The sequence below is a fragment of the Paralichthys olivaceus genome, chromosome 5, assembly GCF_024713975.1.
Source record: "Paralichthys olivaceus isolate ysfri-2021 chromosome 5, ASM2471397v2, whole genome shotgun sequence".
Classification (NCBI taxonomy): domain Eukaryota; kingdom Metazoa; phylum Chordata; class Actinopteri; order Pleuronectiformes; family Paralichthyidae; genus Paralichthys; species Paralichthys olivaceus.
Genome location: NC_091097.1, coordinates 3457750 through 3601928, shown reverse-complemented (window position 1 = coordinate 3601928; position 144179 = coordinate 3457750). Strand labels below are relative to the sequence as shown.

Below are 144179 nucleotides of genomic sequence, written 5' to 3'. Positions count from 1 at the left end.
CCCTTTGCTAAGTGTGAAATGCCCGAGTCTCTCCGACTTTCAGAAAAAAAGTTATTCAAAAATATCGTGTACTTTTTTGCTTGAGATTTGGTGGTTTGACCCCTTCCGGAGGTCGTAGAAGCGTGGGGATGGTACCAATGGATCGGGCATCCCCACATTAGTTCAGATGGAACCAACTTCCAAGTCTCTATGACCTTCAGAACAAAAGTTATTCAAGAAAATCTTCAATTCTCAATGGGATTTCCTCCCCAACCCTAACCCTGGCTGCAACCCTAACCCTAATTGCAGCCCTAACCCTAACCCTAACCCTCATTTCTGCCCTCACCCTATTCACCCTAGGGTGAATAACTCTGCGCTGCTTGCTCGAAACGGGCTGAAATTTGGTGTGGGTGCGTGGCTGTCTCCCCTTTACTAAGTGTGAAATGCCCGAGTCTCTACGACTTTCAGAAAAAAAGTTATTCAAAAATATCGTGTACTTTTTTGCTTGAGATTTGGTGGTTTGACCCCTTCCGGAGGTCGTAGAAGCGTGGGGATGGTACCAATGGATCGGGCATCCCCACATTAGTTCAGATGGAACCAACTTCCAAGTCTCTATGACCTTCAGAACAAAAGTTATTCAAGAAAATCTTCAATTCTCAATGGGATTTCCTCCCCAACCCTAACCCTAACCCTGGCTGCAACCCTAACCCTAATTGCAGCCCTAACCCTAACCCTAACCCTCATTTCTGCCCTCACCCTATTCACCCTAGGGTGAATAACTCTGCGCTGCTTGCTCGAAACGGGCTGAAATTTGGTGTGGGTGCGTGGCTGTCTCCCCTTTACTAAGTGTGAAATGCCCGAGTCTCTACGACTTTCAGAAAAAAAGTTATTCAAAAATATCGTGTACTTTTTTGCTTGAGATTTGGTGGTTTGACCCCTTCCGGAGGTCGTAGAAGCGTGGGGATGGTACCAATGGATCGGGCATCCCCACATTAGTTAGATGGAACCAACTTCCAAGTCTCTATGACCTTCAGAACAAAAGTTATTCAAGAAAATCTTCAATTCTCAATGGGATTTCCTCCCCAACCCTAACCCTAACCCTGGCTGCAACCCTAACCCTAATTGCAGCCCTAACCCTAACCCTAACCCTCATTTCTGCCCTCACCCTATTCACCCTAGGGTGAATAACTCTGCGCTGCTTGCTCGAAACGGGCTGAAATTTGGTGTGGGTGCGTGGCTGTCTCCCCTTTGCTAAGTGTGAAATGCCCGAGTCTCTCCGACTTTCAGAAAAAAAGTTATTCAAAAATATCGTGTACTTTTTTGCTTGAGATTTGGTGGTTTGACCCCTTCCGGAGGTCGTAGAAGCTTGGGGCTGGTACCAATGGATCGGGCATCCCCACATTAGTTCAGATGGAACCAACCTCCAAGTCTCTATGACCTTCAGAACAAAAGTTATTCAAGAAAATCTTCAATTCTCAATGGGATTTCCTCCCCAACCCTAACCCTAACCCTGGCTGCAACCCTAACCCTAATTGCAGCCCTAACCCTAACCCTCATTTCTGCCCTCACCCTATTCACCCTAGGGTGAATAACTCTGCGCTGCTTGCTCGAAACGGGCTGAAATTTGGTGTGGGTGCGTGGCTGTCTCCCCTTTGCTAAGTGTGAAATGCCCGAGTCTCTCCGACTTTCAGAAAAAAAGTTATTCAAAAATATCGTGTACTTTTTTGCTTGAGATTTGGTGGTTTGACCCCTTCCGGAGGTCGTAGAAGCGTGGGGATGGTACCAATGGATCGGGCATCCCCACATTAGTTCAGATGGAACCAACTTCCAAGTCTCTATGACCTTCAGAACAAAAGTTATTCAAGAAAATCTTCAATTTTCAATGGGATTTCCTCCCCAACCCTAACCCTGGCTGCAACCCTAACCCTAATTGCAGCCCTAACCCTAACCCTAACCCTCATTTCTGCCCTCACCCTATTCACCCTAGGGTGAATAACTCTGCGCTGCTTGCTCGAAACGGGCTGAAATTTGGTGTGGGTGCGTGGCTGTCTCCCCTTTACTAAGTGTGAAATGCCCGAGTCTCTACGACTTTCAGAAAAAAAGTTATTCAAAAATATCGTGTACTTTTTTGCTTGAGATTTGGTGGTTTGACCCCTTCCGGAGGTCGTAGAAGCGTGGGGATGGTACCAATGGATCGGGCATCCCCACATTAGTTCAGATGGAACCAACTTCCAAGTCTCTATGACCTTCAGAACAAAAGTTATTCAAGAAAATCTTCAATTCTCAATGGGATTTCCTCCCCAACCCTAACCCTAACCCTGGCTGCAACCCTAACCCTAATTGCAGCCCTAACCCTAACCCTAACCCTCATTTCTGCCCTCACCCTATTCACCCTAGGGTGAATAACTCTGCGCTGCTTGCTCGAAACGGGCTGAAATTTGGTGTGGGTGCGTGGCTGTCTCCCCTTTGCTAAGTGTGAAATGCCCGAGTCTCTCCGACTTTCAGAAAAAAAGTTATTCAAAAATATCGTGTACTTTTTTGCTTGAGATTTGGTGGTTTGACCCCTTCCGGAGGTCGTAGAAGCTTGGGGCTGGTACCAATGGATCGGGCATCCCCACATTAGTTCAGATGGAACCAACCTCCAAGTCTCTATGACCTTCAGAACAAAAGTTATTCAAGAAAATCTTCAATTCTCAATGGGATTTCCTCCCCAACCCTAACCCTAACCCTGGCTGCAACCCTAACCCTAATTGCAGCCCTAACCCTAACCCTCATTTCTGCCCTCACCCTATTCACCCTAGGGTGAATAACTCTGCGCTGCTTGCTCGAAACGGGCTGAAATTTGGTGTGGGTGCGTGGCTGTCTCCCCTTTGCTAAGTGTGAAATGCCCGAGTCTCTCCGACTTTCAGAAAAAAAGTTATTCAAAAATATCGTGTACTTTTTTGCTTGAGATTTGGTGGTTTGACCCCTTCCGGAGGTCGTAGAAGCGTGGGGATGGTACCAATGGATCGGGCATCCCCACATTAGTTCAGATGGAACCAACTTCCAAGTCTCTATGACCTTCAGAACAAAAGTTATTCAAGAAAATCTTCAATTCTCAATGGGATTTCCTCCCCAACCCTAACCCTGGCTGCAACCCTAACCCTAATTGCAGCCCTAACCCTAACCCTAACCCTCATTTCTGCCCTCACCCTATTCACCCTAGGGTGAATAACTCTGCGCTGCTTGCTCGAAACGGGCTGAAATTTGGTGTGGGTGCGTGGCTGTCTCCCCTTTACTAAGTGTGAAATGCCCGAGTCTCTACGACTTTCAGAAAAAAAGTTATTCAAAAATATCGTGTACTTTTTTGCTTGAGATTTGGTGGTTTGACCCCTTCCGGAGGTCGTAGAAGCGTGGGGATGGTACCAATGGATCGGGCATCCCCACATTAGTTCAGATGGAACCAACTTCCAAGTCTCTATGACCTTCAGAACAAAAGTTATTCAAGAAAATCTTCAATTCTCAATGGGATTTCCTCCCCAACCCTAACCCTAACCCTGGCTGCAACCCTAACCCTAATTGCAGCCCTAACCCTAACCCTAACCCTCATTTCTGCCCTCACCCTATTCACCCTAGGGTGAATAACTCTGCGCTGCTTGCTAGAAACGGGCTGAAATTTGGTGTGGGTGCGTGGCTGTCTCCCCTTTGCTAAGTGTGAAATGCCCGAGTCTCTACGACTTTCAGAAAAAAAGTTATTCAAAAATATCGTGTACTTTTTTGCTTGAGATTTGGTGGTTTGACCCCTTCCGGAGGTCGTAGAAGCTCGGGGATGGTACCAATGGATCGGGCATCCCCACATTAGTTCAGATGGAACCAACTTCCAAGTCTCTATGACCTTCAGAACAAAAGTTATTCAAGAAAATCTTCAATTCTCAATGGGATTTCCTCCCCAACCCTAACCCTAACCCTGGCTGCAACCCTAACCCTAATTGCAGCCCTAACCCTAACCCTCATTTCTGCCCTCACCCTATTCACCCTAGGGTGAATAACTCTGCGCTGCTTGCTCGAAACGGGCTGAAATTTGGTGTGGGTGCGTGGCTGTCTCCCCTTTGCTAAGTGTGAAATGCCCGAGTCTCTCCGACTTTCAGAAAAAAAGTTATTCAAAAATATCGTGTACTTTTTTGCTTGAGATTTGGTGGTTTGACCCCTTCCGGAGGTCGTAGAAGCGTGGGGATGGTACCAATGGATCGGGCATCCCCACATTAGTTCAGATGGAACCAACTTCCAAGTCTCTATGACCTTCAGAACAAAAGTTATTCAAGAAAATCTTCAATTCTCAATGGGATTTCCTCCCCAACCCTAACCCTGGCTGCAACCCTAACCCTAATTGCAGCCCTAACCCTAACCCTAACCCTCATTTCTGCCCTCACCCTATTCACCCTAGGGTGAATAACTCTGCGCTGCTTGCTCGAAACGGGCTGAAATTTGGTGTGGGTGCGTGGCTGTCTCCCCTTTACTAAGTGTGAAATGCCCGAGTCTCTACGACTTTCAGAAAAAAAGTTATTCAAAAATATCGTGTACTTTTTTGCTTGAGATTTGGTGGTTTGACCCCTTCCGGAGGTCGTAGAAGCGTGGGGATGGTACCAATGGATCGGGCATCCCCACATTAGTTCAGATGGAACCAACTTCCAAGTCTCTATGACCTTCAGAACAAAAGTTATTCAAGAAAATCTTCAATTCTCAATGGGATTTCCTCCCCAACCCTAACCCTAACCCTGGCTGCAACCCTAACCCTAATTGCAGCCCTAACCCTAACCCTAACCCTCATTTCTGCCCTCACCCTATTCACCCTAGGGTGAATAACTCTGCGCTGCTTGCTCGAAACGGGCTGAAATTTGGTGTGGGTGCGTGGCTGTCTCCCCTTTACTAAGTGTGAAATGCCCGAGTCTCTACGACTTTCAGAAAAAAAGTTATTCAAAAATATCGTGTACTTTTTTGCTTGAGATTTGGTGGTTTGACCCCTTCCGGAGGTCGTAGAAGCGTGGGGATGGTACCAATGGATCGGGCATCCCCACATTAGTTAGATGGAACCAACTTCCAAGTCTCTATGACCTTCAGAACAAAAGTTATTCAAGAAAATCTTCAATTCTCAATGGGATTTCCTCCCCAACCCTAACCCTAACCCTGGCTGCAACCCTAACCCTAATTGCAGCCCTAACCCTAACCCTAACCCTCATTTCTGCCCTCACCCTATTCACCCTAGGGTGAATAACTCTGCGCTGCTTGCTCGAAACGGGCTGAAATTTGGTGTGGGTGCGTGGCTGTCTCCCCTTTGCTAAGTGTGAAATGCCCGAGTCTCTCCGACTTTCAGAAAAAAAGTTATTCAAAAATATCGTGTACTTTTTTGCTTGAGATTTGGTGGTTTGACCCCTTCCGGAGGTCGTAGAAGCTTGGGGCTGGTACCAATGGATCGGGCATCCCCACATTAGTTCAGATGGAACCAACCTCCAAGTCTCTATGACCTTCAGAACAAAAGTTATTCAAGAAAATCTTCAATTCTCAATGGGATTTCCTCCCCAACCCTAACCCTAACCCTGGCTGCAACCCTAACCCTAATTGCAGCCCTAACCCTAACCCTCATTTCTGCCCTCACCCTATTCACCCTAGGGTGAATAACTCTGCGCTGCTTGCTCGAAACGGGCTGAAATTTGGTGTGGGTGCGTGGCTGTCTCCCCTTTGCTAAGTGTGAAATGCCCGAGTCTCTCCGACTTTCAGAAAAAAAGTTATTCAAAAATATCGTGTACTTTTTTGCTTGAGATTTGGTGGTTTGACCCCTTCCGGAGGTCGTAGAAGCGTGGGGATGGTACCAATGGATCGGGCATCCCCACATTAGTTCAGATGGAACCAACTTCCAAGTCTCTATGACCTTCAGAACAAAAGTTATTCAAGAAAATCTTCAATTTTCAATGGGATTTCCTCCCCAACCCTAACCCTGGCTGCAACCCTAACCCTAATTGCAGCCCTAACCCTAACCCTAACCCTCATTTCTGCCCTCACCCTATTCACCCTAGGGTGAATAACTCTGCGCTGCTTGCTCGAAACGGGCTGAAATTTGGTGTGGGTGCGTGGCTGTCTCCCCTTTACTAAGTGTGAAATGCCCGAGTCTCTACGACTTTCAGAAAAAAAGTTATTCAAAAATATCGTGTACTTTTTTGCTTGAGATTTGGTGGTTTGACCCCTTCCGGAGGTCGTAGAAGCGTGGGGATGGTACCAATGGATCGGGCATCCCCACATTAGTTCAGATGGAACCAACTTCCAAGTCTCTATGACCTTCAGAACAAAAGTTATTCAAGAAAATCTTCAATTCTCAATGGGATTTCCTCCCCAACCCTAACCCTAACCCTGGCTGCAACCCTAACCCTAATTGCAGCCCTAACCCTAACCCTAACCCTCATTTCTGCCCTCACCCTATTCACCCTAGGGTGAATAACTCTGCGCTGCTTGCTCGAAACGGGCTGAAATTTGGTGTGGGTGCGTGGCTGTCTCCCCTTTGCTAAGTGTGAAATGCCCGAGTCTCTCCGACTTTCAGAAAAAAAGTTATTCAAAAATATCGTGTACTTTTTTGCTTGAGATTTGGTGGTTTGACCCCTTCCGGAGGTCGTAGAAGCTTGGGGCTGGTACCAATGGATCGGGCATCCCCACATTAGTTCAGATGGAACCAACCTCCAAGTCTCTATGACCTTCAGAACAAAAGTTATTCAAGAAAATCTTCAATTCTCAATGGGATTTCCTCCCCAACCCTAACCCTAACCCTGGCTGCAACCCTAACCCTAATTGCAGCCCTAACCCTAACCCTCATTTCTGCCCTCACCCTATTCACCCTAGGGTGAATAACTCTGCGCTGCTTGCTCGAAACGGGCTGAAATTTGGTGTGGGTGCGTGGCTGTCTCCCCATTGCTAAGTGTGAAATGCCCGAGTCTCTCCGACTTTCAGAAAAAAAGTTATTCAAAAATATCGTGTACTTTTTTGCTTGAGATTTGGTGGTTTGACCCCTTCCGGAGGTCGTAGAAGCGTGGGGATGGTACCAATGGATCGGGCATCCCCACATTAGTTCAGATGGAACCAACTTCCAAGTCTCTATGACCTTCAGAACAAAAGTTATTCAAGAAAATCTTCAATTCTCAATGGGATTTCCTCCCCAACCCTAACCCTGGCTGCAACCCTAACCCTAATTGCAGCCCTAACCCTAACCCTAACCCTCATTTCTGCCCTCACCCTATTCACCCTAGGGTGAATAACTCTGCGCTGCTTGCTCGAAACGGGCTGAAATTTGGTGTGGGTGCGTGGCTGTCTCCCCTTTACTAAGTGTGAAATGCCCGAGTCTCTACGACTTTCAGAAAAAAAGTTATTCAAAAATATCGTGTACTTTTTTGCTTGAGATTTGGTGGTTTGACCCCTTCCGGAGGTCGTAGAAGCGTGGGGATGGTACCAATGGATCGGGCATCCCCACATTAGTTCAGATGGAACCAACTTCCAAGTCTCTATGACCTTCAGAACAAAAGTTATTCAAGAAAATCTTCAATTCTCAATGGGATTTCCTCCCCAACCCTAACCCTAACCCTGGCTGCAACCCTAACCCTAATTGCAGCCCTAACCCTAACCCTAACCCTCATTTCTGCCCTCACCCTATTCACCCTAGGGTGAATAACTCTGCGCTGCTTGCTCGAAACGGGCTGAAATTTGGTGTGGGTGCGTGGCTGTCTCCCCTTTACTAAGTGTGAAATGCCCGAGTCTCTACGACTTTCAGAAAAAAAGTTATTCAAAAATATCGTGTACTTTTTTGCTTGAGATTTGGTGGTTTGACCCCTTCCGGAGGTCGTAGAAGCGTGGGGATGGTACCAATGGATCGGGCATCCCCACATTAGTTAGATGGAACCAACTTCCAAGTCTCTATGACCTTCAGAACAAAAGTTATTCAAGAAAATCTTCAATTCTCAATGGGATTTCCTCCCCAACCCTAACCCTAACCCTGGCTGCAACCCTAACCCTAATTGCAGCCCTAACCCTAACCCTAACCCTCATTTCTGCCCTCACCCTATTCACCCTAGGGTGAATAACTCTGCGCTGCTTGCTCGAAACGGGCTGAAATTTGGTGTGGGTGCGTGGCTGTCTCCCCTTTGCTAAGTGTGAAATGCCCGAGTCTCTCCGACTTTCAGAAAAAAAGTTATTCAAAAATATCGTGTACTTTTTTGCTTGAGATTTGGTGGTTTGACCCCTTCCGGAGGTCGTAGAAGCTTGGGGCTGGTACCAATGGATCGGGCATCCCCACATTAGTTCAGATGGAACCAACCTCCAAGTCTCTATGACCTTCAGAACAAAAGTTATTCAAGAAAATCTTCAATTCTCAATGGGATTTCCTCCCCAACCCTAACCCTAACCCTGGCTGCAACCCTAACCCTAATTGCAGCCCTAACCCTAACCCTAACCCTCATTTCTGCCCTCACCCTATTCACCCTAGGGTGAATAACTCTGCGCTGCTTGCTCGAAACGGGCTGAAATTTGGTGTGGGTGCGTGGCTGTCTCCCCTTTACTAAGTGTGAAATGCCCGAGTCTCTACGACTTTCAGAAAAAAAGTTATTCAAAAATATCGTGTACTTTTTTGCTTGAGATTTGGTGGTTTGACCCCTTCCGGAGGTCGTAGAAGCGTGGGGATGGTACCAATGGATCGGGCATCCCCACATTAGTTCAGATGGAACCAACTTCCAAGTCTCTATGACCTTCAGAACAAAAGTTATTCAAGAAAATCTTCAATTCTCAATGGGATTTCCTCCCCAACCCTAACCCTAACCCTGGCTGCAACCCTAACCCTAATTGCAGCCCTAACCCTAACCCTAACCCTCATTTCTGCCCTCACCCTATTCACCCTAGGGTGAATAACTCTGCGCTGCTTGCTCGAAACGGGCTGAAATTTGGTGTGGATGCGTGGCTGTCTCCCCTTTACTAAGTGTGAAATGCCCGAGTCTCTACGACTTTCAGAAAAAAAGTTATTCAAAAATATCGTGTACTTTTTTGCTTGAGATTTGGTGGTTTGACCCCTTCCGGAGGTCGTAGAAGCGTGGGGATGGTACCAATGGATCGGGCATCCCCACATTAGTTCAGATGGAACCAACTTCCAAGTCTCTATGACCTTCAGAACAAAAGTTATTCAAGAAAATCTTCAATTCTCAATGGGATTTCCTCCCCAACCCTAACCCTAACCCTGGCTGCAACCCTAACCCTAATTGCAGCCCTAACCCTAACCCTAACCCTCATTTCTGCCCTCACCCTATTCACCCTAGGGTGAATAACTCTGCGCTGCTTGCTCGAAACGGGCTGAAATTTGGTGTGGGTGCGTGGCTGTCTCCCCTTTGCTAAGTGTGAAATGCCCGAGTCTCTCCGACTTTCAGAAAAAAAGTTATTCAAAAATATCGTGTACTTTTTTGCTTGAGATTTGGTGGTTTGACCCCTTCCGGAGGTCGTAGAAGCGTGGGGATGGTACCAATGGATCGGGCATCCCCACATTAGTTCAGATGGAACCAACTTCCAAGTCTCTATGACCTTCAGAACAAAAGTTATTCAAGAAAATCTTCAATTCTCAATGGGATTTCCTCCCCAACCCTAACCCTAACCCTGGCTGCAACCCTAACCCTAATTGCAGCCCTAACCCTAACCCTAACCCTCATTTCTGCCCTCACCCTATTCACCCTAGGGTGAATAACTCTGCGCTGCTTGCTCGAAACGGGCTGAAATTTGGTGTGGGTGCGTGGCTGTCTCCCCTTTACGAAGTGTGAAATGCCCGAGTCTCTACGACTTTCAGAAAAAAAGTTATTCAAAAATATCGTGTACTTTTTTGCTTGAGATTTGGTGGTTTGACCCCTTCCGGAGGTCGTAGAAGCGTGGGGATGGTACCAATGGATCGGGCATCCCCACATTAGTTCAGATGGAACCAACTTCCAAGTCTCTATGACCTTCAGAACAAAAGTTATTCAAGAAAATCTTCAATTCTCAATGGGATTTCCTCCCCAACCCTAACCCTAACCCTGGCTGCAACCCTAACCCTAATTGCAGCCCTAACCCTAACCCTAACCCTCATTTCTGCCCTCACCCTATTCACCCTAGGGTGAATAACTCTGCGCTGCTTGCTCGAAACGGGCTGAAATTTGGTGTGGGTGCGTGGCTGTCTCCCCTTTGCTAAGTGTGAAATGCCCGAGTCTCTACGACTTTCAGAAAAAAAGTTATTCAAAAATATTGTGTACTTTTTTGCTTGAGATTTGGTGGTTTGACCCCTTCCGGAGGTCGTAGAAGCTCGGGGATGGTACCAATGGATCGGGCATCCCCACATTAGTTCAGATGGAACCAACTTCCAAGTCTCTATGACCTTCAGAACAAAAGTTATTCAAGAAAATCTTCAATTCTCAATGGGATTTCCTCCCCAACCCTAACCCTAACCCTGGCTGCAACCCTAACCCTAATTGCAGCCCTAACCCTAACCCTAACCCTCATTTCTGCCCTCACCCTATTCACCCTAGGGTGAATAACTCTGCGCTGCTTGCTCGAAACGGGCTGAAATTTGGTGTGGGTGCGTGGCTGTCTCCCCTTTGCTAAGTGTGAAATGCCCGAGTCTCTACGACTTTCAGAAAAAAAGTTATTCAAAAATATCGTGTACTTTTTTGCTTGAGATTTGGTGGTTTGACCCCTTCCGGAGGTCGTAGAAGCTCGGGGATGGTACCAATGGATCGGGCATCCCCACATTAGTTCAGATGGAACCAACTTCCAAGTCTCTATGACCTTCAGAACAAAAGTTATTCAAGAAAATCTTCAATTCTCAATGGGATTTCCTCCCCAACCCTAACCCTAACCCTGGCTGCAACCCTAACCCTAATTGCAGCCCTAACCCTAACCCTAACCCTCATTTCTGCCCTCACCCTATTCACCCTAGGGTGAATAACTCTGCGCTGCTTGCTAGAAACGGGCTGAAATTTGGTGTGGGTGCGTGGCTGTCTCCCCTTTGCTAAGTGTGAAATGCCCGAGTCTCTACGACTTTCAGAAAAAAAGTTATTCAAAAATATCGTGTACTTTTTTGCTTGAGATTTGGTGGTTTGACCCCTTCCGGAGGTCGTAGAAGCTCGGGGATGGTACCAATGGATCGGGCATCCCCACATTAGTTCAGATGGAACCAACTTCCAAGTCTCTATGACCTTCAGAACAAAAGTTATTCAAGAAAATCTTCAATTCTCAATGGGATTTCCTCCCCAACCCTAACCCTAACCCTGGCTGCAACCCTAACCCTAATTGCAGCCCTAACCCTAACCCTAACCCTCATTTCTGCCCTCACCCTATTCACCCTAGGGTGAATAACTCTGCGCTGCTTGCTCGAAACGGGCTGAAATTTGGTGTGGATGCGTGGCTGTCTCCCCTTTACTAAGTGTGAAATGCCCGAGTCTCTACGACTTTCAGAAAAAAAGTTATTCAAAAATATCGTGTACTTTTTTGCTTGAGATTTGGTGGTTTGACCCCTTCCGGAGGTCGTAGAAGCGTGGGGATGGTACCAATGGATCGGGCATCCCCACATTAGTTCAGATGGAACCAACTTCCAAGTCTCTATGACCTTCAGAACAAAAGTTATTCAAGAAAATCTTCAATTCTCAATGGGATTTCCTCCCCAACCCTAACCCTAACCCTGGCTGCAACCCTAACCCTAATTGCAGCCCTAACCCTAACCCTAACCCTCATTTCTGCCCTCACCCTATTCACCCTAGGGTGAATAACTCTGCGCTGCTTGCTCGAAACGGGCTGAAATTTGGTGTGGGTGCGTGGCTGTCTCCCCTTTGCTAAGTGTGAAATGCCCGAGTCTCTCCGACTTTCAGAAAAAAAGTTATTCAAAAATATCGTGTACTTTTTTGCTTGAGATTTGGTGGTTTGACCCCTTCCGGAGGTCGTAGAAGCGTGGGGATGGTACCAATGGATCGGGCATCCCCACATTAGTTCAGATGGAACCAACTTCCAAGTCTCTATGACCTTCAGAACAAAAGTTATTCAAGAAAATCTTCAATTCTCAATGGGATTTCCTCCCCAACCCTAACCCTAACCCTGGCTGCAACCCTAACCCTAATTGCAGCCCTAACCCTAACCCTAACCCTCATTTCTGCCCTCACCCTATTCACCCTAGGGTGAATAACTCTGCGCTGCTTGCTCGAAACGGGCTGAAATTTGGTGTGGGTGCGTGGCTGTCTCCCCTTTACTAAGTGTGAAATGCCCGAGTCTCTACGACTTTCAGAAAAAAAGTTATTCAAAAATATCGTGTACTTTTTTGCTTGAGATTTGGTGGTTTGACCCCTTCCGGAGGTCGTAGAAGTGTGGGGATGGTACCAATGGATCGGGCATCCCCACATTAGTTCAGATGGAACCAACTTCCAAGTCTCTATGACCTTCAGAACAAAAGTTATTCAAGAAAATCTTCAATTCTCAATGGGATTTCCTCCCCAACCCTAACCCTAACCCTGGCTGCAACCCTAACCCTAATTGCAGCCCTAACCCTAACCCTAACCCTCATTTCTGCCCTCACCCTATTCACCCTAGGGTGAATAACTCTGCGCTGCTTGCTCGAAACGGGCTGAAATTTGGTGTGGGTGCGTGGCTGTCTCCCCTTTGCTAAGTGTGAAATGCCCGAGTCTCTACGACTTTCAGAAAAAAAGTTATTCAAAAATATTGTGTACTTTTTTGCTTGAGATTTGGTGGTTTGACCCCTTCCGGAGGTCGTAGAAGCTCGGGGATGGTACCAATGGATCGGGCATCCCCACATTAGTTCAGATGGAACCAACTTCCAAGTCTCTATGACCTTCAGAACAAAAGTTATTCAAGAAAATCTTCAATTCTCAATGGGATTTCCTCCCCAACCCTAACCCTAACCCTGGCTGCAACCCTAACCCTAATTGCAGCCCTAACCCTAACCCTAACCCTCATTTCTGCCCTCACCCTATTCACCCTAGGGTGAATAACTCTGCGCTGCTTGCTAGAAACGGGCTGAAATTTGGTGTGGGTGCGTGGCTGTCTCCCCTTTGCTAAGTGTGAAATGCCCGAGTCTCTACGACTTTCAGAAAAAAAGTTATTCAAAAATATCGTGTACTTTTTTGCTTGAGATTTGGTGGTTTGACCCCTTCCGGAGGTCGTAGAAGCTCGGGGATGGTACCAATGGATCGGGCATCCCCACATTAGTTCAGATGGAACCAACTTCCAAGTCTCTATGACCTTCAGAACAAAAGTTATTCAAGAAAATCTTCAATTCTCAATGGGATTTCCTCCCCAACCCTAACCCTAACCCTGGCTGCAACCCTAACCCTAATTGCAGCCCTAACCCTAACCCTAACCCTCATTTCTGCCCTCACCCTATTCACCCTAGGGTGAATAACTCTGCGCTGCTTGCTCGAAACGGGCTGAAATTTGGTGTGGGTGCGTGGCCGTCTCCCCTTTACTAAGTGTGAAATGCCCGAGTCTCTACGACTTTCAGAAAAAAAGTTATTCAAAAATATCGTGTACTTTTTTGCTTGAGATTTGGTGGTTTGACCCCTTCCGGAGGTCGTAGAAGCTCGGGGATGGTACCAATGGATCGGGCATCCCCACATTAGTTCAGATGGAACCAACTTCCAAGTCTCTATGACCTTCAGAACAAAAGTTATTCAAGAAAATCTTCAATTCTCAATGGGATTTCCTCCCCAACCCTAACCCTAACCCTGGCTGCAACCCTAACCCTAATTGCAGCCCTAACCCTAACCCTAACCCTCATTTCTGCCCTCACCCTATTCACCCTAGGGTGAATAACTCTGCGCTGCTTGCTCGAAACGGGCTGAAATTTGGTGTGGGTGCGTGGCTGTCTCCCCTTTGCTAAGTGTGAAATGCCCGAGTCTCTCCGACTTTCAGAAAAAAAGTTATTCAAAAATATCGTGTACTTTTTTGCTTGAGATTTGGTGGTTTGACCCCTTCTGGAGGTCGTAGAAGCTCGGGGATGGTACCAATGGATCGGGCATCCCCACATTAGTTCAGATGGAACCAACTTCCAAGTCTCTATGACCTTCAGAACAAAAGTTATTCAAGAAAATCTTCAATTCTCAATGGGATTTCCTCCCCAACCCTAACCCTAACCCTGGCTGCAACCCTAACCCTAATTGCAGCCCTAACCCTAACCCTAACCCTCATTTCTGCCCTCACCCTATTCACCCTAGGGTGAATAACTCTGCGCTGCTTGCTCGAAACGGGCTGAAATTTGGTGTGGGTGCGTGGCTGTCTCCCCTTTACTAAGTGTGAAATGCCCGAGTCTCTACGACTTTCAGAAAAAAAGTTATTCAAAAATATCGTGTACTTTTTTGCTTGAGATTTGGTGGTTTGACCCCTTCCGGAGGTCGTAGAAGCTCGGGGATGGTACCAATGGATCGGGCATCCCCACATTAGTTCAGATGGAACCAACTTCCAAGTCTCTATGACCTTCAGAACAAAAGTTATTCAAGAAAATCTTCAATTCTCAATGGGATTTCCTTCCCAACCCTAACCCTAACCCTGGCTGCAACCCTAACCCTAATTGCAGCCCTAACCCTAACCCTAACCCTCATTTCTGCCCTCACCCTATTCACCCTAGGGTGAATAACTCTGCGCTGCTTGCTCGAAACGGGCTGAAATTTGGTGTGGGTGCGTGGCCGTCTCCCCTTTACTAAGTGTGAAATGCCCGAGTCTCTACGACTTTCAGAAAAAAAGTTATTCAAAAATATCGTGTACTTTTTTGCTTGAGATTTGGTGGTTTGACCCCTTCCGGAGGTCGTAGAAGCTTGGGGCTGGTACCAATGGATCGGGCATCCCCACATTAGTTCAGATGGAACCAACTTCCAAGTCTCTATGACCTTCAGAACAAAAGTTATTCAAGAAAATCTTCAATTCTCAATGGGATTTCCTCCCCAACCCTAACCCTAACCCTGGCTGCAACCCTAACCCTAATTGCAGCCCTAACCCTAACCCTCATTTCTGCCCTCACCCTATTCACCCTAGGGTGAATAACTCTGCGCTGCTTGCTCGAAACGGGCTGAAATTTGGTGTGGGTGCGTGGCTGTCTCCCCTTTGCTAAGTGTGAAATGCCCGAGTCTCTCCGACTTTCAGAAAAAAAGTTATTCAAAAATATCGTGTACTTTTTTGCTTGAGATTTGGTGGTTTGACCCCTTCCGGAGGTCGTAGAAGCTTGGGGCTGGTACCAATGGATCGGGCATCCCCACATTAGTTCAGATGGAACCAACCTCCAAGTCTCTATGACCTTCAGAACAAAAGTTATTCAAGAAAATCTTCAATTCTCAATGGGATTTCCTCCCCAACCCTAACCCTAACCCTGGCTGCAACCCTAACCCTAATTGCAGCCCTAACCCTAACCCTAACCCTAACCCTCATTTCTGCCCTCACCCTATTCACCCTAGGGTGAATAACTCTGCGCTGCTTGCTCGAAACGGGCTGAAATTTGGTGTGGGTGCGTGGCCGTCTCCCCTTTACTAAGTGTGAAATGCCCGAGTCTCTACGACTTTCAGAAAAAAAGTTATTCAAAAATATCGTGTACTTTTTTGCTTGAGATTTGGTGGTTTGACCCCTTCCGGAGGTCGTAGAAGCTTGGGGCTGGTACCAATGGATCGGGCATCCCCACATTAGTTCAGATGGAACCAACTTCCAAGTCTCTATGACCTTCAGAACAAAAGTTATTCAAGAAAATCTTCAATTCTCAATGGGATTTCCTCCCCAACCCTAACCCTAACCCTGGCTGCAACCCTAACCCTAATTGCAGCCCTAACCCTAACCCTCATTTCTGCCCTCACCCTATTCACCCTAGGGTGAATAACTCTGCGCTGCTTGCTCGAAACGGGCTGAAATTTGGTGTGGGTGCGTGGCTGTCTCCCCTTTGCTAAGTGTGAAATGCCCGAGTCTCTCCGACTTTCAGAAAAAAAGTTATTCAAAAATATCGTGTACTTTTTTGCTTGAGATTTGGTGGTTTGACCCCTTCCGGAGGTCGTAGAAGCTTGGGGCTGGTACCAATGGATCGGGCATCCCCACATTAGTTAGATGGAACCAACCTCCAAGTCTCTATGACCTTCAGAACAAAAGTTATTCAAGAAAATCTTCAATTCTCAATGGGATTTCCTCCCCAACCCTAACCCTAACCCTGGCTGCAACCCTAACCCTAATTGCAGCCCTAACCCTAACCCTAACCCTCATTTCTGCCCTCACCCTATTCACCCTAGGGTGAATAACTCTGCGCTGCTTGCTCGAAACGGGCTGAAATTTGGTGTGGGTGCGTGGCTGTCTCCCCTTTGCTAAGTGTGAAATGCCCGAGTCTCTCCGACTTTCAGAAAAAAAGTTATTCAAAAATATCGTGTACTTTTTTGCTTGAGATTTGGTGGTTTGACCCCTTCCGGAGGTCGTAGAAGCGTGGGGATGGTACCAATGGATCGGGCATCCCCACATTAGTTCAGATGGAACCAACTTCCAAGTCTCTATGACCTTCAGAACAAAAGTTATTCAAGAAAATCTTCAATTCTCAATGGGATTTCCTCCCCAACCCTAACCCTAACCCTGGCTGCAACCCTAACCCTAATTGCAGCCCTAACCCTAACCCTAACCCTCATTTCTGCCCTCACCCTATTCACCCTAGGGTGAATAACTCTGCGCTGCTTGCTCGAAACGGGCTGAAATTTGGTGTGGGTGCGTGGCTGTCTCCCCTTTACTAAGTGTGAAATGCCCGAGTCTCTCCGACTTTCAGAAAAAAAGTTATTCAAAAATATCGTGTACTTTTTTGCTTGAGATTTGGTGGTTTGACCCCTTCCGGAGGTCGTAGAAGCTTGGGGCTGGTACCAATGGATCGGGCATCCCCACATTAGTTCAGATGGAACCAACCTCCAAGTCTCTATGACCTTCCGAACAAAAGTTATTCAAGAAAATCTTCAATTCTCAATGGGATTTCCTCCCCAACCCTAACCCTAACCCTGGCTGCAACCCTAACCCTAATTGCAGCCCTAACCCTAACCCTCATTTCTGCCCTCACCCTATTCACCCTAGGGTGAATAACTCTGCGCTGCTTGCTCGAAACGGGCTGAAATTTGGTGTGGGTGCGTGGCTGTCTCCCCTTTGCTAAGTGTGAAATGCCCGAGTCTCTCCGACTTTCAGAAAAAAAGTTATTCAAAAATATCGTGTACTTTTTTGCTTGAGATTTGGTGGTTTGACCCCTTCCGGAGGTCGTAGAAGCTTGGGGCTGGTACCAATGGATCGGGCATCCCCACATTAGTTCAGATGGAACCAACCTCCAAGTCTCTATGACCTTCAGAACAAAAGTTATTCAAGAAAATCTTCAATTCTCAATGGGATTTCCTCCCCAACCCTAACCCTAACCCTGGCTGCAACCCTAACCCTAATTGCAGCCCTAACCCTAACCCTAACCCTCATTTCTGCCCTCACCCTATTCACCCTAGGGTGAATAACTCTGCGCTGCTTGCTCGAAACGGGCTGAAATTTGGTGTGGGTGCGTGGCTGTCTCCCCTTTGCTAGGTGTGAAATGCCCGAGTCTCTCCGACTTTCAGAAAAAAAGTTATTCAAAAATATCGTGTACTTTTTTGCTTGAGATTTGGTGGTTTGACCCCTTCCGGAGGTCGTAGAAGCTCGGGGATGGTACCAATGGATCGGGCACCCCCACATTAGTTCAGATGGAACCAACTTCCAAGTCTCTATGACCTTCAGAACAAAAGTTATTCAAGAAAATCTTCAATTCTCAATGGGATTTCCTTCCCAACCCTAACCCTAACCCTGGCTGCAACCCTAACCCTAATTGCAGCCCTAACCCTAACCCTCATTTCTGCCCTCACCCTATTCACCCTAGGGTGAATAACTCTGCGCTGCTTGCTCGAAACGGGCTGAAATTTGGTGTGGGTGCGTGGCCGTCTCCCCTTTACTAAGTGTGAAATTCCCGAGTCTCTACGACTTTCAGAAAAAAAGTTATTCAAAAATATCGTGTACTTTTTTGCTTGAGATTTGGTGGTTTGACCCCTTCCGGAGGTCGTAGAAGCTTGGGGCTGGTACCAATGGATCGGGCATCCCCACATTAGTTCAGATGGAACCAACTTCCAAGTCTCTATGACCTTCAGAACAAAAGTTATTCAAGAAAATCTTCAATTCTCAATGGGATTTCCTCCCCAACCCTAACCCTAACCCTGGCTGCAACCCTAACCCTAATTGCAGCCCTAACCCTAACCCTCATTTCTGCCCTCACCCTATTCACCCTAGGGTGAATAACTCTGCGCTGCTTGCTCGAAACGGGCTGAAATTTGGTGTGGGTGCGTGGCTGTCTCCCCTTTGCTAAGTGTGAAATGCCCGAGTCTCTCCGACTTTCAGAAAAAAAGTTATTCAAAAATATCGTGTACTTTTTTGCTTGAGATTTGGTGGTTTGACCCCTTCCGGAGGTCGTAGAAGCTTGGGGCTGGTACCAATGGATCGGGCATCCCCACATTAGTTCAGATGGAACCAACCTCCAAGTCTCTATGACCTTCAGAACAAAAGTTATTCAAGAAAATCTTCAATTCTCAATGGGATTTCCTCCCCAACCCTAACCCTAACCCTGGCTGCAACCCTAACCCTAATTGCAGCCCTAACCCTAACCCTAACCCTCATTTCTGCCCTCACCCTATTCACCCTAGGGTGAATAACTCTGCGCTGCTTGCTCGAAACGGGCTGAAATTTGGTGTGGGTGCGTGGCTGTCTCCCCTTTGCTAAGTGTGAAATGCCCGAGTCTCTCCGACTTTCAGAAAAAAAGTTATTCAAAAATATCGTGTACTTTTTTGCTTGAGATTTGGTGGTTTGACCCCTTCCGGAGGTCGTAGAAGCGTGGGGATGGTACCAATGGATCGGGCATCCCCACATTAGTTCAGATGGAACCAACTTCCAAGTCTCTATGACCTTCAGAACAAAAGTTATTCAAGAAAATCTTCAATTCTCAATGGGATTTCCTCCCCAACCCTAACCCTAACCCTGGCTGCAACCCTAACCCTAATTGCAGCCCTAACCCTAACCCTAACCCTCATTTCTGCCCTCACCCTATTCACCCTAGGGTGAATAACTCTGCGCTGCTTGCTCGAAACGGGCTGAAATTTGGTGTGGGTGCGTGGCTGTCTCCCCTTTACTAAGTGTGAAATGCCCGAGTCTCTCCGACTTTCAGAAAAAAAGTTATTCAAAAATATCGTGTACTTTTTTGCTTGAGATTTGGTGGTTTGACCCCTTCCGGAGGTCGTAGAAGCTTGGGGCTGGTACCAATGGATCGGGCATCCCCACATTAGTTCAGATGGAACCAACCTCCAAGTCTCTATGACCTTCAGAACAAAAGTTATTCAAGAAAATCTTCAATTCTCAATGGGATTTCCTCCCCAACCCTAACCCTAACCCTGGCTGCAACCCTAACCCTAATTGCAGCCCTAACCCTATTTACCCTAGGGTGAATAACTCTGCGCTGCTTGCTCGAAACGGGCTGAAATTTGGTGTGGGTGCGTGGCTGTCTCCCCTTTGCTAAGTGTGAAATGCCCGAGTCTCTCCGACTTTCAGAAAAAAAGTTATTCAAAAATATCGTGTACTTTTTTGCTTGAGATTTGGTGGTTTGACCCCTTCCGGAGGTCGTAGAAGCTTGGGGCTGGTACCAATGGATCGGGCATCCCCACATTAGTTCAGATGGAACCAACCTCCAAGTCTCTATGACCTTCAGAACAAAAGTTATTCAAGAAAATCTTCAATTCTCAATGGGATTTCCTCCCCAACCCTAACCCTAACCCTGGCTGCAACCCTAACCCTAATTGCAGCCCTAACCCTAACCCTAACCCTCATTTCTGCCCTCACCCTATTCACCCTAGGGTGAATAACTCTGCGCTGCTTGCTCGAAACGGGCTGAAATTTGGTGTGGGTGCGTGGCTGTCTCCCCTTTGCTAAGTGTGAAATGCCCGAGTCTCTCCGACTTTCAGAAAAAAAGTTATTCAAAAATATCGTGTACTTTTTTGCTTGAGATTTGGTGGTTTGACCCCTTCCGGAGGTCGTAGAAGCGTGGGGTTGGTTCCAATGGATCGGGCATCCCCACATTAGTTCAGATGGAACCAACCTCCAAGTCTCTATGACCTTCAGAACAAAAGTTATTCAAGAAAATCTTCAATTCTCAATGGGATTTCCTCCCCAACCCTAACCCTAACCCTGGCTGCAACCCTAACCCTAATTGCAGCCCTAACCCTAACCCTAACCCTCATTTCTGCCCTCACCCTATTCACCCTAGGGTGAATAACTCTGCGCTGCTTGCTCGAAACGGGCTGAAATTTGGTGTGGGTGCGTGGCTGTCTCCCCTTTACTAAGTGTGAAATGCCCGAGTCTCTACGACTTTCAGAAAAAAAGTTATTCAAAAATATCGTGTACTTTTTTGCTTGAGATTTGGTGGTTTGACCCCTTCCGGAGGTCGTAGAAGTGTGGGGATGGTACCAATGGATCGGGCATCCCCACATTAGTTCAGATGGAACCAACTTCCAAGTCTCTATGACCTTCAGAACAAAAGTTATTCAAGAAAATCTTCAATTCTCAATGGGATTTCCTCCCCAACCCTAACCCTAACCCTGGCTGCAACCCTAACCCTAATTGCAGCCCTAACCCTAACCCTAACCCTCATTTCTGCCCTCACCCTATTCACCCTAGGGTGAATAACTCTGCGCTGCTTGCTCGAAACGGGCTGAAATTTGGTGTGGGTGCGTGGCTGTCTCCCCTTTGCTAAGTGTGAAATGCCCGAGTCTCTCCGACTTTCAGAAAAAAAGTTATTCAAAAATATCGTGTACTTTTTTGCTTGAGATTTGGTGGTTTGACCCCTTCCGGAGGTCGTAGAAGCGTGGGGATGGTACCAATGGATCGGGCATCCCCACATTAGTTCAGATGGAACCAACTTCCAAGTCTCTATGACCTTCAGAACAAAAGTTATTCAAGAAAATCTTCAATTCTCAATGGGATTTCCTCCCCAACCCTAACCCTAACCCTGGCTGCAACCCTAACCCTAATTGCAGCCCTAACCCTAACCCTAACCCTCATTTCTGCCCTCACCCTATTCACCCTAGGGTGAATAACTCTGCGCTGCTTGCTCGAAACGGGCTGAAATTTGGTGTGGGTGCGTGGCTGTCTCCCCTTTACTAAGTGTGAAATGCCCGAGTCTCTACGACTTTCAGAAAAAAAGTTATTCAAAAATATCGTGTACTTTTTTGCTTGAGATTTGGTGGTTTGACCCCTTCCGGAGGTCGTAGAAGCGTGGGGATGGTACCAATGGATCGGGCATCCCCACATTAGTTCAGATGGAACCAACTTCCAAGTCTCTATGACCTTCAGAACAAAAGTTATTCAAGAAAATCTTCAATTCTCAATGGGATTTCCTCCCCAACCCTAACCCTAACCCTGGCTGCAACCCTAACCCTAATTGCAGCCCTAACCCTAACCCTAACCCTCATTTCTGCCCTCACCCTATTCACCCTAGGGTGAATAACTCTGCGCTGCTTGCTCGAAACGGGCTGAAATTTGGTGTGGGTGCGTGGCTGTCTCCCCTTTGCTAAGTGTGAAATGCCCGAGTCTCTCCGACTTTCAGAAAAAAAGTTATTCAAAAATATCGTGTACTTTTTTGCTTGAGATTTGGTGGTTTGACCCCTTCCGGAGGTCGTAGAAGCTCGGGGATGGTACCAATGGATCGGGCATCCCCACATTAGTTCAGATGGAACCAACTTCCAAGTCTCTATGACCTTCAGAACAAAAGTTATTCAAGAAAATCTTCAATTCTCAATGGGATTTCCTCCCCAACCCTAACCCTAACCCTGGCTGCAACCCTAACCCTAATTGCAGCCCTAACCCTAACCCTCATTTCTGCCCTCACCCTATTCACCCTAGGGTGAATAACTCTGCGCTGCTTGCTCGAAACGGGCTGAAATTTGGTGTGGGTGCGTGGCTGTCTCCCCTTTGCTAAGTGTGAAATGCCCGAGTCTCTCCGACTTTCAGAAAAAAAGTTATTCAAAAATATCGTGTACTTTTTTGCTTGAGATTTGGTGGTTTGACCCCTTCCGGAGGTCGTAGAAGCTTGGGGCTGGTACCAATGGATCGGGCATCCCCACATTAGTTCAGATGGAACCAACCTCCAAGTCTCTATGACCTTCAGAACAAAAGTTATTCAAGAAAATCTTCAATTCTCAATGGGATTTCCTCCCCAACCCTAACCCTAACCCTGGCTGCAACCCTAACCCTAATTGCAGCCCTAACCCTAACCCTAACCCTCATTTCTGCCCTCACCCTATTCACCCTAGGGTGAATAACTCTGCGCTGCTTGCTCGAAACGGGCTGAAATTTGGTGTGGGTGCGTGGCTGTCTCCCCTTTGCTAAGTGTGAAATGCCCGAGTCTCTCCGACTTTCAGAAAAAAAGTTATTCAAAAATATCGTGTACTTTTTTGCTTGAGATTTGGTGGTTTGACCCCTTCCGGAGGTCGTAGAAGCTCGGGGATGGTACCAATGGATCGGGCATCCCCACATTAGTTCAGATGGAACCAACTTCCAAGTCTCTATGACCTTCAGAACAAAAGTTATTCAAGAAAATCTTCAATTCTCAATGGGATTTCCTTCCCAACCCTAACCCTAACCCTGGCTGCAACCCTAACCCTAATTGCAGCCCTAACCCTAACCCTAACCCTCATTTCTGCCCTCACCCTATTCACCCTAGGGTGAATAACTCTGCGCTGCTTGCTCGAAACGGGCTGAAATTTGGTGTGGGTGCGTGGCTGTCTCCCCTTTGCTAAGTGTGAAATGCCCGAGTCTCTCCGACTTTCAGAAAAAAAGTTATTCAAAAATATCGTGTACTTTTTTGCTTGAGATTTGGTGGTTTGACCCCTTCCGGAGGTCGTAGAAGCTTGGGGCTGGTACCAATGGATCGGGCATCCCCACATTAGTTCAGATGGAACCAACCTCCAAGTCTCTATGACCTTCAGAACAAAAGTTATTCAAGAAAATCTTCAATTCTCAATGGGATTTCCTCCCCAACCCTAACCCTAACCCTGGCTGCAACCCTAACCCTAATTGCAGCCCTAACCCTAACCCTAACCCTCATTTCTGCCCTCACCCTATTCACCCTAGGGTGAATAACTCTGCGCTGCTTGCTCGAAACGGGCTGAAATTTGGTGTGGGTGCGTGGCTGTCTCCCCTTTACTAAGTGTGAAATGCCCGAGTCTCTACGACTTTCAGAAAAAAAGTTATTCAAAAATATCGTGTACTTTTTTGCTTGAGATTTGGTGGTTTGACCCCTTCCGGAGGTCGTAGAAGCGTGGGGATGGTACCAATGGATCGGGCATCCCCACATTAGTTCAGATGGAACCAACTTCCAAGTCTCTATGACCTTCAGAACAAAAGTTATTCAAGAAAATCTTCAATTCTCAATGGGATTTCCTCCCCAACCCTAACCCTAACCCTGGCTGCAACCCTAACCCTAATTGCAGCCCTAACCCTAACCCTAACCCTCATTTCTGCCCTCACCCTATTCACCCTAGGGTGAATAACTCTGCGCTGCTTGCTCGAAACGGGCTGAAATTTGGTGTGGGTGCGTGGCTGTCTCCCCTTTGCTAAGTGTGAAATGCCCGAGTCTCTCCGACTTTCAGAAAAAAAGTTATTCAAAAATATCGTGTACTTTTTTGCTTGAGATTTGGTGGTTTGACCCCTTCCGGAGGTCGTAGAAGCTCGGGGATGGTACCAATGGATCGGGCATCCCCACATTAGTTCAGATGGAACCAACTTCCAAGTCTCTATGACCTTCAGAACAAAAGTTATTCAAGAAAATCTTCAATTCTCAATGGGATTTCCTCCCCAACCCTAACCCTAACCCTGGCTGCAACCCTAACCCTAATTGCAGCCCTAACCCTAACCCTCATTTCTGCCCTCACCCTATTCACCCTAGGGTGAATAACTCTGCGCTGCTTGCTCGAAACGGGCTGAAATTTGGTGTGGGTGCGTGGCTGTCTCCCCTTTGCTAAGTGTGAAATGCCCGAGTCTCTCCGACTTTCAGAAAAAAAGTTATTCAAAAATATCGTGTACTTTTTTGCTTGAGATTTGGTGGTTTGACCCCTTCCGGAGGTCGTAGAAGCTTGGGGCTGGTACCAATGGATCGGGCATCCCCACATTAGTTCAGATGGAACCAACCTCCAAGTCTCTATGACCTTCAGAACAAAAGTTATTCAAGAAAATCTTCAATTCTCAATGGGATTTCCTCCCCAACCCTAACCCTAACCCTGGCTGCAACCCTAACCCTAATTGCAGCCCTAACCCTAACCCTAACCCTCATTTCTGCCCTCACCCTATTCACCCTAGGGTGAATAACTCTGCGCTGCTTGCTCGAAACGGGCTGAAATTTGGTGTGGGTGCGTGGCTGTCTCCCCTTTGCTAAGTGTGAAATGCCCGAGTCTCTCCGACTTTCAGAAAAAAAGTTATTCAAGAAAATCTTCAATTCTCAATGGGATTTCCTTCCCAACCCTAACCCTAACCCTGGCTGCAACCCTAACCCTAATTGCAGCCCTAACCCTAACCCTAACCCTCATTTCTGCCCTCACCCTATTCACCCTAGGGTGAATAACTCTGCGCTGCTTGCTCGAAACGGGCTGAAATTTGGTGTGGGTGCGTGGCTGTCTCCCCTTTGCTAAGTGTGAAATGCCCGAGTCTCTCCGACTTTCAGAAAAAAAGTTATTCAAAAATATCGTGTACTTTTTTGCTTGAGATTTGGTGGTTTGACCCCTTCCGGAGGTCGTAGAAGCTTGGGGCTGGTACCAATGGATCGGGCATCCCCACATTAGTTCAGATGGAACCAACCTCCAAGTCTCTATGACCTTCAGAACAAAAGTTATTCAAGAAAATCTTCAATTCTCAATGGGATTTCCTCCCCAACCCTAACCCTAACCCTGGCTGCAACCCTAACCCTAATTGCAGCCCTAACCCTAACCCTAACCCTCATTTCTGCCCTCACCCTATTCACCCTAGGGTGAATAACTCTGCGCTGCTTGCTCGAAACGGGCTGAAATTTGGTGTGGGTGCGTGGCTGTCTCCCCTTTGCTAAGTGTGAAATGCCCGAGTCTCTCCGACTTTCAGAAAAAAAGTTATTCAAAAATATCGTGTACTTTTTTGCTTGAGATTTGGTGGTTTGACCCCTTCCGGAGGTCGTAGAAGCGTGGGGATGGTACCAATGGATCGGGCATCCCCACATTAGTTCAGATGGAACCAACTTCCAAGTCTCTATGACCTTCAGAACAAAAGTTATTCAAGAAAATCTTCAATTCTCAATGGGATTTCCTCCCCAACCCTAACCCTAACCCTGGCTGCAACCCTAACCCTAATTGCAGCCCTAACCCTAACCCTAACCCTCATTTCTGCCCTCACCCTATTCACCCTAGGGTGAATAACTCTGCGCTGCTTGCTCGAAACGGGCTGAAATTTGGTGTGGGTGCGTGGCTGTCTCCCCTTTACTAAGTGTGAAATGCCCGAGTCTCTACGACTTTCAGAAAAAAAGTTATTCAAAAATATCGTGTACTTTTTTGCTTGAGATTTGGTGGTTTGACCCCTTCCGGAGGTCGTAGAAGCGTGGGGATGGTACCAATGGATCGGGCATCCCCACATTAGTTCAGATGGAACCAACTTCCAAGTCTCTATGACCTTCAGAACAAAAGTTATTCAAGAAAATCTTCAATTCTCAATGGGATTTCCTCCCCAACCCTAACCCTAACCCTGGCTGCAACCCTAACCCTAATTGCAGCCCTAACCCTAACCCTAACCCTCATTTCTGCCCTCACCCTATTCACCCTAGGGTGAATAACTCTGCGCTGCTTGCTCGAAACGGGCTGAAATTTGGTGTGGGTGCGTGGCTGTCTCCCCTTTGCTAAGTGTGAAATGCCCGAGTCTCTCCGACTTTCAGAAAAAAAGTTATTCAAAAATATCGTGTACTTTTTTGCTTGAGATTTGGTGGTTTGACCCCTTCCGGAGGTCGTAGAAGCGTGGGGATGGTACCAATGGATCGGGCATCCCCACATTAGTTCAGATGGAACCAACTTCCAAGTCTCTATGACCTTCAGAACAAAAGTTATTCAAGAAAATCTTCAATTCTCAATGGGATTTCCTCCCCAACCCTAACCCTAACCCTGGCTGCAACCCTAACCCTAATTGCAGCCCTAACCCTAACCCTAACCCTCATTTCTGCCCTCACCCTATTCACCCTAGGGTGAATAACTCTGCGCTGCTTGCTCGAAACGGGCTGAAATTTGGTGTGGGTGCGTGGCTGTCTCCCCTTTACTAAGTGTGAAATGCCCGAGTCTCTACGACTTTCAGAAAAAAAGTTATTCAAAAATATCGTGTACTTTTTTGCTTGAGATTTGGTGGTTTGACCCCTTCCGGAGGTCGTAGAAGCGTGGGGATGGTACCAATGGATCGGGCATCCCCACATTAGTTCAGATGGAACCAACTTCCAAGTCTCTATGACCTTCAGAACAAAAGTTATTCAAGAAAATCTTCAATTCTCAATGGGATTTCCTCCCCAACCCTAACCCTAACCCTGGCTGCAACCCTAACCCTAATTGCAGCCCTAACCCTAACCCTAACCCTCATTTCTGCCCTCACCCTATTCACCCTAGGGTGAATAACTCTGCGCTGCTTGCTCGAAACGGGCTGAAATTTGGTGTGGGTGCGTGGCTGTCTCCCCTTTGCTAAGTGTGAAATGCCCGAGTCTCTACGACTTTCAGAAAAAAAGTTATTCAAAAATATCGTGTACTTTTTTGCTTGAGATTTGGTGGTTTGACCCCTTCCGGAGGTCGTAGAAGCTCGGGGATGGTACCAATGGATCGGGCATCCCCACATTAGTTCAGATGGAACCAACTTCCAAGTCTCTATGACCTTCAGAACAAAAGTTATTCAAGAAAATCTTCAATTCTCAATGGGATTTCCTCCCCAACCCTAACCCTAACCCTGGCTGCAACCCTAACCCTAATTGCAGCCCTAACCCTAACCCTAACCCTCATTTCTGCCCTCACCCTATTCACCCTAGGGTGAATAACTCTGCGCTGCTTGCTCGAAACGGGCTGAAATTTGGTGTGGGTGCGTGGCTGTCTCCCCTTTACTAAGTGTGAAATGCCCGAGTCTCTACGACTTTCAGAAAAAAAGTTATTCAAAAATATCGTGTACTTTTTTGCTTGAGATTTGGTGGTTTGACCCCTTCCGGAGGTCGTAGAAGCGTGGGGATGGTACCAATGGATCGGGCATCCCCACATTAGTTCAGATGGAACCAACTTCCAAGTCTCTATGACCTTCAGAACAAAAGTTATTCAAGAAAATCTTCAATTCTCAATGGGATTTCCTCCCCAACCCTAACCCTAACCCTGGCTGCAACCCTAACCCTAATTGCAGCCCTAACCCTAACCCTAACCCTCATTTCTGCCCTCACCCTATTCACCCTAGGGTGAATAACTCTGCGCTGCTTGCTCGAAACGGGCTGAAATTTGGTGTGGGTGCATGGCTGTCTCCCCTTTGCTAAGTGTGAAATGCCCGAGTCTCTCCGACTTTCAGAAAAAAAGTTATTCAAAAATATCGTGTACTTTTTTGCTTGAGATTTGGTGGTTTGACCCCTTCCGGAGGTCGTAGAAGCGTGGGGATGGTACCAATGGATCGGGCATCCCCACATTAGTTCAGATGGAACCAACTTCCAAGTCTCTATGACCTTCAGAACAAAAGTTATTCAAGAAAATCTTCAATTCTCAATGGGATTTCCTCCCCAACCCTAACCCTAACCCTGGCTGCAACCCTAACCCTAATTGCAGCCCTAACCCTAACCCTAACCCTCATTTCTGCCCTCACCCTATTCACCCTAGGGTGAATAACTCTGCGCTGCTTGCTCGAAACGGGCTGAAATTTGGTGTGGGTGCGTGGCTGTCTCCCCTTTGCTAAGTGTGAAATGCCCGAGTCTCTACGACTTTCAGAAAAAAAGTTATTCAAAAATATCGTGTACTTTTTTGCTTGAGATTTGGTGGTTTGACCCCTTCCGCGTGGGTGTGACGTTAATAAAAGAGAACAGAGACAAGCGTGAGTGTCACAGTAAAACAGGAAGTGACATATAACATGAAACCAGAAATGCTGTGAGTGTGTAACCATGGTCATCAAGACAAGAAAAGTGCTTTAAATATTATTTATTTAATTGTGTGAGAAACCAGAGCACCTGGAGTAAACTCACACACATCTGAACATGCATTACCTCAAGGCGATCTATTTAATTAAATTAAATGGAGGGGAGAGACAGAAACAGGCATAGAGAGATGTCCTCAAGGTAGAGATGGGGATGCTCAGATGACTGGGTAGCAGTTGTGTGATGCTTCAGAGCCCAAGTGGAGCTAATGGGTGGCAAATGCAGAGGTACTTCTTTTGCAGGTCGATAATTGTGATATCTTCATATGTGAGATTGGTAAATGGTCTGTGTTTATATAGCGTCCTTCTAGTCTTGACCATTCAAAGATCTGTTTTTGCCATTTACCCATATGGCCAATCTACTGTATGTGCAGCACTTTCTCTATGAGAAGGAGCAGTTTTGGGATCAGTATCTGAATGGGGCAGACTGAACAAACCACAGACCTCATGATAGATGACGACCACTCTACACCACTCAGCCGGCCCAGCAGAGATCCAATTCACTTCCTTCTAGTACCAGATCTTCCATCTAATCTTCCATCTAATGAAGTTAGATTAGATGTTGGGAAGTAGGTTGGCCTTAGGATATTCCTGGTGACTTCATGATTTCCTCTAGATAGGTTCAGGCAATGGTTTTCTTTCTTTATGAGGGAAGTTGCGTTTCTATTGAAAACAATTAACTGCTCTTCAGGGACCCCTGAAGCCCTGGCGTCCATCAACACCTTCTCTTTGTACTCATTAAGGTGCATTAAGCTCTCCTGCTCTCTTTCTATGAACTGTTTGGCCTCCTCTGATTGCTTTCTGCACCTAGCATTGGCTAAGAGCTGACGATTCATCATCTGTTGTTTGAGGATGTCTAAATTACGCAGATTTTCCTCATTCAGCTTCTTCTTCTTCATCTTGATGAATTCCTCCTGATCAGCCTTAATGTACCTCTTATCTTTAGCCCTCTCCTGGTCAGCCTGCGTTTTCTTGAGTTGGCTTTTAAAAAGAACCTGTGCTGATAAACATGCCCTCAACATTGCATTGGAATGGGCTCGCTTTTCAGCCAAATCTTTCTGCTTCATGATCAATTCTCTCTCTTTAGTTTCTTCAGCTCTTTTGAGGCTAAGTTCCTGCTCCTTTAACTTTAAATAATTTTGCTTATTATGGGCTTCCAGTTTGGCAAACACCAAATCTTGTTTCTTGCTCAATTCTATCAGCTTTGGATTAGGTGCAGCCCTCTTTGATAGTTGCTTCAAGTTCTCCATCCCTTGGGAAACTATTTTCATGTCAGCGAGCTTCTCCGCCTCTTTACTTCGCTCCTTGGCCTCCATCTTCTCTTTAATGATTTGCCTCATTTCCTCTCCTAAACGCTGCTTCTTCTTCATCTTCTCCTTCACAACATTGAGATCTTCCTGCTTCATTCTGTCATAAATCTCTTGATGCTTATCGTTCTCTAGTTGGAACTTGGTTTCTTGCAGGTCCTTATTTATCTGATGTTGCAGTATGTGCTCGTAATTGTTTTGCTTTATCTTGTCCACATGTTGTTTCCGAATTTTCTCATTCTTTTCCTCAACCTCTTTGGTCTTCTGTATTGCCACATTCATAATTTTATCTAAATGCTTGTCCCTCTCTAACAACTTCGCCTGGATCAGTGTTTTCGCCTGGATCTGGGCATTATTATCCTTGGCAACTGCAGCGACCTTAATCATGCTATCGATCTGTCTTTTTACGTCTCCATCTGCTAATTTTGTTACCATGGTCTGCACAGTACAAAAAGTAGAAGCTGGCCTAATCCAAGACCTCTTATACTTAGCAGATGTATCATTGCAGGATTTCATTGAAGCATCCCTGCATTGGATTCCAGAATTGGACATTTCTGTGGGATTGTGTTGAATACTCCTTTGGCAATTAGTATTGGCATTGGAGTATCTGCTTGTTGGTGGTTTTGGGCCTTTCTGCAGGACTTTGTTCATCATAGGTGTGGGCGCCATGGAGCTCTGTGACATTAGAAGTCTTGACAAAATCTTTAGCTAATGTATCTCCAATGGTGGATTACAGCTGTACACATACAAAATCAAAAATAAAATATCAAAGGACATTTAATATTATGCATTAAATTGTCACTATGATCAGAAGAAGCCTTGGCCTATGTGACCAACATCAAAGGGCACAGAGTCTTTTGATCTATTGGTGATGCACTTTGATATTGGTTGCCACCTGCCAAAACAAACAAACAGAAGAATCACAGTAGTAACTCAAGGATCAGTGCACTAACATAGTATTTATATTACATTATATTACATTTAGCTGAAGCTTTTATCCAAAGTTATTGACAATAAGTGCATTCAACCATGAGAACAGTAAAATTATGTAAGTACATTAGCTTAAAAAAAACTGCATGTGTCTATGCGATAGCAGATGGCGGTAATGTACCTTGGCGTTGATTGCCAAGATCCAGTGGATGGTGGTAATGCACTTTGACATGGTATAATATCTACCGTATCTAATATAAATTATAGCATTAGTTCAAGTAGAGAGGTGACTCTTACTATACAGTAAGAACAGAGCCTAATGAGAGTCCACAAGTAGTTCAATGTAAAAATGTTCTTGTATGTATAGTGGTAACGTTTAAGAATTGACATAATAGTACATTCTATGTGTATGACTACTAGTGTAGCACTTTCTTACCAAGTTTATTCGTGCTGACTGAGCATTGATAAACATTAGCATACTGTCAAAAACAATACAATACATTTTAATAAGAACCAGCTTTAATAAGAGGAATAATATTAATTAGAATACTAATAGGCTTCCACTGTGACATATGATTACTCTTATGAAATAAAATGCTGACCATGGGGAACAGCATCTTTTATCCTGGTTATCGCCTTGATTTTCCCAAATTTATTCGACTCCGATCCACAAGGTCCCAATTTTTCTTGGAAATAAAATCAATTCTGAGGTAATGTCGTCTGATCCAACTCCACCCATTTTTTCAGAGAGGATCTCATAACAGGAGAATACTCACAGTTCCCCCGCTACAATATACTGTATATTCAGCTGGTATTAGATTAAGTTTTCTTGCAGTTTATATTTTCAACACTAGGGGTCAGCATATTCTTTCCAACAGATAAAAGAGTGATGACACTTGTGTATCTGTCTATGTGTCCATCTCTGACAATACAAAAAGCAGATAAGTTAAGTCAGGACTCAAAGTTAAAACAGTTCTTACATCAGTAAACAGAATGAATATTATTACTAAGTATCAAAGCAGTTACTAACTTGGGGATTCAGGCTTATGAGAATAGTAATTGAGAGAAGAATAAAGTAAAACAAGACACAACCTTTTGTGAAATAACAAATCTTTGAGGGTAAAACCTCAGTCTAAATGAAACCAGATGAGAATGTTAAAAGGGACACAACATACTGAGCTCAGGTCATCATTTTAATTTGAGTTATTTCTTGACTAAATTAGATGCTGTAATGTTGAGAAAACACATCACTTTCCTTATACTGTCCATCGCTGTTGCTCTTCTTCTGTGGGGAAGAGAAGCTCCCTTTACCTTTACGTGTATAGAACACACAAGACCAATGTGCACAAAATGTTTCCCCTCAAGGGGGCCATCTTTTTTTAGTGCACTGTGAACAACTGCAACATTCTGTCACAAGTAGAACACTTTAGGAATCTCTGATTTCATCGAAAGGAATAGAATATATGCAATGTAAGCGAGTAAAACTTTATTTCCTCAAGTAAAATAATTTTTAAGTAGGGCACTTAACTAAATAACTGTAGTTACATTCTACCAGTGTAGGACATATTCATTTGATCTACAGAAACTTGCAGTATGACCCCGTGAGTAAGGTGAACCCAGCTATTAGACAGTCATGCATAAGCTATAACCTGCACAAGGACATGTCAGCGTATTACAGTTGGTGAGATGGACACATGATCACCGATGGGATGGCTTCTCCATAATGTAGTAGCATGAGTGGGAAAAATGTCACTGTTGTTTTCTGTCTTTCTCATCCCACACTGCTGAGCTGAAGAAAGACAGTTAAGTTAACTGAGAACTGGCTGACCAACAAGTGAACCGCATCTAACTGCTTTTATCAAGTTTTGCGGTTATAATTCATACACACTTACCCAAATTCTAACCTTTTAGCCTCAAAATAAACTTTTCTTTAAATGTTTACAATTGTTAAATCTGGGCTTGTCGCAAAATAACACAAATTAATGTAGCCTGCTGTGTACTCCCAGTGTTTGGGCATCAGAAGGAGCAGCTATATCCAGTGGATCCTTGGCTGACCTGCTTATTCAGAGTCTGCTGGGCTGAGATCCATCTTTCACAATCAGCACATTTTTTAGTTAGAGCCAGAACCCCACTAGGCAGCTAAAGACTTTAGGTGCTTTTATTTCTATTATTAAGTTGTCATGTACTCTGTGTAAGTTCTGTTTTTGTATTCAGACGTTTGGGGGGTGTACATTTAACTGGTGATGCTTTCAAGTGCTTTTGCTACGCCAAACATGTAACCAGCTCCAGTGATTTCTATACGCCTTCAGCTGTTGCTCTCCACTTGTTTTCTACCTCACTGATTTTCTGTGTCTCATCCACAGTCTGGTGCCCACTAAATTGCCAGAGTAGTAAACCGTCTCCTTGTATAGACATTTTGTGGAACTGAGGACTGATGAATATTGTAAAGTCTTTGAGATGACTTTGTAATCCTTTCCAGTTTTCAGCTATGCAAATCAACAATGCTTGATCGTTAATCTTCTGGGATCTCTTTCCTGCGAGGCCTGGTTGTCATCAGCAGATGCATCTTGTAAACAGCAGCCTCCGAATTTTTGTGTGTTTTTTTTATGAATCAGAGTAGCTCTAACACTTCTACCCTGGTTCTATAGACACAACTCCGGGTTTTATAACCTCTGACTCCAGTTAGATTATGTTGTGGTTATTAAACAAGGCTTTTACTTACTCTTTTCAAATTACTCATAATGTTTGAATTGTGTTTTCAAAATGAAACAATACAATGCTCATAAGTGTACTGTAGATGAAGAAGTGACCATATTTTAAGACATAATACATAAATCAAGCTGATGATTTTACTAACTTTCTTTAAAAGCTGCACACACTGGGTATGAACAGAGATGATTTATTTTTAATTAAAATCTTAATAATCTTAATATTTGCAGTTATCTTTTAGATTAATTCATGACTTTATATAATAATAATAACTAGAACCTTTCTTTTGAGAAATATTGAATGTGTGTCTGATGCTTGGTGCCAGTTTGAGATAGAGAGATAGAAAGACTCAGGGAGTGAGATAGAAATAGAGAGAGAGAGATTTGATTTTTAAAACCACATCTCTTTTCTAATAAATCACGACAATCTCAAACATGACATATAATTTTCAAATCATACAGAGACAAAAGGTTTTAAAACGTCTCACATGAATACAGAGTTTAAAAAACAGCCGCCCATCAACAACAATGCAAACAGTTTTGGTGAAACACCACAGAGACAGAAACTCTTTTTCACCACTTCTTTGAATTGTCTTTTATATAATCAGCACCAAAGATAAAAGCAGTTTCAGACCAAGTCTCAATGCAGTTTAAAAACACAGTTTTTAGGGTTTTAAAAAGAGACTCAAGTCTTTCACAGTCCAAGAAAACATGACAAATTGTTTCTGGTTCTTGGCAGAAAGGAAATTCAATGGACATGGTGGGATTGATTTTTGAAAGAAGACTGTTGACCACCAGCGCCCCCTGCAGGATTCAGCACTGCAGATCACCTGACCTCTTATTTACTGTAATGGTGGTTTATAAAATAGCCTTCATAATGGTTTACAGTTATCCTGCACCCTCAGTCCAAATAGTGTCCTTTCTCCCGCTCAGCTTCATTTTGTGTACAGCTTGAACACTGTTTATACAGAGTTTTTCCATTTATCGTGTGCAGATCTGTAGCTGCAGCAGTTTTACACATCAGCAAAGGTGTTCACTTTAGCAGCTGAGATCATTCTAAAGGCTTCAACAATTTTTCTAACCTGATTATGTCTTCTTTGTTTTTAATAAAAACAACAATACCATCTGCATAAGCAGAAAAACTAAAATGTCTGTTAAAACCAGGTCAAAACAGACAATCAACAAAAGAACGAACATTGTGCAACATTTGTTCAATTCAAAGTGCATAGAGCATACCAGACATCGAGCAGCCTTGTATACAACCCCAAGTCAATTCAAAAGGTTTACACAAACCACCCTTTATTTTAAGTACACTCTCAATGTCTTCATGTAGAACCTTAATCTTGGCGATAAGTTCGGGGCTTCCCAAAGGTAACGGGGCTCAACCTGGTCAAATGCCTTGGATAGGCTGCAGCCACCTGCAGCTACAGCACCAGCAGCAGCGCCCCATCAGAGCGGCAAGGTCGTGGAATGTCAGCTTCAAATGAAACACCAGTGTTGTGTATAAGCGTGATAAACCTAGTGAGTACTAAAGAAGACCATTGTCTCTATGTGAACTGTTGAGTATTTAACAATTGTGTGATGGTATAGAAAAGTAAGTCAGAGATGTGCTGCTATAGTTTTCAATTTTTTATTATAAATAAATATAAGTGCCCTTTTTCTCGCTTGAGCCCCTGCCCCCCAAATTGTCTGTGCGTGTCCCTGGTGAGGTGTGTGGGTAAGTGAGTGAGTGAGTTTCTTTTACAGTATGTAATAATGTTCTGATTCATCAAAGGAGACAACCATTCATAATCACACTTACACCCACACTCAATGAAGATTCTCCAATTAACCTGGTGCCAGCAGCCGTAGTAAATCCAGCTCCAATAGTGTATGTTAAATGTGCTGCAGTTAAAACACACAGAGAACACACACCTGCTGGCTGTCCACCCAGACACTTCTTGGAGTTGTATTGTAATATTTAAGACAAAGAAACTAATGAAATAAAGATGTTCATTTGTCAACAAAGTCCATTAGGTATGACACTGTAACCCACTGAATCAAAGTAAGTTTTGTTTCTCAGTATAAATCCATCTAAGTTTGGCCTCACTTTATCTTTGAGGCACAGTTGCGGTTCACATCCTGTCATTGCTTTCAGCTAAGGCACAGAGGAAACTGAAAGCTTTAACAGAAACACAAACACACACACACAATCAATGGATCTCATGCACTCATATCAGATCCGCTGACTCCGTTCCCATGAAGTTCATGGACTGAGAAAAGAGGCTAAGGTATAGTATGTCTTACTGTGTGTGTGTGTGTGTGTGTGTTTGTGAGAGTATGTGTGTGTGAGAGAGAGAGAGAGAGAGAGAGAGAGAGAGAGAGAGAGAAAGGAATTTCACTTCACTAGTCTGGTTTCAATTTTCAGCTGGTTTCAAAACCATGAGGAAGTGTGTGTGTGCGTGTGTGTATTTTCAGCATCTTGACTGAATTTAGCCACTGAACATTAAAAGAGTAAATAAAAGTACAAATTGGCCTTTATTTAGAGAAGATACAACAACACACAATAACCCAGAAAACAGTAGAAAAAACACAGAGTGCATAAAACATCAGTCAGTAGTAAAAGCCTGGAGCCATTGAAGTGTACGGTGTCGGATTACAATGTGTACACTGTAGTTTAGCACCAGGACAAATGGAAGTTATGTATGAGATCAGTGTAGATATCAAGGGGAGGGGTGTAACACTATCAGCAGCACCTATGGGCTGTAGGACTACATCTATTTGAAAGTTAAACATACAATGCATGGTCCATTGTGTAGGTTTATGCAGGATGTAGATGCAGAAAATTATATTTTAAAATATAATATAATATAATAATGTCAAACTAGGAATAATTAGGATTTTATCACTTTAAAATGAGCCCTTTATGTCTACATGACTCTACAGTAACCCAGAGCATCAATTCAAACACTGGCTCCATAAGGCCGTTCAAGGTTTCATGTTACCCGAAGGCCACTGTAGGTTCACCAGCACATTTGGAAGGGTGAGGAGAGGTTTTTTTTATTTCATTACAAAATGTAATGTCCCCATAACATATAACAAATCCTGCATACTGAAGCTTTCATGACCCAAATGTAATTTATCATGTCGGCTAAAGGTATACATTTTTTTTTTCTCAGCTGCCTCCGACTTACTTTTGAAAACCTACAGGAAGTGATCTATACAGTACCCTCATTGATGTGCAGGCTATCAGGCATACTGGGAAAAATCCTGGTGGACAGCCGCATGGGTTGAATAAGTCAATTTTATTCTTACCAGCCCTGTTAGTGTCTCTTACAACTTGTCTTTTATTTCAGCTCTGATTTGTCCATCTCTCAGAAGAGTGTTACACTCTGCTGCTTTGTTTTCTTTGCAGTTGCTATGATTCTTGTCAACAATGACACTTAACATGCAATTTTCCTTCACCCTGATTGTTACCCGACAGTCCTATTTATTTTTCAAACTAGTCCCCTTCTACTTTTATAAGTCCAACTTATATTTTCATTGGTGATTTTGTGTGGTGACCATGACCAGCCCTCCCAAATAATTTTTTTCATCCTGAATGACATCATTGGACGGCTTACCTGTCATCTTTTTGCCTACTTCTCCTGTTCACTCATTTCATGTGACTAGAGTCTTTTATGATGACAGGCAGGAAAAACACATTATGGCTCAAACTAGTTTCCATCCATTATGCCTTTGCCTTAAATGAGTCATGGGTACAGAGTTGGTGATTCTGTGCTCCTCTTCCCAAATCTCTCACTTTATGTGTTTTTGGTGGAGGTCTGAAGCAAAGGGCTTGGCTTTTTCTTTCTTTCAGGTGTATACTACTTTTGGTTTCCCAAGCAGTGTCATCTTCACCTTTAACTTCAATATTTCTACATAATCACTCAAAGACATGTGCATGTATTGTGAGCTATACAACTCTTTTCTGTCTTTTGGCCATGAATTCATCAATCACCTAGCCATTTTGGGAAAAGCACTTATTTTAGTTGCAACAGTAAGAGAAAAGCTCTATATGGATTTCAGGTATTTTTTGTTGAGTACAGCGGTGGAGTCAGAACCTGGTTAGCTAGTGTAGGATGAAGACAGGAGGGCAGGGAAGTCTGCTTCTGTTCAAACTACAAAAAATCACCAACAGCACCTCTAACGCTCACTGAGCAATGGTCTGTTAATACTATATGCTCTGTGAGCACAGTACAGGGACAAAACATACAGCATAAAGCAGAAAATTCCGATTTTGGTGACATGACTCAATCTCAAACCTGATTCTTGATGAGGTAAATGGAGCTGCACTATTTTCAAGCTCTTACTCCATTGAAGTATTACATGAAACATAAGCGATACACAGACTATAAACAATGTCCGGAGAATAATCCAGGGGGGGTCTAGGGCTCGTTCAGACATTATCTGGAGTTTTTACTCAGGGGCCGGCAAGAGAAACTGGAGAATATTCAGAGTCGTTGTGTTATCACATACAGCCTCTCTGGATAATTTCAGGATATTATCCAGAGCTCGGTGCAGGTTTGAGAAATGCTATACTGTAACTGGCACTTAAGCAAGCCAGCCATAATGAAAGTTACATTATGACTAAGCAGTAAAGTTCCAAGAAAGGTTTGGAAACATTCTACTTCTTCAGTATTAAGGTACAGTGTGTAGAATTTTGTGATATCTAGTGTTGAAGACCCCTCACCTCACCCTCTCCTTCCAAACATGAAAAAGAAACTGTGGTAGCCTTTGATTGTCATAAAAACTCAAAAGATTTTAGTTTGTCCAGTCTGGACTAATGTAAAAAACATGGCGGCCTCCGTAGAGAGGGTCCCCTCAATATAAAGTATTTCAATATAAAGGGCCTTTTTTAGGGTAAAGAAAACTACAATTCATGCAATTTAGATGAAACAAACTAGTGAAAACATCATAAGGATTATTCTATAGCTCCCCTTCACCTACATCTTACACACTGGACCTTAAATGAATGTTTTGTTGTCAATGTTGTGCCTCCAGCAGAAGTGAACATTAACAATGGGGGAAACCATAGTTTCCAAAACACTGGTAGTGCTGGTAGTGCAGGGCAGTGTTGATTGGTTATTAAAGTACAAAAATTGTGTTTTGATTTATTAGATTTTTCTGAAGTTTTATGTGTATCCCTATTCATTTTGGACAGAGCCAGGCTTGCTGTTTTCTTCCTGCTTCCAGTCTCCATGCTAGGCTAACCACATCCAGATTCCAGCTCTGACATCCAGGTATGAGTGTGGTATCAATATTCTCACACCCAGATAAAGCATATTATCCAAAATTATGGCAAATTAATTTACTCAATTACTTGCCTACAGTGCAGATTGAAAACACATGAAGTACAAATAACTGAACATCCCAATTTGCCTCTATAAACACGGCACATACTTTACTTCATGCATAGATTACTAAATCAACCCATCTCTGAAATCCCCAAGTCTTGGAAGCTATAACCTAACAGTGGTCAATAAATCAGGCTCAATCTTCAAACTTCATGACTCCATCAAAGCCATGGTAAGTGAAGGGCTCTAGCACGGGGCTGCATGGCTCCTGAACAAGGCAAGCCATCCTGTTGGTGTCACAGCTATCTTCGCTACCGGGTTCAAAATACACTCCATCAGGAGAGTCTATGGATGGATCCTTATCAAAGTAGTTGTGGGGCCGCAGCAGGACCCCACCCCCATTACCAACAGTTACCGTATTGGGGATGTCCTCTGCATGTGGGATATGGAGGAAACCCGCGGTCACCCAGGCAACCAGGTCCTGCAGACACAAACGTCACACAAATTCCTTTAGCTTTGTTGTCAGATTTAAGGTTTACATTTTTTTTGTAGTCTGTTGTAAGTTTTACATATAGATTCCATATAAATACACCTCATTTTCAATGCTTTCGTTGTCTTCAATGTATTTGCTGAAGTCGACAACTGGACTCCAGATGTTGTTTTGACTGTACAGACTGCTGCTGGTCTGCTCTGAGTCCTTATGCTTGGTAATGGCAACCTTATACCTGGAGACAGACAGAGGAGGTGCAGATAAAGTGGTCACTACAGGACAACAGCAAACTGAATTTCCTTACATTTGTCACAATCCTCCTGGGTCTGTTGCACTAATGGCGTCAGCATTATATGACCTTATACTGAGAGTGCATGGGATGGAACTAAAGCATAAAACAGCAAACATGTTTACTGGTGACATTTGGTGTGTCAACTGCTTTTGTTTTTACTGCTTTTCGCGATATGTATTCAATTACAGAACAGAGTAGAATATGAATCTGTTGATCCTGATTAATAATGTAAAAAAACTGCAAAAATTGTCCAATATAACTTCCCATAGTCCAAGATGATGTCTCAAGTCACCGTGCCCAAAGACAATCCATTTATGGTCTATTTGGGGATTTTACTGGTATTGCTGTTTACGTTTCTGCCAAGTGATTGTTGTTAGTTTTTATCTGTAGCATAAGAGAGGAGCAATGTCAGTTAAACAGCAGCATTTAACATCTACTAACATATTACACTGCAAAGCTACACATCTTAACAGACCACAGCAAAATTCACGAGTACATTAAATTAAGGAAGGCTGTGTTTTAATACTTATACATTTAAATTTCATTTGTGAGGAAGACTGTTTTCTTATTTTATTTAAAGGTTATAAGTGGATTAGGAACAAAATTTTGGAATAACCCAAACAAGAGGAGGGGAAAGAGTGGATGTCTTAGCTCAACATCTGGACCTAAGGTTCAAAATTAAAATGTGACGGCATGGAGCTGCAGAAGTCAAGTCTGAACCACAATATCAAGCCAAATTTGCAAATGTTGATCTCCAACATTTTGTTTGAGAATGTCGCTGCAGATGTTTGCACTGGCTGTTCATACTGCTGAGCATTTTCATAGGATTATACAAATTGTTTCATGAGAATATGTTGCAGGCGTCAGCGTTTTTAAAAATAAATGTTGATATTAAAACGTACAGTGGTCTGAAATTATTATAACATTTCAAACATACAGGCTTCCATCTGGCGGTGTATGTTCTGTACAACGGCTTCCTATCAGCAGCACATCGCCGAGGGTGCGTGCAGTGCGTTGGTGGGAGCACAAGCTGCACACCTGTAGCGGGAACGTGCATTCACGAGAGGAGCGCAATGAGAACAAGCTGTGTGTGACGGAGGATAAATATGGAGGGACAGGCAATGGAGAGGAACAGAGAGACAGAGAAGAGAGAGACTGTAAGCCAGATACTGCTGTCTTGAGACTTGTGAGTTGTGTACTTTGTGTTAACAGTTATTTAAGTTGGTTAAAGCTGGTAATTCGAGATCAGGCACTGCTAGGGGCTGCACGTTCAGCTCGAGTGCACGTCTGCGTCAGTGTATTTCTGGTTGCATTTTTAGTGTTTAATGTTTGTATAACTAATTGCAGTGGGTTAAGTAGTTTCAGAGTCCGTGTTTTAACAGACACGCCTGGAGCAGAGGTGGACAGAAGATGTTTCTAACATACAGTGTTTATATCCAAACATCACCAATCTCTTCCAAAGTGCTTTGTGCTTTGAGTCCACATTGAAACACAAGCACACCCTCTGTCTCCAAGCCTTCCCTGTCCACAGGGGAGCTCATCCTTCAATTGTTACTTCCCAGACCAAATGATGACTGTGATCTTTCAATAGAATAGTTAATATAACAAATTTAAATCAATGCAAACCAAACTGAGGCTGCTGCCATTAATATGTCATAGCCCAGTGGGTATCTTCTATCTAACTTTTAATCATGGGACACTGAAATATTTTTGGTCATGGACATTTAAGGATGAGAGGGTTACTCTGCAGCTGTCCAGTCTCACCTGGCCCAGGACATGGCCCTCTCCTCAGGCTCGCTCTCTGGAAGGTGGTCACCTGCAAAGCTGTACACTTGCAGCCTGTAGGAACGCTGGTGACCCCAGCCGTTCAATTTGTCACTGGCGATATGGAGGTAGCGAGGAATCTTGGTGTTGTAAAGCAGAGCTGCCTCCTGTGGAAGAGTCACATGCAGTGGACATTATTCCCATGGTCACAATTCAAGTGTTGCTTTGTTTGCTGTTACAAAAACAAAGTAACAAGGTAATACAAGTAATAAAGTAATAAGTGATAATACACAACCATCTGTACATAAAACTACATTCACATTAATATGTACTCATTTGGCAGTCGCTTTTATCCAAGGCGACTTACAACTGGGGACCAACACTAAAGCTTTACAGGTGAGTTTGAAGTAAGAACAAAGTACTAAATCAGTTAAATAAAGTAAAATGTGGAAGAGTGCTAAGCCCAAAAAAAGGGTTACTCAGCCCTGTAAGGGTGTTAGAGGTGTGGGGAGAAGAGCTGCTCTCAGAGGAGATGAGTCATCCAGAGGTTTTTCAAAATAAAGAGGGATTGCTCTGGTCTGGATTGTGATAGCCTTCTGTTCGGGAATGCAAACACCAGATAAAATTCCTTGGATGAACGTAGTAGGCATTAGGAGCGTGGATGGGGGATGGGTCAGAGCAAGGAGCAGCTTTAGGAGCAGTCCCACTTTAATCACAATAAGTTGTTCCTTGATGTAGTAAACCAAAGTTTACTTACCAAGGATTTGTTCTCAAGTAAATCACAATGCCTGTGCTGAATCAAAGTATTTGCATCTACTCCTTGGCACTCAGTTAGGAACGCATGATATTACATATTAAGGCAAAACACACTGAATGAGCAGTGCATGTTACTCTGCACACAATCCTCAGTGCATTGGTAGATCAGCTTGCATGTTTCTTGCAGGTGACATCAAGTTTGCACACATTTACATGAGCAACATTTAGTAGATCAGGCCCTAATACAGCAATTCTCCTTCATGAAGGTCTTGATGTAAAGTTTGTGTTGCATTTTGAGGAATGAATTTGTGAGTATGAAGATTATAATGTATACAACTGATGCATGAATTACTTATATAATTTTAGCTTGTTACTTTTACAATCCCTGGATATTAAAGCATACATCGTTTGTTTTTAAAGGTCATATAACACATTTTCCGAAAACATTATTTCTGAAATAAACCCATTCATTTTAGAAGGAATAGTACTGAAGAATAATGGAAGAACTTCCTTAAAATTCAATAATGGTTTCCACACATGTGCATATTATGACAAAATAACATTGAGACATTCTGGATCCTCAAGCTGTCTCCACACCACTGGTGTACCGGTTATGAGGTCAGTGAGGCCCACTGGGGAAAATCCCAGTGGGCCGCACTGACCCAACCCAAGAACCCCCCGCCCCCTACTCCAGGGCGGAATTTCCTCCCAGATCTTTGTCACAGGGTGTTCCTCATAACTCATCCTCTTTAAAACCCAAGTGAATAACAAAGGAAGTGAAAAAACATAAAGGCAAACCGTCTCTGTTTTGAGTTGATTCTCCACCAGCTGAGGGATCATAGCATAGCGATCAGGCATCCATGGCAGAGACACATTTACAAACTTCATGTCTTTGGTCTGGAATACATTCTTCACTCCTGCAGAAGAACAATGCAAACATATTTGTAATAATATTGCATTCAGTTGTTTGGTTTGGATTCTCTTGTAGCTCCATGTGACGAGTTAATATCTTTTAAATTGTGTAAATTAATCTAAAGCTGTACTGATATAATATTTTTCTGTCTTCAAGTACTGAATAACTATATAGAGAAGTATTAGCAACTCGGAAGTTGTCCTCATCCTCAGCTCTTTTGAGCATTTTAAAGCCACTTTGTTTTTTCGACTTTGCAGTAATACATGGATCAAATCTGTTCTTGCATCAGTTTCACCTCAAAAGGCAATGGACACGGAGCCAAGCTCTGTGATTTATAATGGTCCCAGGTTGAAAATGCATTGCTTGCCCTTTATCACATCTATTTTGGGCATTTGTTATAGCATCATCTTCTGACAACAGACAAAGGGGCATCTAGTATTTACTCTATAGGAGCAAGAGAGCTTTTGAGATGAGTGGCTGTCAAAAAGAGAAGCTTACATACAAGGATCCCACTACACTACCATTACAAAAGAAGGCCCCTTAGACGCCTTGAACTCATGAACTCTGTGATTCTATCATCCTGGCTACAGCTCAACCCTGGACAAGACGTCAATAAGTCTTTTCATTTTAATAAACCCTAACGTAAAATAATATCAGCCTTTTGTCTTTGACCAGCTTTCTACTGTTGTATGCCCTGTGCCGATAAGCAGGTTTTGATGTAGTGCTGCATTAGATGTAAGATTATAGTGCTTGAAATTAGTTAATTTATTTTATATATTATATCAATTGTAATTATGCAAAACACAATATTATGTAAAAATGATCATGCACTGATAAAAAAATAAAGTATTGGCAGCACTAGGGTTAAGGGGGCCCCTCAAATCAAATTCTATTAAGGGCCCCATAAAGGCTTGGTTCGGCCCTGGGCACTGCCTCTCACCCAACACATCCAAGTCCACTTTGAAGTTGATGAAGTGGGTGTGGATGTTTCCCAGGACCTTGTCCGCCACCTGGTGCCCGTGTCTCCGACTGCCGTCCACCAGGTAAGTGGAGGAGATGTAGCCAGTGGCATGCACCTTGGCCTCCACTGCTCCGTTCTGGTAGAAGATGAAATCCCACATGTAGTCGTAGTTTCCTATAGCTGTGATCGTTCTGATGATTAAGGCGCTGTTCACCATCCCTCCATAATTGTTGTGGTAAAAGTCCGCGAAGTGCCTCCGCAGGGGCTGACCCATGTTGTGCTCAAAGATGCAGATCGAATTCCTGAATCTGACGGGGTTTGGGACATCGATGTAGCGATATGTGTCAACGTAGGTGGCTGCGTTGGGACAATCCACGCCACGGACCAGTTCGTGCGCAAAGCGCCCTATACCGATGCTTGTATCTAAAAACTTGGTGATTATCATCCCCGGTGTTACGGAGCCATACACCGACATGGCCTCTTGAACGCTCAGCTCGTAGACTATCCTCTCACCCTTGAACCGTACATCAAACACCCGCATGCCCGTGAGAGAGCTCAACCCGAAGGCGAAGCTCCAGTCCAGGTACAGGACCTGGTTGTGGTTCACACTGAAGCGCTTCCCCTCTGCGTAAAACTGCAGCGGGGGCACTTGCGGAGTCTTGTTCCTGGGTTTCAGAGAGCCATAATCAGGGGACTCCTTGTAGACAATCTTTTTGATGGAGCCACTCTCATATTTCTGTCTAAGCCCTGCCACCGTGTCGAAGTATTGCCCGTTATAAAACAGCTTCGCGACCTTCCAGGCGGACGTGTTTACGCTGTCGTGGTTGACCAGCACCTCGAAGCCCACCGGGTGGATGTATATGCCGCTCATATCCCTGCTGAAGGCGATCCAAGTGTGTCTGTCCCCGGACCGGACTCCGCGAGGCATCTGCTCGAACGCCGCCAGCCCCTTTCCGTCAGAGTTGAAACTCTCTTTCAGGAGCTTCTCCAGCTGGGAGAAAACTTCGACTTCCAAAAACTTGAAAAGCGAAGCATATTCGCCGATAGTGACCGTGCGCGCATTGATGGGCAGCTCCGCTTTGTACTTCTCTACGGTCACATCTCTGTGCTTTGTCGGGTTAGGAAGAGGCCCCACAATGTACTCCTTGATGTTGCCCTGGGCCCCGTGGAACACGACCACCGTCGCCTCCCTCACTGGCTTTGGACCTTTGCCGTCTATGTAAGCCAGCGCGTCAGCTTTCTTTGGCATCGAGAGGTCTATTAAGAACAAGAAATTTTCAGATGGATTGGAGAGTTGTTTGGTGGATATGTCCAAGTCTTTCTGACGGATCATGTACTGCTGGACCTGCAAGTACTCCTCCCGGGAGAGGTCCGCGAACACAAGGCTGCGGTCGTCGTGCTTGGCCTGCAGCGGGTGGACGCGCTCAACGGGACATTTGGGTGCCCTGCTGGAGGACATGCCAAGCAGAACGATGTTGAGAACGATGGAGACGAGCGCGAAGAGGATGAGCGCCCATTTCACTACAGAGTTCATTTTCCACTCTACTTTTACGCACGGTCTCGGAGACAGAGAGACACAGCGCGCGCAGAGAAGTGAATCCTGTGTAAAGGCGAGCAGTCTGACGAGGTTACAGAAGAGAGGCGCCCCCCTTAACATCTTCCTTTCTCACCCTCCCCAGCCTGGATTTCATAATGCATGACCCTCCCTCTTCCTTGGAGGGAATAGTTATGCGACTGCTGTTTCATCCAACCTCTACTCAGCCACACAGCAAACAGGACTGTTTTACGCACGCTATTTAACCGTTTGATGATCGATTAATAAATAAATCGACTATGTTATTGGAAGAGAAAAGAAACAAACTCTATAAATATGAAAATGTTAAAACATGAAAAACGCTTCATGCGCTTTGAGGCACGCATTAGGATCTTACTAAAGCCACAAGGAAGAGCCGTCTCCGTTTGTATACTTGAATTTTGAGTTGAAGTTTGCTCCACTGGCAAATTATTATACTGTTATTTCCATATACTGCCAGAAAGTTTGTTTAAATCCATAAAAAAGTCCTCAATTGCAGATTTCCCAGCATGCATACACTGATGTGTATTTTGAATAAGATATTCTTGATGGGAACTTGCTGTGCATCTTTAGTAGTAAATTAAGTCCCATTGTTTCTTGTCATGTTGTGTAAACAACAGTTACCACGGGGGACACTATTATCAGATTCTTAGCCCTTTGCTCCTATGTCATTCATGTCATTCAGGTGGACACTCCCAAATCTTTTATTTATAATAGCTTTGTGCCTGAATGTCTGTTAATTGTTATTGTGAAAACATTATCAGCCTTTAAAAATCCCAACACTGTTTGTTATCAATAAGTACATACTCCCCTTTATCTTCCACTAATATTATAGAGAACACACCCCCTATGTCCTCAGTGGTAAAAAAATAAACCCCAAAAATTTACAAGTTGCTATAGAAACTATAATCATCAGCCTTGGGGAAATAGAAATTGAGTCTTTTGCTTTGACAAAACTTTTAAAACTTCTTATGGCTTCAGTTGACTAAATGTCTAGATGTTTCTTTACTTTCCTGTCAAATGTAGTTATATTAGTAGTCATATTCACCTGCCAACATGCAAAGTAAATCCCCCAGACTCTACCTTTTTCCTGATATAAAAAAAGCTACATGGTCATCTTAAATTTGCACACACAATGTAACACATTTGAGTTGTGGAGATGTAAAAACTGATAGTTTCTTTTTCACATTTCTTGAGAATATTTTCTTCTCTTCCATTTGTTTTCATTTGTGTAGGACCCAAATATGACAGACATTGTAACACAATTAATCAGTAAACTGCCAGGTTATGGTGAAAATAATGGGACTACTCTACAACAGCTAAATAACACACAAACTTTCCTGTGAGTAACTTTTGCTTAACTTTTCCATGAACAGTCAAACAATGTGTCAGGCATTATAGACATCATAGAGTTTTAAGGTCAGCTAATAGAATTTGAATTATTTACCAAAGCACAATAACTCCCATTGGAAACTATTTCAATGAGCAAAATAGATTTTTTTTACAGCCTCTGCCCCGGCTTTAAGACAAACTACCATCTATAGCAAAAACTAATGCTGTTTAATACTGGATTAAATCACAGCCCTGTAATAAATCACAAATTCACGAGCATTATAATGAGTTTTTGTTGAAATTGTTTGAAAGAGGTCTTGATTCAATAATTCATTTAGGGATTAGTTTGTGGTATTGCTGTAGTTCGTTGAAACACCCTCCCTACTATACCAAGGTATCTGCTTCTTCACAGAAAGCTACAGTGACTTTTATCACGCATGGTCACTGTCATGCAAAATAATTCAGTCAGCCCCGGAGACATGCAGGTGACTGGAATCTTGTTGCTGGTCCACCACTCCAAGTCTTAGTCCCTCACCAAACATGAAGAATCAAATCAAACCAAACTAAAGCTGGCCTCATGCAGGTGAGCTTTGAGTTTCTGGACCCCACAGCTTCCCCACAGTATGGCGACAGTACCAATATTTGGGAAACAGCTTGTAGATATAACACTTTTAAGTGAAAACATCTTTTCAGGTCCTGTAACATGTCGGTCACTTACATGTTTGTTTCTGTCATTTCAAATTTGTAAACTTAAATGGGAACTGCTAAAAGCAAAAAATACACTCTTACTGGCAACTTCATTTGTTTATAGAATTTTTTTGGGGGGGGTTATATTTTAAAGTTAATTGTCTTTTAAATTCACCAGATGTCTTGTAATTCATGGCTCAGCTAACATGTATTTATTATTAATACTTTCTTACTGATACACAAACATTAATGCAACCATGAGGAAAAATATTAATAACAAATGTTTGTGAATGTCCAACAACTTGTCATAAACCAACACCACCCTCAGTGCAACTAGACCAACGATGCACCGTCGGGTGTGCTGTGCTGTAAATGGCCAATTTAAAGGAGTATGGGGGTACCAGCAGCTTCATATCAGTGACCTGGCCCAGTCCTTATAAAATCATAAATTTGAAGGAAAATAGCAAATTTTGCTGCACTGAGACCACATTTTTAATAAATACTGCTACCTCTACCAAAGGATTCTACTCAAACTCACTAACTTCAACAGTGACATAGGAATATGTATTCAACTACATTTTTAGCTGTTTATCTGTCCCTTGACGATAGGATCAACAATGGACGGGACCCCTGTTGTCGTTTCTTCCAGGTTCTGTCAGGTCACTCAGAAAAGCATGTCAGGGTTAAATGACTTGCTCTTGCATCGCCGTGCTTCCTGCCAGCCTGGTGGGAATTGTTTTTCCCAGATTAGACGCACAGACAACATTCTCTCCTGTGTATGAAACCTGACCCCTTGCATGTGTTTTTGACAGCCACATGATTATCAGATGTTTCTACACCATATTAATCCAAGACATCAGCCACAGATGGATGACACATTTCCACATCCTCCCTTTGCACAAAATGGAGCCAAATGTCTCTATTACAGGCTCTGTTTAGTTTTAATTAACACTTATTTTTCTCACTTATAACTGTTTCATTTATGCACAAAACAGAGTTGGTGCAATGTGTACTTCACTTCCAAGGCAGATGTTATCCATCTGTCACTGAGGTTAGTGATGTAGATCCCAGGTATGACCCTGCAAACAAAAGGTGACATGAACTTATAGACCTTTTACCATAGTCGCTGTAAAACACAACTATATGTCATTCCACACATACTTCCTGTATCCCGTATTTCATGCTTTAAAACGTAACAATGGGTTTAAATGAAATAATAATAAACAGTGAATTATTTAACACGAGGAGATGAAATGTAAAAGAAGTAAAGCTGGAGCTCAGAGGTTTCAATCCAAGTAAGTAAGAACAGGGCTCTCATTTAAAACAAAGTGGGGTCGGCCATATGTGTAAGCTGCTTCCCAGGCAAAAGTTGCATTACATATTATGTAACGCATTCCCACCAAGACCTCGTGAACAGCACAGCACTAAAGTCTTATCTTAGATTATGGAGAACTTTGTTGCAAAGAGATTGAAGACAAAAAAAGCCACTGACTTATGTTTAATACTGAATTTATTGCTGCACTCTACAATTTGAATTCTACACTATCCATGTTTAGAACAGAGCCCCTCCCCTATGGGTTGTAATAACCTAAGTGCTTTTTCAGGATAAGGAAAACTCATTGCTCTCACACTGTCGCAGAGATAAAATTAAAAGAAATCAGAAAGCACATTTAAAAAGATTGAAAAAGAGCAGAATAAAAAAGGGATTAAAAGAAATGAATAGCATAAAATCTGTATAATAATTTGAAAATAAATTGAAGGAGTAAAGTGACTAAAACTGTTTCTCCTTGTTTAGATTTTACCACCAGCAGAAATCTCCCCATGGGATCTCAGAGGTGTGGTTGGGTTGTATGTCTGTTATGTATTAAGGGGCAGCTCCTTGAAGATGTTTAAAATCAATCCTGTGGCTTATTGACTGCCAATGTAGAGATTTAAGAACAGGGAGGATATGAGCTGTCTTTTGAGTCTCAAGTTTCAGGAAGGCCTGTTGTTAGTATAGTCGTGTTCAGATAAAACGATGTCTAACATTCTGTCAAATAAAGTGGCCAGACTTTTTCATTCTTTGGATTGACCCTTGTGTCGATGGAGGTTGATGACTATGCTCGGGTGTCTGAGAAATTAATCATGTTGATATATCAATCTAGTATAAAGGCTTTTTCACATTACCTAAGAATTTGACAAAAAGTCCAGGGGTGTAATTTACAACTGCTGCGTACACACACCTACGCAAAAGTTGGGAATCCCTAAAAAAAATGTGACAGGAGAATTCAGCTGTACAGAATATCTGACTCATGCATACACACATTTTGGAGACACAGGAAACCCCCCAGGGCCTGCATGCACATTTGACTCGTGGTCTGTCCTAGACCTGGGCCATATTTAAGGGAGTTCCTGTTTGGATATGTGCAGCAGCAAGTTGGTCCTCGCCCCTTGCTCTTGTTGGCTTCCACATGTTGGACATCTCTGCCCTGTGTGTGAGTCTTGATTGAAACAGTGTCTTGTCTGCACTACAGAAGCTACCACATCCCATAATGAGACATTGAATGGAATATTATGAAAAAGGACCTTAGGCTATGTGCATATAACCCTGGTTCTTTGAGTAACATAACCAAGACGTTGAGAATCGATGACAGGCTGCTCATCTGAATGACACGGTGTCATCTACACTAATCATCTGCACTAGCAGGTAGAGCACCAGGTCAGTTAGCTTGTATGTACGGATTTGAATTGTTTGCTTTCAGGCATGTGTGTGTGTCCTGCTCTGTTTTAGTGCTGCAGGAAATATTATCTCCGGAGCAGATTAAAAGTGTTTTTTCCTTTGTGACACAGGAAAACCTGAGTCGGACCCTAAGATAGTTGGTATCCATGTAATACAGGCCCATGGTCCACAGGCAGGACTGTTGTATTCCACTTCTAACACACAAATATGGTGCGCACAAAAGTTATCATTAAATCCCTTTTTTCTGTCTTTTTATTTAAATGAAATAATAGTATAAGCATTAGTAGCTGTAGTATGGTAACATAATAAGTGGACACCCCTCCAGCCTTAATGGAAGATGCTGAGATAGAGACAGTCAGCAGCTTCAGATTCCTCAGAGTCCACATCACAGAGGACCTCTCCTGGTTATTCCACACAGACACCTTGGTCAGGAAAGATTGTCGGCATCTCTCTTTTCCCAGGAAACAGGGGAATTTTGGTATGAATGCCAGAATCCTCACTAAATTCTACTGGTTCCCCATCGAGAGCTTGCTGATGGGCTGCATCACAGTCTGGTATGTGAGCTGTTCTGCTCACAGCCACAAATAACCACGATACAGGTGATGAAACACATCACAGGAAACAGACTCCCGCCCTTCCGGGACATCTACCACCAGTGCTGCTTAGCTGACCTCTCCTTCCTATCCAGCACGTTTCATTGCACTGTTGACCCTGTGTTAACCTACGTACAACAAATAAGACTCTAAACTTGAAACTTAAAGGGATAGTTCCCTGAAAAAATGAAAATTGAAAATTCACCACTATGCTGATGGATTGGTGGGTCCCCCCCCCCATGTGGTGGGAAGATACTGAGTGAATTTTCATTTCATTTCAATTTTAATGTGTTACCTTAAGCAGACAAATAACCAACATTGAATAGCACTTATCTAAACAAAGTTACAAAGTGCTTCACAAGAAAAATAATAAAACCATGGCTAGAAGAGGAATAAATTATAATAAAAAGATATTCAATTCAGTTACATTTTTTGGGCCACGGAGCAGTTTAACCATCACATTTGAGCTCTGTAAGACTGGTTGTTGTAAAATAATAACTTCAATTGTACGTTGGTGTCATCAAGTGTTTCAGTCTATTAATCACAATAAAGTTCGAGAGAGGCTAAAGGTAAATCTGACTGGCTACTGGCTTGTATTGCAGTGCTATGAAAACCATGTGGCCCTGATCAGTAGATCAGACTCATTACCAGAGTGGGATAGAACCGATTTGATTTTAGAAATTTTTCATAGATGGAAGTAGCAAGATTTAATGATTTAATTGCCATGTGTTTTGAAGTTTGGATGGGGATTTTTATCTATGATAGGGGTCTACCTGCTAGCTGGTCAGGACCGTTGGAACAAAACCCATGATGCCAGCTGACCTGAGAGCAACCCTCCCCAGTCAGTTGTTTAAAGAATGGGGACAGGAGGACTGCTAGTTCTCACAACTGTGTATCTCTCACACACACACACGCTCACACACTCACACACGCTAGCGCGCACACACACAAACACATCTGTTCCCCCTCAAGCTTTACAAATGGGTGTTTAGATCAACCCTGTGGCCTCCATACATTCCAGCTTTTTCTAGGAACATCTCCTAGGCTCAGCTCCAGATGGTAAACTCATCATAGATCTCCCTTTCTCTGCAGTGTGTATAACCAAATGTAAACATGTCATCTTCTCATGCATTTATTAAGATAGTTTGGTTTGGCCTCATCTCAGTTCATCTTGAGCAGTGTGCATGGTAAAATGTATAATTGATGCATTTTAAAACTATAACATGTTAGTGTGGAAATAACCTGAGAAAAAAGGCCTGTTGCTTGGGCCACACTGGCTACGTGATCTAATCTGCTGCCTATTGCAGGCATCTATTGTTCACACAGGGAGCCTGGCTGCTGCGTGTCTGCAGCAGAGTTGCTACATTCTGGTCTGACTATATTTCCTCTTAAATTATGCAACTAAAGACCGGACACTACACTATTGTAGTGTGAACTGGGAGGGGAGTTGTATTGATAGGTCATAAAAATGAGCTGTGCTTCGCATTTTATACAGGTACAATCAATCCTACATGAACAAATAGGTATTTACTACAAGTACTATATAAGATATACCATGGAGACAAATTAGTACAGAAAAAGATATTCTACAGGTACACCAAAAAAAACATCATGTGACTTTTGTCATGATTCTTGTGCCATTGTGTCATGTTGAGGATTTTTTCACAAATGTCCCAAGAAATTCTCCTTCCACACCAAACCAGCAGGTGGCACTGTGAGCCAGTTTATAGGCAAGAGGAAGTCAAGTGATTGAACCAGATTGAATGCCATCACCACTATCAGAGACAATCAGACATTAGATAGATAAATAGATTACCTTTATTTAGACAGTGTATAAACCATTGCTGTAGAGTTATGAAAGTTGAGTTGTTTTTACAATCAAGTAGGACTCAAACTTTGATTTCATTTTCTTCTCTCCAGAATTTCCAAGTCTAGGACAGAGAATCCTGGACAGCCTCACCTCAAGACGCAGGCACGGAAAGGAAGATATATTTGGCCCCCCAGTGTAAGTTGTGGCCCTTTTCATGACCCCTGATGTAGAAAAATCCTTGATTTTCCCCTGAATTTAACTGCTGACCAAAGCTGTACAATGCTTACTTTAGATGCTGTTTAGCACTAGAACCTCGCACACTCAACTGGACTCTACTGAAGATGATACCAGCCCTCCTACAGACCTGTGCCCACACAACCTCCTGTGCATGCTACACTTTGGGTTTTGGTCAATAGGATTGACAGACAATTAGTGAAACACAACTACGTTTGGGAAAATAAGTTTATATTTTAGAGATTAAAAGAGCATTAGTCAATACTGGGTAAAGTGTGATACATTATCGACCCTGATGACACCACAGCCTCTGCTGTAAATCACACACTGTTGAAGATCAAATTCAGTTGATTGCTTATTCTCTGGCTTCACTGCAGAACATTTCAAATGCCAGAGATCAATCTATCTATCTATAGGTGCTGGAACAGTGACATCAGCTCCCTCTTCCTGCCACAATGTAAAGTACATTGTAAAAGGCAGACAAGGGTTGATCAGCATTCTGTATTTCCAGTAAAGTATCCAACTTTCTTACTGTGGTAAAAAAAAACATAGTAAAGTAAAACAAGGTTTCACTTCAGAGCAAAATCAGTTTGCTCTTTATGAAGACTGAGTGAAGGAGTTCAGCTTCAGTTTACAACATCGATCACAAAAATCTGCTTCACTTTATAGGATTTCTTTGTTTACCCAAATCTTTACAGTGTGGAAATACAGGGGCTGTCGAAAAAGTGATTACCATGCATTCAAAAAATACTTAATCCATTTATAAAGACAATCTTTTTACAATCCCCTAATTATCTTCACCTCGTTTATTAAAACTTTGCCATTAGCCCATACTTTTTTTAAATTTAAGAATTGAATTAAGTCAATTTGTATGTTTCCGCTTTTAAACCTCCCAACTAATGGTGCTTCAGTGAAACCTCAGAGCCATGTGTTTTAATACAACTCTGCTTCATCTACAAAGAGGCCTGGGAGGAAGATGGTGCATTAGTAATGTCATCAAGTGTTTGACTGGACATGTTCAGTCCTATAAATTCCTGAGATTTATCTGATGCAGTATTTTCAGATGAGAGGAAAAGCAGAAATCTCCAAAGACTGGGCGAATCACACATGAGGATTGTTGCTAGTTATAGAATTTTGGTCTTTGAAGATTAGGAAGTTGCATTTAGTTGTAGTACGTCGAACAAACTAAAGGCACCGGACACCAAGCCGAGGACTCAATGGTAACCACTGGAGTTCTGGAGTTAGACGTCCCCCAGCGCCACCTGCTGCATGAAATATGAACGACGACCAACGGCTTGAATTGTTCCTACAAGGTGGCATCTGTGCTGAGAAGGCAGTAAAAATCATTGATGGATGGAGAGGTGTGTAGTAAATACACACAAGTGATGAACTTACTCACCAATGTCAAGCGCAAATATGGCTCAGGCCTAAAAGTGTATGTGTGCAAAAAAGCATAAAATAGCATGTTCCAAAATGTATATCTATATCATGGGATATCATCATCAGTAAACAGCGTGCACGTATACTGTTTTATAAAGGCTCCCATTATAAATCCCAGGTCACCTGCGAACAGGACCGTATACATTCAGTCTGATTTTCCATTTTTACCCAAAAACATTTTAGTTTTTAACTGAAAATGATAAAACAGAGACAGTTTTTTGTTGTTGTAAAAATCAAAAATGAAATATGCTTAAAAAAACAAACAAAGTCAAAAGGGTGTTATCATACAGGTGACACAGAAGTAAAGGTTAAATTTTTTAAAAACTGCTAGCATGACACATCGGGGAGAGAAAATGGCAATCTCATCTACTGGCAATGGTATATAAAGAGTCAATTGCCTTTTTTTACCCGGGTTAAAAAAAAACTGCTATAAGAGAGGAGGAGACAAAGGAGGAGAAGGGAGGGGAGACTGCAGTGTTTTGGTCTCCTGTACTTCTCTCTTTTGGCCCTTAGATGTCCCCGTGCACCACACTGCAGTATAGTGCAAGCTGCAGAACCTGCACTGCACAGAGGGTGTGTGTGTGTGTGTGTGTGTGTGTGTGTGTGTGTGTGTGTGTGTGTGTGTGGGAAAGGGAGGGGAGGGGGTGAGGAAATATCCAGGTGCAGACTCTCTCTTTCTGTGGCAACAATGCAGGTTTAGGCCCTAACCCCCATCACTGCTTTCTTGTTCATGAGTTTTTAAAGGAGTAGTACACCAATTTGGGAAATACAGTGGCGCTGCAAATAACTTGCTATGCAGTGACATGCTCCCCTTCCGCCAAACCGTCCAGCTCTGTCAGACATATACACTTTACAAGTGCATTTCCATTTATAAAAACCTGAGTGGAAATTCAAAAGAAGGACAAAAAGAAGAGAAAATATACTTTCTTACACTCGGCTGAGGTGGAAACATTAGTGTGTTGATAAGAGAGAGACACAATGAAATGGTCTTTAATTTTTTTTTTTTTAATATCGCTGCCTCTTTGTGACTTACAACAGCAAACGAGACAATTAGGAAGAAAATTATCATTATCTATAAACTATTCTCAATGTCTGTGGTCGGGGCAGATTACCCACAAGGTCAGAGCAACAATTTATGACAGTCAGGCTGGAAAAGCCTTGATTTAGGCGGTGGGAGAGGAAATAGAAGCAAGGGAAGTGAGCCGGACTACGCACTAGGCTAAAAGCTGGGCTAAATGCTAGGCTAAATGCCAAATCATACAGACCAGTACTCCCTATTCTGCTCCCCACCAACGCCACATCTCTTACAAACAAGATGGATGAGATCAGAATGAGTGAATGAACACATTACCTCATCGCTATCCTGCAAACAGCTGAGTGTAATTGTGTGTTTCATAATATTTCAGCCAACTTTAAACCCCTATAAATTGAGCAAATTGGTATTGTCTCAGGTGAGATGTTCCATTTGCCTACAATAACAGATGAGGGCGGGGAGTATGGGGTTCTCGCACCTGTATAAATGTATTTAATACTCAACGGTTATGTTAAATCAGTTCTAATAACATTAGAAGATCTTCATTACTGACAAAAGGGTTCATAATTGATGTGTATCTTTATTTTTTTATGCATGTGTTGAGTGTTTGGATCTTTGAACCCCCTCCCCCCTTTGTTGCGCTTAGATGCGTGCAGTAAAAACAGTAGAAACAAAGAGCTGGGGTGTGTCTTTTTTTCACTACTTCCAAAACAAATGCTGTCTGGACTGGGATTGGAACAGTGGAAACACTACCGCTATAATCCACAGAGGGCGCCAAAATTAACAAAAATGAAAAGTTCCCTGTCAGAGCTTTAAAGGGATAGTTGCAGAAAAATGAAAATTCACTCAATATCTACTCAACACTATGACGAACGAGGGGTGGGTGAAATGTTTGAGTCCACAAAACACTTTAGGAGTCTAAGGGGTAAACAGTGTTAGAGCAGAATCCAATACAATTCAAGTCAATGGTGACCTACTCTTCAGACATAATAAAACAACAGAAAAGAAATGCTATGCCTCCAAACTGCTCATGTGGTGTCATCCAAGTGTCCATTGGAATTTACTAAGCTAGCAGATGTAGCCACACAATGGTGTGTCCGGCGGTCCATGAACACACCTCGTAGGAAGATATCATTGGAAACATGGTGTAAATGATGCCATTTCCAATCGAACATAAATTTCGGGCTAATGGACACTTGGATGACAAAACAGGAGCAGTATAGAGGCATGTTATGTTTTACTACACCTGAAGCGTAGGTCACCATTTACTTAAATCGTATCGGATTTGGCTGCAACAAAGTTTACCCCTGAGACTCCTAAAGTGTTTTGTGGACTCAAACACTTCACCCACCCCTCCATCATAGTGGTGAGTAGATAATGATTGAATCCCTTTAACATGTGTCCAGCTGAAATGGTGCTAGAGATTTGGCCTTTTTCCTCACTGCAAACGTGTCCCCGCACTGAGAGTATTTTACTTAAAAAAATTGTTTGTCCATTTCTATTGGAAACAGAAACATTCTGAATCTACTTTTTTCTGAAGTTGCCATGATATTACAGTAATGACGCAAAACAGCTATGAGGGTTTTTCTTTGCCTGACAGGCATATTTCCAAAAGGGACCATCTGAAGCACATGTTAGTCTACTAACCTACTTTATGATGTTTGTTTGAGTGTTGTGGCCCTGCTTCATCTTTTCTATTATTCTGTGGTCTTTTGATATTTTGTTAACCTTTGATCAGATTGATATTTGTTGTAAGTATTAAAAATAACTTCAAAAAGCAGTCCTGGTAATTGTATGGGTGAAAAGTCCTTTATGTTGAAATCAGTTACTTTCTTTTTTTGATTTAGGTCAGTAAGAAAACTCTGATTTAGTTGACGTAGTTTTTTGTTTCGCCATCACTCACCCTGACCTTTTTTACCCTCATTGATTAAAAATCAATTCTGTTTGGACTGCTTTTTGCTTTAGCCCTGGTTGGGAGTAAGAAAAGAGGGGGGTGCCATTTTTGTGCTAAACTCAGCTTTCCCCTATGGACTGGGCATTTCAGCAAAAAGCTTAATTACAGTTGTGAGTTGTTTTTAACACAAATGGGCTACTTTGTATTTATGACTTGTCTTGTCGGCTGTCAGAAGCCAGGCGGTCAGAGGTTCCCAGCCCCTGCTTTATTCAGAGATGCTGCTCTCTGTCTTTATTTGTCTTATGCTAAGTCTCTGTGCCCAACACACAGATACACAGTATGACTGATTCTTATCATATAACTTGTGAAAATAAATTAAATGAGTATTTGCTGAAATGTGAAGTACTCCTCTGATGTAAGTAGCCTATCTGTCTTTCTCTTGCTCAGCTCACTCTCTGTAATTTGCTTACTGCACTGTTCTTATGTTCTACCCAAAACACACACACACACAAACGCACGCACGCACACACACACACACATACACACACACACACACACACACACACACACACACACACAATTTTCCTGTTTTTTTTATTGTGCTAAGTCACTACAGCAATTCCTCTTTCTACCCTTTATCTGTCTTTCCTCTCTCTTCTTGCTCTATTTCCCTACCATATTTGAATTGACCGTATTTGCGTGTGCATAGTTAAAGCTAAACACAGTTTAAAATGTATATTATTAAAAAGTAAAAAAGAAGAAATAAACGCAAGCAATTGGAAACCAAAAAAACATTCAACCACTCTCCTTTTAGGATCAGTAAACCCACAGGTGGAACTGAAAACATGACACAATGGTTCCCTTCCAGCAGTTAAGTTTTGTAGTCACACTGATGAGTAATTATACATAGCAGAGTAATTTCAGTTTTAGAGAGCTGACTCAAGAAAATCATGTTAATAAAAAGCATACTGCCTGCAGAGGATGGTATAAAGGATGTTTAAACAGGCTATCGACGTAGCGAAGGAGAGAAAAAAAGAGAGTGGAGCAAAGAGCACTGCACACAGCTCGTCACTAGCAAATATACAATGATTTTTGTAACAATATGGCCGCCATTAATGTTCTGACCTAGAGATCTGGAGATTCCCCTGTATACCCGATGTGCCTGGTATAACCTCACCATACTGTCCTCCTCAGCTAACCCTAACCTCAGATAGATAAGCCTTTTTTTTCATCCCAAGGTGACAGTTTTCTCAATCTGAACACAGAAGCACACCGACACCCAGAATTAATGATCCTGCCCATGTCCCAACCCACTGGCGTACATACATGCATGTGTGTCTAAACATGGATGACACAACATACTGTTAGTTGGAGAATAATGACATCCACCCTATTTCACAAAAAAACATCTGAGAGCTGAAGTTTGGCGAGTGCACAAAATCAGCCTGAGTGTGAGGAGACCGCCTGAAAGTGAGATGTTTGCATTACAGAATCTGAACTTTAAATAATGAGATTTTAATAATATTCATATCTGAGAGGCTAGGGGTGTGGAGGCAGATAATATTGGAAGTGGGATGTGAAATCCTGAGTTTCTTTTATTGGAGATGGTTAATATGGCAAAGAAACAGGGAGAACAGTTGGTAAAACAGGATGGGTTGCATACAAATCAGCAGGCAAGGGAGATAGAAAGTCTGTTTTGTGTATGATGTGGAGTTTGCGCTTGGATTGTTTATAGATCTCAGTTAATCAATACTTCATTTAATGACAGCAATCGGTGTGAGATATTTGAAACTGTTGACCCATCCAACAATCTTGTCATGGATGGAGGTGGGATTCAGTCCAGTGTGGGCTGTGTTGCTATCACCGGACCAAAACCTCCAAGACCAAGTCTTAAACTAAACGTTGATGATTTTGCATTATTATGAGGACTTTGACTTTGGTCCCCAAAAGGAAGTTAAGTCCACACAATGTGAACAGAATATATGTTCACACAAACACACGTATACACAGCCCTGTATTGGTGCAATGTCAAAACAAACAGTGGTGTCTCCTGGTTGACTTTGCATGTGTGTAGGCTACTGTGTGTGGACATGTCCCCTCTTCTATCACTCTCATACTGCAAAGAGCTCCGTAGCTCCTTAGTCAGCATGTTAACTTAATTAACTGAGTGTGTGTATGGGTGGGTGTGTTTACATGTGCTAATGCATTGTGCATCTCTGTGAGGATTTGTGCATGCGTCTGTGTTTGCTAAAGAGTGTGTGTGTGAGAGAGAGAGAGAGAGAGAGGTGTATGAGAAGGAGAGTGTGTGTTCATGTACTGTGTGTGAGTGTGTGGCTGCTTAAGAGAACAAACAACCATGACCCATTTGTCATTTCCAGTCACAGAGAAAAAACAGGCATCAGAGGAGAAAGCAGGAGATGTTTGTCATTGGCAGGGTTAGAGATGGAACTGATTACATAACAATAACTTGTCAGTTGGTTCAAAAGAGTAGAGAAACATTTGATAACAGTAAAAAAAGAAGTTTTCTTCAATTCACTGAAAGACCTTTAAGACAACACAAATACTGATTTGTCAGAACAGAAGATCACTGGTCACATTTTTCTTACCTTGAAATTATGCTGTTCTATCTGTGTTCTGTTTTGATGTGATTCATGTTCAAATCTCAGGTCACCGCTCAGAAAGGTATTAGAAATGTATCAACTGTATGACTGCTGAAGTAAACTGGTTACAAGCTAAACAGACACAAGCCCCATGAAAGCACAGAGGTCCTGTATTAACATCAGTCGACAGCTCTAAGTGCAGGTGTCAACACACCCAAGACACATTTTAGATCTAACTGCATTCGAGAGCTGGTCTGGTTCACATGTGTCCAGATTCTTTTAGCAGTGGGAAAGTGACTGTGTCTGGAATGACATTGAAGGACCGACTCAGCTGATGCCCTCTGACAGTATTATAATGAAAAGCATTGGAGGAGCCATGCATACTCACAAGAAGTAATCACAGTGTTTTTATACCATATGATGACAAATTATTGGTTAATCTAATCTGTTTTTGGTTGCAATATATGAAACATTACTACAATATGGTATCAGTTACTGAGTTCATATTGCCATCATGATGATTCCATCCATATCATTAATAACGATATAATTGTATAAGCTGTAGGTCAAGTCTGTAGTCCTGTAGGATAATGATATCACATAGATTGTCTCTATTATTTATAGAGATATGTTAGAAAATGTGTTTTACAGACCATATTTTTTTCTGACCTTGACCTTTCAACAATAAACTTCAAAATGTTGATTGTGGATCCTCTTTCTGGCTTATTATCAATAGCCTGCAGTGAAAAACTGGACCAGACGGCCAAGACAAGAGACTCACACAAACTAAGCCAGTTAACAAATATTTATTTGGAAAAAAGGAGGATAACTTAAACTAGTCAGTAATATCAGAGTGCATGAGTCAAGTAATGTATGTAAGCAATGTTGTAAGGTGCAGAAACACAAACTAGAGACTTCACACAAAGAAGGCCTTCTAAACAGGCCTCACAGGTGCCAGCGCTCAGGTCAAATCTATTTTGTTGTTACTTGCTGTGAATAACTGATGGTTAAATGCTCCCTTTGTATAACCTGGAAATATTTTTGCCTAACAAATGCTGTATGAAAGTGGAGTTTTGAATTTTCTTCACACCGCATGCAGTTTTCCATTCCTAAATTCTTTCAGATTTCATATCATGTCGTTACTTGACCTCTTGATGTTTTTCATTGAGGTTGAGGAGTAGTGGTTAGGAAAGGAGATTATTTTAATTTTTTTACTGCAGCAAAAACATCACACCTGCACAGAACTATTTCAGTGAACAATTATGTGTTGGTTGGTGAATTTCTGTTTAAACTATGCCTGTGGAGACCACAGCTCCACAAACAATTGTGTCCCTAATGATATATATATGTATATATATGTAAATAACTATAAATAAAATAAAATATTAACACAAACAACTTGAATTAAACAGAAATCTTTTTTAAGTTATATATAAACAAATCTTTCTGTATTGTTTATTCTGAGAAATTGCCAAAGAGATTTCATATTGATGCTATCGGTCAACATAATGTCTCTGAAAGGAAGCTTTTCATTGGCCAACTGCTAAATCAGTCGGGTTAAAGATGAGACCTCTGCTGCTTCTCATTCACGTTCAGCACCACGGACAGCGACAGCAGCCTCTGCTCTGCTTTGTTATGAAGAGGAACGAGTCCTGTGCTATTAGGTCACATAGAGGAAAAAAACTACATAATAAATCTTTTTTGATAATGTATTCTTCGTCAGCTGATTTTGACAAATATTCATTTGTACAGTGAAATCTGTCAGACCTAAACCTTTGGCTCTGTGAGCTCTAAAACTCCTAAAACTTGCTCCCTCAGTCACATTTTTTTACTTTATCAGCTAAAGGTTTAAATATACAGGTTTTATACTTGTTTGTTGTAGATGAGAGTTTTTGGGCAAGGGCTGTTTTTACTTTTTTACTGCTGCTAAATAGAACACACACACACACACACACACACACACACACACACACACACACACACACACACTGATTACTCTCTCTCTCTTTCTCTCAAACCATTTCAAGATAGTGATAGGACTTCATAAGGAAGCATGAACAGAGGCGGGATTTTCAAAATAAAAGCCTGCAGAATGTTGGAGGATGGAAATTTGCATGAACATTTTTTTTTAAAACCGCCACAAACATGCACCAATCATCTGATATGAACACACACTGACTCCTGTGCATCCTCAAGCATCAGGCACACATTCAAACTTTCTCGGGAGGAATATTCTTTTCCTCAACTTCTTTTTTCTGTTAGTGTCATGGATTATTTATTTATGGGTCTATGAACTATTTTTGGAACACTTTTGGATGCTGTGCCTGTGTGTGTGTATGTGTGTATTTGTTTGTGTGTCTGAGCTCGGCCATTTACTGCCAACTCATTCAACCACCTGCATTTTATTCATCAAACGACTGCTGCTCTATATAAACTGAGCCCCAAACCAGCTGTGTGTTGGTTGTCTGTTGTTAAAACAGGTAGAATGTCCACTACTGGCCAGGAAAAAATGCCAGAACACGGAATGAAGACCTGCATCTTCCTGTCTTGCGATAACAATCAAAGCCTCCATTGAAACATTGAAATGCTGGAGTGCTTTTACTTTGTTCAAGAAGTGTTGGATCTGATGAATTTGGAACTCAGGAGTCTAGATCCATTGTTATGTTTGTCATTGCTTTGGACAAGGTATTTAATATGCTTTCTAACTTTTAACTTTCCTCTGTGTGTGTGTTCCGCTTCAAGAGTCTAAAAATACACTAAAAACCTCAACATCCTGTTAGCATTGTATTGTTTATAACTAATCCTTATAACAGGAGGAAGGTGAGGAGAGCCAGCAGCACTGATGCACTACCTTCCACAGCTTTAAGCTAAATGTTAAGGAAATTTTAACAGGCTTTTGTTCCTAGTTTAACATGAAAACATGGTAATGTTGGTTGATTACTGCAAAACGTCCAGGTGAAGGCCATCAGTTGTACAGGTATATATTAAAGCAATACAAATCTAGACTCAGTGACGGCACTGCAGTTTTATGGTAAAAAAAGAAAAGAAAGGACATCGAGGGAACCAGTGCAGAGCCTGTTACACCTGCTTGTTTGTTTGCCCTGTGTTAATGCTCTGGGGGTGAGTGAATGAATGAGTGAGGTGTGTGGGTGACTTAACAATATGTAATAATGTTCTCATTCATCAAAGTAAGAACATAGAGCAATGTAATACAGCACGGGAAATAACAAAAATCCTTAGATAATTATTATTTTTACATCTGAAATGTTTCAAGTCATTACAAGCAAATGAGATCAAGTCTGAGTAAAGTCTTGAGTCATTGGGGTTAAAGTCCAAGTGGAGTTGCGAGATTTTGTAGAAGTCATCAAAATCATGACTTGAGTCCAAGTCAAGCGACTCAAGTCCAAACCTGTGGTTTACAGTTTATAAAGATTTAGTTGTTAATGTTTTTCATAAAATGAAATTTTATCATTGTTCATTTATGTGGCCTATTTATAAGCTTGAATAATTTATGTAACTGCTTTTATTTTTTCATACACAACATCTCAGCTATTTCAGAGATGTGTTAAGCAATCTTCACACCCAAGTTCACAGATTTTCAAAATAAAAACTCTGTAATTTAGCTGGATGTAAAACATAGCAATAAAATGTTGTGCTTTTACTGTGAAAACAAATTGCCAAACAGTGCGTTATTCTATGACTGTTGTCACCATGATGAAGTCAGAACCTGCTGCACCTGTGTCTGTGTCATACTATCAAAATGACCTCTCTGAAATTTTGACCAGTGGTTCGACCAAGCTGCTGACCGCTGCTGTTGTTAATCTGTAGTTGTAAGAGAAGAAATGTTCAACTCGGTCCACTGTTAAGTCATGCTGCCCCTCCCCCCTCCCACTCTCACACACACACGCACACTGACTGCTAGAGTGCTGGTTACTTCATTATTAATTTTTTTTGTATCAATATTGAACATATGGTGTTTCCACATTGCACCAAACTCAGCACTCCAATTCCCATGATGCCTGTTTGCTGTCTAATAGATAACACTGACATTTCCCTCTCAATATAAAGCTACAACCAGTATCTGGTTAGCTAAACGTAGCACAAAGAAGGGAAACAAGGGAAACAGCTAGCCTGGCTAGGTCCAAGAGGAACAAAATCCACCTTCAAGCATGTCTTTTAAGTGTTGAAGTTATTACATCTTGGTTTTTTAATCCTCTGAGATCCTCCTCTGGAGCTGCGTTCACCTTCGCACGCATACACTGCACATTAGCCCTCGCCCAAGGGTGTGGGGGGTGCCCCGTAGAGAGACTGAAAGCATGCTGTAAATGATGCCATTTCGAATTTTAATGTCAGGGCTTCCGGACACTTAGATGATACCAGGCCAGCAGTATGGAGGCATGTAATGTTATTATTATTAAATTTATTGTGTGTTGATAATGTATCACAACTAAAGGGAGAATTGTGGATTTCATTTCTATGTTGCTCCTTGGTTTATAACCAAATACCTGCAGAAATAAGAACAATGATAATAACTGCTTCTTTACATTTTTTAAATAGAAGATGTCTAAAATCTTTTTGTTAATCTGATATAAGGAAACATGGTACGAGGAGCATATTGGGAATCAATATGATTAGAGCAAGACCCCATATAAACTCAGGTTATGCAATCCTTTCTAGAGCCATGTTTTTGGTTCATATTTGTTTACATTTTGGTGGATTCATGCCATTAAAGCTAGTTATTAGTAGTTCCTGTTTGCGATAAACACTCAGGTATTCCAACAGTTATCACTGTGTTTGATACTGAAAACAAATTTCCTATTTTTTGAATGGTGTCTGAGATAATGCTACACTGAATGATTATCACAGTGTGATTCATGTCTGTCTACTCATCAGACTATGATTTTGACTCAAATTCACCGCATGCAGTGTCATTAAACCCTTTTCAGCAGTCCTGCCCCCACCCGCACCCACCCCTGTGTCAGTCCCTTGTGGCTGTCCTACTGAGTGTCCACCTCAGCTACAGACCCCATTTTGTCATTTCACCATCACGAAAACACCAACCAGCACAGGCAAGATTACCCTGATGTGAATCCAATCGGAATGTGGCTTTGGACTTCTCTTACTACATTTTGTACTAACTGATTCTATTGAACAGGTCAGGCTGGTGAGGAGGTCCTTATTCCAAGCTAGACTATGCATGAGTTTGGATACCCATGGGTGGTTTAGGGTATTCCACTATCTGAGGCCATGGCTTCCTACGTTGTATGTGTGACGTAGAGGCTATACAGCAGAGCACAGTGCTGCAGACTGCTCTCAATAGACCAACACAGCACATTAGCTCTACACTGGAGAGAGGGGGGCAGTGGAGAAAGAAATGGAGAGAATACACTGTGAGAGAAGAAGAGAGGGGGCGAGAGATAGGGGGGGGGTAAGAGAGAGAGAGAGAGAGAGAGAGAGGAAATGGCAGAGCACTAATGATCTGATGGTCTGCAGTCTTTTCTCCCCATTTTGTGGAGCTCAGCAATACTCATTCTGCTCCTGGCCTCCCTCCCTCTCTCTCTCTTGCTGATGGAGGGACTATCTTGGAAACAGAAAGTGAGAGAGAGCGAGAGAGAGAGATAGAGAGAGAGAGAGAGAATGGGCAGTGGGCGTGAAACACTCTATCATATCCCTTCTTCTCTGCTCTAATTGAGCCAAGTGTTTTAGTAGATTGAAAGAGCGTGTGGTCGAAGGGAGTGATGCAGCGGAGAGAGAAGGAGAGAGAGAGAGAGAGAGAGAGAGAGAGAGGGTAGATGAGAGTTTAGTAAAGAAGACTCATTTTTATTCACAACACGAGACCACATTTTACAGTGTTGAGACACTGGCACTAGTATTTCAGCTGTCTTGAGATCTTTTACAGGTAGGTTTAATCATTCACATGTGATGGGATATATTTTAAAAACTGCAGACACACAATCACATCAAAAATGTTACTGTCGCAAAGGAATCCCTTTTATACAGTTTGAGGTTAAAATGTTTTACCTCAGAGAAACGGTATCCATTTATTACCTGTAAGTATAATCTGGCTGCTCATTTTCAATTTTTCCTTGAAGTCAAGTCAAAGTCACTTTGAGTGAGTGGGCGCGTTGATGACGTTTCTAACATGTGATGGATGCAAAACGGAAAAAAAAAAAAAAAAACAAGAATCGCAGGATTAAAAAGCTGTGCCATACACACAGAAGACACTGACAAAGAGGTCAACTTGGAAAGACACCGGCGTGATGTTACGTCCTGCCTGCTGCAGGCTGCAGCACGCCTCGTCTGAACACTACAGAGATTTTTCTGTTGTGGTGAACACATCTGACTGGAGAATCCTCTGTGACAGGGAATCTTCAGACCAAATGATACAGATATGTTCATGAGTTCTGTCTGAAAATGGCTTAAGGAACTATTTGAGCGATGACGCTAGATGCCAAAGGCAGATCTGTGCACCCCTTGAAACATACATACTTTGGCTCTGGCCTGCCTGAGCCTTGGTGTGGTCAGAGTCTTTACAGTGTGACAGTGAGCTTACTCTTCAAGGGTGCTTGCAAAGATTGGCCCTATTCACTTCCAATATTGTGTTGTGTGTCTGCCCATGTCCATTGTGGTTATGATGTTTCCCAACAGATTAAATGAGTTCCCATCATCAGCGAAGGCTTGCTTGTTTATCATGTCTTCTTGGAGATTCATCTGTAGCTTCTGACACCAGCCCAGACTGGCTCAAAAGAGGTGGTGAGGTGACAAACCTTTACTAGTCAAATGCATTTCACCATTACTCTGCTGGAGTTCTGGGGTCCCATGTCCGTTATGCACTTTACCCACTTGTAAATCTTGTCATAGGAGAAAGCTGTCCATATACTTTTGTGTACTTTAAGTCTGTGTTTCTTGGTTAAGGCCACATATTTCCAATAAAATATAAATTCTACAGTTGTCATGACTTTTACATAACATGAACTGGTAAACTTAATTCTTTACAGAGCATGTGGATAATTTCTCACCATCACCCTGCATTTGCCCACTGTTTTTCTTCGAACTCCCTGGGTCCTTTCTATCTTTTTGTCTAAAATTTGTGTCACTTTGCTGTTTCCACATAAAAAATACACCTGTGCACAAAGTTGGCGCTTGACTTGCGGAACCTCGATCCCATCCAACACCTTTAGGATGAACTGGAGCATTCTCTGCAAACCAGACCTCTAAAATCAGTGCAGGAACCCACTACTCCCTGCAGCCATGCAGGTCCGAACCTGCTGCACACTGATGCTCATGGATGGTTCTGTTGTCGGTGCTTCTGGCCATGAGGGTTTGCAGCAAAAAAAAAAACAGGCCTAACTTCTTTCTCTTGCTCTCTGGTTAATTACATTTCTTTATAGTTAAGGATGCAGCAAAATCTAGTAACATTATGGGAGAATGGGAATGGATTTGTTCAACAGAAATGGTACTTTCTGACCTTAATGGCGTCAAATAATCTAGTAAAATGATTCCAGTCAGTCATTCAGACAGTCAGTCATTCAACGGGCATATCTATTGATTCATAAAATCCGCATCCCACTGATTCTCTCTCTCGGTCGCACTTGCAGACTCTCTCTCTCTCTCTCTCACACACACACACGCACACACACTCACACGCTCCTCCTTCCACTGCTCCTCTCTCCTCCTCTCAGTCTGTCCTGTGACTCCTGGTGGACACGGTATAACAGAAGCCTGCAGAGCGGGGACAGGTGTGGATGGGGAGGCGCAGTAGAAGCAGCAGCAGCAGCAGCAGCAGCAGCAGTCGGGCGCACCGACCGAAGCATGCTCCAGTGCAGCCATGACTTGCTCGGCGTCAGATAGCGAGAAGATCGTGATCAACTGCGGCGGGATCCGACACGAGACCTACCGGAGCACCCTGAAGACGCTGCCGGGGACGCGCTTGTCTTGGCTGACGGAGCCCGACGCCTACAGCAACTTCGACTACGACCCCAAGTCCGACGAGTTCTTTTTCGACCGCCACCCGGCCACCTTCGCCTTCATCCTAAACTACTACCGCACCGGGAAGCTGCACTGCCCCAACGATGTATGCGGGCCGCTCTTCGAGGAGGAACTCGCCTTCTGGGGCATTGATGAGACGGACGTTGAGGCGTGTTGCTGGATGAACTACCGGCAGCATCGCGACGCTGAGGAAGCCCTGGACAGCTTCGAGCAGCCCGAGCCGGACGCACCCGAGGATGATCCGGCGCTCACCGGCGGGGCGGACGGTGACCTGAAGCGGCTGTGCATGCAGGAGGACGGCCGCAGGGCGACGTGGTGGGAGGTGTGGCAGCCCAATATGTGGGCGCTGTTCGAGGACCCCTACTCCTCCAAATATGCCCGGGTGAGTGGCCAAGCGTCTTCCTTTCTTTCCTTCCTTCTTTCTTTCTTTCTTTGCGGCGGACACATCCACGTTTGGCACCGTTTTGGCCATTGCGCATTGTTGCGCATAAAGTAATTGCTTAAGCTGTTCTGGTTGACGAGTTCACTGCAGAGTTTCTCTGAGTTCCCCTCCTCTATTTTCCCTTGAATCTCTCCCAGTCATTTCCCCCATCTCTTTTTTCTTTCTGCTTCTCACTCAAAAGCACAGTATTCACATCTCTATAATGTGGGATCCAGTTCTCTCCTCGATCAGTCCACATTCACTGTGGACGGTGCCACATTCCAGTGATCAGCCAAGTCAGTGAAGGTGAAAATCCAAACGGATGAAGGTGATCCCGCATCCATTCATCCACTTTCTCTCTCTACAATATGGAAATAAAATTGCATCCTGTACAGCTACATCCTCACACTTTATTCAGTATGTGGCTTGTGTGTGTGTGTGTGTGTGTGTGTGTGTGTGTGTGTGTGTGTGTGAAAGTGAAAGTGAACAGGTGCATAAAGAGCCTTGGATGCATTTGTGTTTACTCATGTGTGTGGCATTTATGTATTCCAGAAGGTGAAGGCTTATGTCCATGTAGTTAAGGCACTGTGTGTGTTTGTGTGTGTGTGTGTGTGTGGTAGCTGATGGGGCAAACATTATTGTGCTATTAAACATCGTTCTTCCTCCAGCTTACATAGCAGTCGATAAGAAGTGGCTGGTCTTGAGTGATTGTTTTAATCTGCTGATGGATACATGTCCATCCAGATTTGATCAGAGCACAACACTGATGAATCAAAATGCCATGGTTACCCCTTTATTTTGAGACAAACATATTGCTGCTTTGAATTTGACCTGGAATATTCTGCGCTGCTTGACAGCACGTAACATATGATTATTTACTGCAGACGTCACTGTTCTAGCATCACAGAGGGCGACATGAGGAATGTCCGGATCCAATGAAGCTAAAACGTTAAGTGGACAGGTCTCATCTTTCAGTAGTTGTATCAAACAACACTGCAAATCACAAATTACATAGAAGTGCAAGCTCTGTATGAATTCCTCTTCAGCCAAGTATAAAGATATATGATAAATAGACTGTAGGCCTATTTATATACCACTTTTGTACAGTACAAGTTAAATTCACCCATTCACACACACAGCGCTTCTATATACAGTGCTTTTTCTATCACACACCATTCATACACAGTTGACAAGCCGTCAGGAGGAATTTGGGGTTGCATTATCTTGCCCAAGGTCAATGACAATGGACAATGCCTAGAGACACTTTGGAATGGGGATCAAACCACCAACCTTGTGGTTAGTAGACAACCCTCTCTACCTCCTGAGTTGAAGTGGTTAATGGTGTCTCCTGGTAAGTTAACTGTTAGCCTCCATTTCTACCTGGCCTCTCTTAACCAGGGTCTTCAAAACCTCATGTGTGTGGGTGAGGTGTTTACAGGTGAGCAACCCTAACCCTTAACAGGAGGTCGAGGGACAGAGACAGGTTGACATAGTGACAGCATCTGAGTCATTAGTCACTGAGTTTTAAGTTTTTACTATTAAACATATTTTGGTATTTGCTATCCTGACTCTATCCTGATATTCCCTCTGGCAAAGAGCACATCAGCCATTGTTGTGCTTTTTACAATTGGTGGGGAACCTGCTATCATATTTAAAACCTACCTGTCTACTTCAACAAAATGCTGATCAGCTTTTTTGCGCAACCAATACCGTTTTTACACACTATAGCTGCTTTCTGACATGAACTGAACTCTGGAAATCCTTCAGACATTCTCCAGGGGACCAACATGTGTGAACGCAAATGTCCGAATTGAAAGCCTCTGGACTTTTTGTGGACTTTCTCCGGCCAGTCCCCAAGTAAGAAGTCTGCAGAAGGTGCAAAGGAGAGAACACAGCAGAGGATCCTCTGCGGGATTCACTGTCAGCAAGTGATCGTGTTGATGATGTTTCTAGCACGTGACAGAGGCAAAAATGAAAACAATAGAACAATAACACTGCAAATATCTCTTGATGAAAAAGCAGGGGCCCCACAGGTAGAGGACACAGACACAGATCAATAGAGAATTTGGGGATATGGGCAGATGATGGTGTCAATGTGCTACAAACGAAAACATGTGAACCTGCAGTGGAATTTATACATTACTTCCTGCCTCTATTAATGGGCTTCATCCAAGAACTCGTCACACAAACAGATTTGTTCCGTGTGGTGCATATGAGGGATTTAGGAGAACTTGTCATATTTGCCAATTGTCTTTCAGGTATGAACACAATTTACAAGTGGTCCTGTTGAAGATTCACGTGAAATTAGTCCGCTATTATTCGGTTTTTTACAAGTTTCAAGTTTTTTACTAATGGATCCTATATTTCGTTAGTTCGAAGCAATTCTAAATAAATAAATAAACCACACATTTTCCTGTTTATATCTGCAATTCAAATTATTATATAATTCTAAATAAACATAATTATAAATTCATGCTTTAACTCCCTAGCTCATAATACCTCTTCAGACAAGAAAGGAGCACTCACACAACAAGCTGACTACGTAGGTCATTAACACACTTTTCTTAAGTTAGAAGTGTTTGCTGAATCTGATGTGCCATGTTTATATGAACACACCGTACAAACAAAAACACATTCAAGTATTTTTGTCCTATAGAAATTTAAGATATAACACAAATGAATCCCAATGTTCTTTTTACAACGTCATATGTGCAGTTGGTTGGAAATAAAAAAGTATTCAGTATCCCTTTTGCTTTCCCACCTTTCTTTTAATGTCTTTATCCTTCTTATAATTTTACCATCTTGCTTGTTTTCAATCCTCCCTCCCCTACTCACTTCCATCCTCTCTCCCTGTGTACTCACCTCTCACCCACGTCTGCTTCGACCTTCCCCTGCTAAATTCTCTCTAAAATAATCTATGGCCATTTGCAGAGCTAGAGGCCAGTGCTGACCTGGATCATTGTGTGTTGAGGTGTATTTTCTGTGGACTCTGCTGTACGCACAGAGACAGCATATTGACTCTGTCCTGTGTGACTTTAAGGATGGACATTACCTAGCTCCTTACCATAACCTAAACATCACAACTAAATGTCAAATTCTAACCTCAAACCAAAAAGCAAGTCTCAACCCTCAAACGCCCTTTGAAAACACCACGAGATGTGTCTTGTGGAAATACATTTCAAACAAATCAATCTGCAGATTCAACTTTTGACTCCAGGAAACTCCTCAATGGAGAAGAAGTCTAACATAAATACTGCATAGAAAAAAAATAATAAGCCGCCATGCACATGTGCAGCATTTCCAGTTATCAGTGTCAGTGTTAACTGAGCTAACACTGACAATGCAAATCGGTACCCAACTCTGTCTCTCACTTCTGCAAAAGTCAAGAACTGCAACTGGCTTGCAGGTGTTTGTCGCAATCTATGTAAATGACTTGAATGTATCTTGTCACTTAGAAGTGGAGTCCCAAAGATACACTTGCTATTTTCCACATGGTGTGTGAGGTATGTGAGCTCTTCACAAGGGGCGACGTATTCAAAGAAGGCCTCTGGTTTTTATTATTGTTAAATAAAAAAGAGACAAAAGGTGTAAATCTGCAGTGTTCTGGACACTGGTCTTTGCTGCATCTGCATTTCAGGGTGGAGGTTTGACCAAAAAAATCTGGTCCTGACTTGTGCAGCTTTTTCATGCAGAAAACTTGATGGCTCAGAAAATTAAATGGCTGCCAAACAAGCGATCGAAGAACCAAAGAGGGTGACAGAAAAAAAAGACAAATTGAGCACCGGGGTGGTGTTGGGACAGTATCAGTGTGACAGCTGAGGTGACTTTGAAAATGTTGCAGTCAATAGTTTCAGTGCCAACGCGGGGACATAAAGATAGGTTGGAAGGGGTGGCGAGGGGCGGCCGGTGCAGCAGCAGCAGTTGTCAGGTGGGACATGGTCGGGTGACCAGCTCAGTTTTGGCTTGGTTAAGATCACAGCTGCCAAATGTCGCAGCCGCAGAAGAAGAAAATGCTCAGGTGTTCGATTCACGCATTCACAGATATTTGCATGGGTAGCAAGTTTTCCATTTCTTGTCATCCTTCTGTTTCCTCACGTCCTTTCTACAGTGTGTACAGTCGTTCCCCTGCCCCTCCCCCCGTTCCTTGTCTCCCCGTCGTCACCACTGACAGCTCGTGCTGCTTTATTACCACGATTTCAGAGCCGAGTACTGGATTGCTTATTATCGCTATTCAGTCCCCCCAGCCCCCTCCACCCTGCACCCCCCCTCCCCCCTCCCCAACTCTCTGCTTGTGCTATAGCGTAACACTGCAGTCCCCGTAGTAGCTGACTGCGCTCTAGTCTGCTGCAGAGAAGGAGGGATAGAGACACAGAGAGAGGAGGGGGGGTGACTGGATGGGAGGCGATGTTGGTAGAGGGGGTAGTGTTGAGGAACAAATTAAGATGAAGAAGCAGAAGGAGAAGAGGAATAAAAAAACAAAGAAGAAGCGGGAGGGGAAGAAGGTGAAGGAGAATAAGATACGGGGGTCTTTTCTGCACCCCCTCGTTTTTTGTTCCCATTGCCGCTCTTTTTTCTGCTGAGCTCGGCAGGCTGGGATACTCGTATCCGTTTATCGATCCGGTCGTACGTCTCAGCTCACCTCATTCAGGAGGACGTCTCAGCTCAATGGTGTTCCTTTGTAAGCAACCCCCCCCCCCACACACACACACACATACACACACACAATTCTCCTTTCGTTCTCCCTCTCTCACCAGCCTCCTTCCCTTCACATAGTGGGGTATAATGGTAATTCCCAGTCCATCCAGATTCCAAATACCGTCACAGTGGCACGCACACGGACACATATACTGTAAACATATATAGACTCTACACTTCCACACATTCACTGTACTGCCACACGTCCGCACTCTTGAAGTACTCTTCATCATAAGAGATATATTTGGAGTAAAACAATTGAGGCTCTGCAGGTCGCATCACAGCCCCTAACACCCCTGATGCTGAGTTATGACATCTCAACCCCTTTTTTTAATAGCATCAAATTAAAACCAAACTTACCAGACACATGAGCAATTACACAAATCAGTGTGAAATCAAATCAAGTTTTGTCTTTATATTGACATAGGTGTCCTCACTTTTGTTGTAAATTCGAAAATTGGTAAATTTGTTGTTGAATTCCTTCCATTATTTTTTTAAAATATAAAAATCACTAAATCAAACTAATTAATTATAAGAAAGAATAAAAAAGGTCACAGTCCGTGTATTCCTCCGTCCAGTATTGATTTAAAGCAAAGCTAACCCTTTCCTTCCTCCAGCTATGTGCTCAATACACAGATTTGAGATTAATGTTCATATAATGATGTTAATCTTGAAACAAAAAAGCAAAAAAGACCTTTTACCAAAAATGATGGACTATTCCTTTAAGGGCTAGGTGAGGCAGGAGGTCTGTGGGTGGAAACTGGCCCCATTTCTTGACCGATTCACCCAAAAGCAATGACTTAGCCAGCGTTATTTATAGAGCAGGAACATTGCTTTCAACCTTTAGCATGGAGCATGGTGCTAGACTGCAACGTCACTGCAGGAGCGCTCTACTGCAGCAGAACATGACATCCAGATGTAATCACACACACACGCATGTACAGATGCACACTTGCAAACATTATTGAAAACCTCTCTTCTTATCTCATTCTCTACCATTTTTAAAATCTTCAGGACCTCTCTCCCTCTCTCTCTCTCTCTCTCTCTCCCCCTCCCACTCCGGTAGTTTTGTTGCGCTATAGGCATTATATCCACCGTGTGTCCCCCTTCCCCCTCTGTGGATAATGCTGCGACAGAGCTTTCTTTCTCTATGTGTCACCCATTGCAGAAGAGAGAGAGAGGATGGGGAGAAAGAGAGAGAGAGAGAGAGAGAGAGAGAGTCGAGAAGGGTGAATGTAAGAGGAGAGAGTACAAAGAGAGAAAGAGGGACACTGTACTATATTTGATGACATGTCAAGAAATAAAGCATTTAACCTCTGACTGATCTCTGCTGTCCTCGCGTCTTGCAGGGGGTCAATAACAGTCATTGAACACATACCCCCCTCCCTCCACACACACACACACACACACACACTTGCGCAAAAACAGCTAATTGAGCACAGAAAACATCATGAACAGAGAGCCCCGAGCCTTGATTTATGCAGTACGCTCACATATGCAGGAGATTACTGCAGAAGGATCTGCTGTGACGTGCTGTGCAGTGTGTATGTGTGTGTGTGTGCGTGTGTGTGTGTGTGAGGGAGGTGAGAAATGCAGCGGATCTCCCTCTACCCCAGCGGCTGCATAACACCCCAACCTCCTTACTGTTTTAGAGCCTGCTCAGTTCGCAACAAGGAAGCTCCCTGAAACTATTTCAATGATGTTCACATGATCTTCAAACAGCTCGACGTGTTAAAAGAGTTCTTGTTAAAAGACAATTTAAAGAAGTTCCTCATTTTTTAATATAGTTCCAGATTGAACCAGATGACTTCTCTGTCCTTACTGTCCTTTGCACATGGTTCATATTTATTAAAACATGCTTGATGTAAAGTCTCATGTATTAAAAATAGCTCAGTAACATCCTTAAACTGTTCGTCACTGTAGTTTTTAATCAAACATACTCAAAGAGGAGGAAACATTTCATTTGTTAATGACCCATCAAACTGTTACCTTTGGTGTTCTAGTGGGTATTTGGGTTAGCAGGATGGTGTTAGAGGGACTGAGTGAAAATAAGCCGCACAGTGTGTGTTCATGGTGATGAAGGAACATCACTCAGTGTAACATTGTGATTCACTTATGTGTTTTTGGACAACAATGGAGCTCAATGGCACAGAGGAACACACAGCAGGCTTTGATACACACAGATGTTTTTATTCGGATACATTCACTGGCTTTTCACATTGGATTTATAGATTCAGAATATTACTAAACTTCAGAAATCAGAGGATCTTCTGTGGCCAGTTTCTCGGACAGCTTGCAAGAGGTTATCAGCACAGAAACCTGTCCCCATGCTAGTGTCTACAAAAAAAACCGTTATTCTCTTGTCTCTGCAAATGCAAGCATCTGCCTTAAAAATCTTGCAAAGTATCCACTGGAGGGTTCATTGTGTGTGATGCTGTTTGATCCCCTTCGGTTGCTGGGGGACCCTGGTTGAAGCCGGTGTGTGGCGTGCGCTCACAGTGCATCGCCACGCTGAAACGCTCAGCTGAGAGAGGTGGTGTGCGGTGTACATTTCAGTGAACAGAATCTGTCGTATGAAAAATGAAATGCTTTACATGTGCTGTTTGTTGCACCGTGGTGCTCTCCAGTGCTGAACTAGCTAATGTGGGTTTCTGGCACTAAGTAGTGACACTGAAATAGAAGCATAGCTGGAGGTGGAGAAGTGCTGAATCAACCTCAGGACGCAATTTTAATTTGGGGTTGGGGGGTTCTCGTTTTGCTGGCAAGTGTTTGTTGGCACTTTCTGATAGTGGTGCTTAAGTGCTGAAATAGTGTACAGGCGGCAATTTTACTTCAGGCTCGAAATCTTTTGGAAATGAAATCAGCTTGTTGGAAGTAGCTGGATGAAAGGTTTCAGCTCTGTCATCGTCCAGTCTGACCGAGTCGAGCTATGTCACTGAGATGAGGTGGAGCTAGCTTCATTCTACGCTGGAAGACCCCAAACCTCCGGGATTCCCAGAGACCCAAGTTTCACTGTGAGAGCCATATAGTGGTATAATCTGTCAAACCCTCCTTTCAGTTTCATTCAGTTTTTTTAAATCACTATAAAAGAAGCAAGACCACAATGTAAAAAAACAATTTTCAGTTTTATGGTATATATGATTTTGCTCCTGTACATTTCTCTGATATACTTTATCAGAGATAAATATAATAGATGTTCCTGTTTTCCTTTAACTTATGGTGCATTTTGAATGCAGGTCCATAACAGAATAGTTTCAGAGTGAGGTATTGCAAATTTAACTGCAGTGAGTGCTTTGCCCTGCACTGTTCTTTATGTGAAATAATCTTATTTTAAGTATTTACATGTAAAAATAATATTTTAGATTAGGAGGCAAATGCCAAAAAACCCCCGCAAGGCTCACAGGGAGCAAAATCATTCAACCAACCAATATTATCAATATGGCCTTTTGTGGCTTGGAGGCAGGTATAGACTCATGAACGCAAGAGAGGAGAGGACTCAAATATACATGGTCCTCTTTAACTAATTAGAGCTAAAGAAGATGTCTTGTGATGAGCTGTGAGCGACTTGCGGCGTGTTAAATCTCTGCTGATCACAGATGTGACAGCCAAAAGATGTCATCCTAAATTTAACACAACAGGCAAAGCTGTACTTTATGTATCGACTCACACACATGAACACTGCGGTTAGCGTGACCTTATTTATTCATGACAAACATGACATTTGAGGAGCTTGTCAGGGAAGGTATTGACCCGAGGAAACATTTCATAGTCATTTGACCAACAGTGTTCATTTAAAACTCACAACAATGCCACTGGCCACATTACAGGAATCCCTTCCCCCACCCTCTCTCTCTGGGTGCCATTAAAATATTATAGTCACTTTGTTAATGATGAATTATGTATCGACACAGTTGGCACTGACTTCTGGAAAGGCGGGAAACTTATTTTTGAAAGAAGGCATTCTTTTAAAAACATATTCTTATTGTGGGCCATGAGAAGCTATGTAAGCTGAACTTAATTGGTGCAATCTTAAGCTTTTCAAAACAATTCCTTATTAAGGGGACTGAGGGAAGCCTTGGAGCAATCACAAAACTCTAGCTTTTACACTGGCTACATGAATGTAGAGCAGTGAATGCACCAAACAGAGACACACATATATATATATATATATATATATATATATATGTATACTCTCTGCAGATTCCTCCTCAAGTAGCCTAAAAACCCATTAGAGGTTCCCTTTCCCCAGCTCCTCGGTTCTCTCCGAATCTAGACTTCTTTCCCTTTGTCATTTTAATACACACACACACACACACACACACACACACATTTATTTCGTCCATCCGATGGAGTGGAAGACAGTTCCTCCGAAGCGTGTTCGTAAAGACCACCCACTGGTGCAGTCTCACACACATATACCTTGGCTCTTTCCATAGGGAGGAACACCTTGAGGCGGTGTTCATTGCTGCGCTCTGTGGGGGGCGCTGCAGCCAACAGCATGGCCTCTGAATATTCAGACCACTTCTAACTGCATTTCTCTTAGATAATATAAACGATTTACCTGCAATCATTTAATAGGGCTCGTCAATAAAACAAGATCAATAATAATCACAATGGAAAATTCATCAGTAGCAATATATCAAAAGGTTCAATATATATCTCAATTTATTGCTTATGCATTGTGCAGGCACAGTGAGGAGATATAACACATAATTGATCGACCTTAGATGTGTAAAATGTTTGTCAAGTGTTTGTCCTTCGCTGCCCATAAAGAAGCTTTTAAAACTACAACCTTCACTCAGGAGAGTTAGAAAGACTGTTTGCTGTTCTGGCTCCTAAATGGTGGAACAAGCTCCCCATTGACATCAGGTCAGTAGCAACTCTACAAATCAAGTTTAGTTCCACTTATATGGCACTTACGTGTAGCACTTGTATTTTATTTTTTTTTAAGCAAATTGTAATTACTTGATTCTTGTTGTTCTGGGTTTAAACGTTCATGATTGATGCACTTATTGGAAGTCGCTTTGGATGAAAGGGTCAGCTAAATGAAATGTAATAAAAATAACCAGGTGCATGGTTCAAAATGTCTGTTCAAAAGTAGTGTTGGTAAGTTGTTCACATCCCTGGAAAAAAAAAATACAATAAGCAGGGGTCTTTGGAGCTTGCAGGACCGAATTAAATGATTGGTTGGCGTACCTGTCTGTCACTAACCAACCTGCGTGCCTGCCTGTGCACCCTGACTATCCTTCAGAGTCTTCAAAAGCCTGAGAGACATACACCGCTGAAGCAGAGACGATAGTCTGAAGTTAATTCGCGAAAAGACGACTTCTAGCAGCTGTCAGGCAGTTCATGTGTTTTGTGGGTGTAGTTTGATGGGTGTAATGTTAGCTTGTTTTTACCAATGGGTGGATTCTTTTGGCATTACATGCAATAAGACAATCAGAGTGCCATCTCCCATTCAAAAGTCAGGAATGTTTGCACCTTGGTGGATTATAATGGCGGATCCTCCATGTAGAAAGAGAATCATCAACATCTGTGTGTAACAAGCATATCAAGCACTTGAGTGAGCACCTAACTTGCTCCTGTCTATGTAGGCACACGTTACTTGATAATTAAACGTCCAGTGTGTAAGATTTAGGTGAAAGGGAACTATTGGCAAAAATTTAATGTAGAATAATCCTTATGATGTTTTCAATCGTTCGTTTCATCTAAATTGTATGAATTGTAGTTTTCTTTACCCCAGAAAAAACCCTTTATATTTAAATACTTTATATTTACATCGAGGGGACCCTCTCTACGGAGGCCGCCATGTTTTTTGCATTAGTCCAGACTGGACAAACTAAACACTTTTATGACAACTGAAGCTGCCACAGGTTCTTTTTCATGTTTGGAAGGAGAGGGTGAGGTGAGGGGTGTTCAGCTGCAACATGAAACTTCAACACTTGATATCACTAAATTCTACACACTGTACCTTTAACCCATAGGATTACAGTGCAATGCAGTGTCACTGACTTCAGACCAGGTTCTTGCTGGTGCAATTGCTTTCTACTGCCTCAAGATAGCAATGCACCAAACCTGTGCATTACCACACCACATTTTAAGACCAACACGGGTGCTCAGATGAGTATTTGATATTTAAACAGCATGCATTTAATGGGAACTGGACAACTGTGTCGTCTGAAAGTAATTAAGACAGTTGAGTCACGCTTGATGCTTGACTTAAAGCTATATGTACAATGGAGCCCAAAGAAACATGCTGCCTAAGCACAGCCACACAAAGCTGCTTGCATGGCTGCTGGTTCAAGCATAAGCAGGAAAAATGAGCCTCAGTGCAAAGCTCAGACTTCCCTCTTATTCTCCCTGGTTCTATATATGGGGAATCTTGACTGAGCCTGTTGGTGAATCCACTGGCACTTGATCAATTTGTTCCCAGAGATATATAATGAGTGTTTGGGTTATCTTTCCACCGATAACCTTTGTACAGAACAGGTACCCACATCTGTGCAAAATGGCTCAAACTGTTTCTTGTAACTTCCTGGAGTGCTGTTGTTTTTACACTTTGGTTCTGGATGCTTTAGGTTACAGCTATGCTGCTCTGCTATGCTGTACTACACTAAATTACCTTCTGGCTATATCTTCAGATTGAATAATCAGTCATAATAGTGGATTTCTCATTTAACACTTGGCAAGACTGTTAAGAAACATATTTCCCACAAAGTCGAACTATTCCTTAGGAGATTGCACATATGCAGTGGAACAAGAAAAAAACATAGAATAAGCAAGGATGAATAATAACTCAGTGAGAAAATCAAAGCTGTAAATGAACACGTTTTACAGAATCTTTCTACACTGATGAGTTGGTGCTGTAATTTCACTCTCTGAAAACAGTGTAAATAAAATCAAGAGAGATCATTGAGGAGTTCAGGAACTGGAATTATCAGCAGAATATTTTCCCTGATCATTTGACAATTAAATAAAAATTGATCTCCAATGAAAAAAAGAAAGGAAGACGTAAAGGAAGGGGTAGGGGGGGCGAGTGAGAGAGAATGATCCATTTTAGTCCATTTTACCTTCTGTCTTTTAACATTACTGCAGAGTCTGCTTTTTTTTCGTTTCACACACACACACACACACACACACACACACACACACACACACACAGACAACAATAAATCTTGAACAAAGCAAACATACAGGGAGGCTTTGCAGAAATCATCATGTTATCAATGCAGGGAGTGCGTGTGTTTGTTTGTGTGTATCCTGCGGGATGAGATGTGAGTGAACAAAAGGAGAATCTCCAAGTGACAACAAGATGATGCTGCAGCCCGCCATTCAGAAAGACACAGAGGCAGGGAGGAGGTGAATATGAAGAGGAAAAGGAAATGAGACAGGTAGGTAAAGGGAAGATTCATCCATGAGAACGAGGGATAAGCACCAGATGGAAATTCTATAGGGGAAAGCAGATGAAGCAATCCATCCTCTTTTAATGTCTGTTTCCATTTTCACAGTTTACACTCTCCATGTTTATTCCTCTTACCTCGTTCTTTCTCTCCTGATATCCTGTGATGCTTTAATAAATCCACCTGCTCTTATGTTCCCACTCCAGTAATAATATGCTGAGGAATCTCTGCAGGTGCATGTATGAGCGTGTGTGTGGAGGCAGAGAGTATGTGTGCATGGTGTGTGTATGTTTAATTTGAGGATGGAGGTGAAATAGGCTGCTGACCACTGCTTTACAAACACATGCATAATCACACTGCACTGTTCTGTTCTGCAAATGCATAGTGTGTGTGTGCGTGTGCGTGTGCGAAAGAGTCCTTTAAGGTTATGTCAGGAAAAGTTTAAATATGTTGCAATGCAATGCAATAAAACAGCACACAAGTCTTGATGCTCAGTGAGGCTTCACTTCAGACACATCAGCTCCTTGAGCTGAACGCTTACATCAACATTCTTGCACCGGCAGCGCTAACATGATTATGTTTAGCAGGGCATGTTTGAGTCCCCAATTAGCTCTAAAGAAAAAGTAGCTGAGGCTGATAGGCACGTCATCAGTTTTTGGTCGTAAAAGAGAGTAACAGGTTTAACAAGGGGTGGGGTATCATTTGGCTTTTTTATATTGGTACTAATTTGATACTTTAAAATGGTTCCAGTGCCTAAAGGATGTCGCAGCTGCTACTAATTTCTAATTCCAGGGAAAATTTTACATAAAACTTGAAATTTAACATAAATGTGAACAGTTTCAAGTATACTTAACTTAAATGTATTATATGAATGAATCCAAACCCCTTAACAAATGTACGCAACAAAATCACATAATAAATTAAACCTAAACCAATGATAATAATTTAACACTAAATTAGAGTTTCAGTAAAATATGCTCCAAACTCATCAACTGTCTCCCCACCACTGGGGGCCAGGGACGTCCACACTGATGTTCCTGATATGGGGTCCCACAAGCAGTCAAACATGGAGCACCCCTCTGCTTTCAAATATATGCTGTGTGCTTCATTGAGTTTGTTGTGTTTGTCACTTCCTTCTCCTTCTTCTTCCTCTTCTTCTCTCGGTTCACTGGTGGATCACAAACAACAACGTGCATATCGCCACCAACTCTACAAGCTGTTGCTCTCAGCTCCTCCCTCTCTGCAATTGCTCGCACATTTGCTGCACCAGAGTTAAAGCATGTGCGATGATATTTATGTTGCTTTTGAGCGGGGCAGCTATTTCAGTACAAAGCTCAGGCAATGAAATGAGACACCAAAAACTGTAAGTACCGGCTGCTCAGGAATCAGGCAACAGATTTTATCACCCGACCATAATACCGAATGAACAGAGTAGAACTTGTTACCATTTTATTTAGGACACTGCAGAAGGACAAGAGTTCAAAAAGGTGCAGACAAGGTTTAGACCATACCATACTCCTCTCTGGTTTGGATTAAGGTCAAATTACTGTATCTCACTGGAATGTGAACTCTATTTGTTACTTTTTGTTTTGGTCATTAGCTGTTTACTGCAGGGGTCCTCGCTGAATTCACAAAGTTGTGATGCACTTTGATTCCAGAGGGGAGGAGAGAAGAGAAGAAGTGTGGACAGCGAAAGTGAGGAACATGTTTGCAGGGACAAATGTGAACAGCATTGTTGAGCACTGCAGAGATCAGGGAGAAAAGAAGAATTAAGCAGAAAAAGTGCCCTGCCGTCAGTTTGCCTGCCTCGTCTTGACGAGCTTAACCAGTTCTTTCTTTCTTTCTTTCCCTTTGCTTCATATTCCATTATCCTGCTCTCATTCTTGTCGTCCCTAAGGTCTTGTGCTGTTCTTAAATCACTCAAGGGACTTATAGCTGTGCATGAAGACACACACAGATTCAGAAGTACATGAGCGTACATATCTCCTAACACTATACCCTATTTTTGAGAGCAGAATTTTTTTAAGAAAGAAAGAAGGATGGGGAGGAAGGGAAGATTAATGTGGTCATATCAAGTCAACGACAGGAAGCCAGCTAGTTAATGTACCTCCAGGCATTTCTTTACATCAGCGTACCGAGCACTTGTAAAAGTACTGTGTCACAAAGGCTAAGTGTACCAGAAACATTGTGAACAGAAAAAAGCCAAGCAGTTCACCTTCTCTTCCCTCACTAATGTAAATCACTGGTGTCCTCCGGAAACCTTGGAGCAGTTTGCTTTTTGATGCTTTGGCTGACAACTGACATCTTCTTCCATTTGTAGAGAATGCTTCCTGACCCTGGGGCTAAATCAGACCACGTCCCTTCCCTCCATTATTTTTTTATGTATGTACTTATATGTCATGTGAATTTGCTTTTGCATGTGCTTTTAGAAAGGGAAGCATCTTAAATCAAGTTTTTTGACAAATTACCAAATATCTGTGAAGAAGAATTAGCAGATCTCCCTCGCTGTTTGTTTGCTCACACCATATGTCACACTTCACGGCTGTCATCTGAACCTTCGTTTTCACTGTAGACCCTGATTAAAATTTACTACCTGAGCCCTATTTCCATAACCCAAAAAACTCCTCTCACTCGGTGTGCTTGTTTCAATTGCTTGCTACTGGGGAGAGGATTGTGGTGCTGCAAATTGCTCAGTGGTAAAACACAAATCTCGCACTGCTACAACCAGTTCATTCACACTGAAAGCAAGCACTCAATGGCACGAGGATCAAAAGCAGAGTGGGGCTGCAGACGTTTAGTGTGTGGCCGTAAATCCATTTACCAAAGGATCGACAAAATCAGTGTAGGATTCGTCATCTGGGGACAGTTAATATCGGTATCAAATTTAACTGTGGTGGATCGACTAACTGACAAAAGTGTCTTGGCAAAGGTCTAGATACTAGACACAGGAACAGATGGAGTGATGGAGACCAGAGGAAGATATGAGTGCACACAAACACACCATTTCCCTGTTGTGTCTATGTGAGGCTGATGGAAAACAGAAGTAATTTTGCATATTGCAGGTGCTGTGCAGAAGAAAACCTTTTACCTGCCAGCTCACCTTACCTCCAGGGTGCCCCCACATGTGGAGGCTCGCATGCACCCTTCTGCAGCTGCGTCTTCCCCATTCGCTCTTTCCATTCCTTGCTTACAGACCTAACAATCAAGAAATATCCAAAAAAGAGAAAACCTTTGAGCTCTGAGCCACCACACTGTCCTGCCATCTGAAGGATTTAAGACACAGACTGTATGTAAAGATGGAGAATGTGATGGAGAAATGAAGCCATAATATCCTGGACACAAGCTCTGCCATCTTGAGGTCCCACAGATACACATGCCCATCCACTAACATGAAAGAAGAGGCAGGGTATATGACCTTCCCTGCAGTCAGTCACCAGGGAGCATTGATGCTGGTTTGACTTTGGACAAACATTTTATTCCAGGCAGACAGTAGTTATATATAGTTTTGAAGATGCAACCTGCTCCTGTATAAAGGGTAAAAAATAACACTTGTAACAAATTACAAGCACAAATGTAACTAACAATGTTGTTCACATTGTTATGAAGCTCAGCATGATCTCAATCAGGAAGACTCTCCCCTATTTAATCAATTGCAATTTTCTCAATCTCTTTATGCTTATGAGCACAATCGAAGATGATTGTGGGTGTTTCTAAATAGCCAATCAGATTCTGCAGCAGTCTCTTCCGGCCAATCATGCGGCTGCTGTCAAACTTTAAATCCCTTCTCCTCTCTTCCGCAGTCAGCCATCATTCAGTGACGCGCATAACCCATCTCCACTCCACCCAGTCTTCAGCAGAATCATCATCACCTTATCTGGATCCTCAACCACCACCAGTGTCTAGACCCTGGGGGGGATTCCTATTCTAATCCTGATGACATCACATAGGCGTCTAAAACACCAAAAAACGTCATTCGCATCCCTTTCTCTGTTCGCATGTCAATAAATGTTTGTTAAACCGTTGAATCAAAGTCTCTCCTGATTGAACTAAAGTCTAAATAGTATCAGGTAGATTTGAATCTACATTGTGGTAGGACAACTCCCATGATCCTATGCTGCTTTGCAACATCATCAAAATAGGCTTTTTGTTATTTTTTTGATTGGAAGACCCCTAGTGGCTGAAGTTGCATATTGTATGTTTAAATAGGCAAGTATCTTTAATTTAATTTAGAGTGGAAAAATCGGACCTAGCAACTACCGAATAAAAATTACATTGGCCACAAAGACTGTGTCTTAAGATTGATGGAGGACAAAATGGTCACACTTTTGTACCTATTTCCCTTTCACTCCCATACACACTCATACAATGATAGAATTGCGATAGAATTTTTTGTGCTGAAATGTGCACACTGTTCACAAGCAATGCCCACTATGATATAGCAACAAACACAGATCAATATTTGACCTGAGCAGAGTGCCCTCCTCAGTAGATGACCTCATCTAACTGGCCATTTAGAACATCAATCCAGGGCAGGCAGGCGGGGCCAGGTTGTCAATCATTGTAGTGGACAGTCGGAGGCTTTATCACGTCTCCTTTCTTGCAGCTGTCAGCTGTGTTTCTATGGTAATTCTCTTTTTAAGGGTTATATAACGTCACATGAAAATGGCTAAATAGATTTTCTCAATAAATATGTGGCATGTGAAACATTTACTATAAATGTACATCAGCAGAAAAATTCAGAAATATTTTTTGGAAAGGTGGTGGTGTGTGTTATGGCCACCAAATAAACAGGAAGTGTCTCACAGCGCCCCCCATTGGCTGGTTCTGTCACCCATGTACGTGCGCTGTCCGCTTCCTGGCAACAGCTTGATTTGGACCTGACTCTGTCCTTTGGCAGCCTGGTGCACTAATTGGCTGAGCTCTGTGATTCCTTCTTAGTGTGTTGGAGCTACCTCTGCACTGCACGAGGCACCGCAACAATCTGTGGCCTGCAGCGGCACTACAGCGGAGCTGGACAGAGAGGAGGAGGAAAACATAGCTTTCATTTCGCACGTCTTTCTCTGAGGTTTCCTGCTTGTTTGAGTTGTTGCTTTGTTAGTGTTCTTCCTCTTCTGACTCCTTTTTTTCAAAATGTACTTTTTTGTCCACCTTACAAAAAGCACACTAAAACTTGACTTTAAAAAGCCCTTTTGGCTTGTTAAACCCACCGAGTGGACTCATTGGAGAGGCACACACACACTTAGACGCAGCAGGTTTTACAGTGTGACTTGAGGCTGTTTTACTGCTGTAGCCAGTGTACGGATGGGTGGATTTCTCAGTGCCAGGGCCTCGTTGCTTTGTGACTGCACCTCTCCTCCTCTTCCTGCTGCTGCAGCCTTCCTGTCTCATTGTTCTACCTCGGTTATTCGTCGGTCCGTGTCATTATAGCGCAGAAAGCAGCTAAGGCATTACATTTGCTTGTAACTTGTGTGCTCTTCCCCCCACCTGCACCCCTCTCCTCCTGCCCAACTAGTTCAAGCACAAACTGCTGTGTTTAGCAGATTACACCAGCCATTCACCCAAATGAGCTCCCATGCAAGCTTGTTCTTCTCCAAGTGTACACCACTTGGGCATACTGCAAAACAAGAGCCGCACTCCTCCACTGCTGACTGGCTTTATTTATGACTTATGGAGATGCGTTGTGATTGATGAAATTTAATCCATCGATTTATAATGAAAAGACATCGAAGCTCTTTTGTTTTTCATCCAGAAGAACCCCATCGATCCTCTTGCCTCCAACACCACCACCTCCCTGCTTGCTGATTCAGTGTGATACAGCTTTGCTTACGCATACGTCTGGTGAAGGCTGGACAGCAATTACTATGAGAGTGCTTAGGGAGTTTTATGCACAGCTGAGGTTGGCTGGCTATAGCTGGCTGCTCTGTCCAACCTCGCTGAGGAGGGACCAAGGCAGAGGGGGTTAAAGTAGGGAGGGAAGAAGAGAGGAGGCATTAAAGGAATTAAGCCAGAAACCTGTCTGGGGCAATTTCTTTGACGTACAGTATGTAATATATAATACAAGTGCAACATATGTTTTGAAATCAGATCTGTGAATATAGAGCTTAGAAAATTGGTTTCAAATATCGATGAATCAGACAGAACTTTTGTAAACAGCACACCTTAAGTTTATATCCTGCCTGGTTGTCTTAAAGGAATAGTCTGACAATTTGGGGAATATGCTTTATTTAAGAGTGCAGAGATGATGCAAATCAATGTTAAACACAGAAATTAATTCAGCTCATTTTAGGGCTGTAGGGAAAAGCCTGGTGCTGTCTGAAGTTAAACAAAAAAGTAACTATTCCAAAGTTCAGTAATCGGTACACATTATTCACTTCACTTCATAGCATACAGAAATGTAAAAACGATCAAGGTATGGTTTTAGGTGGAGTTTTTCTTGACACTCCATTCATCCAACCTTCTATACAGAATCACAAATGCTCTTTGAGCTAGTGCAACTCCAAGAAAATGGAAAAGACAGTGGTTCCAAAAGTTGGAACCTTTGACATCAGTAGCTTTAAGTGGGGCTGCCACAGGAAATCCTTTGCTATTTTGACATATCATGAAGGAATGCAGCAACAGCAGCAGCGAGATGTAATGCATTTTTCAGCCAGGAAGTAATTCCAATGGAAATTACCCCGACTTCTGCAATATAACATTCTTCTTCTTTTGAGGTTTATTGGTGGAATTTGTGCATTTAATCCACTATGCTATGGTGTGGTTCTAAATGTTTGGTTCTCAAACCTGTCAAACAAGGGGCCGATTCTTAAAAGGAGCTGGTTTTAGATTGGCTCCGAGAGAGCGATAGAGAGATATACATGCTTAGCTCTCATGCTGGGATGTTATTTTCTTTTGGAAATAATAAGTAACCGAGAGATAATCTATTAATAATAAACAGTCACTGAAATCAAATCAATTCAACCAAACCACAGCAGCAAGTCTCCAAACTCAGCAGGAATCATTTCTTGGACGCAGGACATACAGATTTCAACTTGTTTCATATCATACTCACTGAAATTCAAGTCCAAAAGATTAGCCCACTGAGTTTTGTCCCAGCTCACCAGTCACTGGTGACATGTCAAACAAATTTGTGCATCCTCGGTTTTTATTCCTCTGGATCATCACCACAGAACAGTGCTGTGAACTTCTCAGCAGCCACCAGCTTCACTCAAGTCTAAAGTGAGAGCTGATCGCTGGGATCCCAAACTTGATTTATACTGAGATGTTGAACTCTGATTAGCAGTGTGCTTTGAGAGTGTGGTCGTCTGTTGGTGTCTTTTGTGTCTTCTTGTCATTCCAGTTATATTAATATAGTGGTCATGCTATAGATTTCAAGGGTCCCTGCTTGTGGTGAGTTGGTATGACATAAATTCAGTGAAGAATATAAATGTATTTAAATCCTCACAAAACAACTGGCACACAATTCATGTGGCCCCCTTGAGGATGTGAGGCCTAGTGAGTATTACAGACTAAACAGTTATTTGATAAACCAATTTTCTGATAGATATAAATTAAACTGAAACTAATTTGATCATCGAATGTTTCTTTCAAAGTATTTTTTTAAACAAAATTGAAAAAAGCTTATCTGGTTCCAGCTTCTCAAATGAACCAGTAAATTAACATATTTTGATTAAATTGAACTTCCCTGGTCCAGTCTGCACTGGACAGCACGCACATGCTCCTGGCCTTGCCTGCTGCCTGCCCGTGGGACCTGTGGCAGATTCATGGAGATCTCAGAGCATAGACCACTGTGGTGAAGAGGGAGCTTTCAATTTACCATTCGATCTATGCTATAAATCTCCATAGGGTGGCTGGGCTCAGGTTCAGGGATAGGACAAGGAGTTCAGATATCCTGCTTGAAGCTCAGATTGCTGCAAATGTTGAAAGGAATCTTTTGAGTTGGTTGGTGTATTATCTCCTATAAGCACATTCCATTTGAAGTTTTCTGGGCATGCTGCACTGGGAGGAGACCCTGGGGTAGATGCAGAACTGGCTGAAGGCATTATATATCCCATCTGGGCTGGGAATGCCTCGGGATCTCCCAGGAGTTTTGTTTGACTTGTTGTCCAGCTGCATCTTAAAGCAAAACTATGCCACACTCAAAGTCAGTAAAAAGACTGCAGTCACATCCTCCTGACTGCATCCACCGGCCATCCTGTTCTCTCTCTGATACCTTTGTGTCTTAGTGGTCTGGAGACCTGCCTCTGAGTTGTATATACGCATATTTAAGTGTATTAATTACTTCTGTAAAGAATACAATTGTTGGATACACTTAAAAAAAGGTCATGATTGTTAAGCTCCTTTTTTATGCATTATAATAGACATTAGGCTCATAACATAGTCAGGACTGTGTTGTTATTCGTGCTAGAGCTGATCTTTGACACCTACACTGCACGTCACCATCTGTGAACAACAGGGAGAGAGGAAGAGGCAGAGAAAAGAGGCAGCACACGGGCCAGACGGATAGATGCAGAGAAACGCAGACAGCACTGAGGATGAAGGCAGCCAGACAGACAGCTAGATATAGAGTAAGGGATGAATGAATGTAAAGTGGGAAAATGAAGTGGCAGAGGCAAAAATGCAGTTATGGTTGCAATGCACCACTTCCATCTGTCTGAAACAATTCACAGCTGCAAAGCAGGCAACACATGCAGGATGTCTCACACCTGAACCTTCTCCGCCTGTTACTTCCTCACATACACACCTAGAGTCTCACTGACGCAGCACAAGTCACACTTGAGGGGTGTGTGTGTCTGTGAGCGTGTGTGCATGTACCCTCATCCTGGGAATAATGGTAATGTTCAGCCGCACTATTTGGAGTGAAGTCACCTTTACAAGGGACACTTTGTGTGCGTGTGTGTGTGTGTGTGGCGGGGGGGTCTTTTCTGCAGTGTAGGAGAGGACATCCTAAATGCTGCGTCACTGCAATAGGAGAGAAAACATGATGTCATTTATTCAGCACCAGCCTTTGCTCTATTTTCAAATTCAAAAACACAATGAATGTTTGTTTCTGATCTCCTTGTCATGTCCCGACCACTGAAATTAAATGATTTTTTAATTTTTGAAACATTGTCCAAAGCAAACAAGCACCAAAAAGTGTCCAAATGAGCTGAGGTTGCTGAGGCAGCCGCAGAGCAACGAATGCTTCCACAACATGTCACTATTGACCTTCATCAGCAGAGCGGACCTCTGAGGTTAGACACTAGTCTACAGGAACCAGTCCTCTTACAATCGTTGGCCTGAAAGAAGGTAAAGGTAATTGGCCAAATGCAAGAACATGTTAGCGTTCTTATTTTAAATTTCAGCAAACGAACCAGTGTAGACATGATGAATGTGACCTGTGTATATTTGAATCAAGTAATACTAAATAAGGCTATGCTTCCTGCCCCATATGGCGTTCATTCATGAAAATGGCAACAACGGGTAAACCACGGCACAAGTGTGCATATGACACTCGCCGTATACACGCTCCTGTCTTGTCTGTTGGTTGAGTAGAGATGTCATGAGCCACTGAGCTTGAGAATAACGTCTGTATGCATGCAAACAGCACTATTCTGGAACATGAAGAAATTGTCTGCTCTCCTTGCCTTTGTGCAATGACACGTGAATACATTAAGAATTATAGAGTTAAATAGAAAATTGTCAACATAATTGTGAAGGGTAATTTAGAAATGTATTTATAGTTGATTCACATGAATGAAATATACAATGAATTTATTTAAAACTTGATCTGAATAACAGCAGACTTCAAATGACTCCTACAACAGGTCTGGATCACTTTTAAATTGCGTTCATATACCTTAAAACTCAAAACAGAAGAAAATTGGCAAATATTGCTAAATCACTTACAAAGGGCTTCAATTTATTTGCGCATGATAGAATATAAAGAGTAAAAGTCTGAGTAAAACTAACTGATGGATCTTATTATGCCTGGCTTTGCATGGGAGCGTGCAGCCTCCTAAGTATCATTACTTCCTACACACACTTTGTGCGAATGTGGCCGTATGTGCTGAAGGAACAAGTTGAATAACGTACTACTCGGTTAACAACAATGAAGCTTAAAGTCCCCATGAAGTGGATGTCAGAGCGCTATTAGAGTTCCACATATTAACGTGTTTCCAGTGAAAGCATGAAGCTGTAGAGGGAAATGTCATGAATATCAATTGATGTTTACACTGATAATGCTGAATTTGCTTTAGAACTCCTCACCAGATTGTATAGACGCTATAACAGCTTCACACAGAAAGCCATGAGCACAGATTTCTTTCTGTTGTTGAGGAATACTCACCACCACCTTTATATGCCGTCAGATTGAAGTGATTAACTGGTTAACATGAGCCACAATGAGTTTACTTCATCAACATTTAACCTGAAGCAGTCCTTCCCAAACCTTAACCAAAGTTCTTTTGTTACCTAAACCTACCCACGTGCAGGACTCGGGATACGAACCTGGGTCCTCTGCATCGTGTAACCACCATTCACTAGAACTGGCTCCCAGTGAATTTCATGTGGCAGATCAAGTGTGCACTACTTGAAAACCCTGACAGTGCTGGTGAGCCTCTGTGTCCTACGTGAACTGTCCTTTAGTCTTACTTTGCTTACACTCGCATTATTTGGCCTCGTATTATATCCTCAAGATGAAGGTCACGGCTTACACTGAGTGTCCCTCAGCTTCCATTTTGTGTAGTTGTCTTTTTTGCAGAGGGTTCGGGTGCATATCTCAGGTCTGACCAGGTTAAATTACTCTAATTAGAAGCTTTTGATCCTCTGTCCCAAGCCAAGAGCATTTTTTTCTTGCTTCATCACCTTCTCGCAATTTTCTGGAAGATAAAGCTTTTTCCTTCCTTCTCTCTCTATCATTCCTCACTTTCTCAACATCCGTCTCCCTTGCTGACTCCCCCATCCCCACCTCATCCTTCTACCTCTCAGTATTGACATCATTATCTAAGTACTTAGGTAATGAGTATCTTCTGTGTCACCGGATGATGTTTTAGTGGTAATCCTACTAATGCGCCAACATAAGCAAATCTGAGTGAGACCACTTAATGCTTTTATTTTTGGGTTAGTATTTTCTCTGACGTGTAGACTACTTTAGCTAAGAGCTGAGTGGTTACATGTCAGCAAAATAGTTTTTCTCAATTGCTTTGGCTCATTTGATAAAACAGTCTTGACATTCTCTGAACTGTAAATGAAGCTATCTACAACTGTTTCATGCGACACTTCTATTGCATGTCAGCGAAAGGTGATAACCCACACAAAACATTTCAAACAAAACCCCTAGTTTTTGTGTCAGTAAATTATCTAGTGACATCGGACGAAAAGTGAAATGTATAGATTTTTTTACCAGGGCAGTCAATCCTGGAAATGTTCCTTTTTCAAATGTTTTGTTCTACTTTTTTGTTGACAGCCACTCGCTGTACTACAGTTTTGTCTGTGTAAGTGCAGATTTGAATGTAATAGTGGTTCTCACTGAGGCTGATGAATCTCCATCCTCTCCAAACTCTAGAATCTATCAGAGTCAGGTGTGGACATTGTTGTGTCCGTTCACACTTAACAAGAACTTGTTTTAAGTTCAGTTCATATAGATGACGATGAATTAGTTCACGTTTATAGTTAATTTCTTTAAATATTTAACTAAGTTCTTGGTTCCAAAAAAAGAACTAGATCACGTGAACGCTTTACAATTTCTTTTATTTGGATGGTTATGATTTTAATGACAAAAGGTATGATCATGTATCTAGTTATTAATCAATGGATTTGGATCATGATCATTTTTCATGAGCCTCATAAACTTGTGATGAATGTTTATTAGTAAAAGTGAGAGCAGGTCAGCAGGAAAGCAGAGGGAGGACACAGGAAACTCATGCACAACACTGGGTATGGCGGATATGGTGGGAGGAATTTCATTTGCAACAAACATCAAAATCTTCAAAATGTTAATCAAACATTATCCTACACAATGATATATTGTGGCTAATCTGCTTCAACTAAACCTCTCCCATGTTCTGGTATTGAAGTGTATCTATACGAGCAGTAGAGGAGGTTGGATGTATAGGGCCCAATGTGTGGAATATATGTTCTCACACCATTCTCAGAAATGGCAGCACACTTTGTAATGTTTCCCCAACATTGGCCTGGTGTACCAATTGTACATACTGTGTGCTAACCAATGGTTTACTTGGACGTAATGGTACTGCAGCGCATTCACTCTTTCATTGAGGACTGTACGTTTGCCCCAGGTGGTTATGGCACAAACACTGAGACAAACCCAGTTATAGTTACCAGTCTGTAGTGTATTATTTTACAGCGGCAACTTAATTCCCTGTGCAGCAATATCTACAGTCCAGGCCTGATTTAGAGAGGAAACCAAAGAAAGAAAAAGTAAAAATATTAATAAAAACCTACAAAAATAAATAAAAAGTCAAACTTGAGTAAAACACAAAAAAACTCAGCTCTGCATTAGCGAGTGCCCCTTTAACTGTTGGGCCCTTGCAGTGTAAGGTTTAAGATTTAAGGTACAATCTCGATGGCTCAGGACATCCAGCCTCCTCCTTTATACCAACTGGGTCCTACCAAGAAACATTGATTAGTATTTAATAATCAATTTTCAAAAAGGGAGATTACACCTGGTACACAAAACATCTTAACATTCTCTACTGCATAACAAAACATGCCAAACACACTTTTATACCCATATAAGTTTTCAAAGACAATTAAAACAGTGTTTTTTCCTTATGACACACTCAGCACCCCTCCAACTCTTCCATACCTTGTGCCTTCCCCCTGGAACCCTTGTTCAGAAGCCAATGGTACCCTCCAGCACAGTTTTGGCAGTTCTGGGTCTAAAGTACAGCAGAGAGGAAACAGGTGACAAACAATTCATTGTGTTCGTTAAACACTTTTAACAATAAATACAATCTTTAATATCGATGCTAGTCGCTGTGTATTTATTTTAAAATACATTAGTGCATTCTATGTCTACGTCTGAAAAAAATTAATATATCTTGTTTTATTGGCGGGTCTCCCGACATTAACAAACAAATCGCTACACAGCAATACAGATGCCTCAGAGCTTGTTATTCTCCTTATAACAAGTGTCTATGCTGTGTGTATGTGTGTGAGTGTGCTTCTTACTTTTAAAGGGCACGGGCTAACCCCGTGACAGGGACTTTCATCAGGGATTCTTATTCTTTGGCTTAGAACTCTTCCTCCGTCATTTCTTCCCCTGCAACCTTTTAAGGCTCATTTATGCTGCCTTTATGTGAAGAGATGCGTCCGTTTCAAACAGTTAACCATCACTGTCGATATACCTACATTTGTCAGTTCCATTGGTATGGTTGTTAAGCAATACATCCGCAAGAGGGCAGCGCAGAGTCGATAGTTTATGAAAACAACAAACATGGTCATGGCGGAGGAGGTTGCGATAATGCACCTCTTCAAAGAGAAGCAAAAGAGGCAGTTTGTCCCCTTACAAACTATTTAAGTCAAATTTTTTCCTCATGTCTTATGTCCATATTGATATTTTCTACCCTGCCCCCCCGACAATTTCCTGTGTGCTGCTCTGCTTCATCTATTTTGTCCAAACTTTTTCCCTTTTTATCTAACATTGAGCATAAATGAGCCTTCACACCTCCTCCACAAGCATGTAGCTGCTGTTAAGGATTTTCCTTATATGCTTCATATAAAGATACGTTTCCTAACTTGAACATGATCAGGTGATTTCTAGTTCATTCTTGTCACCTGACAAGTAACTTGCCAATGTCATAGTTATCTATGGAATACTTGTACAAGTTTGTCTGATAGATTTTGATCACTGAACGGATCATCATTTTGCATTCGATTGATTGCTGTTCCAAACCTGTGAAGAGTGTGACAGTCCAATATTCACTTTCTGGTTGTTAAGCTAAATCACAACATACCCCATGAAAAGCAGCACCTGGCTCTTTAGCTGCTCAGCATTCAATTCTTCACAGTTACCGCAAACCTTTCTTATATATCTATCTTTTTCTAGCTGTTTTGTGGAGGCCAGGTATTTTTTTGGAGACAACGGAGAACATCTCCACAACATGTAAAACTGATGAACAACAAATCAAAGGCATGTGTCATGGTTGGATAAGAGAACAGTCAAGTAGTTAACGCGTCTAACGTGGGAAAAATGCATAGACCAGAGAGGCTTTGACACAACTGGGTAAGCAGTGGTGAGCACCAGTGGTCTGCAAACCAAGGTCCAATGACACGGTGTAGGGAGATGTGATGGAACAAGATCCATTTCCCAACTTATAGGACTCAAGCAATTAAAGACTGAATGCAACATAAGTCTGTATGGTAAGCCCTGGTGCCGCTGACACAATCGGTCGAGGTTTTAAAGAGACATCCCCGCTGAGATGCATCGTAAATTGTCAAGCGAAATGTGTTATGGAAAATGTCTTCAAACAGATTAAAATGGCTGATGACCTGAGCAAGAGGACCAACATCCACACCAAGTATAACAGTTACATGGATATATACAACAATGACAAGAAGTTAGAAGACTAGAGTTTGACATGCCTGCTGAGTCGAGGCGCATGCGGGGTGAAAGACATGTTTGTGGAGGAGGGGAAGGGGGAGTATATCACGACAAGCCAGATTGTTACGGGATCACGAAAACCTTCATTTCTCCGCCACTGAAGAATTAACTTAGATAAAAAATAGAGAATTTGAGTTTCAACTTAAAAATTCGCCTTCATCATAAAACATTTCCTTTGTTTATTATTCGTCAACATTTATGACAAAATTAATAAAGAATTTAAACAGAAGAAAAAATGTTTTCTCCAAGGCAAAGACAATGATTTACCTCAGGTTCATCTGCTCTAACTTGCCTGATGACTCTATCACAGGATGTCCATTGGCAGATCAGAGCGGTTTTGGCTTCATGGACCAACATAGTCATAATGTTTCTGTTTTTGTCAATTAGTACCTGCATAAACACATTTTTGGCAAATGTGTAAACAAACAATTGTCTATTTGAATATCCACCATAAATTAGCATTCATTGTGAGTCTTTTTGTGTTTTCCCAGTGTATTCTCACTCTCTTTAAAATGAAGCCTCTACCAACTCCTGAGGAAAAATAGCTGACTATGTATTACACTAGCTAACTGCTAACGTTGTCTGACTTCCTGGGTGGTGCAAGGCACATTTTTATTGCTGTAAATAGACACATTTTGAAGCTGAAAACAGGGTTGCTCAGAGCAAACTTATGAGATGAACTATCAAAGAAAGGAAGAAAGAAAGAAAATGATTCAGCACATAGAGATCTAAAGGCATCAAGCGATGACGAAAAATGGAAGAATACAAATGAAGGAGAAAGGTATAAAAAGAGTGACAAAAATAGAAGAGAAAAAAGCCAAGACAGGAGGGAGAAGGCATAGTCAGTGATGAAGAAGATAAAGAGGGAAAGCCAAAGAATGAGAGGAGATTGTTCAGGGGAGGTAAGGGAAGAGATTTAGGTCACTCTGTATGACTGACAGAAGCGAGGGAATATGATGATGAAGATGAAGGAAGGAAATTACTAAGATAGAAGAGGAGAAAGAGAAAGATGAACCACTATTTAACCAGTAGTCTGTATATAAAGGTGGATGACGCATCTCCAAATGTTGCCAAAATATCCCAGATACAGGAGCTGCCATCTTTCACTGGTGATGCCATGTGGAGCCAGAGTCTGCACAGTGAAGAGAGAGGAGCGGTGCTATGGAGGTCCCGCCAAACAGGCACTTGAGTAAAACCAAACTCATCAGGAACATTAACTTCATTCATTTAAAGTGCACTTATATGTATATACATATCAATACAATATTAATGATACAATATAAGTACATGTATTCTCTATTCTAAAGGAATTATGTTCATAGGTAACACAGAAAATATACAACCCACATAAGCCACCACAACACAAATGATCAAGTGTGTTTTTGATAAAGTCAAGCCATGAAATCAAATCTGAAGTAGATATTAAGTTTTGATTCCCAGACATGGTTCACACTGAACTCTTGGGTGCAGCAGATAAACAGGATCAGCCGTACCGGTTTAATGTTGCTGATCGTGTATACAAATTATGAAATGTATGAATTAAAGTGTATTAATCAACATTATCAATAATAATGATTACAAATAAAAGTTGTGGTGAGAAATTCTCTGTCCCAGAGATTTGATGACTTAACAAATGTTGACGTGGTAACTACCAGACACTCGCTGAGCTGCTACTTTGTCATAAATACAACAGAGAAGTAGCTGCTGTATTTTTTTTTTACAGTGTAGCCAAACAAAGCATGTGGTTTTATTGATTATGTCTTGATTGTGATCTGATTTCATGCTGCACACAGTGCGAGTCAAATCAAATCAAATCTAATGGTTTTCACGATCTTTATCTCTCTGTTGTAAACTCAGTAGTTTTGTCCTCCTAAAGCCGTACTCCACTTTCCCTGTGATCTGACTGGTCAGGAGTCTGGAGGGCAGGTTTTGAGCTGATGCTCTCTCGAGTAGGTTATCCATTCAAAATAGATTAACATGGTAATCTCCTCTTAAAATGAGCTGGTTTCATGATCCTGGAAAAGTCCCAAAGGTGACTTGTAATTATACAAATTCGGGCTCACCATATGTACTTGTGTATTTCTCTGATTGTAGCTAATATATCGTATTAATGGTGAATTGTTTACACTTGGAAAATGTTGTCAGTCTTCGTGAGGGTTTTGTAAAAGTCAAAATGACACAGTCAGTTTATAATGTTCCCTTAACTGGCCACAATTTAGGCTAAAGCCCTCGTATCAGCCAGTCTTACAATCACATTATTTTACCATGATGCCTAATGGAGGATGGTTATCTACTGCAGCGTCTGACAGAGCAGACACACATTTGGGAAACATTTGGCAGGAAGAATGTGTTTCCCTCTGAAAGAGTTCATGGTGTTAGCTGTGATCTGACAAAAACAAACCAAATCTCAGCTGTATTGTTAGACAAACAATGTTTAAAGAGAAAATCATCAGTCACAGAGCCAAATACTTTTGGTTTCTGACTAAATACCTCAGACTTACTTTCTGTCTTAGTGCCACACACACACAATTTTAGAATGGTAGCAAGGTAGCTACTTGTAGCCTGGTTGGTCAACTGCTTACTATCAGTGTTACTCACCGAACACATAGTGTGTACATGAGGCCCAGGAGACATGGTGAATCCTTTCTGACCTAAAGCAATATTTTGCAATGGCAACGTTTGGAATATTTCAAATCCTGCATGGTTTTCGTCTGTGTTCATTTCCCTGTCAACATTCCCTGTCATCAGTGGATAAGTGTGAATGATTGGCAGGAAGAGACTGTCTTTTAGAGCATCAGCAACTTACTGGTCTGGAACTGAGCCCTCATCTAGCTGTAAAACATCATGAAGATAATGTTATTATAGAGAAAGTGCTTTTGCAGGAATTTGTATCTTTTTGGAACTTTAAGCTACTCAAAAAAGACAAGAGAACCAATTATGGTTTCCAGCTCGGGACACTGGGAAGGAGCGGTGTTAGTATGAACCTGATATCATTGTCGAGAGCCTGTCATGCTTGAAAAATTTAGCTTTTCTAAAGCAAAGCAAAACAAGGGAGCAATGATGCAGTTCAGCAACGTGTGAGGTCACCACATTGAAAGTGAATGGGCAGTGTTTCCTTTTAAGCCTCAAACACATTTGTGTAAATGGTCTGTATTTATATAGCACACAACCACAAGCAATTGGCAGACACGACTGTAGCAGCCGGGCAGCCTGTGAGGCACAGACCGACAGAAACCTAACAACTCATACAAGATCACTGAAACAGCAACATATAATTTGCACCTACATATGCACATAAAACCCAAACAGGCAACAAAACTAGGACTGGGAATGTAATGGGCTTACCTGGGATGGGTCCACTGAAATGTTGAACGGAGCTGATTTGCATGAAGTGTTTTCACACTGCAAAGGAATCGGATCATGGTTGAGTTTGATCCTGACCGAGACAACGTCTTGTGGTTGGACTCAATTTTGGTCTTTTGATCTGTACCGTTGTCCGAGGCACCTTTCACACCTTTTATTTTGGCTCAGAATTAACAGGAAAGTCAGAAGGCCTGGACCGAACAAAGGAGTTGTGAAAGCACCCTCAAGCTACGCTGAGTTAAGGGAATTAGAACTAGAGGGAGGTTAAATAGTCATAGTCAAACCAGTGCTCTCCATTAGTCCCCAAAGGATTGAACAAGATGATAATGACCTGAAGTCCATTTCATTTTATTCAAAATTCTTCCACTCAGACTGATTTTTGTTATCCACATACTTGTCGGATAAAGAGCAACAGAGGAAACTTCCCTGCATTATTCTTTGCAAGAAATACCATAATAAAATAACTCATATGGAGAAAAAATTGATGGGGCAGCATCCAGTTAGAGAAAGAGCAAGTTGAAAAGTTAAATGAGAGGATGTTTTTGTTTCTGCTTTTAATAACTCTCCGACAACCCTAAAATGTTCAAGAACGTGTGTGTGTGCGTGTGTGTGTGTGTGTGTGTGTGTGTGTGTGTGTGTTTTGTGTATCCAGGGCAGCTCTAGATAGCAGTGTTAAATTAGACCATGATAATAAGCTGTGGGACTTTCTGTGCTCCCTGAGGTTTAGAGGAAGACTTCATTTGTCTATCTTCATCACTTAGCTGAAGAGCGTGCTCGTATGCACACACACACACACACACACACATAGAGAGAGAGAGAGCATTCTAACATGTGTAAATACTTAACCAAACACATACAGTGGTTACATTTAAGTACACACACTTATATATACATGGAGCTGATTACACAAGCACTGCACATAAATATGCTGTATGTCCATAACACGTCAGTAGACACACACACACTGACATACACACAGAGCAGTAAGTCGACCTTCATCACTGACCTAGCAGGCAGTTGCACTGCTGTATGCGTGCACACACACACACACACACACCTTTCCTATGTCGTTACAGGGAGTCTGTTTACATACACACAATTAATCAGTTTAATCTGACTGTACATACTCCCACTGGACCAAAACACACAATCAAATATTTCGACATTCCATAGTTATGTCGATCAACGGTTGCATTTATCAGCAGCAGCCAACTGTTTAAGATGTTTATGAGTCTCAGAGAGTTTTACAAATGGAATGATCAACAAAAACATAAACAAAAACCTGGGACAAAACAGACATGATAGTTATTGGGTCTCATTTACAGCTTTTGCATTGCTGTGCAGAGCATTTCAGTGTCTTTCTAGTTCAAAAGGATTTTTTTGGCGACTTCATTGTCTGGATTCAGTCTCAGGGCTCTCATTAACCTGCTTTCAGTCTCAGGGCTCTGTCAAACCAGCCTGTCCAGCAGACAGACACAGTTAGAGACTAGCTGTCAAAAACAATCGAACAATTAGCCACTAAAGAGTCAGACATTATGTCTGAGGAGTCGGAGAGAGTGTGAGAGTGAATATAGGACTTCAAACGAATTCTAATGCTGTGATATTACCGGATGTGCTTACAGTTTCTTGTATTGTCACAGTTGTGGGCTTGCAGCTCGTTCTGCTGCCCAAATGAAGCAAGGAATTCTGCCTGTTTTCGTTTCCATAAATATGTAACCATGCTTTTCTCCCTCAGCCACGGTCTCACTAATTCTCTTTGATTATCTGCTTCTCATCACGCAGTTTCTGATCAACCTTTGCTCCAAAGTTAAAGACGGTTGCTCATGAGCAGATCAAGCCAAATATGTAAATGTTGTGACTGTGAAAAATTGAGTTGGCTCAGAATCGACAACTCAGTATCTGCATTATCATGAGGCAGGACAGTGCTGAGAAGGAATATTAGGGTTGAGAAAATGCAGGGACAAAGAGATTGGAAGGTAAGGGACAGTTGGAGACTCAAAGAGATGCTGCAGAGCAACATACAGAACATGTGTGATGATACACTGCAACAAATTTGAGCACTTTTACTGTTGTAAGGCAGATAGAGTGTGTATGTGTGTTTTGGTGGTTAAAGACGTTTGGCGATAACTGATCTTATTACACACTCTCTCTCTCACACACACACACACACACACACACACAGACCCTCTGTACCTCATTTCCTTAACACACTCCATCCATCATCCTCTCCTCCCTCCCTCTATCTCTCTGACTGCCGTTATCAGTGGGATTGCAGCAGTCAAGACATTTGCGCTGAGTTAACAGCATTTGTCCTCAGTGTGTCAATGCCGCCCCCTATCTGCAGCGTGTTGGCATAACCACTGCTTTCCACATACTGCAATGGCCCAAACCCCTCCTCCTCCATCAGCAATCCCATGAACACCAAAATACTAAAGACAAAGGCTCATACTGTCGACAAAAACAGTGTTGCCCCTGCAGTGTTGGTGTGCAGCTGTGACAGTCTCCTGCTCTTTTTCAGTAAAAGGAAGGTAATATGTTTTATGTGCAAAATGCAACATTTCCCTGAACCCTCTGTCTGTTTCTCTCTCTCTGCAGTATGTGGCATTTGGCTCACTCTTCTTCATCCTCCTCTCCATCTCCACCTTCTGCCTGGAGACCCACGAAGCCTTCAACACCATCTACAACAAAACGGAGAATGTCACAATCGGCAACGTGACACACGAGGAGGTAGAGTGACGTTTCTGCCTATTGGTCCGTTAGTCTTGATGTGAATGTGACACTCCAGCAACAGCTCTTTGATAAAAATAAAGTGAAGTGATTTGTGAGAAACAGATTAAAAATGAATGAAGAAGCAGCAGAGGCTAAAATATCCATAAATTTTTTAGAACCCTTTGGATCAACCTTGAGAAGTACTCTATTCTACATATCCCATAATGCAATTATTAGCATCATTTTGCTAGGCCCTCCTTGCAAGGTCAATGCATCATCTCATACATCACCTAAGGAGAGATAACCCTTATGGCAAAACCACAGTTTTCTTTTTATTACACTTGACAAAGCTCCTCCAGATCCATATAAGTCATCATTACACAATTTTCATCACATGCTAAGATGTACTTTTCATAAATAAGTGTCATTTAGTATAGTTTATTTCATTTATTCTGCAGGGACCATGCCCAATTATCATTAACCTCAATGAATAAAAAATATGTATCGTAACAGATGCAAAATTGATGTAGATGTTAGGTATAATTTAGGATTGCCCTAAAATGAGTTACGTATTTTTAGTTTAGAGTTGCACTGAATTGGTGACATACTGGGACTCTGAAGCATAAATGAAAAACTGTTACCTGTGAAACATTGTATTGTGCTCTCAGGCGTATAGCCTGTCCTGAAGGGCTCGATAAAAGCAATTAATCCTTTATTTTTTGTTTCACCCTGCAGATAGTGTATGAGGTGGTCACAGATGGCTGGCTGACATATGTGGAGGGCGTCTGTGTTATCTGGTTCACCATTGAGGTGATGATGCGCGTCATCTTCTGCCCTGACAAGGCAGAGTTCTTCCACAGCGCCCTTAACATCATAGACTTTGTGGCCATCGTGCCCTTTTACCTGGAGGTGGCATTGAGTGGCCTCTCCTCAAAAACAGCCAAAGACGTGCTGAGCTTCCTGCGTGTGGTGCGTTTTGTCCGTATCCTGCGTATATTCAAGCTGACCCGCCACTTTGTCGGTTTACGGGTCCTGGGCCACACTCTGCGGGCGAGCACCAACGAGTTCCTGCTGCTCATCATCTTCTTGGCGCTGGGCGTCCTCATCTTTGCTACCATGATCTACTACGCTGAACGCATTGGTGCCGACCCAGATGATCCAACGGCTGCCGCCCACACCAACTTCAAGAACATCCCCATTGGCTTCTGGTGGGCTGTGGTGACCATGACCACACTGGGCTATGGAGATATGTACCCTGAGACATGGTCGGGAATGTTGGTGGGGGCCCTCTGCGCCTTGGCTGGTGTGCTGACCATTGCCATGCCTGTGCCCGTTATTGTCAACAACTTCGGCATGTATTACTCCCTGGCCATGGCCAAGCAGAAGCTCCCCAAGAAGAGGAACAAGCACATCCCCCGAGCGCCACAGCCAGGCAGTCCTAACTACTGCAAGCCAGACGCCCTGGCCATGGCAACCGCCTCTCCTCACAGGCTGATGGGCAATGTGCTTGGGCCGGGCATGGTAGGATCTGGCAGCATGATGGGTACTGGAGACTGCCCATTGGCACAAGAGGAGATCATTGAGATCAACAGGGCAGGTGAGTGATTGAACATGTATGGATGGGAATGTTTCAGTGGGGCCTTGAAAATCTAAACGTGTGAATATGATGGTGTAACTGAACAACTGTCTTTCAAATACCAGAGTAGTAATTCAAGGTCAGCCTCACATGCCCCACACAGCAATGCTGGAATGTCAACTGACTTGCTGACAACAATAGATCTGCTTGTGAGAGGCAAAAAAAACCAGCACAAATCTTTCAGCTTAAATTCAAAATTTAGAGTCAAAGCGGTGGTGGACATTTCTGATTATCTGTTATTCTATTATTTTCAGTTTATTGATTTTGATCACTCATTTACTGTAGTGTTAAAATATTAAAAAATGCCGATCATCAGAGGCAAACAAGTATTTTTTATAACCTGTACTGTGTCTTAACCTTGACCACCACTAATTGTAATCCTTGAATCTCACTGATAAAGTCATTGTGAAATTGCTTGAATTTCAGTTGGAGCATTAGAGTGTTGTTCTCATTGAGCAGCAGAGGTCATGGGAAATGTTTGTGTCTTGAAGGGCTCAGACATTGTTTTACGCATGGTTTGGAATGGATGAAAAACGGATTGGTTCTTCAGATCAGACGTCTCTTCTTCTCGACTTTAATACTTACAGAATTCCAAATTCTAAAGTTAATCACTGGAGTGGCCTTAACAAGATCATTATATAAAACTGTCAAAGTTTCTGACTCTCCCGCCAACCAGAGGTCAGATTTAAAGCACTGTGATGATGTGAGACTTGTGTATCTAAGAGGGTTTAAAGCTGTAAATAACTTACTGATGTCCTCATTCTTCCTAGAGTGGAGTACACTAAAATAGATTTTAATTTACGATGGGGCGAGGAAAGCTCAGGAAAAAAAATATTACTTTCACTTGACAAATCCATCTCTTTCTTGTCGCAGCCCGATGCTGTACCACCAAGGCTGACATGTCATGATAATCCTGGATGGGGTCTATATCGCTGTACATTATTTTCTGACTGCTGAAACATTGATCCTGGCCATCTCATCCAGTCTCTGCTCTGCTGTTTTAATAGACATGTCCATCATCCTCTCTCTCTCTCTCTCTATCTCTCTCTCTGTGTGTGTTTGTGTGTGTGTGTGTGTGTGTGTGGGTGTGTGTGTGTTTGGGTGTGTGCCATGTGTTCGTTCTGGTTTTGCACATTTTTCAATGTTAAGACCGTAAACTGCAACTGCTCCCATGAAGAGTTGGGTCAGGATATGAGATAGGTCAGCAGCAGAATAAACCACAGCATGTTTTTCAGATAAAAATAATTAGCTACAATGGCTACAAATCAACGGCAAAATAATTTTCAGCATTTCAGTAGCTGAGGGCAAAATGTCAAAAAGTAATCTCCACTGAATGCTCAGTGTTTGAATTTTAATACAACTCAATTTGTTGCACTGAAGACATTTTCTCAATTAAATCTCTCTTAGCAAGTTGTGCAATTCCAAAGTTTATGTTTTTTATTTTATGTTAATTGATCTACAATGTATTTTAGGTAAAGCTGTAGTCTTGAGGCTGCTTTGGTATAAAACTAAGCTCTATATTTTATGAAGAATTGCCCAAAGGAACATTACCTTTCTGTCATTTTGACAATGCAGCTATTTTGTCTCAATAACCTTCATTTGAGTCGCCAATGGACAAAACCACTGTAGTTGCCATGTTCACTCTCTGGATGCATGAGCGGTGCTGTGGACGTCGTGCTTTTCATTTCAGCGCACATGTCAAGTTTGACCTTATTTTTATTCAAGAATATACAGTACCAGAAACCTTACATAGCAGTTCTGCAGCTGGCACACAGCAGACATGTTCCCTCGGTGAACAACAGATGCTTGGGACGCAGCAGATCAGTGACGCAGTTCAGACACGTTGCGCACACACCCAGTGTGGCCCAGGCGTCAGTGTGACCACCATGCTGTGGTCGGCCAATCTGCCTGTAAGGTGTGAGCGTAAAAGTTGCAGGTTCTGGCCACACGGAAAAGCTGATCAAAACATGCAGCATGACAAGATCAGTGGACATGCACAGAGTCTGCTCACTGTGAAGCGAATGTAAGATCTGCTAAACAAAATCACTGGATTGTAGATGGATGTAGACTATAGAGCAGCCTTCACTCAAAATGCATGTCAGATAATCGGAGAGCTTCGGAACGTGCACACGTGCGCACACACCTTTCCTCCGTCATTACAGGGAGTCTGTTTCAACCGTTCCTGTGACTGGCCAGCTGTGAGAAAACAGATAAGGATTGTACTTCTCTCTCTGGCTCTCTTTGTTCATTTGTTACATAACTGCTTTTGGCACTTTTAATGTAACCAACTGAGCGCGACACTCTGAATGTCTTCTTGAGGACAAAGTGGTTCTGATAGATCATAAACCCTGAAGTCCCCGCAGCTGCCAGTATAATCCATCCCAAACAGCAGGTTAGGTGCTGGAATAGCGTCAGAAAACAACTGCCGATGCTCCATATTTCATCAACATTGATGAATTAGGTGGTTTCTAACATAATCTGACCCTTGTCCAGTATAATGTGTGCATGTTTGTGTTGTCTTTCATTCGCTTAAGCTGTGTGTGTGTGTGTGTGTGTGTATGTGTGTGTATATGTGTGTGTTTGTGTGTGTGTGTGTGTGTGTGTGTGTCCACTGCTCTGTTTAACAGTAAGTCACATCAGATTAGATTTGACAGCTGTGTTGAAAGCTACAAGTACTGTTTCCCCTGTAGCCCTTTCCTTCTGTGTTTGTGTGTGTGTGTGTGTGTGTGTGTGTGTGTGTGTGTGTGTGTGCAGCCTGCTCTGCTGCAGTGTGTTGGTCATGTGATCAGGATAACTATCACAAGGCACTAACCTTCCTTCACACGCCCCTCCTCCTTCCTTCCCCTGTCTATCATTTATCCTCTCTCTTCTCCCAATTTAATTTTCTTTTTGCCTTTCAATCGTTTTTTTTCTCCCACTCTTCTTTTCCCTCCCTTTTTCCTGCTTCTGTTTCTCATCTCCTAATCCCTTTTCCTTGTCCTCCTCCGAGTCGCTCCTCACCACCTCTACTCTTATCTCCCTTTTCCATTTTTATTGCTTTTATGCTCTCAACCTTACCTTCCCCTCTTCCTTCAATACCCTCCTCCCCACTCTCTCTCCTGACCATTAATCTTTTCTTTCTTTAACTCCCCTCCACCACATTCTCTCTCAACTTTCCCCTCCCTTCCTTCCAATTGGCAATTGTCTCAAACTGTTCTTTCCTCCTCTCATTTGTACCTCTCTTATTTTGCCTGCAGTCCTCAACCTTGATATTTCTCTTTTCATTTCTGTTTTTCACACAGATTCCAAGCAAAATGGTGAGACAGCGGCCAACACAGCAGCCTTGGCCAATGAGGACTGCCCCACCATTGACCAGGTGCTTGGGGACGAGCGCAGCCCAGCCACCGGGGGCCTTGGCTCCACCACTAGTCGTGAGCGCTACCCACATGACCGGGCCTGCTTCCTGCTGAGCGCGGGGGAATTCCAGCGCACAACGGATGGGAACGTTCGGAAAGGTAGGAGGGCGGAGGGGGGGAGGTGGAGGATTGAGGGTGGAGGAGGAGGAGCAGGAGGAGGAAGAGGAGGAGGAGGAGGAGGAGGGGTGGAGGGAGGGCAGTACTTTAGTGACAGCAGTGGGCTGTCTCTCAATGCGTCGTCTTGATTGATATAAACTCATAGTGTATGTAGCGAGTAAAAATATATCCATATTGTACATATATATGTTCTGAACACACATGTCCTAATACAGACATGTACAAATACATGGGCTGGACAAAAATAACTGAAGCCCCATGATAAAAAAAAATGCATTTCTCTGGTGTCAATGATGTCAATACCCCTCAGCACCTATCTGTCACACACACACAAACTGATGCAAAAAAAGCTGATGCAAAAGCACACACACAAACCATACAGATTACGTAAAATATATAATGTAGAAATGTATTTCAATATTAAAGGACTCAAGAAGCACTAATTCTTTGTGCTGAGGAAAAACTCACTCCCCTCAGACCTCTCTGCTGTCGCACTAACACTATATCAAAGTGCACAGAGTGACATTGATATTTAAGGCTCAGTCACACCTTCAAACTACAGCTGTAGTCGAATAATTCCCCTTCATGCATTATCCTGCATCTGTACTGCAGAGGTACTGCAGAGGTTGCTGCAGCACTACCATCTGCACTGATATGCAAGTGACTGGATTCGCTGTAGTGCAACACAAACGTATTAATGACAGATTTTTGTCTTTGATTTTGTGAACTGTGGTCATATTGGGATTCTGCACTGAGGTGGATCAACAGTCACATGCAAAGATAACACCGGTCTCCTGTGTACGCTGTATCCTGTGTTCATCACAGCTGATACAGTTCTTTGTGTTAAACCTCATACAGCTGAATCGGTTTCATTTCAAAACACTGCCAATTAATGGGATTATTATGTTAGCTGTATTTTCACCCACAGAGGCATCAGGAGTTATTCTTATTTTTTTAACTGTCTATAAATCCCCCTAAAAAGACAAAAGAAGACAAGTATCAGCACCACAAATCCTTGTAGGTAGGAGGTTGGGGTAAATGGATGAATTAACAAACAAAACTATGTAAAAGCATCTATAATAATCATAACAATGGAAAAAAACACACAATTCTGCTTCATTCCCAAATTTAATGTCTTCATCATAAATCTTGTTACTTAAATGCTTTTGCTGCAACTTGTGCAGTAACTTCTTCATACCCACCATCTGGTGCAAATATTTCCTCTCAAAAATGTAGTTGCTCTCCATCTAGACTGGAACGCTTACCTTGAGACACATAAATACCCAGGGCGTCAAGGGTGCTGATATCCATCATGGCAACAGCATTCATAGAATCATTTCCTCTTTCGCAAATTGTCTACAAAAAGTACAACATTCTGTTTGATGCTGCTAAGCTTTATATCGAGCTGAATCACAGAGCTTTTACTTTGAAAAGTTGTAAACTCGTGTTGATTACTTCACAGACCTTGAAATAGCCATCATGCAATAAATATATGAAATAATAACAGCACTTATGTAAATCATTCAAACTTATATATAACTCATGTAAATAGTAATAAAGCAAATTAAGGTTTATTTTCTGAAATACATTCACTATAGAAAAAGTGCAAAAAATATTCCAGTTTATTATTGAGAAACTACGACTTTATTTCAGATAAACCAAGTAGTTTTTTGACCCCACTCTGCACCATAGACTGTTTATAAAAAGCTCTTCACGCAGCGTCCAGCACGCAAGTAACAGTATATTGTAGAATGCATATCTCGAGAACCATTTATTCTTTGGGCTTCACACTCGCATGTATTTTTTGTGAGGGCCCAAGGAAGCAAAGTGTGAAATATAATGCGATTTTGACATGTGATATGTTCAATATCAATTAAGTTTGAGCACAGAGTCCGTCAAGTCTCTTCTTTTTCTAGTTATCTTTAAAGAGTGGAAAAACAAGTTGACCTGGGAAGTTGACTTCTTATCTTGCGCAAATGTACAGATCTATTGTAGGACACTACAGTTTTAATAAACATTAATGAAATAGTATAGAGAAGGTACTGTCTGTGTGTCTTTACACCAATCATCAACTTTTGGAGATGCTCTTCGAAGTAATATTACCACAAAGTTTGGTGAAAATCCATCCTTTTTTGAGTGGTTTTGTACAAACACACACACAGACGGGTCGAAGACAATAATAACAATAATAATGATGCTCTTTTAATGGGATTTGATTGGCTGACAGTAAGAAAGATACAAAATATCCCTAGCCTCATTGTTTAAAATGCTAACATCATGCAATATTAAATTTCACAAATATTTCAGTCTGTTTCTGAAATGAAACCCTTCATGTGTAAATCTTAAGTTGTTTGAATGTAGTCTGGTGGAACAGATGGATCAGATGAATGTCTGTCTGTTCTCAGGCATCACCTCAGGCTTCTTCATCGTCATTGTCTGCCGTCTCTTCCTCACTGTCACTCTGTTTATTTCACTGCAGTTTATTTTTCTGACATGATTCTTTAACTGTTTCTTCTTTCTCTCTCTCTCCTCCTTGCACCACACTGTCATCTCTGCGCCCATGTTTACTGTTCACACACCTCTTCCACTTGCTCCTTACATTTTTCCTTTCTTCTTATTCTCATTCCCTCCTGCTTCATCTGCATCGCTCGCCAAATCTTTTCCCCTAAATTTTCATCCAATCTTTTCGTCCATTTTCCCGCTGCCATCTTGTCTCTTGCCAACCCCAAATGCTGATACTAAAAAATAATTATCTTCGTTTTGAAATATAACCCCTGACCTTTCACCTGTAACACTCCTCTATGCTACTGTATTTTGCCGTAATCTACACGAACAAACACACTCCAAAGCACACACCCATACACACACAGACGTCTCAGAGTCCAGCAGTGTGACATCCTTCCTGGGAGAGGACTGGTTCAAGCCGGAGGGGCCTCTGCTTTAGCATCCCACCTCCTCATGGATCAAACCGTAGAAACACAGAGGTAACACTTTCGAGAACAAACAAAAATAATTAGAGGAAGCTGGACTAGATTCAGTCAGACTATATTGGACTAGACTTCACAAAACTTTTTATTCGATTAGATTCATTCAGAATTTAATTGATAGGAGTAAATTAGAGAAGATTCCATTGGACTACAGTGGACTAAATTCAGTTAGACAAAGTTAAACTTGATTAGACTAGACTAGATTAAACTAGATTACATTAGATTATTGCATGTTTGCTTTAAATCCAGTAAAGTGCAGTGTATTACAGTAGATAGATACATGTACACTTTTTCTACTTCATAGGAAAAATAACATGAAGTTGAGAAACGCCCCCCCCCCAGCAACAACATCAAGATCAGAAAAAACAACATAATGCCTCAAAACTCACAACAACACTTGCATCTTATACAAACACACACAGACATGTGGTGAAATGTACAGTATAAAGGTACATGCAGGTTGCTTGTCATAGTAAATATTTTAGATGTGGTTCAGCATCATACTGTGAATAACAGTGGTGCGTAGGGGTGGTGGTGGGGTAGCTTATGTGTGTGTGTGCGTGTGTTTTGCCCATACAGTTAAAAAATCTTTATATTATATAAACTATACTATACTAGTTATTACTATATATAGAATATTTTGTATTGCTTATTGTTGTCAGTAGTGTTGATTAGTTACTGATTACTATCATTAGCTACTTGCTGTACTGCTTCATCTCATCACAGCTCATCTGAATGTAGAATAAAGCTCAGTAGCATTTGCTGTCCTATATCCTACAACACTTCCCCTTGTACAAATAGTATTATATACATATCTATGCAAACACACAGACACACACACGTGCAGATATTCTTGCACTTTTATCTTAGTGATGACACTCATTGGCATAATGCATTCCCTAGCCCCTTACCCTAACCTTAACCATCAAAACTAAATGCCTAATCCTAATTCTAACCCGCCCTTAAAGTGTTAACCCTTTAACAGTCCAATGAACAAGTGAGGACCGGTCAAATTGTCCTCACTTTCCCAAAATGTCCTCACTCTGTATGGTCTATGCTCAGAATGGTTGAGGCAAAGTTTTAAGTACATTTTAAATTTCATCTTAATGTCTGTATGATGCAGTATTTATGGTGATTTTCTAGTCCACTCAAAAAGCTTTACAGTTTTGCCATTCACCCATTTACACAAACATTTCACACAGATGCATCTCTCTGCCCCACTTTATAGTTCTGCCCATACCAGCTACTGGACACAAAACTGCTATTCACATATAAATGTATTCAAAATTGTGGCACATTAAAATACTGTACACGCACAGTACAAGCACATACTTTAGAGGGTACAGGGGTATTGAGATATATATTATATGTAAAACTAAAATCACACAGACACACATTAGAGGTTGGATTGAAGTTTTATCCTATTTGTCTGCGTGAGCTCTCACTGCTCATGACCAGAGTCTTCAGGTGGGGAGACATACACAGCTGAAGCAGAGACAATAGCCTGAGGTCAGTGAACGAGTCACAGAAAAGTCGGCTCCTAGCAGTTGTCAGTGTGTGTTCATGTGTTTTAGCCTCAACAAGAGGGCTGATGGGAGGGAGTGAGACGTATGGGTGGCATATGTGTACCCTGCTCTTAAAATCTTTTCCAGACTTACCAACCTTAGTTTCAAGTAGCACCATAGAGGTTTTGTTTGATCAAATCAATCATACTTGAGCCTGTAGAAAATATTATATTAAAATATTATATCATATAATGAAATAATGATCTAAAATAATATAGTTACCGACGGTCAAAACAGTGCTAGTGGACCTACTCTAAACGAGAAAGCCACTTCCTGCAAAAGGAATCACACACACACAAAGACACACGCACACACAACCTAGCAGCACATAATTGAACACTGTGTGACTGCGAGCTTGACTGTGTCTAAATGCATGCCTGTGTACTGTTCATTAGTCTGTTCATGTGTGACAGAGATATGCCTCTTTCACACCTACAGTATGTTGTAACCAGCGGAGAGAACAGAGTTGGTCTGAAGGTTAAAGTTCACAGTGTGGATCCATGTCTGATGCGTGCTGTTGTTGTTGTTATTGTTGTTTTGTTGTTGTGTCACTGTCTCCTTCCCCAGGTTGTGTCAGGTCATGCGTTTGTACGTTGGCTCTTGTTGGTCTGTGTTACACTGTCCATCTGTCTGTCTGTCTGTTTTCTCCATTATTTTCTTCTTTCTGTGTTTGTTTCTTGTCTGTTTGTCCGTCCTTCTCCGTGTGTGTCTGTATTTTGTGTGTAGCTGTCTTCCCCTCCTCTTGCTCCTCCTCTTCCTCCTCCTTCTCCTCCTCTCACCCGGTCTCCTCTCACTCTGGTACTAACAGATAGGGGTTTGGGGGGTGGGGGCGATGAGGTGGGGAGGTGGAGGTTTGACAAACATTCACTGTCACATTTACCTCTTTGAAAGCAGTTTTAGTCCAAATGGACCAGCGAGGGCTTATTCCCATCTGCTTTCAGGGAGATGTGGCTGGGTCCTGGTTTGCAGATTTGCAGATCTAAAGTGGTACTAAATTCTCATGGTCCTATTGAGATCATTAAAAAAAAAAAAAAAAAAGTATTTGGCACTGAAACACTGAAAATAGGAAATAAAAGTAAAATAATAAATGGGGATCTATTTAATGTTTTGTTTCGGGATCTGTGCCAGAGTGAAAGTGACTGTTGCACACTGGTTGGCTCTTTGCCGCACCAGGAGAGTGAGAGCTGGTTGGTCGGTTGGTCAGTTTTCCTTTGTCTTCTCCTCTGGAGCTGAGCTCAGGTCAGTTCTTACAGCGCAGCACACAGAGAGCCCTGGTTTGTCTCACAACAGACTCGGCTCCAGGGATTGCATAATGGGCTCAAGACGATTGGAAAGAAATAGCTTTACATGTATGATCTCCCCAAAAGTTTAAAAGAAAAAGTTCCCATTGTACTTTGAGATGAGCTGAGCTGTGTGGGCCTCTCTGTCAGGCTGGGCTGGAACACTGACGGCTGTAGAAGGGCTTCGAAGAGCTACGTTAGCTATTGAGACACCTAACGGTCATATTCCAAATACAAAGACGCACACATCAAAAACAGGTTTCTTTGACAGACCAGCTGATAGATGAGCAGGCAGGCAAAGACAGACTAAACTCTCACCAGCAAAAGACACACACACTCACAAACACACTCAGACACACACACTCAGGTAAGTGTAAGAACAACTTCGAAGGGCTATGGTGACGAGTGTAGTGTTGGCTGTGCTGTGATGGCCTCATAGCTTTCCATCTCTCTGCACTCTCAAAAACGTAAAAACTACAAATTAAAAAAAAAAAATTAGCTGATAACTTTTTTGAGGAATAAAATCAGTGCTTTATTTATCTTAGTAGTAATTATCTTATATTTGCAGTTGTCAAGTCTCTTAGCGAGATAAATAAAGCACACCTCAAAAATGCAGTCACAAACAGTCGCTGGGCTTTTGCTTTAAATGTGCCGCTGGGACTCTCTTCCAATCCATCTGTAGCACCCCTCTTTCCTTCCTCCCTGCCCCTCTCTTGCTGACATTATTACAGAACCTGCCTTACCCAGATGAGATGAATTACAGATCTTAATGTCATTGCTGTCATTACAATGCAACACTGTCAGATCTGTGGCTGTGAAGGGCGGGAAGAACGGAAGACATGAGCATTTTGGAGGCATTTTGAAAGGGCAACATCCCACTGGAACACTCCTTTTCCCTGCTGTGTAACTTTCTGACTCTTCTCCTACCTAGTCTGTGAGCAAGCAATAGGGCAGGGGCGCAAGCTACTACCTCTGGTTCGAGGAGCCTGAAATAAGACAGAGAAAAATGACAGTGATGTCATAAAAAAATCTCTTTACTTCGCCCCTGCCAGAGGGATTGTTGTAGCCTGGTAATGATTTCATTTTCTAAAGTGCATTTCTTTGACCTTTTGATGATCCCGGCTCAATATGGGCTCAAATTGGGGTCAATAACATTTTGAGCTTGTAAAGTTATTACACATAATTAGACACAAATAATTACATACAACTACAAACTATTTGTAGTCCACCATCAGCCTTGAAGATCTATTGCACCTCTTAGGCAATAGAATCCTCTGAAGAAAGAGGCCCTCTGATTGGACTCTGCGTTGTGATTGAATTGTCACTATCCAATCAGCTTAAGGTAAAGATTAAGGCTGACATCAGCATCTTAAATTGTTTAGTATTTGTTGATTTACAACTATACACTACATAATCAAAATAGTAGTGACCCTATTTTGACCTGATAGCTCGAGGGCGCAAGTCACAGGAGGTCAACTCTATCTATCTATCTATCTATCTATCTATCTATCTATCTATCTATCTATCTATCTATCTATCTATCTATCTATCTCTCTATCTATCTATCATCCATCTATCTATCTATCTGTCTATCTATCCATCTATCTATCATCCATCTATCTATCCATCTATCTATCTATTCGTCTTCCGTCCATCCTTGTGTTAAAAAGGTGCTCATCTTTTAAAATTGAAATTGTTATTCTTTTGGTTTAATGTGTTATTTTAGATCATTTATGCTTAATTTATCAGTCCTAATCATTCTGTCTTACATTCCCATCCTTTGATCATTTCCCCACCATCCCTCCCTCTCTCTCTCTCTCTCCGCTCTTGCTCTCCTCATTTTCTCCTTATCTCTGCTGTTGCTACGGAAACAGTGGACAGGGGAATTCTGGGACTTGGTGCAGCAAAGCATTTTGGGTCAACGCTGGGTGTTTGATTGCATTATTGATTCATATCGATACAGTGGGCTGCATTTCACCAACCTTTTAGTGAAGCCAAGGGAAAACAAATGATGATACAAATTAAACCTTTAGTGAGGTAAATGATGCCAGTGTTTGAAGTACAGGGTCATTATCACTCCACAACACTTAAGACAGTACCAAACAACAGTCAGTGGGTATAAAAATTGAAAGTAGTGATAACTGATACTTGGAGAGCCAAAGCACAAGATCTGTGGGTAAACCACGTGTCTACATAACCAGTAAACCAGCAATCTGGGCTGATCCTCATATTCATTTAATATGTATATTTAATCATTAATAAAGAGCACCAAGCTCTATTTTCCCTCTTAATTGGACAGTGTGAATTTAAATAAGCCACTGTGGCAGAAGTTACTTTCACACTATCTTGGTAGTGTGAAAATGTCTGTTATAAGGATAAGTTTGCTCAAATTAATTCTTTTAAAAATCATATTCAAAGTAATAGTGAATTGGATTTAGTAGCATCTAGTGGGGATGTTGTATATTAGAACAAACTGAAAACCCCTATCTAGCACTAGAGCTATGGTTTGGTTTGTACATTCTGGCCCACTATAGAAACAGGGAACATGGTGGACTCCGTGGAAGAGGGCATGCTGCCATAAAGAGCTGATTCCAAGGTAACAAAACCCAATGACTCTTAGTTTCAGATCATACTCAAAACTATATTCCATTTCTGCCAACAGACCCTCCTTAATACACACTGGACATTTAAGAGGGATTCCTGTCATCCTCCTTCAGAAACAACAAAAGAGGTCATTGCTTTTTAAAATGACCATTATTTTCTGATCCATCCTTGGTTAATTTAAGGCAACTAAAACTATTAAGAAAAAAAAGGTCAGTGTAGCTTTTGCAGCAGGACAGAAAAGAAAGTAAAATCAGCTGGTTGATTATTTTTAATTTCCCATCATAGCCTGACAATAAACATTTATCTTTTACTAACAATACCCACATCGAGTTTTGTTGTTGCCTCACCCCAAATGTAGCCTACCCGTCACAGAGATCTTCACCAAGCAAACAGCAAAATTTGACATAGTGGAATGATTTTATCTCAAACAGCAATGTGGACCAGAAGAATCATCAACTGAGTGGTGTCTGTATGATGATTCAAGTCTTCCCTAAATTTGTTGAATACCATCTTTCAATGTAGAAAACCAGACAGGCAGAACAAAACAAAAGTTGCCATTGAAATGAGAACTCCAGAGAAATTATAATTCGTTTTTCCATATATGAATTAAAAAACCAAATTGTAACGTGAAAGATGGACACATTTTATTATTTTAATTGTTCATGCATCTGCAGATTCAAACACTGTAGCTTTTGATTGGTAAAATTGTATCGTCCACTAATCAAAAGTACTTTTTTTCAGAAGTTGAGTCAGCTGCTTAAATTATCTGGCATTTAGTGATATCTAACATTTTCTTTTTCTGTCTGTAAAATTAATTGCATCACTGTATTTTTTAAAACACACAGATTCATGGTATAAATTCATTTAGACAAAAAGCAGCAACAAAGTCTTAGACAAGCTAGCCCAATATGATTAACATTACCAAGAGCTGTGAGTGTGAATGTGATGTTAACATTACTTTCAGGTGGCCTTCTGTCATGTTGTAATCACAAGATATTAATTCCTCCTATTGCTAAAGAAATATGACTGTTATAAGATTAGATGACATTTTAGCTGTTCCTTTCAGACAGTGAACTGTGGCTCAGTGAACAAGTGAGTGAGGCTGGCTTCTGAATCATTCCCTGCTCTGCGGTGGAGAGAGCACAGGTAGCTGCAGCAATGCAGAACAACTGACAGAGTGCAGTTCTATTCAAACAGCCATCGTTTGGAAATGCTAATTCAGTGGATTTACTGAGGAGAGTCCAACGGTGCAAAGCTGGGTTACATGGTCACAATGTGTGTGAACAAGTAAGCACAGGCTTCTCTTTGCAATAGACAACAACACCTGCAACCACTGTGACTGTACAGAACAAATATGCTGACAGCTATAGCCTCAGAAGGTTTAGACTAAAGTTTGACAAATACCCTAACCCTGTAGGGCTGGCCCTTCAGTGCGGCCTACAGAACAGCTATGAAACATGGTCAGACAGAGGCATTTAATCACAATACTGTCCTGCTGAAGAACCCCCCCCCCCCCCACAACAGTGTCCTCCCTGCTGAAATGAAGAGGGGGAATGCTGCCTACTCTCCCTCAAAAAAAAGAAAACAAAAAACCTGCAGAAAAGTAGCAGCAGTGTTGGTGCAGTGCCGCTAGTGCCTCCAAAGGCCAAGACTGCACATTACACCTTTGTCCTGACTGCTTGAGTTTCAAAGGCAGGAGACACTCTGCATTATGATACTGTACACGTCCGTCTCCCTTTTCATTGGGGAACCTAATCAGTGAGTGGGTGGAGGCTGAATAAGGGAATGAAATGTTGCATTAATCACTCCTTGGCTTTGTAGTTCATGCCGTCTCTGACTGCTGTCCAGTCTCCCGTTGTTTTTTTCCTCCCATAATTCTTATTCTCCCTGTCTTTTCCCCTCTGTCCTCCTCCTACTTGTTCTCAGTAGGAATAGTATTGATTGTTCTCATTGACAGACAGATTTCATTGGCCTGAGCTGACTCTTGAGTCAGTACTTACAGGCTCGATGATGGGAGCAAATATGATCCCTCTTTCTCTCTCTTTCACTCCCTGTCCCTTGATCTCTACCTCCATCATGCAGTTTCATGCTGAGTATACTCTCTCTTCACTAGATATCATTCTCTTTCTCTCCCATGAACGCTGTCTGTTTTTCTTCCACCTAATTTTGATTTACTCCAGCCAATGATCGATGGCCTTTAGGCTTGTGTTTAATCACTATTGGAGGTCAGAATCCCTTGAGGCCTATTGGATTGCACTCACATTACTTTATTTCCTGAGTGCCACTACAATAGTTGAGCCACAATGGTATCAGGCGGAGAGTCATGTTAACCAAGGAAAGTGCAAACCGATCAATTATGTGGATTATGGTCATGGAGCTGAAACTATTACTTTAAAACCATGGGAGTAAGTAAAATCTACAATTGACAAGGGTCACCAGAGAATTGTACACAAGAATATCATAGTTGAAATTCTTACATCAAATACACAGTGTTATTACTATAAGGTTTTGTTAAGGCTCACAAACTATGCATTAATATTATATATGATGTTGACTTTGAAATTGTTCCACAGCAGTAATGCAGGATATTCCATGTGTTTTTGCCCTTAATATCTACATAGGGAGAATGGCCTCTGCAACAGAGTCTGCCATGTTTCTACAGTAGCTCAGAGCAGACAAATCTAACGCTGGCTCTAGATAGGGTCTTTTTATTTGAACAAATATTGACTGTAGAAACATAATCCAGTTGATCATAGATGCACTATAGCATTATTGCAGATAAACCAGGTAGAATGAACACAATTTTGTATCTTCACTCTGTACCATAGTTTTTTTAGTGTGCCCTGCACACAGCATCCAGCACACAAGCAATAAAAAGTGATAGTATTGTAGAATTGAGGACTTACAAATGAAAGGGAGTCATTCTGAAGCAATTGCAGAGCATTAACACAGGACAAGAAAAAACAACCCATTCCAAACATGCTGGATTAGAAAGGCTGCTGCACTTGTTTTAATGATTAACACACAAATAATATGAGTTTTGTAAGCCGAATTGACAACTGTCACTTGGAGATTTTATCATCTGTGCCTAACAGTTTAATCAAATCTACATTAACACCATGTTGTGGAGCTAAATAGGGTCTCCAGGTGACTTTTTAATCTTTCTAGCTGACTTGTCCGAGGCAAAACATCAGCATTCTCACCAGCTGATCCACGTAAAAGAAACAGTGCTCAGTTTAGAACAAAGCTGTTAGCATACAGTCAGTGGTAAAGGATAATTACCACAGTGTGGTAGCTGTCATTTTTTAAAGTTACTCATGTAGTTGGGTAATAATAGGCTCATTCTAGTTGGTAAGCCAGACCTGCTAACAATTTCGATTTTTGTAAAAATGGTATGTCTCAATTTCCGGATGGTCCACTCCAAATGGTCAAAGAGTTGAGTGTAAAGCAATCCCATCCTCAACAGTGGCAATCTTTAAGTGGGCCTTGTGAAAGGATAGGGACCACAAGTGTATATTTTCAAATTTGTGAAAATGGTGGCCGACGACAGAGGATACGCTAGTATATAAAATTGAATGATGTCATTTTATACTTTAACTTGTTTCACATAACTTCTCTTTCCTTTTCTGCTGTTCCCCCCTACACCTCATTTATGTCACGACTCAAATATTGTGCATTATTATATTTCCCTAACAAACAGAAGCTTCATGATTTCAACATTCATGATATTTTTCAGCATTTACAGCCTACGCCATCATTCTAGATGTTCTGCATGAGCATCTCTCTCTCCACAACCTTAGAGTTTATCATTGTTTATGAATTCATCTGTGCTGTTAAAACTTTAAATTGTGTCTGTGCTCATATAACATATCAGTGATAATAATTCATTGTATTTTCTATATTCTACTCCTGTGTGCATGTGTGTCTTTTCTGTGTTTCTGTCAGTGTATGTCAGCTCTGAACGAGTTGTGCCATATGACACATACATACATCTTAAATTAATGTTGTATGTGCTTTTTAACCAGCAGTTTAATGTGTGGGTATAATGCCATACTGTCATATTCCATTTCTATATGTTTACATTTTATGCAAATATTCCTCCTTGACAATCTCTAATCCACATGTGGTTTCAAAAATAAAATGAGACAGGCTTGTTAGTGTCACATAGCTGAAAACTAGCTGGCTATGAACAGAAACACATGTTGATATAGTGTTTGCATGCAGATTGTTGTTGGGATGATATTTGCCCAGTTTGTGGCCTTTGTGTCCCCCCCCCCCCCCCCCCCCCCCCCCCCCCCGTCCCAACTCCTGCCTCTGCCTCCCTTCACCTTGTTCCATTTCTGCCCTTTTCAGATTTTCTCATATTTATCCCTTTTCCCTTTTCCTGCAGACATTTCATTCATCCATGATACTTATCTCAGTTTTTAATCATGGATCAAACTCTGAACAATCACTCATTTTGAATGAATATTGTACAAAATTTCCTCTCTGTCACAACAATACTTTGTTATGACTATTCTGCAGTGTAGAGCTGTGTGCATTTACACTGATAGTAATTACCCCTGCTCTATTGTATACAGTGCATTATTAATACCATGTAGTAGGGGTATTCAATTAAAATTCACAGAGGTCCAGTACATTTCTTCAAGTATAGGTTATGTACATCATAATGTCTACTTGTTATACTGAAATATCAGTTGTATCAACATCTGTGTCATCAACAACTGAAAAGTCAAATCGAAGAATTAACAATATGCCTTTGGCCAGTTTCCTGGGCGGCAAAACCAATGCCGTAAAGGCTAGAAACTTGCACTAGTTAAAATATGAATGCTCTCTCAAAATGTGTGACACATCTCAATTAATTCATAGGTCTGATTTCGAATAGGATAGCTTCTGGGCTTCTGGACAGCGATCCACTTATTATTGACCTCTGCCATACAGCACACAGACTAATTCTATTCATTTTACATAAAACGCCCACTCCACTTAGCTAATAATATACAGTAATATATTTCCTCCCTGTGCAGAGGCGCTTGTGTTGTGACACACAAGCACATCATTTCATTTCAATTAGTCCCCTATTGCTTTTTCCCTTCTTCCTTTTCTCCTTTTCCTCTTCCCTTGTTCCTCTGACCTTTCCCTTTACTCCAACCTTCATGTCTCTACATCCCATTCTAACACTGGTGTATCCATCCCATCCTCAGGGTATCCTCCTCAGTCTCTCCCCCTACGTTGTGTCACTAAAGTCTGACTGAGTGGAGGTATGTACAACAAGTGAGCATCAGAGCCCCATGCTGCTACACTGTGAGCACTTGCTAAGCTTCTCGCTTTGGCTTAAAAAATCTGAAAATTAGAAAATCAGAAATCAGTGTTTGACCTTTTAAAACATTTCGCTTTACGTGGCCTTGAAATTAACTGATTGTTTGAGTTAAACTAGAATAGGCAGAGGAGGAAAAGAATGACGTTATTGACTATTTAACTCATTCAGGGCCATGGCAGCCATGAGCTTTCAGTTTAGCTTATCTTAAGAGCTACAGTTTGCTGGCCTTAGTGTCAACTAGCTCTCTAAACCTAGCAAAGTAGGAATATGGTTTAACTGCACTGAAGAAATTACCGGTAATTCCTGCATGAAGGTTTACCAACAGCTCCTGGCAGGTGTATTCCTCCCCCCCGTGCCAAGCAAACGCATCCTCAAGAGATTTTTATTACCCTTGCACGTCCAATTCCTGTTGGGACTGCAAACACACTGATTGTGTCTATAACTGAAATGTGAATCTATAACCATGTAGTCAGCAGTTTTGAAACATTTTATCAAAGTACACTAATGAGGAATATGCACTTCTATCTTCTATCTTTCAACCTTTCAATGTTATGCTACTTTATTGTAGCTACATCACTAACAACCTTTATCAAAATAAAGGGCCTGGATTGGGTGGCACCAGCTAATACATTTCTCAAGAGAGTGTGTTAATGCTTAGCACAGAAAATGTTTGAGGCCACTGGGTCAATGAGGACATTTCATCAGTTGAGGCAACACTCCAGTACACGATGAAATGGCTTCAGAGGCTGTGAGCATGGCAACAGCCACATGAAGTAGCAGATCATAGTCGAAGCTGCCTTATGCTGCACCTGCCGCAGAGCGAACTGCAGAGAGCCACTCATTATGGATGCCACGCACCTTTCAGCTCGTTTTTTTATCGTGAGAGCCGCACCAGTAGAAGTCATTGCATTTAAATCTCTCAAGAACTGAGACATGTACTTAAAGTGTCTTTTTGTTTCTGTTCCTGAGGCTCATAATTAGAATCATATTCACACGATCTGTGGTTGTAGCGTTCCTGCACTGGGATTACCGGTCGCTATAAAGTGCAGCTGTATGTTAGACACTGTATGTTATTGATCCCAATCCATCATCTACCACTACTGTGTGTGTGTGTGTGTGAGAGTTTGTGTATGTCTGTGTGCGTGTGTGTGAGCGTTTGTGTGCTATGATTATGTCACTCTGAAATTAATGGCCAATGTCTTTCTGTAAACTACAGCCTCATATGTGCTTTGTGAGTGAGTGTGTGTGTTTGTGTATATATATATGTGTGTGTTTGTATGTTTGTGTGTGTATGTGTCTGTGTTTACTGTGTACCAGCACATATTCTGCTCTGTTTAAGTAGCTGTGTTTGCAATGTCAAGTCCTGTAACCACAAGAATAAATCAGCAGCACTGCAGCTCTTAGCTGATTGGGACAGGGATACACACCCAAACACACACGCACACACACACACACACACACACACACATATATATATATACACAGATCCTTGTATTACTGCATTGGTGGGGACCAACCATTGACATCATAGTCCCTGGTTTTCAGACCCCCATGAAAATAGTAATACAAGCCACACACACACACACACACACACACACACACACACACACACACACACACACACACACACACACACACACACACACACACACAGTGTTTTCAATAGGTCCTTAGAACATTGTGACCCAGATCTGTCACTGTGGTATCCAATACCCAGAATGCCTCTCGAGGTTTAAGCAGCATCACATTGGCCCATTCTTAATGGCCGAGTCAGCTAAATCTAGCACCATAGACCAGCACAACATATACACACAGTGGTGTCAAAAGTCTTAGACCACGTTACCATTCACTTCAATGACATTCTGAAATTTTGCTTTCAAAAATGAATAATAGAATTCTTAGAGACATTTGTATTTGTGCCATTTTACATCCCTGCTTCACCTGGATCAGGGGCTCTGGAACAAATGACAGAAATGGAAATAACCCTGGAAGTTTGGTTGACCACTAAAAAAGGATTACTTATAACTAATACCTTTTATTACTTAGACTGATAACCTAAATCCACTATAAACTGCGGTTTTGTCACTGATTGTCCAAGGGATGTTTAGCTCTTCCATTTTGAATCCTCCAGCGAGCTAGAGCAGAGGCTCCTGGGATCCACGTGGCTGCCCTTAGAAAGAAATGCTTTTATTTTTTATATTTCATTACAGAAAGCCAAATAAATATTTGAATGACTGAACTGTGGAGTGACTTTTACATCTTTCACGGACCAAAACAGAAATTTTAATTCAATCCCTATAACACCAAATTATGTAATAATGAAGAACAATAATTTCCCCCAAATAAAACTCAACCCCATTAATACATCTAAATTCATAAAAATTACATTGTAAATTACACTCTGCATGTTAGTGTTCTTACTTTTACATATATTAGCTTGGTAGTGTTAGCTTAGTTCTGGCCAAATACAGCAGCAGATGGAATTCCAAGATTTGACTTGGAAACTTAAGTTTGACCTAAATGAAGACAAACACATACTTGACCCAGAGTTCGAAGGGAGTTCAGTCTGTCTGTCTGTCTGCCTGTCTAACTGCCTGTTTCCTTGGTAACACTAGCCAACTGTTCCTATTTGTAGATTGGGGATGGTTTCACCTACTGGTCTTACGACTGGAAGTCCAACCTCATAGTTACCTGCACCATCGAGACTTAAACCTTCTTCTTACCAAAACATAGACATTAGGTCTGGTCAGGTACAGGTGTTAAGTCCATCTATAAGTTAAGTCCATATGCAAAGACAAAGTTGTGAAGTACAGCTGTTCATGGCTTTCAGTCCCCCCCCCCCCCCCCCCCCCCCCCTCCCTCTCACTTCTTGACTGTCCCCTTTTTCAGCTAAAAAGCTTTATTATAATATTTAAAGCTAGCAGGCTAAGCCTAACCCTAACCCTCTTCTGTCTATATTACAGTTCCTATGCTCGGTTTCTGTATGTGTGGACTTGTACACACAACAAACAAGTGCAGTCAGAGTAGCGTCGGTCTCTGTTTGTGTGTGTGAGTGTGGTGATGCGTATTTGTGTTTTGGTGTAAATTAAGTGTTGGATATATGCGAATTTGCATGTAAGGTGGGGCAAATTAAATTAATATTGATTAATGAGCTACTTACACTGAACATAACAGCAACAGCTGTTTTATATATAAATAAAAACAGACATCCTCGTGACATTGGACTGTCAGCGATTACTTTATACTATTGTCAGTCACATGGTCCTTATCTGTCAGCACAAAAGTGGCGTACACATGAACACACAACACCAAGACCAGGTACCTAAGTTTTATTTTTACAACCAACGCTACGTTCTAAAGACTGGTGTTAACAAAGACTGACTTAGCAAAGTACAGTCAGTCTTAGTAAAGACCAGTTGGTGAAACTAGCCCCTGGGCTCTGAGAACCAAACATTGACAGTGAAGTGAACTTTTTTAAGATTAGAGTGTTGTAGGATTGTGTTCATTTTCTACTGCTCAGCTCCAGATGATTTACCCACCTGAGTTACTCTGAGTTTCCCAAAAAATCATAGAAATATCAAGTCTGTCTGTTACTGTCCTGAACAAAATCTGGCACAGCTGATGTACTTTTGGGAATCCCAGAGCAGGTAGTCCAGTGGATGTACACGTACAAACATTTTATGGGATGTCTTAAGATGAAGGGGTTTGTGTACATACACTGGACAAGGTCACCCTCCCTCCCTTACACAGTTCATGTTGGTGCTTCAGAGCACCACATCTAGATGTCTATGGGATAATGTGGCAACTGATTTTTGTAACCCATATTCCTGTTTTGTCCTGTCTCTGTCTGTCTGTCCATCTGTTTGTCCCTCTGTCCATCTATCTGTCTGTCTTTTTCCAACTTCCTCCTTCGGTCTGATACATTTTACTTGGTTTGGGCTGGTTTTGTTTTGAATGATTTAACTTTTTTCTACTTTGTTTCATTTACAAATGCTTGTAACTGTAACAAATGGTTTATATCTGCTATTTATGATGTGCAATGCTGTCATAATATAACATATACTAATATGTCATGACTCTATTATCTGTCATGAACATTTGTATTTCCATCCCATGACACACAACTTCTTACCAAATCATGAAAAAAAATTCCTTTGCTCTTTAATGCTGTGAATGACCTTTCATAACCCTGCTCTGACCTTTGCCCTTTGACCTGTGCATGTCATCTTCATGTAGCTACGGGTTATGAGAAGTCACGCAGCCTCAATAACATCTCTGGGATGACGGGCGCCCCACTGCGCCTCACCCCAATCACCAACTCCACCTTTGAGCCCTTCGAGCCGCCTGGCCTCAGGCGATGCCATTCCCCCATACCATCCATCTTGTAGCATAACCAACAGAGAAACACAATCAGCAAAATGTCAACAACAACAACAGCAACAGTACTTTTTTTTCCTGCGGAACATGGAAGAAACAAAATCAACATGGAAGAAATGTCTCATGAACATTTGATCCATCCCAGCTGTTCATTCATTACCATTACTCATCTTTACTTCTTGATAGAACACTGAATTAGACTTTATTAATCAGATGGTCCTATTCTAAAATCACAAAAAAGCTAAACCTTAATGATAAAGCTGAGATAGATGCTTAAGCAGATGTACTATAAAATACACACACACTAACACACCTGCCTTACTAACAGGGATAGAGTCTAGGTTCCTTTAGACTAATGTGATAGTTGAGTTAGTTTCTCTAGCTTTCCCTGTGCTATTTCTTGCCTGTATCTCGACTGCACTTGCACTTAAATGCTTTAAAACTGATACTTAGAAGTAGCTCTGAAGAAGACACAGCATGCACGTTTTTACTCATGAGAAGCTCCAGATTAAGAAACTTCACTACGCCTACAAAATAAATGGAATCGAACAATTTTTGTACTCTTAAAAATCAAAAGCATATCCATGAGAAGGGTATACCCCAAACTGTAGCACCTGTGCACCTTTGAAAAAAATCCACGTAGGCTATATATGTTCAGTTTTCTGTGTTACCTATAGATGAAATACAACCTCTCCTACACATACCTGTGCAAACATCAGCACACACAGATGTATCAGAATGTCTCCTCAGCACAGGAAAAGAGGGGAGAGGGACCTCTGTGAGATTCTTTACATCACCTAAACAACCAGTTTATGAAATTAGGGATGTCCCCTCCTTCTCCTCCTCCTCCTCCTCCTCCTCCTTCCTCCTCAGGCTTTCCACTGTGCACACACCTTCACACCACTCACAGGATGTACTGCATGAAGACTTTTATAGAGTGGACAGCAGTGGAGCAAGTGTTAAATTGGGTGGTTGGGGGGGTTTATCAGGATGGGATGCAAGTGTAACAGTGATTCCCAATCTGGTCCCCCAAATAAACATAATGCAAGTGTCACATTATCAAAATTAGGTTAAACATTCCATTTTTTCTATTTAATCTTTGCTTTTTATTTGAGAATTGTTAAAAAACCTCCATCTTCATTTCTGGAATATAAAAATCTGAGATATAAAAAAAGTTCCTCTTTGGGGTAGGGGAGATGGCAGTGGCATGTGAATCAGGCTAATATAAATGTAGCTGATTATATGTCATTGCACATCATATGCTTAAGTTTAGAGTAAATTTTACATTATTTGCAGAAAATCTGCAAAGACAGAAAATGTGACTTGATGCATCGGGTTTCCATCCATTACTGCTATGTGATTAATCAACTAAACTTTAAGTGGCCACAAGCCCAAAAAAAGGTTGGGTATCATTAACACTGCAGAGTGCGCACGTGAAGTTTATTCTATGAAAAAGGAAGCTAAAGGTAGCTATGGGAACATGTAACTTAAGGTGAACACACATATTGAACTTTGACCTTTAGCCTTGCCACAACCTCCAGTCTAGATGTTTAATAGAAACTAGAGCTGTAGGACCTGATCTGATCTGATCCACCACGTCACTCCGCACCTTCTGTCCACGCACTCTCGCCTGGGCTCTCAGCTAAAGGCTGAGCTGCAAAGCCCGAGGAAAGGGACGACCACTTCTCATTTCTTTGTGGTGTTTTCGTTTCGTCTCGAGCTACATGTTCAAAGGAACTGTACAAAGACAGCTTACCTGCTCCCTTTCTGAGAGTCAGCAGGGAAGATAAACCCGACTCTCACGGCTGTGTGTTAAACTGAGAGCTGGACTCAGGATGTGGTTTGTCTCACTTAGCAATGAACCCGGAAGCAGGAGGAAACGGATATCTGTCCAAAATAAGTAAAGCTGACTAATTAACATTGGGTTTGTACCTGCATATGATGTTTCTCTCAAGTAAAGGACTATTTGAGGGTTTAGGTGGAGTTATGAGCTGTGTGTGCACTACCTTTGGGCAAACATATGTAGCTGTGTAACTCACATTAAAACCACAAAGTGTCTTTTTTATTTCTTTTTGTGTATAGATCAAACGAAACCTAAATTACATTATGTAAAATTAGTTTTAGTTGGGAGGGCCCTGGTTTGCTGGTTCTCCCTGCTACCAGTCTCTATTGTAAGCTCGACTAATCACAGCCTGAGTCCAGCTCTGTACTTGACAAACAGACTCAAGGTCAATGTTCACATTTCACACCATTCTTAGAAAGACCGCATGTTAGCTTCAAGCTACTCCAATCAGGTGGGGTGGCAGGTGATTATTGCGAAAGGTTTTTCAGACATTGCAGCTCAGCCTGAGTGTGAGGAGCAAGGTTTTCCTCAGGTCTGAGTTCATGCCGCCACCATCACCACCACCGCCGCCACCAACAGCGTTACTACTTGCACTGACACCAGTGTGACTCAGCAGCCAGTGGCAATATTTTTAGTTTTATCCCTTTTTGGCTTCTCTTTCTTTCCCTCTTTTTGCCCCGTCCTGAACCCTCCGCCCCCCCCCCACCCCTCCCTCCTCTGTCCGTCCATCTCTTCTTTTTTTTCGGTGGTCAGTAGGAGGCACCGTGAACGGCTACTGGAGCGACAGCCCGTGGTAAAAGAGGAGCGGATGCCAAACGCCACATGGGAAGAAGAGCGAGAACATGACATCAGACACAGCATGCAAACATAGAAATATGCAATGTAGATAAGTGAGACAGCGGCGGTTGGATCTGTGCTCGGATATAATGTATCTGTGGCATATGTGATGAGTGTGAAATGGATATTTGTGTGTGTGTGTCTGTGTGCCCAGACCTCCATCTACCTCTGTACTAAGATGCACAAATGTCAACTCGAAAAAATGCATCCTTTTTCTTTGCTTCTCCAACAAGAAATAATTGTTTCAGTTTAGTTTTGATATTGATTATGAACAGTCATCGATTATTGATCTGATCTGAATGTGGTTTGTCTTTTCAAACTAGAGTTGTCTTATGTTACTGAAATGTATATGACTTCAGAACAATGTCAGACTTTGTCATTGTTGTGTAGACAGTAATTTCATGTCTGCTGGTTAAGTTTCATGTCTGTTTAAATCCCTTGTTGCTCTCACCTTCTTTCTCTCCCACGTAAAACTAACAGAGGGCCTTCAGCCGGCAGAGCATCTTGGATGTGATTTGCATGAGAGTATCCTTGGAGAGGAACCACTTCAAGTTGCAGAGAAAGTTTGTCTCTTGGATCCGACCCCCCAAAAAAACAAGTTTTGAAATTTAGCTATGGATTCCTTTTCAGAGGAATGTTTCTGTACTCTGATTAATCTTCTTGCTGTTTCTTTTTTACTCTCAAAGCTAGGAAAGCAGGAAGGTGAGAGCAACAAATGTGGAGATAATTGTATACTACAAGATTAAGTTTGGAATTTTGAGAAAAAAAGTCAATATCAGTTTTATGTCACGCTAAATTTGGAGCTGTAGCCTGAAAGTGATTAGCCTAGCTTGAATATGGGACTCGAAGCAGGGGGGATAGCTAGCCTGGCTTTGTCCCAAAAGCAAAACTACTAAACTGACACGGAGGAATCACAGCACCTGTTGCTGCTCACCTACGAGACGGTTTCACAGTTTTTTAAACAGGAGCATTGTCAGCAGTGTTGGTCTTCATCTTTGGTTCACGTTAGGTGACCCCCCCCAAAAAACTGCTTCCAGTTTAATGCTAAGCTAATTTAATTTATCACCACCTGGCTATAGCTCTTAATTCTTCCGATTTCTTCCGAGTTTTTCCCAAAATGTCAGGCTATACTGTGAACCGCAAGAGTCCCTTATATGGGGCCATGCGGGGCTTCCTGTTTCCAGAAGTGCAAAGTGCAAATGAGTGATTCTGAGGTTTAAATCTACTTCCACATCAGATTTTCAGTAGAAAATCATTTTAACCCCCCCATCCTATTAGACATGCACACCAGGCACACACAGACACACACACACTTGCGCACATACATACATACATAGCTGAAAACACACACTCCAACACCCCCCCAGCCTTTTGATCTAAATCATTTCTCACCATTTCACCCTCTCCTTATCCCCCTTTTCTTCCCAATGTGCTCTTGTTGGGAGTGGCTTTTATGATGATGATGTACATATATAAAGTTTGCGTTGTAGATGAATATGCATGGGTTCCCAACGCAAGCAATAAGGACACTGATATGGCTAGTAATGCGAGGAGGTTTGATAGAACTTAAGTCTCAAGTTTAATGAATGTGTATATAACATTTAGATTACTAAGGGTGTGTGTGGATGTATGTGTTTCGAAGCATACATATGCACTAACAAAGCATGCAGGACAAAAAAAATCATCTCTTTGGATGCAAGAAGAGGTGGGATGGGCCGACATTATGCATGCCAAAATGCTATGATGCTATTGGTCGGAGCAGACCAAGTTAGGTACTGTAACAAGGCCGGGTGGGGTGGGAAAGTTTATTTTTGCAGGATGGGAAGGGGTTATATTTCTGATAGGTCTTGTATAGCTGCTTTCTTATCGATCTTGAGAGACTTATAGAGAAACATATTAAATATCGTAGCTTTTAAATTTCATTTATTTTCTTTTTTTGCTTCTCTATTCACAGAGAACTGTTCTGAAAGCCCTGCGCTTATCAGATATATGCAAAAAGAAACAGTAACTGTGAACAAATGCTAACAGATGAAAAAAAAAACAAATCCAGCTTCTTCCATCACTGTCTCAACTCTTCTTCTTCTTCTGCTTCTTCTTTGAGAAGAAAGTCCCTTCTCCACTAAGAGATCCCCCTCTATCACTTTCATTCACCTGCTACTTCATTCTCTGCCCATGACACATTTCCATCGGTCCTGTCTAATGAACTGCAAGGAGTTTAAAAAGGATACCTCTGCTGTACGAGATTCCAACAATTCAATGCAACCTCCCCCAAGGGATGAGACCAGTCAAGACCAGTTAAACCTGACGCTAGTAGTTTGAATATCGGAAACCTTGGTTGTATAACATTTTCCCAGTAAAGTGAGTCCCAGGAAAAGAGAGTCCCGCTGAATCTTCTTCAGTACAAAACATGGAACCCCTCCATGAAAACAGAAAATAAGTCCAACATTTGGGTTCAGGCTTCTCTATCAGTCACATATTCTAAGACTTTGCCCCAATAATGACACTCTGTGATTGTGGTGACTGTTGTCAGCTCATCATGAACTTATTTCCTAGGGAGCAGCCAATATTTACTTCAGAAAAAAACAACTTACGATTGACCTGATGAAGGCCAGCAACATTTAGACTACAACCACCTATTGCGCAACACTGTGGGAACCCATGTCAGGGTATGCTCCATACAAAAAAACAACATCCGATGTTGTGGATATGTAAATGTCTTGTTCAAATAAACTATGACTTCCTATAGAGAACCAGAGGTAAACATGTTGTTGAAACTAAAATGACCCATAAAGTCGACTAATGAATTACTTACTGTGAAATGAATCCTGTTGAAAAGAATAAATGAAAAAAATATTGAAAAGACCAATTAATTTGATTGGTTGTGAAAAAAGTCAAGATAAAGCTTACACTTTTTTTTGGGATATGTCCACTAGTATTGGAGACGCACCATTTTTGTGAGGTTGGTGATCCGACCTTCATTAAGGAAAGATCATGGTCCAGGCATGCTGGGAACACAGTATGCATCGATATGACACCAGTTTACCCATTATTATTACGAAATCGATCAACACCACAAGGCCTTTGACGAGGTTGCACTGAATTCCCAGAGTTCCACACTGCAGAGGTACCCTAAACAAGTTAAAGTCTGAGGATTTTCTTTTAAAATTTAAATTACTGCTAGTTCCCACATGATGCCCCTTGTTGCCAAAGTTTCTCTCCCTTCCATCCATTCACAACTCAGGTATCTCTCTCTCAATCTCTCCCCCTGTGCCCCAGTGTTCGTGTTCAGCCACGTTTCCTCAGAAATGTACTGTATGTAGATCTTCCCTCTCTTCTCTGTGCCTACCATGTGCTCTGTTTTGTGCCCACTCCCCTTCAAATATAATATTTTGCTTTCCTTGTCCAAATGTGCTTCCTGTCTCCCCCTTGTGTCATCCAGTCGTCTTTCCACCCTTTCTCAATAACTGCGTCCCTCTTTCTGTGAAACGTTATCCCTCCAACACACAGAGAGCAATTGGAACACCTTTGCAACTGGTTAAAAAATATGAATACACTGGTTTAACTGGATTTCACCAGGAGGAGAGATAGGAATGGACATTCAAAGATGGGAGTGATATGTTGTAGATTGGGAGGAGGGAAAAACACAATGTGCTATAAACGTGATGTGTTCTGAGTGGACTGTCAGCCGAGCAGCGTCAGAGGGAGGAGAAGGAGGAGGAAAAGTTTGGGGAAGACAGAAAAGTTTGGTGATGGTGATGATGATGATGAGGAGGAAGAAAGAAAGAAGCAAAAATCACTTCTCCATGTAAGAATGTGTACCTCACTGTTGTTCCTGTGCACCTGTGTTTGCTTCTTGTGTTGTCTTCCCTCACCTGTGTGTGGTTCCTGTGTTCTTGTGACATTTTGTTTTATGTTCTATGTTTTTCGTGTTGTGTGCTGCACTCTATTTCCTTACCTTTTTGTTTTTTTCTTTCATGTAGCCTTTGTGGATACCACACCTGGGTCAAACAGCCTCCACAAACACTTTCTCTGGCTTGTTTTATCCCACACAGGTGCAGGGCAACTGAAGTTTGTCACACTGCACCAGAATGAGATTAAGCAGAAAATCAGCTGGCCTTACACAGCAAAGCTTGCCTGTCTGACGGTCAAAGTGGGATGAAACAAAGAGCTAAAAATGGTTGTTATTTGGCCAAGGTCTGGTCTGTACATTTGCAGGACACACCAACTGAGATATTTAAGTCTCAGCTCTTGGTCTGGATTTGAGCCCAGTTCTGGTTGGCTGCAGTCCTCTGGTTTGAACTTTGACCTCCGACATTGCTATGATTTCACTGCCTTTGACCTCGATGTCTCTTGGTCTCATCAGCTTTTTAACTACCATCCAAAATCATTCAAAAACCATTCATCATATCAGAGGACTTAGCAGCCCCCCGAGGACTTCTGCCGTGTGAGTGTGTGATTGTGTAAACAGAGAGAAATGAGTTAGTGTGTGTCACATTCAGGCTCTGTGTCTTCTTGGTGTGTTTGCATGACGACTGAGCTGGGCGAGCCTTTGAGTGATGTCTTTTTCCTCTTTTTAGTGGTGTAGTTGGTTTACCATTCCCTTGCCTTGGTGTACAGTATGTTGTTGCTGCAGTTTCCACAACACTGGAAACTACAAATTAGATCTGTAACACTCAGTCTGCCATTGTGAAAGTCTTTTAATTTCTCCAGCCTCAGATGACTTTGAATTTTAAAGAAAGAAGGCTTTCTATAATGGCTAATGCGACGCATCTCATTTACCGTATATCCAAGGAATCTCACAGCCTGTTTGCCAACAGCATCTTTGGGTTTAAATGGACCAATGTCATAGTAATAGACAAACCAGCTGTAAACCTTCTCTCTACTCAGAATAGTTATACTCAAAAAGGGAATATAATAACCTAAAACTTCCTATAAAGATTTGAAACATTTTGTTTTTTTTTTCATATTCTTTTACCTTTTATTTACAAAATCATTTGTGAGCAAAAAATCTAAAAATATTTGAAACTGAAAACACAAAAATGGAATATGCATAAAACAAATGTGATGTGACCCCATCTTGATGCTTTTGGGAAACAGGCCCATGATGTGTTTAATGTGGCTCCATGATGCATCTCAGAAAGATACCAATGCTTTTTCAGAAGAGGAAATAGAAGTAAATTTATTTTATGCTGGTGGGTAAAACATTTGTCACATCGTATTTTTAGTTTATTGTGTCCAAAGACGTTTTGGGGGGGATTCATTAATCCAACTCCAGATTTGAGTCATTCCTTCCTTGATAAGTATTTGCTAATTTAGAATTAGGTTGCATCATTAAAACATCTGCAGTACTAACTACTCATCCACACTATTTTCGTTTGACCACTCTGCTACGAACACGCCTGGTGTCCACAAAACTCCAGCGTTTTACAGCTGCTAAAAAAGAGAAGTTTGGAAACTCTGCTGGCTCTGTTTTAGTTTGGAAACTCCAGGACTGTGTTTTGGTCTGGGCAGGCAGACACAGTCGTTTGGAAATAATGATGTAGACAAACTCAACACTTACTTACCAATTGGGTCTTTTAGGTCACAACGTAGAATCAGAATCCAGCCTTCAGCCTTCCCTGATTCTTCAGTCTTCTATCACATGACCCCTCCCAGAGGAAAACAACCAGCATTAGTCTTAAAATCTTCAAGATATACATCATCCTCATTATTATGAAATATTATTATTAACAGTGTAAGGTCAGTGTTTGTGTCAATTGGTTCTTTTGCTACACCACAATTAGGCTACTGGGTGAAATTGTTTAGTTATATAATCTCTGAGTAAGAACTAGTTTTTAAAATGCTTCCTGTTTCATTTTAGTCACAAGTAACGTTTCCCAGAGTAAACCCTGGTTTGTATCTGTGCAGACATTCTTTTTGAAAGAAAAGAAGATATGATTTTACCCACCAGCATCACTCCAGTAAATGACAGTATGAATGTACTGCAGATCTGCTGCTTAAGTTCAAGTCTGAAAGAAAATAACACATTGGCATGTAGTTAACTCAAACTGTATTCTAATGCTGCATCTGAAATATCTACATTTTTTATCAAATCATACGTGGTGTCAGCTCTTGCAGTAATTAAAGAAACTGTTTATGACTTGTACACTTCTCAATCACCCTTCGTCGGGGCACGATCAGTCTGAAGTGAACAAGTCATGATCGTGGCTCGTCCACTTTTAATCCTCAATAAAATTCTCTTTTCTTTTTCCCTTTCAGTGCTGAGTTTCTAACCCTCCCCCCTCCCCTCCACATGAGAAGAGGAAAACAATGAGTTTTATGCCACTGCTCCTCCATCTCCCCTGATGGAACTCACTGTTGAAAATGGGAGAGAGACAGAGAGAAAGAGAAAAAAAAAAAAAACAAAGAACACGAGAGGTTGAAATCATCATAGCCGCTGACTGAACGTTTTTTCATCTGTGACACATTCATATGCAACCTGGAGACTGCTTGTCCGCCATTTTAACATGGAAGTGACTGGTAATCATGGCAAACCACGGTCCGGATGCTCCCAGCTCAGCAGCAAGAGGAGCCTAACTTAAGACTGAGATGGATTTGGAAACCATGCGACAAGGACACCCTCCATTTCCACAGTTGTGTTATTCTTTTGACTGACTCCCCTTTATTTCGAGAAGCTGCATGCACAGCTGTTGATTTCCAGCGAATGCTCCTTAATTTTGGCGCTCAAAGCACTATGCAAGGTGAGGGGCGGTCCATCATGATGTCGAACGGCTCCAGCAGAGTCTGATCCAGTGTTGCCGCTCGGCTGCAGAGGTCGGGCTGCCCTGCTAATCTCTGCTGAACCACAGGACCTCTACCAGCCGGTGGGAATCTGCTCATACATATCAGAAAACATCAGCCATATCATATGTATATTAGATGTGATCCTATCTATTTGACAGCATCTAAATCATCTGAGAGACTGTTGGCAGCTTAGGACTTGAACATGAACACTGGGATCTCCGTAGACCCTCGAGGAATCACTTTTAATCCACTTTGAAATGGAATTTAACCCAAAGACAGACACGTGGATGGACAAACTATTGGGGTGAACAGAAACCCTCAAAGACATGACACTGAAATGAAGATGTGATCTGATTGAGCCTCTTTCTCACTCTCTCTTTCCCTCTCAAGTCTTTACAGTATATTGACCTCCTCCCCCTGCATCGCTGCATCGCTGCTGCTGCCCTTCTTTAGCAAATCTGCATGGCATGAATGAAACCAATTAAAACCAGAAGAAAGACAGTCAAAGACACAATGGATGGATTATATAAGTGGAGCAGGGGTCCATGAGAAAAAAGGAAGAGAGACTGTAGATTTTTTTTTTTCCCCCCACCTAGCAATGCCAATGCAGCGTCATTATCATTATCATCACCATGAAATACGATTAAACCCCAAAACTGGCTGCTAAAATGTTGGCAAAACAGCATCTCCTGCAGCAAACCGCTCTCTCTATGACGGCATGATGGATGAGGAGGAGCTGCCTCCTCTTCTGAGAGAAAGAGGGAGTGGGGGGAGGAGATTCTGCAGACCATACACTCAATACCTCTGGGAATGGGGCGAGGAGATACAGGCTTTTTAAAGAAAAGCAGGCATTCAGCAGCAGCGGGAACATCTTTGAGAAACTATTCTATGGACCAAAAAAAAATAAAAAATATGGCGACGATTGCAAATTAGAAATGCATTTTTATGACATTGTTTACCAGCATGAATATTCTGCATGACCTCTGCAAGCCATTCCGATCCCCCCTCCCCCCCACCAGATTAACAGGGCTAGAAATTGATCATTTAAATGTGAAAATTTATCAAAGTTATGTTATATGCAAAAGAGTAAAAAAGAATTCTAGGATAATGTTTAACAAAGATTTTTTCTTATTTTTCAATGACAAAACATGTACAATTAAGGGGGAAAGGGGGAGTTGCAACATCACCCCTGTTTAGTTTCCTTGAGAAGTATTAGGGGACTCCCAACCCAGCTCGCAGAAATCCAAGAAGACTCCTCCCAACTTCTGCAAGTGTTTATTATGCTACTACAAGTTCGTCTACTACTGCTATTTCTTCAGCCTCTCACTTGACTGCTACCCTGCTTCTTCTTCCTCCTCCTCTTCCTCTTCTTCTTGTAGCCTTTTACCAGAACTGCTCTATGTGACTCTCTCAAATGGCAGCTGCATGCGTGTTTCTGTGCCACCATCTGGACCCAGGACTATCAAACTGATGTTGAACTGAACTTTGCTGTGCCCTCCAAGGTGTCACTGATCACGTGAATCTGAACTGAAAATGTCTCTTGTCCTTTTCCCTGGTACTTGTTGCTTGACCCTGTTATCCAAGGCATCGCCACACTTTCAAGGTTACACAGGTCATCTCTAGTCTGGGGTCCAGAATATGACGGAAAAGGTACTAAACTATTTTTTGCACCCCCACATCCGGGCAGGCCTGTTTACTTCCTCAGGTGAAAAGACACAAGATGGCTGCCTCATCATCAAGGGTTGTCATGCCACTGTTTTAGATTGAAACTCAGCTGTCAGTTTATTAGGTACACTAGCTAAAGTTAATAGACTAATACAACAGTCCTTCCTTCATGAGGGTTATAATGTTCAGTTTTTATTGAAAGTGTTTTTAACGTGTTGATCAAACTTTACAGGCTGCAGTTTGTGATGCTGTTGAACTGATTTGTATTAAACGTACAGGTTTCTATTATTTTTACCGTCCCATTTTTATCAGTAAAGGTTTAATGACAGACACTCTTCTGTGTATAAAACAGTTCAACAGCACCACAAACTGCAAATCATCCAAAACAATCATACAGTTGTATGATGTTTTTAAAAAACATTTTTAATAAAAGCATTTTTTCAAAGAGTCACAGTCAAGGTTCCGACTAACATTTGGCCAAAGCCACATTTTCATAATACCAAAGTCAAAATTCACCCAGCTCAACCTCACCTACTGAAGAATCCTGAGAATTCAATTCTTCAGTCAGCATTAAATGTTATCCCGCAAAAATGATGTTCGTGTTTCAAGAGTCTTTAACACAGAATCCCTCTTTTACATCCATTTAAAATCAGATGTGTTGTTTTTTATGCTTAAAAAGAGTCAAAGAGCCAAAGAATCCCATGATGAATAACAGTCCCTGTCAGATTTCATCTTGTAATTTATGTGGTGAAGAGGAGTGATAATTAAGTAACCCTATTTGAGTTAGCTGTAATGTAGCCACAGCAGCCATTGGTTAGTTTTCATGCTTTTCTTTTAAAAAAAGGCTCAGGAAACAGTCGCTTCCTTCACCGTGTTCCTTTTGTTGCGTAAACGTGTAGCTTCGTTGAAAGAGTATTTATTTCGTGAGCAAGGCTTTTGAAATAGAGCATCACAATATTGAACCATTACAATTGGGTCCAGACTTTCTGGGATAGTGCTCGTCTGAAATCAGCTTTACAAGCTTATTGGCTGATGTCACTGGATGTATTAGTGTCCTGCAAACTGCTGCTAAAAATGGTTGCCATAACTGAAGGCCTGGCCTAGTAGCAAAAAACCAAACTAAGAAAACCTTTTTTTTTTCTATAACAAACTCAGCACATGTATAGTCATGGTAGCATGAAAGATAGAAGCCTAACTTGTGAACACATATAACACAGGAACAGAGTAGCATTTCCCAATGTGAGACAACTGGAGAGCACAGTTGTACAGAGTTAGTCAGACCAGCATTATTGGATGATCAGTAGCTCCTCTGTGGTGGTTCTCCTGGTGAGAGGCAGCCATCTTAGTTCTATGTTTTTAAACAGGGTTGGCCAATTACCCCTACGGTTATAGGAACAGCAGAGGGAGGACGCTCTGCTCGGCTGTGGGAAAACCATTTTCACTCACCTCTGTGGACAGATTTTAATTAAGTAGAGAAACAGAGTGAAATAAGCAGATAGGCGGAAATGCCTTTAAAGTTGTCAGTGAAAGCTGGCTGTTACCGGACAGATGAGTTATTACCAAAAACTGTTTGAATACCTGGATTTGGAATGGGCTTGTTCTTTTCATTTCAAATCTTCTTATGTCTTCTTTATACCTCTCACGTGAGAGTGTGAAGGATTTTCTCATGTGTATTTTTATTGTCTTTTAATTGTTCTCTGTTCATTGTTAATTGGTTCGAGAGACCATGTCGGCCCATGACCTGGGCAAAATAGTCTGAAACTGTGTAGGCATGGATGGATGACTGTACAGGCCTGCTGGGCAGAGGCACAAGGGGTCAGTGTTTGAAGTGAGTGTGGACATTTCTTGTGGAAGAATTAAATGATTACAAAGAGGTTCAAAATGACTAAAACAAGACTTAAAACAACTGCAAAAAGAAAGAAAATAACTTTAAAAAGAATTAAAAAATAACCACACAGAGAGAAACAAAGCCACATCTGCATAATTTTGTTATGTCTGTTTCATTCTGAGTGTCTAGCTTCTTTGTTGGTGGGGAGGGGGGCCTTTCATATTTCTGTGCCCAGGGGCCTAATGTCTCATGTGTCACTATAACTGACAACAGTCCATAATATTCCTGCTGAAATCTGGCTCCCTTTTAGAACACATCCTGTAAAATGCTTACAAATGACGGACAGAATACGATCTCTGTGGAGACAAATCGCCACTTCCCTGGTGTCACCACTTTCGCCAAGCTCACCAGCCACAGACCTTCATCAGCTGTGCTTTTCTGCATTGCACACTTTTCCAAAAGGGCTATCGAGCTAATAGAGTTGTTCCTGGCAAAATGTAGGCATACAGACAGATCTGGGCTCCCACAGTGATAGATAGACAGACATGCTTGCTCAATATGTCTAAATCCAAATGTTGGCTCTTCAGATGTGTGAACTCCAACCCCCAAAATATGTCCCTATGAGCTGTGACATTTTCAACAATTGTCCCACTGTTTAACTACGAAGGGACGAATTATATAAGATAAAATGTAAGACCTAAATCTTTTCTATTGATATAAATTCCATCACATCATGCTTTTCCACACAGCTTTATTAATATAGATTTTTATTGATATACACAACAAATCCTTCACTTTATTTGTCTTTGCATTATTAAGCACTCAACAAATCCAGAAAATGCCCTTGAGGCCCCCTGTGCACTTGATGAATTGCAGATTTGGACAGTATGAGGCACTGACAGACTTTTTTTTTTTCAATACACTTTTACAAATTCAGATTCAGCTTAAGTTTGGTAGCTCACCGAAAAGTATCTCTGTATCTACAGGGGGAGAGAAAATGACCTCAGCTCACTCACTCTTTTTTTCTTCGTGCTTCCAAGTTTCAGTCCGTGAAGTATTCATTCATTCATTCATTGTGTCTAAGGCCATGCAGGACAGTACACTTACACATAGGACACTATGCTAACTGAAACTTGAAGAACAATGGCTGAAAGAAAGAACTGATCCTCCCTCAGCACTTGTAAAATTCGGTTTGCACATTGCAGGGACCAACAAGGTTTCTATTTGCTGCCAATTTTCTGTTTCAAATAACTCTAATGTCACACAAAAAAGAAATGTCTTACTGCTTCTGTGTTTTCCTTTTTTTAAACTGATTTGTTCCACAGTTTTCTGTATCATGCTGTGGGGAAATCTTAAAGAGCCAAAATATCCAAAAGAAAACAGGACGTATCTCAGGAATACACTGAATCAAAAATCTGAGAGGTAGAGCATCAAGATTGTTATGATGCTGCAGTGTGTAATTTCAAGAAAATTTCAAATCATTGTTTCAAATGAGCATTTTCACAAAAATGCTTCTTTAAACGTGGAAGTAGATTTTTCTGTCCTTTTGGCCAAAACTGTCCAGGCGCCCTTCCACACTACATCAGGTAATTTATTTATTTTTGTTTTTGTCATTTTTCTTTTGAAATGTCAAAAATAATAATGGACTGTACCAACATCAAGTTGAACATATACTTAATATTTATTTTTGTTTGCATATTAATTTTATATTTCTTAATTCGAGCAAGTCTGATGAATTATGATCATGAATACTCTAACAATGCATCTGTAAATGCTTTTGTATACAAGCATGCGGTCAACATAAAGAGCATGCACCAGTTGGGCTACAGGCTTAATGTCACTGTTGGTAAAACTTTGTTCTGTGTCTCAGTTGGGCTTAATGTTAAACTTAACCTGGATATACAACTGTCACTGCAGAGGGGTACCTACAAAGGTCTATTTATTTATTATAGCAGTGACAATATGATCTAACAGGCGGTGATCATATCATCATTATTACCAAAATGGCCCACAAAGCTCCAGTGAATTACAGTAGTAGATTATTGATCGAGACTTGTGTGAAACAGATTTCTTTTTCAAAGTGATTTGAATTGTAGTGGCAGGACGCTCATATCCAGATAACCTGTCTTATAGCTGCTAGCACATGCCAAGTTACAAAAATGTCTGATCCTGCAATAACCTTACGGCAACTTGTTGGTGTTCGTTATTCGTACGCTTATTGCTTCACAACATGAAAGCACCCAGGTACAAAAAATACAGAACCTGATTATTGACATCGAAAGGCTTCAATCCCCTCGTGTCCTGCAGAAATGCATTTTGTAACATCCTCAGTTTGGGAACACTAAGATGTCAGAGCAAAGGCCGAGTTCATGGGCAGTGGCTACAGTCGATCCAACCTCCATGACCGCTCGCCGTGAATTTTGTAAGTTAAGTTGCTCCATAAACCAGCCTGATTAAGACGTAGCAGACTTGTCGGACAGTAGGAGAAGAAGAAGAAGTTATTGTTGCACAGTTGTAGAGAAACATAGAAATCTGGATTATTCCACTGCAGCATAGCTGGGATAGAGCAATAATGAAATAAGATCTTTTTTAGGGTCTCTGGTTTTGGTTATGCGTGTGTAAGGGTGTGTAAGGGACTGTGTGTGTGTGTGTGTGTTTGTCTGTATAAATTACACTTGTGTGTAAGCGAGGAAGCATGTTGTACAGTCCAAGCTAAGCCACCCCCCCCGCCCCCTTGTGAATAAAAGGAGACCTGAGCTAACCAATAGTGCAACTTTACTTGAAACCCAACTGACGAGCAAACATATCAGGACAATATGCAGATGAGCGGCTCCGCCCACTGTCACGTCAACCCACCACCCCCAACCCTCTATTAGCCACCGCCGCCGCCATTCTGTAACGCCGAGTGCAGTTTTAAAGATCTACACAAACGGCACGTGGGCAGACAGGGTTGCCGTGCAGCTCTCTGTGGGTTAAGACACCACTCAGTGATGTCACAATGGATGCTTTCCCCTAAACGGATAAACGCCAGGTGTGACATCACTGTTTTGGGTGTGGTCAAAAGTCTGAACCTACAGTATGTAGAGCAGCAGTTCACTGACTACTTTGTCAAGGTGACTTCTGTCATGCTCTGTCTTGATACTGTTTTTCATTGGTTTGTAAATTAGGCTCTATAACTCCAGTCTGCATTTCCCCCTCCATCCTGTCCCCCTCACATTTGCTCTCTCTCTCTCTCTCTCTCTCTTGCTCTCTCTCTCTCTCTACTGTCATCATTTCCACCTCCTCCTCCACTTACTTTGAGGAAGAAGCTTTTTTTGCATCCCTTGTTCTTGTGTTTTTGTATCCTATTTTTTCAAGATGAATTCTAAATGCATGTGTGGGAAACTTTAAAATGACTTTAACTTCAATTGCGAATGACCATGTGGGGGGAAGCCTCTCCTCCATGGAAGAACAAAAAAAAAAAAAAAGCAACGGTGCTTGCCTTCCCTTCTTCTTTTCTCTGTCATGTTAGAATACACATTGTGGGACACACATTTCCGCCCCCTTTAATTCACTCCTTTTATTTATTGGGCTTTATTTTCATGCTATAACACAGGCATGTTCATTTTTCACTGGTAGGCTACAGTCACTTTTCACAGAGCAGCAGTGTGAGACATGTTCAGTCTGGTGGCAAGGGGCTCAGTTTCAATCACGACTCTCCAGACGCTCACCAACACAAGCATCGAGGCTTCGGTGCCTGTTTGGTAAATCAAGCAGAGTGATTCTTCCCATGTAACCTAACATTTCCAACAGATATGTTCTAGGGTCATTTTTCTCTCAGCTTTTGGCACTGCTCTCACAACTTCTCACTGAAACATGGATGCTGACACCACGGAAAACTCTTCTTCACTGTTTGGCAAGCTGCCGACTCATTGCCAGCCTGTCTGCCTGTCTGTTCAGGCCCGTTAGTTTAGCTGTGCCTTCTCTTCCTCATTGACCTAACGCTGCAGATTTTCATGTATTCCAAAAACACACCTTTCCACAAGTCCAGATGCAGCTATTTACTAAGTTGAATTTTGACACTCGGGGGTTCATATCACTGTTAAGGTATAGACATATCCGTTGGTTGATGGTCCCAGAACGGGATGTTGGTGTATGTCCACTGGAAAGAGGCAGAGAACACCAGAAGGATGACAAGCAGATAAACGAGAGGCTTCCCTCCATTAATGAATGGGGATTATGCTATAAAAACTGATGCTGGATAATTTTATTGTCACTACACTGGAGAGAGAAAAATAAAAAATGAAGAGTATAAAGACCTGTATAAAATATATTTCAATGGAATGTTTATTATTTACCTTTTCTATTTTTGAAAAATGTAAAAGAAGAAAAAAGGTGAAACTGTAATAATTCAACAGCATTTGTGAAATAGAGACTTATTAAAAAAACAGATCTGTTGTTAAAATGTATGAAGGTTTGACTGTGAATGCTGATTTACCTGAGCAACTCTCCTCCTTTACTAATATAATAAATAAAAACCAGATGAGTTATAATTAAAAAAAACACACACACACAAACCAACAAAACTACTGGGAAAAAGCAAAAATAAAATTTAAAGAGAAAACCTCAAAAACCTAATAAAAACATTAAAAGCTTATGCCAAAATTTTACATTTGTGTCCTGTGCTTGTTTTTTTGTTTGTTTTTTTTAGCCGCCTCTTAATTTCTTATTCATACAAACATTCTTAGATCACACTGAAGACTGAGAGCCCTCCTACAACCCCCTCTGGTGGACAAACACCATCCAACTCAAGGAAGGTGACACCTCATGAGCGTCATTTACTTAGAGCCATTAAATGAGTCGGTCAGAAACACCAGCAGCAGAGAAAGCAGGACATGTAAGTGTGGGCTACGTGAAACCGTGTAGAGCGGTTTCCATGGTGCAAAATTAAAAAGTGGTGAGTTAGACAAGTAGGTAATGGCCAGGCCTTTCAAACCTAGGGATGTCACTCAAGGCCACGATACTGACCTGGTCTCGGCTTTGAATAACAATATGTGTCTGACATGTTTGTTTGGTAACTGATGACTTTTAAATCCTCCAGAAGAATCCAGAGTCTGTTGATTTGGAAAATATGTTTAGTTGAACAGCTGGACAATAGAAGACCAACAAGTCCACTCTAACTGTATGTAACCACTTTATGAGCAGCATACTGGACTGTGATTGACTCCAGAATAGCTGTGATAAATCTTGCTGTTGTCTCCAGGTGACCGAGGTAGATTAGTTCCAAACAATTAACATGCAAACCATGCTTTAATTGTAATTTGTAAATCCAACCACATGGGGTCACTGCTCAATCTATAATTACACCACTGACCACAGACCAACAACATAGAAAATAATACATAATTGCATTTGTGTGTGTGTTTTTTCTGTTTTATCATTAGGAGTTAATAAAAGTTGTGAGTTTACAGCTCATTTTCCTTTGTGTTACATTTTGGAATTTTATTTTGAATGAATTGCCAATGTTCACAAATAATGAACATGCATTGTGATACCTATTGGACAGATTTCAGTTTCAATTGAAGTTTCAACCTTTGCATAATAGATAAATGTGTGCCCGGAGAACCATGATGCACACTGACCTCGAGCAGAAGGTGACTGTGGGCTTCTCCAGTTCTGTCAAGTTTGCGCAAGTTAGCTATAGGTTGGCTAAAGGCTATAACCATGTTTATGCCTCCAGTTATATTGTCATTAGAAATACCAAATACCACAATCTGATAAATGCAAGGAAGTTTAGAACAAAGCCTAAACATATGGTAGAAAGTCAAACCTAGAGAGAGCACCAAAGGAAGCAGGAGAGCAATTTAAAATACGTGTATGCATTTCTGCAGCACTACTGTTACCATAAAGCCCAAGGATGCTGAAAGTGGATGTGCTGAGAGGGCTGCAGCGCCATCGACTGGCCAGAGGTTGTACCTGCAAGGCAAAAAAAAATTCTTCAAGTGTTATTTCACCCCTTAAATTTGGGCTTGTGTCTTTGCCTGAATATTCAAAAAAATTACTTGAGAATGTAAAAAGGTGGGAGGTGGGACCCAGACTAAGACCAATTCATGTAAAAAAAATTGTAAAGTTGGTGTAAATGTGATTTCAAAAGCTAATGTATTTCAAAGAGGAGCCATAATTTAGTTTACAGCTCAAATACACATTTTACACAAATCAACGAAAGTTGTTTTTCAACATTTTTGTTGATTTCTTAGAGAATAATTAATGGATCTTAATTTTTAAAAATCAGGCACGTTTAGTGGGCTGGTGTTTATCAGTGTGAAATTCGGTGCAAATACAAAAAAATAATCAAAGGCCAAAGACACCAAAGGGAGTGCATGGCCTCCAGTAACCTGCAAAAGCATGATAGTGTTGAACAAAATTGTAAAAGGGGTTTGCTGTGTTTTGTTTGTGTAAGACATCATGGACGTGTCAGATATCATGCACAGACAGTGAAGCCTGACTCTCTACTGCAGCAGGGACCAAGTTCTGGCTCATCCCACATCATAACTGGTTCAAGCTAGTCCTCCAGACTTCTGTCATGAACCCGTCTTGTTCAAATATACTGGGTACGTTTGGATGTTTGTGTTCTGTCAATACTTCTATCAGACTGAGGTCATGAGGATTGCATTTGATTTGTGGTCAAGATCCAAGCTAAGCTTTTTAACCTTTTTGTTGGACACTGGATTCTTTTTATGTGGGTAGAGCACCTCCGAGAACTGAAATATAACAATGATTTTGCAAATCCAAGGCAGTGCAATCATAACCACTGTATAACAGACACAAGGTTCTCCCAGATAATGTTGGATATGTGGTTATCTTATGACTGAGTATTGTTTTCACCCCTGTCAAAGGTCAACAGAAATATCCACATTTTCCAAGATGTCTCTGTAAATTATTGGGCTAGGGACAATCTGGTGTTTATATTGATCAGAATATTACTTGTATGATAATTCTCATCATAAAGAAGTGACAATGAAGTCAGAAAATAATGTCATGCATAGATCAAAATAGATTCTTCAAGGTGTGTAACATCACATCTTGTAATAATCTGACACATTTTGTAATAAATAGCATGAACACAACTTGTAATAAATTATTACATAATGCAGCAAAATGCATGGGTCGCCCTTTTTTTTACGGACATGG

At 42.0% G+C, this 144179-nt stretch overlaps 2 protein-coding genes across 9 annotated transcripts; one reads left to right on the top strand and one right to left on the bottom strand.

Moving 5' to 3' along the window:
- Window positions 1-28232: 28232 nt before the first annotated feature.
- On the bottom strand, window positions 28233-45344 carry aoc2 (amine oxidase copper containing 2). The gene is made up of 5 exons (XM_020108649.2): window positions 43658-45344; window positions 42603-42721; window positions 41049-41215; window positions 39095-39227; window positions 28233-38983 (listed from the first exon to the last, which is right to left on the bottom strand). Exons 1-5 carry the CDS (start codon window positions 45333-45335, stop codon window positions 38699-38701), a joined length of 2382 nt encoding a protein of 793 aa, XP_019964208.2. The 5' UTR covers window positions 45336-45344; the 3' UTR covers window positions 28233-38698.
- A 21906-nt stretch (window positions 45345-67250) lies between these two features.
- LOC109639951 (voltage-gated potassium channel KCNC1-like) lies at window positions 67251-141658 on the top strand. Of its 8 annotated transcripts, none has more exons than XR_011241081.1 (7): window positions 67251-67964; window positions 100659-100790; window positions 101508-102369; window positions 105690-105902; window positions 108770-108904; window positions 126653-130538; window positions 132992-141658. XR_011241081.1 is itself a non-coding variant. In XM_069525129.1 (6 exons), exons 1-5 carry the CDS (start codon window positions 67422-67424, stop codon window positions 108862-108864), a joined length of 1845 nt encoding a protein of 614 aa, XP_069381230.1. In that variant the 5' UTR covers window positions 67251-67421; the 3' UTR covers window positions 108865-108904; window positions 123913-124033. The 8 variants fall into 8 exon arrangements, 4 of the variants coding, with proteins under 4 accessions (XP_069381230.1, XP_019959251.1, XP_069381231.1 ...); XR_011241080.1 differs by having other exon boundaries at window positions 126650-130538; XM_069525129.1 differs by lacking the exons at window positions 126653-130538; window positions 132992-141658 and adding an exon at window positions 123913-124033.
- Window positions 141659-144179: the final 2521 nt, after the last annotated feature.

Excerpts from the sequence above, each read along its gene's own strand:
- aoc2 (XM_020108649.2), bottom strand. The coding sequence starts at position 45,335 with ATGTTAAGGGGGGCGCCTCTCTTCTGTAACCTCGTCAGACTGCTCGCC. Across the intron at positions 41,216-42,602 it reads ATCAACTCAAAACAGAGACG|GAGGCAGCTCTGCTTTACAA; the intron begins GTTTGCCTTTAT and ends ACTCTTCCACAG. Across the intron at positions 38,984-39,094 it reads ACGAAAGCATTGAAAATGAG|GACCTGGTTGCCTGGGTGAC; the intron begins GTGTATTTATAT and ends TTGTGTCTGCAG.
- LOC109639951 (XM_020103692.2), top strand. The coding sequence starts at position 67,422 with ATGACTTGCTCGGCGTCAGATAGCGAGAAGATCGTGATCAACTGCGGC. Across the intron at positions 67,965-100,658 it reads ACTCCTCCAAATATGCCCGG|TATGTGGCATTTGGCTCACT; the intron begins GTGAGTGGCCAA and ends CTCTCTCTGCAG. Across the intron at positions 105,903-123,912 it reads GGATGGGAACGTTCGGAAAG|CTACGGGTTATGAGAAGTCA; the intron begins GTAGGAGGGCGG and ends ATCTTCATGTAG.